We start from the raw sequence: 144,179 nt of genomic DNA, 5'->3' as shown, positions 1-144,179 counted from the left end.
CACTGGTCCAATGCCCTATCACATCGCCCTCCATGGACAGCGGCCACACTCCGAACTGGTGAACAAATGTCCGACTGGTTCCCCAGCTACACAGGGGTCCGCTAACGGTACTATTTCCAATCTGGCCTGCTTGCTGTAGTGGTTTCTGCAACGAGTTGCAACCATCTCCAGACTCTGGGATTACAAGAACATTTACATTCTACGCACTGTCGACGAGAAATGCTTCATCAACCGAGAATTAAGTTACCAGCATCAGCTGCAATATCCGATTTTACATCCCAAAATCCGACATATTTATGATACTTTTGCGCTGAAGTCATCGGGTAGCATGCGAAAATTTCTGGAATTTTATGTATTTTCACATGGTTTGCCAGAATATCATACCATTTACGCGATAGTTCTCGACATCATCCACACAGCAGTATGCTACGGAAGGCTGCCCAACAAACACTGTGTATTGGTCTGCTATTCACCCACCTAGAGGGCGACATGGTTAGGTCAGCTGCATGCTTATTCCCCGGCTCGGGCGGATCAGTGACAGCTCATTACTTAAGCCGGAAATATCAGTTCGTCTAGCCACCGGCTACTTCTACCATGCACTTACACAACAGGCAGAATCGCCTATGAAACCGACCAGATATTTATCAGTGTAATTACAATTAAATAGTCGAAACAAAGCCCCCGGAGTAGACAATATTCCATTGGAACTACTGACGGCCGTGGGAGAGCCAGTCCTGACAAAACTCTACCATCTGGTGAGGAAGATGTATGAGACAGGCGAAATACCCTCAGACTTCAAGAAGAATATAATAATTCCAATCCCAAAGAAAGCAGGTGTTGACAGATGTGAAAATTACCGAACTATCAGCTTAATAAGTCACAGCTGCAAAATACTAACACGAATTCTTTACAGACGAATGGAAAAACTAGTAGAAGCCAACCTCGGGGAAGATCAGTTTGGATTCCGTAGAAACACTGGAACACGTGAGGCAATACTGACCTTACGACTTATCTTAGAAGAAAGATTAAGGAAAGGCAAACCTATGTTTCTAGCACTTGTAGACTTAGAGAAAGCTTTTGACAATGTTGACTGGAATACTCTCTTTCAAATTCTAAAGGTGGCAGGGGTAAAATACAGGGAGCGAAAGGCTATTTACAATTTGTACAGAAACCAGATGGCAGTTATAAGAGTCGAGGGACATGAAAGGGAAGCAGTGGTTCGGAAGGGAGTAAGACAGGGTTGTAGCCTCTCCCGATGTTGTTCAATCTGTATATTGAGCAAGCAGTAAAGGAAACAAAAGAAAAATTCGGAATAGGTATTAAAATTCATGGAGAAGAAATAAAAACTTTGAGGTTCGCCGATGACATTGTAATTCTGTCAGAGACAGCAAAGGACTTGGAAGAGCAGTTGAATGGAATGGACAGTGTCTTGAAAGGAGGATATAAGATGAACATCAACAAAAGCAAAACAAGGATAATGGAATGTAGTCTAATTAAGTCGGGTGATGCTGAGGGAATTAGATTAGGAAATGAGGCACTTAAAGTAGTAAAGGAGTTTTGCTATTCGGGGAGCAAAATAACTGATGATGGTCGAAGTAGAGAGGATATAAAATGTAGGCTGGCGATGGCAAGGAAAGCGTTTCTGAAGAAGAGAAATTTGTTAACATCCAGTATTGATTTAAGTGTCAGGAATTCATTTCTGAAAGTATTCGTATGGAGTGTAGCCATGTATGGAAGTGAAACATGGACGATAAATAGTTTGGACAAGAAGAGAATAGAAGCTTTCGAAATGTGGTGCCACAGAAGAATGCTGAAGATTAGATGGGTAGATCACATAACTAATGAGGAAGTATTGAATAGGATTGGGGAGAAGAGAAGTTTGTGGCACAACTTGACCAGAAGAAGGGATCGGTTGGTAGGACATGTTCTGAGGCATCAAGGGATCACCAATTTAGTATTGGAGGGCAGCGTGGAGGGTAAAAATCGTAGAGGGAGACCAAGAGATGAATACACTAAGCAGATTCAGAAGGATGTAGGTTGCAGTAGGTACTGGGAGATGAAAAAGCTTGCACAGGATAGAGTATCACGGAGAGCTGCATCAAACCAGTCTCAGGACTGAAGACCACAACAACAACAACAACAACAACAACATACAATTAAATATTACGATCGTAGCGCCAATACAGCGACACTCAACAGTGAACGAAGTATCGGAAATACCAACTGCGAACGACTGTGCTTCTGGAAATGTCACTATCTATACCATCCTTTTGACTCAACATAATTTTCCACGTAAAATCTTTCATCCCCCTAACGGCTATCGATGCACTGAAATCGCAGTTTTCTACATCAAATCCATAGCTCTCTTACGATCGGACTAAGCAATTTTCTATGCATATGTTGGAACACAGACCACAGTAGCGTAACGCCCCAACACATACCTTATAAGCCTGCTGATTACAGCGAATCTATCACACATCCTCTACTAGGTACACTACTTCGCCAATAACTGAATGCTGGTGACACCAAAGAATACTGAGCAAAAATCCGCGATGGATGGACAATCCTCATTTGTTTTGTTTGCGATTGGTACTAGTGTGTCCGAGGCAAAGTTACGTAATTAAAAAAAAAAAAAAAAAAGTGCTTCAAATGGCTCTGAGCACTATGGGACTTATCATCTGAGGTCATCAGTCCCGTAGAACTTAGAACTACTTAAACCTAACTAACCTAAGGACATCACACACATCCATGCCCGAGGCAGGATTCGAACCTGCGACCGTAGACTGATGCGCCTAGGACCGCTCGGCCAAACCGGCCGGCGACACGTTTTGTAAGCGACCTGCTATTAAAAACACTGTCTCGATGAATATGTTTATGTCACCCTCCGTAAAAAGTGGTCTTGGTTCTACAGGCACACATAATTATCGCTAATGATATCCGCATTAAAACCCATATTAGCTCATAAATCGAGGAATGGTATTGCTTATCGATGAAGTGGTCTTACACACAAATACCGCAACATTGAATATAGATGGTGATCGCTAGCGGTGTGTATTAACAGACCGAAAGCACGGGTGCTTGTCGCTGGCGATGTAAGCTCGTAATAAAATCACCACTTACAACAAATTTAGAAAGTGATTCGGCTAAAGAACGAGGTATTAAGCCAATATTTGCAACTGTCTCATACCGCCACTAGATATTCCTCACTCTAACAAATAGTATGTGTAACGCACTCTATCTCAATGGCATGTAGGCAGTGTAGCAGAGGTTCTGTGATATATCCACTGAGCTACAGGCGAGAGAGGCTGATGGTTGATTGAGATTGATCATGTACAGTAGATGGTGTGCTTTGTGGGAAATCACTTAAAAACTGCAACACTAGACTGGAGTCATAAGAAGTGTACAAAATCTTATGACCAGTACCCTGCCTTTTCAAATCTATAGTGTTATGCTTTCTGGCAGCTATGCTGTCCATGATTTGGAATCATATCACTCACTCAACCATGTACCTGCTTTTGATCTTTTGGAAAAGTCTTTTAATGATTACAGCCACTAGTGAATTATGTTCATGGCACTCTCATATCTCGAAGCAGATTACCTTTCTCGAACCTGTCTCCTCAGAAAAAAACATCAATGTGGTTTTACAGACTCTCTGCATCTTGTAATTGTTCCTCAGTCTCTGCTCCACCCTCCCTGTAGCTTTGTGATCCTGATCATTTAAAGTATAGGCGGAAATGAGCAGAAGTTCGAGAACACTATGTCTGCTACCTTCTACATTCCGTTGAGAAACTGGGTGAGCTGAGTTAATTCGACAGGACTGAGTTTTGACCACTCGATGGAAATGGGAATATGTTGCTGTAGCTCTGCCAACTATGTACAATGTGCGAGGCCAGGGCCAAACGAAGGTTTCTCCTGTAACACGATGTGGTAGAAAAGACAGTGTGAGCAGTTACTGTGGTGTTTCTTATTGGGAAAATTGAAAGACTCCGCATCATTTAGGATTTGGAAGATGGACGAGGATTTTGCTACTGTCATGTGGTGCTTTTCCAAACTACATACAGGTACTTCAGTCCGAAGGAGATCTGCGTTTCTCAGGGTGTCGCCCAAACATTCTCTCTATCCTCGTTATTTTGCACAGTACAGCACAGAAAAACTACAAACTATAATTTCCCTGCTAACATCACCCGGTAGAGAAGTCAGTACGATATTACCACATCTTTCTCTTCCAACATATCAGGAAACAAATACCATCTGTGTGTTGACACTGAACAAAAGTAGGGTGATCCCATCAAATATATATTAGTCCACTGGACCAGGTGGCCAGTGATTGAAATCACTTACACAGACCAGTGTAAAGTATATCGCACATACAGTAGGACCATTTCGCACGGACTATTAGTTGCAAGAAAGGGTCCATGTGTAGTTGATTGATACATTGTTTTTCTGCAGTAACACATCCAAAGAGTGTATGACTACAGCTGTATACACAGCCATAAAGTTTCGTTTTTTTTTTTTTTTTTTTTTTTTTTTTTTTTTTTTTTTTTTTGTACCTTGACTGAGGTTTGTGTCACGAGCTAAACTCACATTAACACGTTCTAATCCATTAGCTCCCAAAGGAAGCTGGACATTGTACAGTGTAAATTACGCTGCTGTTGCTGCTTGCACAACACACAGGCTGGCTGAAATAAAATAGAGGCACTGGTTCTTATTCACCAAAACGTGCAGCACGTCACATCGTATGAAAACTGGAAGAGTCTGTGGAATTGTGGAGCGTTTCCAAACAGCTGTCCAAAGGTGATCACCTCTACAGTTAATCTCATCTTCCGAAGTGAATAGGTAGCAGATGCCTCGGTGTTCCATTTTGATTAATTCCTCGTACTGCAGTCATGTACGTGATCTCTGTTGTGGTATTGGCCATCCCCTGAAAGTGTTGTTCCCCTCAAGACTCTCTCCATCTCAAACAAGAGATGTCAGTCAATCATTATGTAGTAATCAACAGTGTGCCAGAGGAGAGATGGGATGGGAAAGACACTGTTGATATGTGACAATGTACTGTAATAATCACTGTAGTTGATAGTTTACCAATTTTACCAGTTTTTCAATGATTCAGTGCTGGCCAATGACATGACAGCATGCTTCTCAATTTATGTGTCATCGCTAAACCACCCCTCCACTAGTTCGTGTGTACTGCTCTACTGGCCATTAAAATAAGCTACACCAAGAAGAAATGCAGATGATAAACGGGTATTCGTTGGACAAATGTATTATACTAGAACTGACATGTGATTACATTTTCACGCAGTTTAGGTGCATAGATCCTGAGAAATCAGTACCCAGAACAACCACCTCTGGCCGCAATAACGGCCTTGATACGCCTGGGCATTGAGTCAAACAGAGCTTGGATGGTGAGAGATCTGGAGAATGCGCTGGCCAGTGCAGCAGTCGAACATTTTCTGTATACAGAAAGGCCCGTACAGGACCTGCAACATGCGGTCGTGCATTATCCTGCTGAAATGTAGGGTTTCGCAGGGATCGAATGAAGGGTAGAGTCGCGGGTCGTAACATACCTGAAATGAAACGTCCACTGTTCAAAGTGCCGTAAGTGCGAACAAGAGGTGGCCGAGACGTGTTACCAATGGCACCCCATACCATCACGCCGGGTGATACACCAGTATAGCGATGACGAATACGCGCTTCCAATGTGCGTTCACCGCGATGTGGCCCAACACGGATGCGACCATCATGATGCTGTAAAAAGAACCTGGATTCATCCGAAAAAATGACGTTTTGCCATTCGTGCACCCAGGTTCGTCGTTGAGTACACCATCGCAGGCGCTCCCGTCTGTGATACAGCGTCAAGGGTAACCGCAACCATGGTCTCCGAGCTGATAGTCCATGCTGCTGCAAACGTCGTCGAACTGTTCGTGCAGATGGTTGTTGTCTTGCAAACGTCCCCATCTGTTGACTCAGGGATCGAGACGTGGCTGCACGATCCGTTACAGCCATGCGGATAAGATGCCTGTCATCTCGACTGCTAGTGATACGAGGCCGTTGGGATCCAGCACGGCGTTCCGTATTACCCTCCTGAATCCACCGATTCCATATTCTGCTAACAGTCATTGGACCTCGAGCCACGCGAGCAGCACCGTCGCGATACGATAAAGCGCAATCGTGATAGGCTACAATCCGACCTTTATCAAAGTCGGAAACGTGATGGTACGCATTTCTCCTCCTTACACGAGGCATCACAACAACGTTTCACCAGGCAACGCCGGTCAACTGCTGTTTGTGTATGAAAAATCGGTTGTAAAGTTTCCTCATGTCAGCAAGTTGTAGGTGTCGCCACCGGCACCAACCTTGTGTGAATGCTCTGAAAAGCTGATCTTTTGCATATCACAGCATCTTCTTCCTGCTGGTTAAATTTCGCGTCTGTAGCACATCTTCGTGGTGTAGCAATTTTAATGGCCAGTAGTGTATAGCGAGAATGTAGATAGATAAACGTGTGGGACATTCATAAATTTTCACTTTTTGAACATGTACACCAAAGTATACCAGACAGCGTCCTATATCGATGTAGTTAGGTTATCTACATATTTCTAGGGCTTTGACTGTAGTGCGGAATTTACAATTACGATTGCCCATTGTTCCCTATTTGAATGGGAGTCACAGAGTATTCTCACTTCCTTAGTCGGTGACTGAAAGATCTCCCCACATTGTCTTTGAGCAAACCTACCTACAACACTGCCACTGATTTAATTTGCAACTGAGCAGAAATAGGAGTGTGCTATACCCACGACATTCCATGTATCATGAAGGGACAGAGCAAGCAGAGTCCATAACTGCTGTCCAGAGTCATGGACTGTGCGGCTGGTCATGGCAGAGGTTCGAGTCCTCCCTTGGGCATGGGTGTGTGTGTGTTTGTCCATAGGATAATTTAGGTTAAGTAATGCGTAAGCTTAGGGACTTATGACCTTAGCAGTTAAGTCCCATAAGATTTCACAGACTTTTTTTTGCTGTCCAGAGAAGACTGTTCTACACCAATCTTCCTCATGACACATTTCCAAATGCACAAGATCGCTCTACGCGTGCGAATTTCTGTAAGATTAGTACCCCTTATCGCTGTATAGTAGATATGAGAGTGTTGTGATGATATAAAAGCCAGTTAGGAGGTAACATTTGGTCATGCATGGTGGTGCTCCAGACAGATGACCGGGCGAGGTGGCGCAGAGGTACACACTGGACTCACATTCGGGAGGACAACGGTTCAAACCCGTGTCCAGCCATCCAGATTTAGGTTTTCCATAATTTCCCTAAATTGCTTCAGGTAAATACCAGGATGGTTCCTTCAAAAGGGCACAGCCGATTTCCTTCTCCCTCCTTTCCTAACCCGAGCTTGTGCTCCATCTCTAATGACCATATTGTCGATGGGACGTTAAACACTAATCCTCTCCTCCTCCAGACAGATGGCGTTTGAAGCATTTTACGTAAATCAACTGCGCTATCAATTCCAAAGTACCGTTCTCGTGTCTGGGGTCAGTCAAGATGAATGCAATACCCTTAATGCTCCAATGTAGGACATATATGTCCAACATCTAACATACATCCACCATGTAACTTTTCTATCTAAGTCACTATGGTGACATACTTTAAGAAGATAAAACTGCTTCCTTTTACAGCAAAGAAAAAACATAGAGTCTTTGTGATACATGTACAATATAGCTTTCCAGAGGCATACAGTGCTCACTGTCCACATCTGATCACACTACAGAAATTATATTATACATGCATCAGTTCTATAAAATGATCGTCAGCAATGGAGAATGCCTCTTACAAGGAAACATACAGAAGTACAGCAGCACTGTTTACATCTGAAATTAAATGTCACGCTTCTTTCACTCTGGAAACAGAATACAATCTCTCTTCCAGACACAACATGTTTCAAGCAAATGTATACACAGGGATTGCAGTACCTCACAAACACCTGCCACTAATTTAGAATCACCATAGTTATGAAACTAAAGACTCGATTTATGTCCAAGATGTTTCTGGGGAGTGGAGTATGTCGCATAAATCACAGTTCTTCTAGAGGAGGGTGTTGAATCAGGTTTTTCTTCGATGAACATAATTCATCACGCATGCACTGGAAGTCCTCTGCTGACTAGTATGCAGAGGTTTGCTGTTAACGATCGCAGATAGATAGTGCTCTAAGTCACACACAGAACACTCAATTGTATATGAATCGAACGCGAGTTATACCACACAACTGATACACCCTGAGAGTAAATGAAAAAAATAGTTAAATGCGCGGTATGTGACCTGCAGGAACATCTCCCTCTTTGTAGAATGCGTCATCAATCTACCATTAAATCATACCTCATTACAACCATATCTCAACCGATCACTCCATCCACATTTTTTCTCTTTTAACGTAGATCCAAGTCAATTTAGAGGCAGAAGGTCCTCTTTTTGCAGGAAAGCATCCAAGACAGCAGTCAAGTTTCATTTATCACTGTTACTTCGATAGACATACACTAAAATGTTAAAAAGTCATGCAGCAACTGTTCTGTAAGGTATTTTGTTAGCTAACGCAGCATGTCTTTGATTGGTGGAGAACGCAGAGAAGCACATTGTAAATACTGTTTGTTAGGGTTTAAAACACCTAGACAGCCCAGCACAAGGTCAAACACTGTAGAGTTGTACTAGGTGTTGATATCTGTACTACATTTCAAGCAATTTTAGAATACGTGGAGAGAAGTGATGTCATGATCACTTGGATAGAAGTGACATAAAAACGATAAAATTACGAAAATTGACGGAAAATACAAGGGAATGAGGGAAATTTGGGGAGCATTTATGCTCAGTCCAGGAAAATTGTTGTACAGGATGCAGCACGTAAAACCGGCCCATCATATGCAACTCGCTTCAACTAACCATTTCCTCTGATGTACCAACACTGTGCAGAACTTTGTTGTTGTGTAACCCCGCTGCAGCCGCAGCCAGTGAAACTTGTCGAAAACAGTTGAGAAAAAGTCCTCGTTGTGTGAAGCCAGGTTAGTGTGAGTGTGTGATAATGCTGTATTCGTTAACCGAGCGTGTTGCCGTTTTTGTATCGTTCATTCGCACTGGATCTTTTGTGATTGTTTCAGGAGAAATTTTCAGGAGGCCCTATGACGGCAAAAATCACCATACAGTAATTGGTTGAAAAATGGCAGCGTACAGGATCAGTTCAAAATGCTCCCAGGAGCAGACCACCACATGTCTTCACACCCGAATTAAAGAGTCAGGTGCAGGAGATAATGACAAGAAGTCCTTGTAAGTCAACCAGGAGATTGAGTCAAGAGGTTCAGGCGAGTGAGAGAAGTTGCAATCGTGTTTTAGGGAGGCTGAAATTAAAACCATACCGGATAAGTGTTGTTCAAGAACTAAAGGAGCCCAACCTGCCAAAGCGAGTGCATTTCTATTCATGGCTGCCGAGGAATGTTGCCAACTGTGTCTTTGAACGACTAAGGCTCATCATGAGTGGTGAGACATGGTCTCACCTGTCTGGGTACATACATTCCCAAACAACCAATACTGGTCGACAGAAATTCCACATGCTATCCACCATGTACCCTTGCATCACGGGAAGATTGGTGTTTGGTGTGCCATTTCCGGTACACGCGTTATGGGACCCATATTTTTGAGGGGACAGTGAAAATTGACGAGTATTTGGAAATCCTGGAGCAGTTTTATTCAAACTTGACAGAAGAGAAGCGTCAGTTATTTTAGTTCATGTGTTGACTTTATGGGCTGGTTTTAAGTGTCACACTCTTTATATGGGAACGACTAATGGCAGTAAGAAGAATACCAGAAAATTTGGACATTAAAGCACTGGGAACCAGGGAAACAGTCATTTTTCGTCGCAGCAATAAGAAGGCTTAAACAGAAAGTTTGACGTGTATGACTCCAAAGTTCACGACAAGCACCTTATAGATTTTTATGAAGTGTTCTTAGCTACAGAGCGTTGTATTACCAGAAGGGAGTACTGCAATATACAGCTACAGAATGGATCGCGTTTTTGACCCTGTGCAGGTCTGTTTAGGTGTTTTAAATCCTAACAAACAGTATTTACAATGTACTTGTCTGTACTCTCCACCAATTACAACCATGCGGTGACAGCTAACAAATACCTTACGGAACAGTTGTGGAATTGCTTTGTAACAATATTGAAAACCGCTGGGCAGAACAGGTAATAGGATTGTGAAAATGGGCCAAAGGTTGATGTCAGTTTCTGCTTCTAAATGTCATTTATTGTAATTTAGCAACTCTGTCATGGCTGAAGGCCTCCAACAAGAAATCTTAACAAGATAAAAATCCAATTGAGATAGCAATAAAATAATTAAAAAACAACATACGCAAAGTGCAATACAAATGTCTGAGGGCCACAAATAATTTCCAAAACTTTAGAATATATTACCATAGACCTTTAAAGGCGGAAAGCCAACAAGAAATCATAAAAAATCAAAAATTCAATTAAGACAGCAATATACAAGGTGCAACACAAATGGCCGAGGGCCACAATCAAACTTCAAAATTTCAAAATATATTACTATAATCTTTAAAGCAGAAGGCCACAGTGTTAAAGCTTGAAAGATAAATTTAAAAATTAATTTTGCAAAATTTTAAGAAAACAAACCAATAACCATAAGCTTAAAATTCAAAATAGCTGACAACAGATAATTAAACACCAGTGGTACTCAGAACACCTCCAGGGAGGTCGGTCTGCCCTCGTTCACTTAGGTGAGACAGGTGGTGAGCCCAACTACACTTGATCCATCGGAACCCGACCAGGGGACAGCCACTGACCGACCGACACAACGAATTGCGTCCCATCAATAAGTACGCAAGAACTCGAACAGGAAAGATTACAAACGTGATAATCCACAATGGAGTACGTATTAGCTGTCAAAACTACACACAACTTCGACGTCCTGGGTCAGTGAACCACGAAGCTCAAAGCGATCGGACAGCACCACACACGCTGCGACACTGCGCAGGGCCCGACAGCGGACCCAGGCGACTGCACTGCATGGAGATCTCCTCCCTGGTCCGCACCAACTGACCGACTGCCTGCTGGTCCGTCCGCGACTGCTGCTGCGTCGCGACTGCACTGCTGGTGTATCTCCCACTCACTTCCAGGAACACGACGGCGGAAATATTGGCTCGGACCCAACCATGCAGAGCAAGCACGCCCACTGGATAAACGGCATCCCTGCACCAGAAAAGGACCGACCCAAGTTCCACAAAATGCCAATTGAAGGGGCCCAGAAGGGCTCGGAGAACCAGTTACACGTCGCCCGAGGAGACGACCGACCTCTCAGAGGCAGTACGCCAGCAAAATTTAAGATAACTTGTCAAAAGAAATAACACCAACTACACACACAACCTGACAAACACTTGCACGGAGACTTGAACGGCACTCAGCAGTAACTATGCATGCACGAAGACAAATCGGGAGTCGATGTACACACACACACAGCCGACTCATGAACGATCGGCGAGCCCAAACGCGTCGTCCAGTAGGACGACCGACCGATGATCCACCAAGACCGTGGGCCGGCTCAAGTGGTCCGTGGCGGCAATGGTCGGGCGAGCCATGTCGACGCAGACTTCACTACTGCTCCGACACGACTGCACTAGTGCCGCATTGCAATTCCCCGACTGGCAGGTCCGGACTTGACTCCAGATGCGTTCCCACTGACTGGCAGACCCGAACTCGCAACCCGAACTGCGACCAACTCACCCACATCAAAACAAAGTGCTCTGATATGCATGCCTATTGTTGTGAGTTGGCAAGACAGCCAAGTCACTATGAGGTGAAGCCGAAAGGCACGCGTTTAAGCTCACGCAGGCTGGCGTGAGGTCTGGAACAGGTCAAAGTCTTATAGTATCAATAATAGTACGTAGCTTCTGGAATACTTAACTTTAATCCATAATTTGTGAACATCGGTCTGACGGTACATGCATCACGAGATAAATAGCAAATGATAATGGCGCCTTGCTAGGTCGTAGCAAATGACGTAGCTGAAGACTGTGCTAACTATCGTTTCGGCAAATGAGAGCGTAATTTGTCAGTGAACCATCGCTAGCAAAGTCGGCTGTACAACTGGGGCGAGTGCTAGGAAGTCTCTCTAGACCTGCCGTGTGGCGGCGCTCGGTCTGCAATCACTGATAGTGACGACACGCGGGTCCGACGTATACTACCGGATCGCGGCCGATTTAAAGGCTACCACCTAGCAAGTGTGGTGTCTGACGGTGACACCACACCTACAATACAAGAAATAAAGACTGCTACTACAGACAAAGAACAAAATTAAAAACAACAGACCATAGTCCATGCATTAGTGGTCAAATATGGTACAACAGATTACCGAGCTCTATAAGGTGCCACAAAGGGAACTTATTCAAAGTGAAAATGAAATATTTCTTGATTGACAAGTGTTATTGTATATAAACAGTTGTGTAAAACCTGAATATTTGTAATAGGTACGATGTAAGACCCAACCCAATATTGTGCCTTATTAGGTACAATGGTACATTTGTATCATGTATATGTAATCACATATCTATATATGACTGTACTAAACTTGTAAAAAAATGCTATGACGTATGCAGAAGTCACCAGTTGGTGTCTCCATGCAAAAAAAATACAATAAACAATGAACAACAACAGACAACGAGTGGGAAGTAATAGCAGTCGAGCAAAGATACAACGAGAGGGGATGTATCGATACGCGCTGCTTGCACCACTCACGATCAAGCAAAGCAGAAACTCAGTGACAGTAGTAATTTAAATTAACATAGTGAGATGGAAGTACGTTAAAAACAGGGTGTAAAATACATGATGGTGGGTACATGAGCCACGCAGGGCTCAAATATTCTGCTGTATGTCTATTGAGTTAACAGTGATACGTGAAATGTGACTGCTGCCTTTGATTGTTTCCTGGAAAAAGAGAAGACTCTGCCTCTAAATTAGCTTTGTTCCCGCGCAACGTCAAGCGCCGGTGCGATGTGTAGAACGTTAGAGTAGAGCGGGCTGCGAGACTACGTCAGCCAATAGCACGCTGGCAAACCCCTCTCTAGGACGACACCGAGACAGCAGCGACCTCTAGGTGAAGAGAGCATGAGCGCTGCTCCGACTGGTTGCAGCCCAGTTGAAGACTCGCCATTCTAAGAACCCTATAGCAGCGACTTAGGAACTGTATTATTTCACTTGTATTACGAATTGTTTATACTGAAGAGCTTGCTTATATTTGTCAGTCGCTCATTGTTTGCGACACTTCTGTATTTCACAAAATTTAAGTATTGTAACCATTCCCTTTTGTAATAAACTTTATTAATACGATTTACTTGTAGCGTTCCAAAGGATTGGAAAAGGGCACAGGTCATCCCCGTTTTCAGGAAGGGACGTCGAACAGATGTGCAGAACTATAGACCTATATCTCTAACGTCGATCAGTTGTAGAATTTTGGAACACTTATTATGTTCGAGTATAATGACTTTTCTGGAGACTAGAAATCTACTCTCTAGGAATCAGCATGGGTTTCGAAACAGACGGTCGTGTGAAACCCAGCTCGCGCTATTCGTTCACGAGACTCAGAGGGCCATAGACACGGGTTCACAGGTAGATGCCGTGTTTCTTGACTTCCGCAAGGCGTTCGATACAGTTCCCCACAGTCGTTTAATGAACAAAGTAAGAGCATATGGACTATCAGACCAAATGTGTGATTAGATTGAAGAGTTCCTAGATAACAGAACGCAGCATGTCATTCTCAATGGAGAGAAGTCTTCCGAAGTAAGAGTGATTTCAGGTGTGCCGCAGGGGAGTGTCGTAGGACCGTTGCTATTCACAATATACATTAATGACCTTGTGGATGACATCGGAAGTTCACTGAGGCTTTTTGCAGATGATGCTGTGGTGTATCGAGAGGTTGTAACAACGGAAAATTGTACTGAAATGCAGGAGGATCTGCAGCGAATTGACGCATGGTGCAGGGAATGGCAATTGAATCTCAATGTAGACAAGTGTAATGTGCGCGAATACATAGAAAGATAGTTCCGTTATCATTTAGCTACAAAATAGCAGGTCAGCAACTGGAAGCAGTTAATTCTATAAATTATCTGGGAGTACGCATTAGGAGTGATTTAAAATGGAATGATCATATAAAGTTGATCGTCGGTAAAGCAGATGCCAGACTGAGATTCATTGGGAGAATCCTAAGGAAATGCAATCCGAAAACAAAGGAAGTAGGTTACAGTACGCTTGTTCGCCCACTGCCTGAATACTGCTGAGCAGTGTGGGATCCGTACCAGATGGGGTTGATAGAAGAGATAGAGAAGATCCAACGGAGAACAGCGCGCTTCGTTACAGGATCATTTAGTAATCGCGAAAGCGTTACGGAGATGATAGATAAACTCCAGTGGAAGACTCTGCAGGAGAGACGCTCAGTAGCTTGGTACGAGCTTTTGTTGAAGTTTCGAGAACACACCTTCACCGAAGAGTCAAGCAGTATATTGCTCCCTCCTACGTATATCGCGCGAAGAGACCATGAGGATAAAATCAGAGAGATTAGAGCCCGCACAGAAGCATACCGACAATCCTTCTTTCCACGAACAATACGAGTCTGGAATAGAAGGGAGAACCGATAGAGGTACTCAGGGTACCCTCCGCCACACACCGTCACGTGGCTTGCGGAGTATGGATGTAGATGTAGATGTAGATGTAGATGTAGATGTAGAATTGTTGTCTAGCGATCCGAGAAATCAGGTTTCCTAGGCACACCATATTTGAAGAGTAGGTAGGACACAAAAGACTTGGATCTATGTTAAAAGATGACAGAAAGTGGAACGAGTGATCGGTTGAGATGTAATTGTAACGAGGAATGACTTAATGATAGACTGATGACGCAATCTAGAGAGAGGGAGATGTTGCTGCAAGTCATTTATCGAGCATTTAACCATTTTTTCTATTGCTCTCCGAAGGTACATCAGTCATGCGGCATAACCTGCGTTCGACTCGTATACAACTTCGTGTTCTGTGTGTGACTTGGAACACTATCTACCTGCGACCATTAACAGCAAACCTCTGCATACTACAGTCACCAGAAAACTTCCAACGCATGTGTGATGAAACATGTCCATCAAGGGAAAACCTGTTTCGGCACCCTCCTCTAGAAGAACTGTGATTTATGCGACATACTCCACTCCCCTGAAACATCTTGGACATAAATCGAGTCTTTAGTTTCATAACTATGGTGATTCTAAGTCAGTGGCACGTGTTTGTGAGGTACTGCAATCCCTGTGTATACAGTTGCTTGACGCGTGTTGTGTGTGGAAGAGATTGTATTCTGTTCCCAGAGTGAAAGCAGCATGGCATGTAATTTCAGATGTCAACACTGCTGCTGTACTTCTGTATGTTTCCTTGTAAGAGGCATTCTCCATAGGTGACGATCATTTTATAGAACTGATGCGTGTATAGTATAATTTCTGAACTGTGATCACATGTGAACAGTGCGCACTGTACACCTCTGGAAAGCTATACTGTGCATGTATCACAAAGAATCTATTTTTTTCTTTGGTGTAGAAGGAAGTAGCTTCATCTTCTTAAGATTTGTCACCATAGTGATTGGGATAGAAAACTTACAGAATGGTTGTATGTCAGATTATTGAGGGCGTTGCAGTCATCATGACTGACTCCAGACACTAGAACAATACTTTAGAATTGATAGCGCAGTTGATTTACGTAAAATGCTTCAAACTCCATCCACCTGGGGCTCCATCATACATAAACCACATGTTTCTTCCTAACTGGCTGTTAGATCATCACAACACACTCGTGTCTATTATACACCAATAGGGGATGCTAACCTCATCGCCATGCGCACATCTGGAGAGAACTTATTCACTTGGATGGGTGCCTTGAGTAAAACTGGTGCGGAACAGTCTTCGCTGGACAGCAGTTACGAACTCGGCTCACTGTGTCCCTACATGATACATGGAATGTCGTGGGTATAGTACCCTCTTACTTCTGGTCAGTTGCAAATTAAACCACTGACAGTATTGTAGGGAGAGCTGGTCGAAGACAATGCTAGGAGATCTTCCAACCACCAACTAAGAATGCAAGAATACTGTATGACTCCCATCCACATGGGGTAGATGGGCAATCGTAATCGTAAATTGTGCACTATAATCAAAGTCCTAGAAATATGTAGATAACCTAACTACATCAGTATAGGATGCTGTCTGGTATACTTTGGTGAATATGTTTGAGAATTAACAATGAATGGACATACTGCACAGTTATCTCTCTATATTCACAATGTAGTGTCGCAAACCTCTTAAAAAGAAGTACTTTGTTTCTATTACTGGCAGCTCATGTTTATCAGGCTAGGTAAACAGTGCAATGGACTACCTGAGACAAGTCTTTACAGATAACTTCAGTAAAATGGAAATGGCACTCACGTATCTCAAAGAAGTAACATCCATCACAAAATTCTTAAAATCCGAGTATTCTACTGGTTATGATAATGTATCAACGAAATTAATCGAAGGTGCTCAAGCGAATTGAGATCTATCTAAAGTTACTTGTCTAATCAAACTCTTATCAGCGTTACATTTCCTGAATGGTTAAAATATGCTGAAGTCAGGCTTCTTTACAAGAAGGGGGATAAAGAGATACCATCAAACTACTGACTGATTTCACGTTTTCTGGCTTATTCAAGAATATTTGAGAAGGTTGTGTTCAAGAATCTCCCAAAGCATCTGACTGCAAATAATACATTGTCCAAGCCACAGTTTGAGTTTCTTAAGGGTTCTGTGTAGAGAAAACTATTCACATGTACAGTGAGAACGTACTTAATTCACTAGATAGCAAATTAGGTGTTACTGGAATTTTCTGTGACCTGTCAAAAGAGTTTTAGTGTGTGAATCACAGCGTTCTCTTAAGTAATTTAGAATATCATGGTGTAACTGGCAGTACTGCAAAATGGTTTGAGTCTTATCTCACTAACAGGAAATAAAGGATGCCACCATGAATACCTGTACAGTAAGCAGTCAGTCTTCATCTGATTGAGAATTAATTACATGTGGTGTTCCTCAAGGTTTCATCTTGGGTCCATTACTTTTTCTTGTCCACATTAATGAATCTCATCTGTTACATAGTCAGATACTAAGTTTGTTTGGTTTGCAGCTGATGCAAACATTGCAAAAAGTAGCCAGTCAAGTACAGATTTAGAAAATGCTGCTAATTAGATTTTCACTGACATTAATAAATGGTTTAAAGTTAATTGACTATCATTGAACTTTGAAAAGACCCACTATATGCAGTCCAGAACATGTAAGATATTTCCTCCCAGCATGCATATGACATATGAAGACATGCATATCAAAGAGGTTGACAGTGTTAAATTTCTGGGATTACAACCCAATAACAAATTTAGAAATGCTGTGGCACCTAAACAAGTCTGTTTTTGCAGTAGGAGTGATGTCAGATGTAGGAGACATAAATACAAAAAAACTAGAATAATCTGCTTGCTTTCCTTCTATTGTCACACGGGATCCAATTCTGAGTAACTTGTCAAACTGAGCAAAAGGTTTTGGAATGCAAAGGCATGTAATAAGAATCATTTGTGGTTTAAATTCAAGAACATCATGTAGAAACCTGTTTGAGGAACTCTGTATTCTGATCATTGCCTCTCAGTATATTTATTCCTTAACGAAATTTGTTGCAAGTAATATATCTCTATTTCCAACCAAGAGGTCAATACATAGTATCAATGCTAGGAACAAGAACAATCTACATTAAAACCTAAAACCATTTACCTTGGCCTAAAAAGGGGGCCACTATTCAGGAACACTCATTCTCAATAAATTTCCAGCAACCATTAAAAACTTAGTTTCAGATAAAGCACAGTTTAAACAGGGTTTGAATGACTTTTTGATAAGTGACTCCTTCTACTCTATAGATGACTACCTTAACAGCACTGTTACACCAGCTAAATTAAAAATGTCTGCTAGATTTCAGTTTCGACAGCACTTAGTCACGACAATCAAGTTGAGGTGTTTTGTAAGTGATAAATTTATTAGAAGTGCATAACTGTTTCATTCTGACAGTACTAATTCTGTACATACTAGCAGTTCCTGTTTACTGTATTGTATTCACTTATTTTCACAATCTCCTGACCAATAACCAGGATACTGAGTATTATATTCAGATGTTTTATGATTTTATATTATATATTCTGACAAGTTCCACACTTACAAGAATCATCTCATATTTTGGGAGTATGGAACGTAATCTGATCTAATCTAGTATCAAGTACACACAAAGTAGTGGTGGGGGTGGTTTAGCAATGATAGACAAATTGGGAAGCTTGCTTTCATGTCACTGCCTGCCATTGAAATTACAGGAAAACTAGTAAAATTGATTGCACTATCAAATGTGGTGATTGTTACTGTACATTGTCCCATTCGACGGCGTCTTTTCCACCCCATCTGTCCACTGGTACATTGTTGATTACCACATAATGATTGACTAACACCTCTCGTTTGAGAGGGAGAGAGTCTTGGTGTGAACAACACTTTCCAGGAATGGCCAGCACCGAAATAGAGATCTGCAATATGAAGAATCAGTCAAACAGAACAACAAGACATTTGCTACCCCATCACTTTGGAAGATGAGATAAAATTTAAAGATGATCATCTTTGGACAGCTATTTGGAAACGCTGCACAGTTGCACAAATTCTTCCAGTTTCCATATTTGTGATGTCCTCCACATTTTTGTCTATAAGAAACACTGCCTCTGTCTTATTTCAGCCATACTGTGTGTTGTGTGAGCAGCAGCAGCGTAATTTACACTACGTGATGTCCAGCTTTCTGTGGGAGCTAATGGATAAGAACATGTTAAAATAAGTTTAGCACCTGACACAAACCTTGAAGTCTTCGTAGAAAAAAAAGTTATGGCTGTGTACACAGCTGTGGTCATACACTGCTTGGATGTGTTACAGCAGAAAAACAGTATATCAATCAACAACGTAGGGATATTCTCTTGCAACTCTTAGTCCATCCGAAAAGTTCCTCCTACCGTAAAGGTGATGAGGTTTACACTGGTCTGTGCAAGCGATTTCAGTCACTGACCACCTGCTGCAGTGGACTAATATATATTTAATGGAATCACCACATATGCTCAACGTCAACATGCAGACAGTATTTGTTTCCTGATATATCAGAAGAGAGAGATGCGGTAATACCTTATAGGGTTGAATGAGATTTTCACTCTGCAGCGGAGTGTGTGCTGATATGAAACTTCCTGGCAGATTAAAACTGTGTGCCGGACCGAAACTCGAACTCGGGACCTTTGCCTTTCGCGGGCAAGTGCTCTACCAACTGAGCTACGCAAGCATGACTCACGCCCCGTCTTCACAGTCGTGCTTGGGTAGCTCAGATGGTAGAGCACTTGCCCGCGAAGGCAAAGGTCCCGAGTTCGAGTCTCGGTCCGGCACACAGTTTTAATCTGCCAGGAAGTTTCGTATCAGCGCACACTCCGCTGCAGAGTGAAAATCTCATTCTGGAAACATCCCCCACGTTGTGGCTAAGCCATGTCTCCGCAGTATCCTTTCTTTCAGGAGTGCTAGTTCTGCAAGGTTCGCAGGAGAGCTTCTGTAAAGTTTGGAAGGTAGGAGACGAGGTACTGGCAGAAGTAAAGCTGTAAGGACGGGGCGTGAGTCGTGTTTGGGTAGCTCAGATGGCAGAGCACTTGCCCGTGTAAGGGAAAGGTCCCGAGTTGCAGTCTCGGTCCGGCACACAGTTTTAATCTGCCAGGAAGTTTCCTTAGCGAGTTCTCTATCACGAAATGTCAGTGGAGTTATTATTGTTCAATTTTTTTGTGGTGGATGGTACAAAAAAATAATGAGGGTAGAGAGAATGTTCGGGTGACAGACACGAATGCATCCTAAGAGATGCAGATCTCCTTGGGACTGCAATATCTGTATGCAGTTTGGAAAAGCACTGCATGGTAGTAGCAAAATCCTCAGCATTCTTCCAGTTCCCGTATGATGTGGAGTTGTCCTAATTTTCTCAATAATAAACACCATTATAAATGCTTGTACTGTCTTTTTTAATATCTCATGTTCAGGAGAAAGCTTCATTCGGCACTGACCTTACACAATGTACACAGTTTGCAGAACTATGACAACATGTTCCCATTTCCATTGAGTGGTCAAAACAAGGTTAGGTTAGGTTAGTGTTTCTTAACGTCCCGTCGACAACGAGGTCATTAGAGACGGAGAGCAAGCTCGGGTTAGGGAAGGATGGGGAAGGAAATCGGCCGTGCCCTTTTTGAAAGGAACCATCCCGGCATTTGCCTGAAACGATTTAGGGAAATCACGGAAAACCTAAATCAGGATGGCTGGAGACGGGATTGAACCGTCGTCCTCCCGAATGCGAGTCCAGTGTGCTAACCACTGCGCCACCTCGCTCGGTGTCAAAACAAGGTTCTGTCAAATTAACTCAGCTCACAAAGTTTCTCTATGGGACGCAGAAGGGGTAAATACAGCACTCTGTGACTTCTGCTCATTTCTGTCTAATTGGAATGATCACGTGGACAAAGCTGCAGGAAGGGTGCTGCAGAGACTGAGGAAAAATTACAAGATGCAGAGAGACACTCTAAAACCACATTGGAGTTTTTCTGTGTGGAGTCCTTAGCACACAGGTTCGAAAAGGTGACTCCCTTTGACATACGCGAGTGCCGTGAATATGATTCACCAGTGGCTGTAATCATTAAAAGCCATCTCCACAGGATCCAACGCTGAATGGAGACAGCATGCAGACAGCATGTCTACCAGAAAGTGTATCACTATAGATCTGAAAGAGCCAGTGTATTGGTCATAGGATTTTGTACATTTCTTATGACTTCAATCTGGCATTTATAATATTAATGGATTTCAGCTACTTCGCTTTGTGAGATATTTCTCATTAAAGAAACGGACAGCCAACGAGCTGTAGTTTGTAAAGATGCTAAGCATCACAGCGCGGGAGTAAAGAGATGAAATTTTTTTTTTATGTGCGCCTATACCTAGACGCGCGTCCAGCGTTTGAATACTCTAAGTAAACACTATGACCCGCTGGGCGCAGATATTTAAAATCATTGCCGCAGCGCTGGATAGCAAGAAGCTTTGAAACAGAAGAAAGAACAATCTATCTTTTGTTAAGAAATATTCTAGAGACTTCATTATCCCTTGTACTTTTGGTCGCTGACATGTTAAGACGTACTACATAGCATTGCTACAAGTTGTATTTTTATTTTATGTAAAAACTATGTGAAACGACGAACAAACATTTCGGTAACTCGGGTGTGGATACAATGTACTTACGCACACGCAAAGACATTTAATCTTAAGAAGGAGTGGACTGACAAAGCAGCGATTATTGGACTGCGCCATCCACAAAATAAATATCAGATGTAAGTCATGCATTTATTGTGTATTTGTCAATGTGTAGAAGTTTAATGCCAATTTGTTCAAAATATATTAATATTTTACGATGCACTAATTTTCTTCTTTTCTTTTCTTTCACTAACCAAAAATGATGGCCGGCCGAAGTGGCCGTGCGGTTAAAGGCGCTGCAGTCTGGAACCGCAAGACCGCTACGGTCGCAGGTTCGAATCCTGCCTCGGGCATGGATGTTTGTGATGTCCTTAGGTTTAACTAGTTCTAAGTTCTAGGGGACTAATGACCTCAGCAGTTGAGTCCCATAGTGCTCAGAGCCATTTGAACCATAGCCAAAAATGATGTTCAAATTGTATATGAGCTTTGTTACAGGTTCGCTCTTTATTGCAGTGTCTCGATTGTGTTTGGGAGACCACTAATGTGTTCAACTTCCGATTTGTTAATCTTTCTCTTACGAAATTCCACTAATTTGCTTTCATTTCCATTTTTATATTCAAATAGGTCCCTTAGGTATTTTCATCGAATATTCTGATTGCGTGAAGGTAATCCAGGTGAAAAGGTCAATTAAGAAAACCCCTTCGTGTAATCAATCCGTACGTCTCCTGAACACAATCAAGAACCGACGCATCGGTCATCAATTAATAATCTCTCTCTTTTAAAGTCGTACTAAAAAACGACCACACAGGATAGCCATAAGTATGCAATCTAGCGCTAGGTTGCATTTTGTCAGTAAATATTACCAACCAACAGTTACAACATCACTATTATTAATAAGCAAGTTCCTAACGCCAGACATTGCATTTTTAATGATTCTTCACATAGCACACCATCTACTGCACATGATCAATCTCAATCAACCACCATCCTCCCTCTCCAGTAACCTAGTGGATATATCACAGAACCTTTGTTACACTGCCTATATAGCATCGAGATACAGTGCATTACAAATACTGTATGTGAGAAATATCTAGTGGCAGTATGAGGCAGTTGAAAATACCACATTCATTAGCTGGACCACTCTCTAAATTCGGTGAGAAGGGTGATTTTATTACAAGCTTACACCGCCATTGACGAGCACCCACACTTTCGGTCAGTTTACACACCCCTACGATCACCACATATATTGAATGTTGCGGTATTTGTGTGTAAGACCACTTCAGTCGGAAGCAATAGCGTAACTTGATTTGTAATGCTGTAACTTGGATATCATCAGTGATACTTGCGTGTGCCTGTACAACCAAGACCTGTTTTTATGCATGGTGACATTAACATAGTCATTCCAATTGTGTTTTAATAGCAAGTCGCTTATAAAACTATTATGTCTTTCTTCGTAAGACGCAATGGTACCAATCACAAACAAAACAATGAGGCATCTCCATCCATTGCGGATTTTCGTTCTGTATCGTTTGGTGCCACCAGCATTCAGTTATTGGTGAAGTATTATACTTAGTAGAAGAAGTATGATACATTTGCTGTGATCAGGCTTATAAGGCATGTGTTGTGACCTAAAGCTACTCCGGTCAGTGTTCCGACATGTGCACAGAAAATTGCTTTGTCCAGTCATAAGGGAGCTATGAATATGATTTGAGAAATTGCTATTTCAACACCTCGTAAGGGGATGAAAGATTTCACTTGGAAAATTATGTCTAATCATAAGAACAGTATAGATATTGATATTTCCAGACACATAGTCATCAGGAGGAACTATTTCTGATACTTTGCTCATTGTTGAATGTCGCCATATTGGCGCCACGATCGTAATATTTAATTGTAATTACACTGATAAATATCTGGTCGGTTTCCTAGGCGATTCTGCCTGGTGTGCAGCTGCATGGTAGAAGCAGCCGGTGGCCAGAACGAACTGACATCTGTGGCGAAGGGTATAAGCTGTCATTGAGCCACCCAAACTGCACAGGCTGAGGTAGAAGCATGCAGCCGACTTAACTATGGCGCCCTCTAGGTGGATGAATGGCAAACTGACACAGTATACATTGGGCAGCCTTTATGATCACACATGTTGCAAGTATTCTCTATGGAAATTTGAGAAGATTCAATATGGGCGAGTGTTCGCACTGGACAATTATTCCCTCCCATGTAAATTGACTGGTTGACTGTTTGTACTGCCATTCTACAAATTTACCCTCTTTATTTTGTTGAACATCGTCTGTCATGTGTGTTGTGTGCATCTAGATGGTGAAAAATATGTGGAAGAGACATTTGCTGTTTCTCTACACATGAGGAACGCATACAGTGTGACAATTGTGGAACTGTATGAAATAATAGAGTCATAACTTCTGAACAATTTGCCTTACGATGTCCAAACTGTACGTTTGGCCAAAGGGCATGATGGGAATTAGTACGTACATGCCTGATAAAGCCCACTTTCATTTGGATGGGTTCATCAATAAGCAAAATTGGATCTTTTGGGAGACAGAGAATCTGCATTCTGTGATCGAGAATACTCTTCACCCTCAACAGGTGACTGTGTGGCGTGCAATGTCCAGTCACAGAATAATTGGTGCAATATTCCTAGATGGCACAGTGACTACTGAATGGTACGTGAAGGTTTTGGAAGATGATTTCATCCCCTTTATTCAAAGTGACCCAAATTTCGACAAGATGTGGTTCTTGCAAGACAGATCGACTGCATCAAAGCAGGAAAGTGATGTACTGGAAGAGCACTTCAGGGACTGGATTCTGGGTCTGGGGCACAGAGAGGCCATTCGCATGGGCCTCGATTGGCAGCCGTATTCTCTAGATCTGAACAAATGTGACTCCTTTTTAAGGGGATATGTTAAAGACAAGACGCACAGCAATAGCCACAAGACCATTGCTGAGCCTAAAACGGCCATTCAGCAGATCATCGACAGCATTGATGTTCTGGCACATCAGCAGTCACGCAGAATTTCAGTAATCCTCTGTGCCACATCATCGCCAATGATGGCAGGCATATCGAACATGTCGTAACTCAAATCCAAGTATCTGTAGTGACGTTTACATGTTTAATAAAATGTTTGCATGCCGTAGTTTGTTACTAATTTACGATTATTTTCATGTAATTCAGCAATTGTTACCCTGTAGAGTTACAAGTGTTAAAACCTTAGTTGACTTTGTTAATTGCAAGGATGATCTGTAATCTGTTATATCATTGACATCGATATTTGTTAAAAAATATGAATGGAACTACCAGTTTCCTCTATTTTCGAGATTTCATGTGAAGGTCTTCACAGACGAAACAAGTTTCCAGTTATTCAGTGGTTTGCAGCATGTCTCACATAACGATCTCGCTAAAGTTTCGGGTTTCTAGAAATATATTTTCCACTCTATCTTCGGAATGATACTGTGCAAGCTATTGGTAGCATACTGCTATGTGACTCATATCGAGAACTATCGCGTAAATGATATGACATTCTAGCAAACCATGAGAAAATACACGAAATTCCGTAAATTTTCGTATGCTAATCTACGATTTCAGCATAAACGTGTCACAAATATGCCATTTTAAGCCTCGTAAAAACGAATATTGCAGTTGACATCAGTTTCGATATCGGTCAATTATTTAGCGATTGATGAAGCATTTCTCGTCGACAGTGCCTACAGTAAATGTCCTTGTAATCCCCTAGTGGTGGAGATGGTCGCAACTCGTTGCAGAAACCATGGCAGTAGACAGGTCAGATTGGAAACAGTACCACTAGCGGACGCCTTTGTGCAACAATTCAGTGTGGCTGCTGTCTGCGGAGGGCGCACTGATCGCCCTTCAAGCTATCATATGGATGTCAGTTGCCTCGCGACCATTGACCATAGTGGATAACCGACCGACCTCACGGGAAATATATAGTGCTACGACTATATACGGTACATGTGCTTTTTTTGTGATCTGTCCATCTCCGCAGTATATGTACAAGTATCTGATGGTCGAGAGATATATGTAGGTTGCAGAAGTTTTGATTTTATATGGAGCAGGATACGAATTGAGTTTACTACATCGCCATAGTATGATGGTGCAATCATTTGTCGTGATATAGCGTGGTTGGAGATTGGTTTCACGTCGAAACATTGAAGCAGTGTAATCGAGGAAGTGTCTTTGGCGATATTTCCCGTATTTCATGATCTGTAGACCACTTTTGCAGGGTTTAACTGTCAGTGCAGTATGACTGCTGTATGTTTTTAGATTTGTACAAATTAGTTTGCCACTGAAATTATCGTAATTTGCCCGTCTGTGGAAAGTGGCAGACAATGATCCCACACCAAAAGTAACAATTTGCGGGCAAGTTTAGTAAGAACCAATCGGAATACTCCATTCACAGGAAGTTCCGTGACGTCATATCACAAGACATCCTTTGTGCAGGGCGTAGGAGCCTCTACGGCATGATTCGAACAAGATGGGGCAATGTGTGTACGGAAAGTTGCATGATGTCTTCTTTGTTCGAGTATTCGGAGCAAACCAGCCGCCTCTGATTCAGAGCTTCTCGAGATCAGCAGTTGTACAACATCGAAAATTCACTGAAAATTCCAGCCATTTTTCTCGTTGTTGGACAGTGCTTCAAATTCTGTTTACTTTGTTTTTTCCCTGCTATGTGTTGGGTTTCGAAATATGTCTTGAACTTCTAGATATGAAATTGTTCTGAGTGTCTTGTCTGCGCTTAGATACTAGTGTGCTTCTAAAAATGACAAAAATATAAAGCAACAGCCTTAACATCCCTGACTGCAGCAAGAAGTATAAACTGAGCCCACTAAGCCTTTCGGAAAAGTGATTAGGACCACAGCAGCTGTAGGACTCAGTTTTCTCTCTCTCTGACAGAGCCTTCAAACAAGCAGCTAAAACTCTGAATGTGGTGGGTGTCCTATTTAGAGTTAAGAGATTTTTTTCAGCTTCCAAATATCATCGTTTTGGCGCATAAGATTGGATTAGCAGCTGATATCGGTTTCGGGATCAGTAAATTAATTCGCGATTGCTGAATCATTTCTCATTGACATAACTTAGATAGTAAATATTAACACAATTCTAGATACTGGAGATGGTGTCAGCTCCATCTACAGCCCTCAGGGCTTTGTGCGCAAGGGTGTTTCGAGTTCTGCTTTTGTGATATATATGTTCAGTTTGTGAAGCCAACTGTTTAATATTTTCTGTGGCAGATCTTCTGAAGCAGCATCATTAGATTGTTTTGTGACATCTTCAAGGTACGTATGTGACATTCTGCACATTGCCAGATTTAACCATCCCTGAAGTAGTGCATGTTACATGACAAGGGGTACCCGTGTGCCACAAGGAAAGTGTGCCAGGGAGAAGGAGAAAATCTGAGGTATTTCCCCATGTAACATTAATTGCTTAGCGTGGCATTGCGGCTGCCGCATGTCAGGCCCTGGCTGGTGATGCGGGCCTGGCGCATAGCTCCTTCAAGTGGGTGCCGCTCTGGTGGACGGCAAGTTACAATCACCAGGTGTATTTAGCGCGATCTGTGACAGTGTAATCATATGGGTCTTTTCATTACCTGAATAAAAGAAAAGTACTGCAGTTGTTTAGCATCATCAAAATTGTTTAATCAATGTCAGTTTCGAGGTATACTGCGGTTTCAGAATCAAACAATATTCTTAAATTGTTTAAACAATGCTTTATGCGTGCTATATTATCCTACCATCATGAGGTCCAGCACATCTACACAAACGGAGCGAATTTCCTACCTATTTCCAGATGTGGCGGGGGAGGAGGGCCAACAGCAGCGTCTTGTGCTTGTGTTTTGAACTAGGTCAGTTTGTGTCCAGATCTCAAGGTGAGCACTTAAAATTTGCCATTCCCACCAATAAATCTGAATTTCCTACCATTTGAAGTTAGGTTCGCTGAGGCAGCGCTATTGACCTATTTACATGAAGAAATTTTGAACTTCCCCACCTTGATGTCAGTGCAACGTTGCCATGTCTTTGGCCGCCACCTTTGTTCCACTACTAATTTCTTGTGGCTTCCAGCACACAGTGGCATCTTTCATTATGAAATAGTAGACATAGCTAAGCAATGAATGTTGATGGAATCTGAAATTAGAGACTTCCTTATTAAGAAATACTGAGCTTAATTAAAAAATGTGATTCTACCAAGATATCTAAAGGCCTACAATATGGCCAGCTGCAGCCTAAAATAGACCCTCCTCAGTTTAGTGATTGGAATAATAGACGATTCATAAGAACAACTACACGCAAGCGCTTAAATCAGAAGTAGTTCTCTACCCAACTACTCCACATAGGATTGAAGGAATCTCCATTACGTGATTTATGCAATGTAGGTGGTGTGGATCACTACTGTTCTCGTGTACCAGATATAAAAAACAAGAAATATCCTTCATCAGTACATTGTTTAACGCACAGATTCCTCTTACAATGTCTGCTGCAGCGTTGTGAACCCAAAAGAATGCACTAGTTTGAAATGTGATGATAAATCACTTAAATATGTGTGACCGAACTATCTGAAAACGGTGTGAACCTGACGTGCGGATTTTTGTATGTTATGTTTTGATTTTCTTTAATAAAGGGTATACATAAAGTCCAGGAACACTTTCAATTATTTATCGCACAAGAACGAAACATTGTTCAGATATCTTACGTGTCATTTTGAAAAGAAATCCTAAAAGTTCTTTTTTCATGTACACCGCCACAACGTAGTTCGGTAATTTGCCGACAGTCAGCGCTTAGATGCAAACATAGTGCATTCAGATGCTCATCGAGCTTTCTGTGTTCTTGTTTGACAAAAACAGTTGTGCTACAGTTGTTCAAGGGATGTTTAGAACCAAGTACAGTAAGAAGCCAGCAACAAGGAGGGCCTTTTACCATTGGCAAAAAAAGATTCGTTATAAAAGGTTGCTTGTGCCCGGCAACGAGAAGCAGATGTCCCAGTATGAGCAAAGTGAATGTGGAGTGCGTACGAGAGACATTCATAAGGAGTCCAAAGAAATCTGTGCGTCGTGCATGTTGAAGGTTTGTAAAAAAAAAAATAAAAAACTTTCAGCGTTACTCTTCAAAATGCTATACACATAACATGTATACCATGTTCAGTTCTTGTGCAATGAATAATTAAAAGTGTTCCCAGACTTTCTGTGCACCCTTTATTGAGGTACAAATCACTTTATCAGTAGTTTATAGTGGTGACATGTATCAATCATTTATTCATACCCTAAATACTTTGTAAATAGCAATTTACAAAATGTATAGTAGAACAACCATTAAGAAAAATATTGCGTATGTGACATGGCTGTATGGCGCAATGGCCAAATGCCAACAATAAAAAAATAAAACATTGAAACAATACTGTTGTGCTACAAGAATGCATTTCATTTTCTGAGACATACCCAAAAGAACCTTTATTTCACTTAGCTATCCATCAATAAAACAGTATTAAAATCTGTAGTTCCTGATGCAGAGCAAGCCTTTGATTTCACCACTGTTCAGCAATTAACATGTCCATTTCTCTGCTAATAGACAAAAGAAAGCCGAATCAGTTAAAAACAACTTAAATTCAATGATAAAAGCTTGTATTATCTTCTGGAGGTGGAACTATCAATACTGCTGATTGGCACACATGGAAATACATCACAACACTTTTAGTTTGGAGTGACTGGGTTATTCTTCACAGTGGAAACAGTTGAGAGAATACTGAAGGTGAGAGGGGTCTGTCTACTCTAAAGATGGCTAATTAAGACTAACCATGTCTGAGGAAGGAGAGTACAATAGACGGAAGCCAGGATGAAGGAAACAACATCAGGGAAAATGGATCAAAGATAGTAAGTAAGAGGCACTATGCCGTCCCACATTTGGAAATGACTAAATTTGGAAGTACATCTGGATTAGAAGAAGAAAATGGCAAGTGGATTATTGCAATTTAATTAATATTAAGTAGAAATATATGAGAGGTGACAAAGAAAGAAAATATAAAGTGATAAAAATGGAAAAGAATGGTCGACACTTAGCGCGAGAACTGTAAAGAAGTATACACACAAACTTTTAGTACGCAAATATAAGAAGGATACAGCTGATAAAAAAAGGGATCCACTGCATGATAATTCTGAGATGAGGTGAGAGCATGTGATGGAGAGCAAGTTCACACTCTTGAGTTCAAGGAAATGGTTTACTTTAAATCCTCAAGAGGGCAGTTCACCTCAGTCGCTTGCTCTAGCAGAGGCAATCATCCACATGTAGAATGTCATGGCCATGAATGTATCAATGCATAAACAGTAGGAGGAATTTCACTTGCTGCAATATCTTTAATTTTTTATTTTTACAACAGTCAGGCTGGAGTAGATGAATGGTGGGTACATAAAGTGGGTTCTGCAGTATGAACAGTTGCTGGGGTAAGGGTGGTAGTCTTTAGGGTTTGACAAGGATACTGCAAAGACTAAGAGGGCAACAAGGACAGTGGATGACATGACAATGATACACCTGAGACACAGTCTCATTGTATAACCTGACAAAGTGGTAGCTGTTGTGTTCAACTTCATACACAATGGTAAGAAGAGATGGGCTACAACAGTGCAACAACAGTTGCCATTACGGACACTGGACAGGAGCAGAAATAATTAGCAAATGAGTTAACATGGTAAACAGAAGATTGACTTAACTTTTTATTTCTCCAAACAAAGACTTGTAAGAAATAACACAGCAAATAAGGATAATCAGTTTTGCCAGTATTACCTTGTCCGAATGCAAACGGGGATATTCTGCAACTGAACTAGAGACCTTGGCTACTCTCCGAGCTCTTAAGAACTTTAACTACTTTTCTGAGGGACATGTCAGGGCTTACTGTGATCACTGAGCCTTGAGTGTCTTACTATCATGTAAACTATTACATTATCATCTTGCCTGTTAGACAATGTTTCTTCAGTCATACGATTTTGAGACTGTTTACATAAAAGGAAGTGGAAGTATCATTGCTGACACCTTATCACGATTGCCTCAGTAATTACCTAACTGAGTATCTGGTAGAACAAACTCTTGGTATGTGTAAGAATAAGGAGTTACAAAATGGTTCCAATGGCTCTGAGCATTATGGGACTTAACATCTGAGGTCATCAGTCCCCTAGAAATTAAAACTACTTAAACCTAACTAACCTAAGGACATCACACACATCCATGCCCGAGGCAGGATTCGAACCCGCAACTGTAGCTGTCGCGCGGTTCCAGACTGAAGCACCTAGAACCGCTCGGCCACACTGGCCGGCGAAGGAGTTACAAAATAACGACCCCAGGTGGAGCACAGTCAAGCCCCCTCAGCGAGGGAATAATCCACAGATGCAGTAACATTATTAATTATATGAAGGAGTTTTGTTCTACAGGACACACGCGCACGCGCTTGCGTTTTAGGGCACAAAGAACAATAGAGTCATACGCACCCTTGTCAAAACTGTAAAACACGAATATAAAGAGTTAAAAACGACTACACATCAATCCCAATTGATGGAAGAGAAGACAGCTAAAACAGGGATATGGAGGAAGGTCTATAAAATATGCCATAGAGAAATGAAGGTCCAGAAGTAACAATTAAATGGCCTTCGACATATTGCTGTTAGGATAAAAAATAAGACAGTCCACAGCCCAGCTGATAACTCAAGATGGCAAACACAAACAGGAACGTATGGAGAGGAAAAAAAAGCATTCCGTCCGGAAATGGCGGACAATCAAAAGTTGGGCACAATGTGCACAAAGTGGTGGGGTAGCACCAGTTAAATGGCAAAGGCTGAAGAAACAATGCCCAGTATGCAACCTAGTTAAAATGATCTCCTCGCAGAGAGAGGGCCAAGAGGTGGTCATCCAAGCTGCTGGGAGATGCTTAGTAACCTTGAGCTTGTTATGAAGGGAGGACCAGTGGTGATGCCAATATGACATCACCTGCTGACAGATGGAAACAGAGAGATCATCGGAGGGAGTGGAAGAATTAGCAGGCCGAGGTATGAGGACTACAGCTGTGGCTGCAGCATCAGCGGCTTTGTTTCTGGTCAGACCGACATTACAGAGAATGCACAAAAATCTTAGTGGATCTATCAAGAGTGAGCAAGTGACAGCTTTCCTGGACCCACTGCACTAAGGGATGGACAATGTGCTGCACACAGATACTTTGAAGGACGCCGAGTCTGAGCAGGTTACACAATTTAAAAGCTCGTGTGGCCAGATATACTGCGTGGGCTGATTCAGATCAAAGAGCTCTGCTGTAAATACTGAGCAGTGTTCTGGAAGCCGATACTAAAAACACGGGGCCAATGACGAAGGCACATCAACACATCTGACACCACAGTCATTAGAGTGCCATCATTGTACACAAAGGTACTATCGCTAAATTCTACGTGAAGGTCGTGAAACTGAAGGCAATACAGCAAGGCTGGAGTACTGTCCTTAGGAAGTGAATAAAGGCAAAGGTGAACGTGGACCGCCGCAGGAAGCCAAGGTGGTGTAGGATTCACAGCCACCGGGAAAACTGTAGACAGCATGATGATAAGCTGCCAGAGCAAGAGCCTAAAGCCAACTCCAGGACATAACAGAAGAGGGACACGCCCCATACTAACGACCAAACGAGTTATGAAAGAAAGAGGCATAGGAAGGGTGGCCACGCACGGCAAATAGCAAGCATATCCGCCGAGGAGAAAGTCAAGGCATTAAGACAGTGGTAGTTCAGTAGCCTCTGCATATAGACTCTCAACTGGACTAATACAAAAGGCGCCAGGGGCAAAATGGATGCCACGATAGTGGATAGTATTGAGATGGCGTAAGAGGGACGGATGTGCACACACATTAATGAAACACCCACAGTCTAGTTTCAAACAGACATGGGACTGGTACAAATGGCGGAGGGTGGTTCGATCTGGTGTCCAAGAAGTACCATTGAGGACACGAAGGACATTGAGGGACCACATACAGCAGACTGTCAGATAAGACACATGGGAGGACCAAGATAGTTTCCTAAAATCACGAGTCCTAGGAATTTCATAGTTTCAATGAATGGAAGAGCAACAGGCCCAAGATGTAAAGATGGTGGAAGAAACCAATGTGCCGCCGGATATTCATACAAACGAGACATCGCTCAATGAGGCAAGCCACTGGAGAACTGCAATATATGGCAACATTGTGAACAAAAAGTGCGCCGGAGATGCCCGGCAGGAGACAGGCCACTATAGGGTTAATGACGATAGCAAGAATGATGACGCTCACGATGGAACCTTGAGGCACACCGTTTTCTTCGATAAAGGTGCCCGACAAGGCAGAGCCCACAGGAACCTTGAAAACTCTGTCTTTTAAAAATTCCTGAAGGGAACAGGGCATGCGGCCACACCAGTCCTCCAACAGGTGTCCGAGTCTTTCTCGAAGTCGAAAAACACGGCCATTCTGGGATTTCTGGAAATAACCATTCATGACATGGGTGGACAAAGTGATGAGATGGTCAACCCACAGAACGCTGCACTCTAAATCCACACTGTGCAGTGGCTGGTAAGTTGCAAGACATGAGCCAGCATACCAGCCAGGCAAGAATCATATGTTCCATTACCTTGCAAACATAGCTGGTAAGAGAAATGGGCTGATAGAAGGAAGGTGTTTGTCCTTACCGGGCTTAGTTATAGGTATGACAGTGGCTTCACACCAGTGTCTGGTAAATGGGCCCTCTGCCCAGCTGCTTATATGTATTAAGCAGAAAATGCTTGCCCGAACGAGAAAGTGCTGCAACATCTGAGTATGAACAGCGTCTGGCCCTGGGACGGAGGATCTGGATGAAATGATAGTATGATCTAGCTCCTTCATAGTAAAGGTGTCATTGTAGCACTCACGATTCGGATAAGAGAAGGGTGCTGGTCAAGCTACCTCCGCCCATTTCCGATAAAGAAAGGCAGGGTGATAGTGGAAGGAGCTCGAAATCTCCACAAAATGGCAGCCCAAGGTGTTGGAGGTAGCAATAGGGTCCATAATGACATTGTTTGCTACTGTCTGGCTGGAAATTGGGGAACGGATCTTGGTCTCCGTGAGCCGTCGGAGGTTGTATCACACAATGGAAGAGGGAGTGGAACTGTTAAAGAACTAGTGAATGAAATCTAGCTAGCTTTTTTTGCTATCCCAAAGAATGCGGCAACACTGCAGCACTCTGCACGCATCTGTTTGTAATTAATGCAGTTTGCCATCGTAGGATGACAGTTACAAATGCAGAAATCATGTCTCCGCACGTGAATTGCCCCAATTCACCAAGGGACCAGGACACAGCTTGGTGAAGAGGAAGTGTGAGGAATGGTACATCCTGTGGCGATAAGGATAAAGTTATTAAGATATTCCACCAGGTCGTCACAACTGGGGAAATGATGTTCGTCATAGGTCGCCAGGGAGGAGTAAAGCCTCCACTTGGCCTTAGTAAGCTGCCATTTGGGTGTGTACGGAGGTGGGATAGGAGTCAGCAAATGGATAGAACATACGAAATGGTCACTGGAGTACATGCCAGAGAGGACGAACCACTAGAGATGATGGGCAAGCTTGGCAGTGCAGGAGGTCCAAATGGGAATAGGTGTGTATGGAGTCTGAAAGAATACGGGTGCTCCCGTGTTAAGGCAAATGAGGTTAAGTTGAACGAGAAGGTCAGCCAAGAGAGCAACTCTTGGACAGATTCTGGGAGAACCCTAAAGGGGGTGGTGTTCATTAATGTCACTGAGCACCAGAAAGGGATGAGGGAGTTGCCCAATAAGCTGGATGAAGTCTGCTCTGGTTACACCAAATAATGGAGGGATGTAAATGTTACAAAGGAGAAAGGAAGTGAGGAAGGAAAACGCAATCTGAAACAGCTTGAAGGCAGGTAGTCAGGGAAATAGGTCGACTACGAATGTCATCCCGTCCGAGCAGCAAGATTCCTCCACAAAATGGAATGCCGAGCTCGCGTGAAGGTCAAAATGGACTGGGAAGAAACGCAAGAGCTCAAAGCTGTCAAGAGAATGCAATTTTGTTTCCTGATGGCAGAGAACAATTGGATGCTGCGATTGTAAGAGCCGCAAATCCTTTTTGTTGGACCAAAGGCCGCTAACATTTGATTGGAGGAGAGACATAACGAGGAAAAAATGAAGGGGTGTCACCTCGGCTGGCTGCCTAGTGCCAACCTTCGAAGACACGCAGCTACAGGGCACAGAGGCAGGAGAATTCTGCTCCGTGAGGTCTACAGAAGTGTCTGCATTCTTCAGCTGTCAACTAGCTGAGTCCAGGGAAGAAAAACGGTTAGTTGTATGCACCGGCAACAGGGAGGTCAGCCAGATGACGGTATCACGTGGCAACACTGTCAAGGAGGATCTTCCAGTCGGTGAAGGAGAAGACCATTTGCCTTTGTTTGACTTCTTCGAGCCTTTCAGGTTACCAGAGGAACTCAGGTGTTGGTTAGCTGGAGGGATGTAGGAAGTCTTCATGGAAGTTTTCCTGCTGTCCTTTCCGGCCTGCCAGTACTGGTGACTTCACCCCACGAGGCAACAGTTTGGTGGCGTGTTGCACAGCTGGAGGAAGAGAGAGGGACGCTACCATGACGATGGGCGATTTCACAACCGCGGTGCTGAATTTGAGGTCACACGACTGCTCGGCCATGTCCTTCGTGGAGCGAGATGTAGCAACAATAGTACTGTAGGTGCCAGAGGGAAAATGCTGTGTTTGCAACTAGCGAACAACTTGCGAGCGACCAGGTAAGGCACTTCTTCCTTCACTCGGTTCTCCTGGACAGCTCGCCCATCAAGACACACGAGACAATCATGGGAGGAGGCAGTATGGTCGCCACTGCTGTTGTTGCAGTCGGGAGGAGGCGGACAGTCACCCTCGTGAGCATCCCTACCACAGGTTGCACACTTGGTTGGGTGTAGACAGGACTCTTGAGTGTGGTTGTAACAATGCCATTGGTAGCAGCAAATCAGGTATTGGAATATATGGTCTGACTGTGGTAACTTCATAACCTGTTTTGATGGAAGAACCACTCTGTCAAAAGTGAGGAGAGTGTATGGGCACTAAAGAGGCGTCTACTTTTTTCATCATTCTATGGACAGCAATGACACCCTGATCAGAGAGATACATTTGGATTTCTGCCTTGGTCAGACTATGGAGCAGCCAAGTGAAAATAACACCATGGGGAGAATTTAGTATTCAATGCACCTCGTCATGAACAGGACAGGCATGGAGGAGCGAAGCTGCAAGCAGTTGTGCTTGAGAATCCGAAGCAGTCATAAAAGCGAAGTGCCATTTCATAGATGAGAGCACGATTTCACAGCACCAGCAATTTCATCAACACCTTTCTGAATAATAAACTGATTTACCGTAGCGAAGGACTGACGATCTACAGTACATAAAACCATAAGGAACTGTGGTGCAGCTGGGAAGGTCTTGAATTAGCCTCATTCCGTTTACATTTCATAGCCGTTGACTGAAGACTGTTGGCTCACTGTGAGAAAATCCCAATGATTGCCCGTGTCTGCTATGTCACCCACCTTAGATGACTGTTCACGTCTTCAGAACACCTGACACAGGGACCAATCGGCAATTTGGGCAGGTACCAGCTCAGCCAATCACCCCTCCCTGGGCCTGGCATGTACCAGGGGTATGTGCAAACCCTACCTGTTGACCAGGGTCTGGGAATTACACATTGCCCAGTCACCTGTTACTGGTCAGACACATGGGTCAGCCTTCAGGAGCACACAAGGAGGAGGGAGAGAAAAAAAAAAAAAAAAAAAAAAAAAAAAAAAAAAAAAAAAAAAGAGGAATCTAAAACGCCGAAGGGTGGGAAGGATAGGAGGTGAACGAAGAAAGAAATACAACAGAGGAAAGAATTCTGATATTGACTACCAAAAATCCAGAATATATTTGCAAAAACAGCCCAGACATGTTCCCCAAGGGAGGGCAAAAGGAACAGCAAGAGAATAAACATGCAGCATGGAAGGGAAATGAAGCTGCAAAGGCTGGGACTCAGTGGTAGCCAAGCATGAACTCGCCAAAGAGTGGTGAGCCCCGAGAGAGAGAGAGAGAGAGAGAGAGAGAGAGAGAGAGAGAGAGAGAGAGAGAGAGTGAGGGCGTGTGTGTGTGTGTGTGTGTGTGTGTGTGTGTGTGTGTGTGTGTTTTTTCAAAATGCTCTAATGGCATACTCATTATGGCACAGAAAAGTGCTGCATGAAATTTATCCTAAATTGCTATTTGCCACTTATGTTGCGATAAGCACAACACATTCTCAAGGCTTGTCACTCTGCCAAAGATAAAAACTTCGAACTTGGGTAGTGAGACAGAATTGCATCTGGTATTACCTACAGAAATTCTGAGCACATTTTGTATTGACCCTTCAGGACCACTATCTTCCGCCCATGTGGGCACTGAATATGCTACCGTTAAAAATTGTAAACATAAATCACCAAAACCCATGAAGTTTTAGTTGAGGAAATGTCTTGGCTGCAAGTACAGAAAGATGATGTGACTTACCAAACGAAAGCGCTGGCATGTCGATACACACACACAATCATACACACAAAATTCAAGCTTTCGCAACCAACAGTTGCTTCGTCAGGAAGGAGGGAAAGACTAAAGGATGTGGGTTTTAAGGGAGAGGGTAAGGAGTCATTCCAATCCCGGGAGCGGAAAGACTTACCTTAGGGGGAAAAAAGGATAGGTATACACACACACACACACACACACACACACACCCATCCGCACGTACACAGACAAAGCAGACAGGGAAAGGAAGACTGGTGAAGGGAAAGGAAGACTGGTGAAGGGAAAGGAGTGGACATGTCAAATTACTGGACAGGAAGTCTCCCCTGACCCGCAGTTCTGGGTGACTTTTCTGAAAGCTACACCTTTTCCTTAGACCTCTCCAGTCCTTTCCTTCAAGTCCTTCTGCCTGAAGGATGAGCCATGGGCTCTGAAAGCTTGCCTAATTATAACCTTTCAAGTGTGTTCTGCCACCGTTTGGTGAGTAGATCTTTGATCTATCCTATTACAGATCTGTCCTATTACATTATATTGTCATAAATGGATTGTTTTGTTATAATTATGTGCTATCAAACAGTAAAATTTGTTAGCCCTGTGATAGTGAGTGGGCCCACGAATAAAATTAACTGTTCTAACAGTAAGGGTAGATTGCACAGTATCACTGCAATGTTGGTATGATCATGGAGCAGTAGCAATGAAATTTATTTTCTTTATCTCTTAAAATACCCTGTCTACATATGGTTGTGGATATGCATATATAGGAGCAGTAAAGTTTTTGACACACACAGCTGAAATCAGCTACATCATAACAAAAGTAAAGGAAGTGTCAAAAATATTATAATGTAATGAAATGTTACTACATTAGATGCGTTAGCAACTATTCTGATCCCATTTCTCATGAGAGGACTAAAAACGTGTACGTAAAACAATATTCAAATACGGCAAGGCAGAGAGGAATTACGATCACTGTCATTTTCAAGCAATCAGTACTAAAATGGATGTGAAAAGGTAACAGTGTAACTGGTACAGGCAGAGACTACAGCAAATAACTAATGTACACTTATGTATCTGGAATACGCTGTGGCAATCTTTAGATTAGTTCTCGTTGTCCACTTAGAATGTTCTTCCATCCAAGAGAATTTATATCACAGTCAAAGTTCCAGCTAAAAACTGCATGAAAATTCCACGAGTTTCACACACTCCGGGTGTTACTACTGACAAGCACCAGTGGCATGAGCAACAAATCAGCCATTGAGGCAGTTTAATTGCAGGCAGCAACTTAGATATGGAGTCTGGATTCTTGAAGCTTAAATGGATGAATGAAGAAATCTTTGTAATCTACACGATGATATATAAAGCCAATGGCATCTATAACACCTGATTTGCTACTTCTACTTAGCTGCTATCAAGTGAATGAACTATTTCATCAGCTACACACAACACTTTGTGAACAATGTGGATGTAAAGTATGAGAGCACTCCAGTTACCAAATGCTAACATAGTCTCCGTTACATTAATGACGATCACGTGCAAAACAGTCCATATATCAAAAATTAAGTTTAATGCCTAATATCATTAAATATTAAACAAATTATTCACTTGGGATATGTATTTTGTTGTATGCATAATTAACTTGCATGTGCTATCACACTCATGACCGTTTCTATGACTTTTCTATGTAAACCACCAATTTTGAATGTCAATGCAACTTCCTGGACCCCTACACAAAGCAGCCTGGAAGTCTCGAACCCAACTGTCCTGAAAAACTTTCCTGAAATTCCCGGTCCGAACGATGGGTCCTTGGGTGCTCCTGATCTCACCTCTAATACAAGCATCACCACAATCCAATACGAATTAATAACATTTTACCTCAAATGACGAGACTACTTCAATTTTTTTTCCTTTCTAGAAAAATATTCAAACTTTTTTGGTAGCTTTCTATTACGTGTCACGTGAACAGGCTGTCCTACAGAGAAACTCCTAGCTATGAAAAGAACATTTAATTTCACAAAGTAATTTTATAAATAAAATTCCTCACCTCAATCAAAGGGCACAATGAAACGATACATGAAATGGCATGTAAAGCTGTATAATATTATTAGGAATCTGTAATTGAGTAACCTTTTATACGCATGGCCAGAGGCGGCAAACTTTAATATGAATATGTTCATCTCTGAAATTTTGCAAATTCATCCCCACTTATTTTTATAAATACTCTTCTTCAGCTAGCTTACTTCCTCCTGCCTTGGTCACCACTGATGTAAGCATTCTTAGTTAATAATAAGTGCATTTACTGGAAGTGGTGTACATGCATTTATTTTGAGAGTAATGATCACTTTTTTCACAGATGACAACCATAAGTTCCAATTACTTTAAGGACTTAACACTTTCAAGAATGGGGGCTTATCTAAGAACAATTAACAGTTTTCATGTTGTGTAGATCGCTATTAATGATAGCATGCTTTGTCAGAGCCTGTAGCTAGTATTTCACTACGAAGGCCGACATCAAAGTGCAAATAAAATTGGCACACCTGTAATAACATTCACGTAAACACAAATTATGAATTGTGAGCCTGTTATACTGACAGCGAAGTCCATGTCTATATACCCTCCTTCTCAAGCAATTTCCTGTAGCAACGTAACTCTACTACATCGCAGAGGAAGAGTTATACTGCAGGTAACACATGCCTTGTGTAGCTAACACTGTCCTGTTGATAAATGTCATCACAATACTGTGTCTTTGGAGGTAACACCGGAGAACCCAAGAGGCCCTAGACCTACCAATGAGCTGTCACAGTATCACAGTCACTGCCAGCAACAACTTTAAGTCACACCCGATGGATCCACACACAATGACACCAGTAGTAACACTGCTGTGCATCTTCAAAACACTGGAAGAATTGAACATTTACACAGGTCATCACCACCATACTCACTGATGATGGTAATCTGAGATAATATGGAACTGCCACTCATTGCTGAACAAATTGGCATCATTCATTAATGGCATATGCTTCCCACTCATGACACCAGTCTAAACACAGCCATCTGTTTTGTGGTGTTAATGGCAGCCTGGACATGTGACAATTTTCTTGTCCAGCCGCTGCTACTCTGACCAATGGCACAAGGTGAACAATGTTTCACCAAGACCATTATTAGCTCAATGATGGTGAGGGCAGATATGAAGGTGTTACAACTCTCGTGGTGCACAATATGGCAACCCTCCTGTGGTTGTACGTAGTCAATAGTGACCCGTCTCATTCACATGCAGTCCAACATCAGGTTACTGCCACATACAAATGCCCTGCAAATCTGTATACCGCACAATTTGACCAGCTGGCCACATGAAGACCCACAATGAAGCCCCTCCCAAACTGGTAAGACTGACAAATGAGTACACAGCACTTCAGGGTCCTTCACAGTAATCAACATCTGGCACTGTTCACACAATGTATATCCTATGAGGCCTGATAGAAAAGAAAGACTAATGCACTCTGGTGGCCACTACCTTATGCTTACCCATTTACATACCCACCAATAGTGAGTATGTGCAAGAAGTTACACTGACATTCTACCATGTCTTCTAGGTCTCATTTTTGTCAGGCAGTGGAGATTATTTGCTTTATCTGTAATTTCTGCTGAAAATGGGCATCTTGAAACTATGTCTGCACTGAATGCTCTGGTCAACCTCCTGCACACGCAAGAGCCTATATGCATTCCTAACAGGAATACAGCTAGGCTTAAACAGTCACCACTAAGAAAAAACTTTTTGTCTAACCGAAGTCCATTTGTATGATTTAATTAAAATCAGAAAACCCACAGATTTGAAGACTTCAAAATAATCAGTCACTACACATAAAACAAATGTTACATTCAACACAGTTGTTTGGAATTTTACGTGCATGTTCAGTTGATTCACATTCTGGATAGAATAGAGATTGTTACAGTTTAAAATATTTTATTTCACAGGAGTAGGTATCTATTAACATACAAAAGAACAGATAAGGGATGAAAAAACATTAACATATAAAACACACACTACATTAAAACTTCACATTCTTCTAGTAAAAAATATAAAAAAGGTGGTGACAGCAAGGGGTGTGGGGACAGAGGGGAGGTAAAGAATGTGTCAGAAAGCAAGGCAGAAAGGGAGGGGGGCAGAAGGGGGGGGGGGCAGTATCTTATACCCACATGTGAACTCAGTTACTTAAATGGGATAATTTATTATTGTAAAAACAAAATCCAACAATAGAAATTTACAAATGATATATATAATAGTGTGCAAAACAAAAATAATACTAACAATAGTCTATAAAAAATACTTTATCGACTTATTTTGGTGACTGTTCGCAATTTCTGGAGCTTCAAAAAACTGCCTGTCAATCTCAATGAAATATTCTTAAAAATATGGGCGTAGTTCCACAGTCTAAAAGATCCACTGTCACAATCTTTTTGCTCAGAATTGTCATTTCGTTTCACAATTTTTATTACAAGTATGGCTGTTAAACAGTTTCCTCCTTCCACACATTAGTTTGGATCACATGAAACGTGCACTTTTCATATACCTTAACACAAGCTCCCAACTCACATCCTGTGCTGTACCTTCATAAAAATCAGATTTCATGACACAAACTATCAAGTGCAACACACAGCAAGCCCATATCAACAGTTTGCAACCACTACTATACGCGTAGAGTAACAGGCCTTTTGAAACCTACAGAGAAACACAAAGTGTCAGTCTGGTTTCTGTAGACATTGGAAGTATCCATATACCAACACTACGCACGGTGACTTATGATGCTAGTAGTGAAGACAACTTGTCATATGCAAACTTGAGGCATTGTGCTAATGCACTGCTGCATCCATATTGTTTTATTGAAGAGAATTTGAATGTATTGAAGTTTTGACTATCATCAATAAATGTCACTGCACCCATCAATGGACAAAGAATAATTTTGTTGTGATCGATGAAATTCACCTGGAAAAATAAACATTTCAGTTTAGTACAGAAAATAAACACATCTGAGCAACAGAAGCTTTATTTACAGTCATATTTAACCCTTAACTCATGAGGTGTGGTCTCAGACCGCACGAAAGTTTTAGGATTTGTCTACGAAGGTCAGTTCTGGTGGAATACCACAATGTTCCTCTACCCTCCTTAAACCACCAATCCTGTTGTGGGTTGCATTATCGTCGTCTTGGTTTGGTGCTGAAACGCGTTATTGACACTGCATTACTTATCTTTTTTGTTTCTTTTCCCTCCTCAGTATAGTAAAATACATGTTCACAGGAACATGTCAGTTTTAACGATCCTGAGTTTGATGAAACTGTTAGTCTGTGTATGGCAGAAGATGTCATTAATAGATTGAGAAACAGGGAGAAAGACGACAATTTTACAACAGCCACTGATCACGGTTCTGCTAGTAAACCAAAGAATCATTCAGAGAAGAGCTCCAGGACAATTGTGATGGCGCCTTTCTGATTCTCAAATAAAATACTCAAAATATTAGTTAAAATCAAATGTGTTATGGGTGGTGATAATGAAAAATGTGGACAGTAGCACTGAATGTCAGTTTTGCAGACTTATTTTCATAACTATCAAGTGCAATTTTTACATGCAAGTTTAAATCAAGGAATTTAGTTTCATGAGGAAAGATACTTACTACAGATATACTAGAATTTTTCAGAATGTGAAATTCAGTGCTCTAACAGTTCATTTATGTGTACTATTCAAAAACTGCACAAAAATGTTATTCTGTTTGATATAAAGTAAAATACAGCAGGCATGCTTTAGTGCAACAAGTAGGAGTACTTACACAACATTTATTTTTACAACTATTTAAATGTTGTGCAGCTTAAATTAAGAATTTCAAACAATTTGCATCTTAAATCTGAGACTTCTTCACCTTGTAATATACATTACAGAACAGTCACCTCATAAGTAAATGATTGAAAACTGAACTGCAACCCATAAGGGTGGAAAATTACACCCATTGTGAAAGTTAATCCTAATAAATGCAATGCAATCAAATTTTTATCTTCAAGGGAAGAATTTTTCAATGTAGTTAAAAGCCCACAGAATATCTTGGCAAATTTCAGAGAAAACCTGAAAATTATTTTCAGATAAAGACCTACACATGCAAAGAAAGCTTTAATTTTCTTACATTTAATCAAAATCACAGTGATATACTAACTCTGTTCTTCTTAGACTTCAGATTTAATAATTCTAACATAGCCACACATCTAATCAAGTTATCAGAAGCTACTATTCAACACCTTACTTCAACTTGGAGTAAAAAACGAAAAACCTTTTGCGATAACACAGGATTAACTACTAAGACATGTCATTTCTTAAAACTCTAACACATACAGCTTCCCTGTTATGAAAGCGGGTTGGTGGTCAATGGACTGAAGTGTGAGATCAACTCTCAGTAGTTCATCAAGAGTTAGCAACGCCCACCAAAAATTTGATCGAGTTGTTATAGTACGTAGGAGTGGTAAAATAAAGGCACTGAAAGCAATACTGATGCCAGAGCCAAGAAATAATTTAAGAAGTAAAAGCATATGGATCAGGCCATCACATAAGCCAGAGCAGACTATGGGTCTCCCAGGGCTCACCTATGGCAACTAAACAACACTCACATCCAACTTTCTGCCACCCAAGTCAGGGCAAAGACATTTAAAGAGCAACGAACACTTTCTAGCTGGGAGATTAGCAACATTCAAGGTGAGAAAGCTAAAACAGGGGAACACCAAAGTGCTATCACTAAAATAGAAGATACAGTACAACAGAGATGAAGCTAACCATATGTAAAAGCAATTAAAACACAGGAAAAGCGGGATGACTGCAGCAAACGGGAAATAAGCCAGGGTTGGGGGACCCTTCAGACGCAGTACGAGGTAGAACATGTCGCAAAAACCCTGCTCCAGCCCTGAATGTAGTTCTGAATGTATATTGAGAATAAAAACCACTTTCATGGAGAAAACACAGAAACAATGCAACTAACCATCAGTTGTCCACCAGCATTAGAGGTGAAGAATCTCCAGAAGACCATGCTACACATGGTGAGCCAGCAGCAGGGGGCATCACATCAGGCTGTGAGCTACTGTTGTTAAGGCTCCACAATCACAAGGTGGGAGTGGATTGTTACAAAAGGTGAACTGTGGTGTAAGCTGGTAGGACCAATGCAAAGATGAGACAGGACAGTAGATTCCTCTGGGAGAAACTGACTGAAGGATGAGTGCCATGCAGTAGTTGTCTCCTTGATGGTGGTGTTTTGTCCAGGATGGAATAATGACAATATTATGAAAATGATAGCTGTTACCATATAGCGGAGATACTGAGTCACAGATAGGAACAAGAAAAAGACTGTTACACAATGCTTTCAGCCAAACAGGCCTTCATCAGAATCACACACACACACACACACACACACACACACACACACACACACACACACACACACACACACACAGACACAGACACAGACACACAGAGAGAGAGAGAGAGAGAGAGAGAGAGAGAGAGAGAGAGAGAGAGAGAGAGAAGCTACATGCACACGCACAGTCTCCTCCGGCTGCAAAGCTGCTGTGAGCAGTAGCGCATGATGGTAGAAATGAACAGGATGGTGGGGGTAAGGAGGAGGCTGAAACGCAGAGGGAGAGGGATAGAAGGGTAAGAGTGGAGGCCAGTTAAATGCTGCTTGTGGCAGCATACAGCAATGAGGCAGGAAGTGGCAGGGCAGCTAGGTGCAGTCAGGAGCTTAGACGGAAGGTACGAGGGGGGCAGAAAATGAAAAGTAAGAAGACTGTGGGTGCATTGGGGGAATAGAGGGTTGTGTGGTGCTGGAATGGGAACAGGGAAGGGTATGTGTAGAAGAACAATGACTAATATAGCCTGTCTCCCTCCCTATTTGCCCAAAATGCAGTGGTTGGTTGTAATTCTTTTTGTCTTTAACACTGACAGTGTCCCTAAACTATGAACATGCTGTTTTTAACAAGTGTTTTCGGAAATATGATGCCAGTCGGTCAGCTGTTGGTATCACATTTTCTTTGACAGAAGTGAAAAATGTTACAGTTATCATGCGAAGAAACCATGGAGTAACAGGAAGTCAATGAATTTCCTTGTCCAAATGAATGCAGCAGTGGTGGAACTATCCTCAGTACTTAACACCTGTACTGTTGGCACACATATTTAAGGTTGTGTCTCATATGAAAGATCTAAATGTGACTGATGTATTCCACATTTAATTTGAAAGTTACAATTATGTTTTGTTGAATGTCAGTGGTTAAAAATTGACAGAAAACCCATTATCTCAAATTTATCGCAAATACACACTAAAAACTGTCCACATTCACTATGTACCCTTGGCCCCATGCAGAGAGTTTACTTTTCAACTGTGTCTTTCCAATCCAATCACTACAGAACTTACATTTCCCCATCTAGTTTATTTTCAATATTGAACATAGTATTACAGTAGCAGATTTGTTATTATAGTAAAATTAGAATCTGGGACAAAGATAGATGTAGTTGTAACAGAGGAATACTGACACTAGTTAGAGTTGCGCAAAATATAAATAAACCTCAAAAATCAAAAAGGAGTCATTCATCAAGTTTCAGAAGCCCCTCGTAGTATTCCAAAAAGTTAAATGAACAAACATGAATATAGAAACTTGGAAACAAAAGTAAGTAACTAATTTTCTTCATAGAGAGCAAAAAAGGTAGCAAAAGGTGACAATGTTATAAAAGGGAGATAGGTGACATTCATCCTGGGAGAAGCTTACAGGATCACAAAAGTAGCAACAGTCAATTACCCATAGACTCCTCATGAAGTCACTACAAATTAATGGTTGAGGATGGTCTGTTTAAAAAACCATAAGACTCCACTAATGGCTATCAGCTCCATTGTAAAAACACTACACATTTCCAGCAACAAATATTGTTCTTGATTGGATGTTTTAGAGCAGTCAGTGTAAATGACACTTGCACCCTGATGCTCCTTAACAACAGAGGAAGCTATCACAGAGGGATGAACTTTAGCTCCTTTGAATACATTGGTCCTGTGATCTGGGTATTAACCAGCACAGAGGGGGGCTATGCTTGCAGAAAAACACAGGATGCAAATTATAAGATGGTGCAGCACAGGTCCTGGCAGATAGCCTTGAGGCACATTTAAACTAGTAATCCAACCCAAGGGCAAGGGTGTCTATGCCCTTTGTGGGCAAAACTAACTTAAGTTGGGCAATTTGTAGTTTGTCAGATCACGAGACTACGAATTGGTGCTGTCAGAACTGAAAACATCTTTCCTTTAGCAAACAAGATTGTCTAAGTGGCTAATCCAGATAGTGTAGGTGGCTAGTCTTACTGGGTCCAACAATTTCAAAGCTTGATGTGGCACTGAACCATAAATCTGGCACCCATGGTCCAATTGGAACGAGACGAGGGCCCCATAAATATGGAGGAAAGTAGCATTATCCACTCCTCAACAGGTGCAGGTAAGGAAGCAGGGAAAGTTAAACTTTTGCTTGGAAGTACTCTTTAGTTGACTGATACTGAACAGCCAGGTCAGGTTTACAACACAGGGGTGACCTAAAAATTGAGACTGAAATATTATCGAAGCACTGGGTACCCACGAGGCTTCTTGGTCAGGATGTACATAATACAACAAGTAACATTTGACTCATTTTTGCAAGGAAGAATTGCAAGCCACAATAACATGTCCAAGCAAATATCTTGGTGCTGGTGTTCGGTTAAGGCTACGGACTGTGAACGATACCAAATGCAAAAGCCACTTACATGCAGTGAGTGAGTGAGTGAGGTGATTGATCATCTCTACCCCCCCTAATTTCTTCTATCAAATTAAGTAGGAAGACCCAGAAGAAAACTAAAGAAAAAATTTGGAACAAAGTGGACACACCCTTGCTACCTATCTCTTCACAGCACATGAAGCTATCGCTTTAACTTGGCATTCACACCTGTGCATATGGTACACACTGTCTAAAGGTATCTGCGATTGTCCACCACTATGTAGTTTCCTGTCAGTTTATTGTAAAAAAATCACAGAAAAAGTGACAAGTTTTTAGGAGATCCTCAATTTGCTAATGCTTTCAAACAGCTTATATTCACATCATGTACTCCCAAGTTCTGCTTCTGATGTGAAAATGTCTCACCCCATTGACCATGTTCCTCTCCATAAAGCAAAAATTTGACATACCAGCCACATCATTTCATGTTCAACAATGTAAAGGAACATGGAATTCCATGCTGTGATATGACTAGCACCTCGTCCAGATGTATTTTCACGATCCATAAGAGATTGGCTTTAGACGGACATTACCTACAAGGTAACTCTAGAGAAAATTTAAGGAGGTGACAGCAACTTCCCCTCTACTACAAATAGGTGACTTACCACTGTGTGACAGTTCATACATTTTGCCCATTTTTCACTGTGTCAGGACTAATGTCATCCTCAACTTCTACATCTACATTTATACTCCGCAAGCCACCTAACGGTGTGTGGCGGAGGGCACTTTACGTGCCACTGTCATTACCTCCCTTTCCAGTTCCAGTCGCGTATGGTTCGCGGGAAGAACGACTGTCTGAAAGGCTCCGTGCGCGCTCTAATCTCTCTAATTTTACATTCGTGATCTCCTCAGGAGGTGTATGTAGGGGGAAGCAATATATTCGATACCTCATCCAGAAACGCACCCTCTCGAAACCTGGCGAGCAAGCTACACCGCGATGCAGAGTGCCTCTCTTGCAGAGTCTGCCACTCGAGTTTGTTAAAGATCACCGTAACGCTATCACGGTTACCAAATAACCCCGTGACGAAATGCGCCGCTCTTCTTTGAAACTTCTCTATCTCCTCCGTCAAACCGATCTGGTACGGATCCCACACTGATGAGCAATACTCAAGTATAGGTCGAACGAGTGTTTTGTAAGCCACCTCCTTTGTTGATGGACTACATTTTCTAAGGACTCTCCCAATGAATCTCAACCTGGTACCCGCCTTACCAACAATTAATTTTATATGATCATTCCACTTCAAATCGTTCCGCACGCATACTCCCAGATATTTTACAGTTACCAGTGTTTGTTCCGCTATCATATAATCATACAATAAAGGATCCTTTTTTCTATGTATTCGCAATACATTACAATTGTCTATGTTAAGGGTCAGTTGCCACTCCCTGCACCAAGTGCCTATCCGCTACAGATCTTCCTGCATTTCGCTGCAATTTTCTAATGCTGCAACTTCTCTGTATACTACAGCATCATCCGCGAAAAGCCGCATGGAACTTCTGACACTATCTACTAGGTCATTTATATATATTGTGAAAAGCAATGGTCCCATAACACTCCCCTGTGGCACGCCAGAAGTTACTTTAACATCTGTAGACGTCTCTCCATTGAGAACAATATGCTGTGTTCTGTTCGCTAAAAACTCTTCAATCCAGCCACACAGCTGGTCTGATATTCCGTAGGCTCTTACTTTGTTTATCAGGCGACAGTGCGGAACTGTATCGAACGCCTTCCGGAAGTCAAGAAAAATAGCATCTACCTGGGAGCCTGTATCTAATATTTTCTGGGTCTCATGAACAAATAAAGCAAGTTGGGTCTCACACGATCGCTGTTTCCGGAATCCATGTTGATTCCTACAGAGTAGATTCTGGGTTTCCAAAAACGACATGATACTCGAGCAAAAAACATGTTCTAAAATTCTACAACAGATCGACGTCAGAGATATAGGCCTATAGTTTTGCGCATCTGCTCGACGACCCTTCTTGAAGACTGGGACTACCTGTGCTCTTTTCCAATCATTTGGAACCTTCCGTTCCTCTAGAGACTTGCGGTACACGGCTGTTAGAAGGGGGCAAGTTCTTTTGCGTACTCTGTGTAGAATCCAATTGGTATCCCGTCAGGTCCAGTTGCCTTTCTATTCCTTGGACACTTATTTCGATGTCAGCCATTTTTTCGTTTGTGCGAGGATTTAGAGAAGGAACTGCAGTGCGGTCTTCCTCTGTGAAACAGCTTTGGAAAAAGGTGTTTAGTATTTCAGCTTTACACGTGTCATCCTGTTTCAATGCCATCATCATCCCGGAGTATCTGGGTATGCTGTTTCGAGCCACTTACTGATTTAACGTAAGACCAAAACTTCACAGGATTTTCTGTCAAGTCGGCACATAGAATTTTACTTTCGAATTCACAGAACGCTTCACGCATAGCCCTCCTTAAGCTAACTTTGACATTGTTTAGCTTCTGTTTGTCTGAGAGGTTTTGGCTGCATTTAAACTTGGAGTGAAGCTCTCTTTGCTTTCACAGTAGTTTCCTAACTTTGTTGTTGTACCACGGTGGGTTTTTCCCGTCCCTCACACTTTTACTCGGCACGTACCTATCTAAAACGCATTTTACGATTGCCTTGAACTTTTTCCATAAACACTCAACATTGTCAGTGTCGGAACGGAAATTTTCGTTTTGATCTGTTAGGTAGTCTGAAATCTGCCTTCTATTACTCTTGGTAAACAGATAAACCTTCCTCCTTTTTTTATATTCCTATTAACTTCCATATTCAGGGATGCTGCAACGGCCTTATGATCACCGATTCCCTACAGAGTCGAAAAGTTCGGGTCTGTTTGTTATCAGTAGGTCCAAGATGTTATCTCCAAGAGTCGGTTCTCTGTTTAATTGCTCGAGGTAATTTTTGGATAGTGCACTCAGTATAATGTCACTCGATGCTCTGTCCCTACCACCCGTAGGACATCTGAGTGTCCCAGTCTATATCTAGCAAATTGAAATCTCCACCTAAGACTGTAACATGCTGAGAAAATTTATGTGAAATGTATTCCAAATTTTCTCTCAGTTGTTCTGCCACTAATGCTGCTGAGTCGGGAGGTCGGTAAAAGGAGCCAATTATTAACCTTGCTCAGTTGTTGAGTGTAACCTCCACCCATAATAATTCACAGGAACTATCCACTTCTACTTCACTACAGGATAAACTACTACTCCACCACCGGTTGCATGCAATCTATCCTTTCTAAACACCATCTGTACGTTTGTAAAAATTTCGGCCGAATTTATCTCTGGCTTCAGCCAGCTTTCTGTACCTATAACGATTTCAGCTTCGGTGCTTTCTATCAGTGCTTGAAGTTCCGGTACTTTACCAACGCAGCTTTGACAGTTTACAATTACAATACCGATTGCTGCTTGGTCCCCGCATGTCCTGACTTTGCCCCGCACCCTTTGAGGCTGTTGCCCATTCTGTACTTGCCCAAGGCCATCTAACCTAAAAAAACCACCCAGTCCACGCCACACAACCCCTCCTACCCATGTAGCCGCTTGCTGCGTGTAGTGGACTCCAGACCTATCTAGCGGAACCCGAAACCCCACCATCCTATGGCGCAAGTCGAGGAATCTGCAGGTCACACGGTCGCAGAACCGTCTCGGCCTCTGATTCAAACCCTCCACTCGGCTCTGTACCAAAGGTCCGCAGTCAGCCCTGTCGACGAGGCTGCAGATGGTGAGCTCTGCCTTCATCCCGCTAGCGAGACTGGCAGTCTTCACCAAATCAGATAGCCGCCGAAAGCCAGAGAGGATTTCCTCCGATCCATAATGACACACATCATTGGTGCCGACATGAGCGACCACCTGCAGATGGGTGCACCCCGTACCCTTCATGGCATCCGGAAGTACCCTTTCCAAATCTGGAATGACTCCCCCCAGCATGCACACAGAGTGCACATTGGTTTTCTTCCCCTCTCTTGCTGCCATATCCCTAAGGGGCCCCATTACGCGCCTGACGTTGAAGCTCCCAACTACCAGTAAGCCCACCCTCTGCGACCGCCCGGATCTTGCAGACTGAGGGGCAACCTCTGGAACAGGACAAGCAGCCATGTCAGGCCGAAGATCATTATCAGCCTGAGACAGAGCCTGAAACCGGTTCGTCAGACAAACTGGAGAGGCCTTCCGTTCAGCCCTCTGGAATGTCTTTCGCCCCCGGCCACACCTTAAGACGACCTCCCACTCTACCACAGGTGAGGGATCAGCCTCAATGCGGGCAGTATCCCGGGCAACCACAGTCGTAATCCAATCGGGGGATGCTTGGGACAAGCTGGCCGTCCCCGACAAACCCCCATCCGGACCCCCACAGTGATGCCCATTGGCAACAGCCTCAAGCTGTGTGACCGAAGCCAACACTGCCTGAAGCTGGGAGCGAAGGGATGCCAACTAAGTCTGCATCCGAACACAGCAGTTGCAGTCCCTATCCATGCTAAAAACTGTTGTGCAAAGAACGTCTGAACTAATCTACAAAGAGCGCAAACAAATCGACACAAAATTTAAACGGTTATTAAAATACAAGATTGCCTAGTAAATGCAGTAATGCTGCTACTTGCGCACTGCTGACACACTGCTCGGCGGCGGAAGGAGACTACACGATTTTACACTATTCAGGTACTAAAACGCGATGCTGCAACTCTCAAATGCTATAATACGCCCGAAATTTATGAATTAAACAATGCAAGTACCAAAAACACGCAAAGAAATTAAGAATCAAACTATGTAACAAATGAGTGAGCTAGGAGTATACGACTTGCTGCTGCAGCTGCTTATCCAACGGCGGCAGGGAGTTTTTGAAACTTTGTATATTTGACAGATATTGTGTAATATATACCCATACAATGTCTTTAAGAATATAACCAAACATTGAATTACATGCCAAAATAGGTATTTAGTGATGTGTGGATGGCAACAATGCCTTAACCACGTTGTTTTAGAGTGCTGATATACATATTATTTAGGTTTTGTGATACTGTTATTTGAGTGCAACACATTGAAGTGTTAGTGGCAATTTGGAAGATTTCAGATTTTGAAACAAACCTAGGGAGATGGTACTTTGGGTCGTATGAAATGTTACAAATTGTTTCACAATTTAGAACTGCCTGTCAGTCAACTGAAAATGGTCCTTTGCAAGGAAGCCTTCCATTTCAGCTGATACACATTCAGAAAATCAATAATCTGGTATGTGTCAATTGCAAATTATTTTTCAACTATTAAGTGAAAAAACCTGGTAAAAGGGACAGGAGTTATGGTGAGACAATGCGTGATTCTCTTACCATGACAATACGCATGCACACTCAGTTTTATCAATTCACCAGTTTTGCGTCAAAGATCTGATGACTATCCTCCCGCAGCCACCTTACACGCCAGACTGTGCCCCTTATTTCTGAAATAACATCAATACTGAAAGAACACCTTTTTCAAACTGCTGATGACATAAAAACAAATGTGTCGCAGACCTTTAAGGCCATCTCAAATGAAGGTATCCAGGACTGCTTTGCAAAACGGGAACACCACTGGGAAAAGTGTGTGAATTGGGGAAGGGAGTACTTAAAAAGGGACAACGATGAATAATCTGTAAATAATAATGATTTCTTTACAAGTCTGTTACTTTCTGAACAGACCTCGTATACTGAATAAAATACCAGGTGATTGAAAAAGATAGAACACTAAAAGACAGGAACACGATGCTCACATAACTGCATAGAACAGAGTTCAAAGGACAGCTGCACTGTTTGTAGCCATGTGGTGACTACACCACAAGAGAAATTTTTTTTTTTTTAGAATTTGCGTAAAGCAAATTCTTCCAGTGCAACACACATTCTGCCATCGATTCAGCAATTTACGACTGGCATACAAAATTCTTTGAAGCTGCTCACTTATGCAAAGGACAGAGCACTGATCAGCTACACATATCGGATGAAAATGTCGAGCGTATCAGATGATGATGATGATGATGATGATGATGATGATGATCATCTGGGTTGAGGGAGCGCTCGACATCATGGTCACCAGCACCCTGACAAAAAATCAACATGCAAATCTCATGGGTGGGGACAAAGGCTGTCCCCCACATGAGCGTATCAGAGATGCATTCGCACAGAGCCCTCTGACGTGCAGGCCAGGAACTTCAACTTACTCAAACAATGGTGTGGCGTGTTCCAGAGCAATGCTTGCATATGAAGCCTCACAAGTTGCCATTACCATAGCAATTGCATTCCAGCGGCCACAACAAAAGGTATGAATTTTGCATTTCAATTCTTCAGAATATGGCAGAGGATATTTTTTACCGAATGACTTACCTTTCCAAATGAATTTACATTTCATATACTGGGTAAAAACTGCCAATGTAAAAATTTGGGGTCACAAAATCCTGACATTGTTGTTGGACATTAAAGAGACTCTGGAAACTGACAAGAATGTCATACACGGACATGCTGCAAAATCGGTTGGTTCCTCAACTTCACGAATATTTCAATGATTTCACAACTAAGCACGACAGCACCCCAACTCACTTTCACCTTGATGTGTAACATTATCTCAACACCACCAACCACAACACTTAATTGGAAGAGATGGACAACAAAATCTTCTTCCTTGCTTCTGGCCTGCCAGGTCATCAGACTACACCTTGTGATTTTTTTTGTATGGGAGAGGGTGGGGTGCTACTTAAAAGACAGGGTCTTTATCCCATCTATGGCAGCAACTCTTCAAGAGCTGAGACATCTAATTGTTAAAGCTATCAATTAGATAGAGATTTGTTGATTCTTGTGTCAAATGAAATGGACTACCGTTTCGATATTTCTCGAGCAATGCCTGGTGCTCATGTATAGTGTATGGTGTAGTGTGTGGGGGAGCAAAATACTTTGAACCTTCCTCTAGCCACTAACATGTACAATATGTTGTGATCTTTCACAGTTTGTCTGTAATAAGGAACTGAAATCTGATTTGTCATCCTTTATAATGTTTTAAGTGCCATTTCAATTACATGACTGACAGGCAGCTACCTCTAAATCAATGTATGCTGCACAACGCAATTCATGAAGTCATAATAAAATTGTACGAAATCGAATCACTTCCCGAAACATTTTTTCATAATCTGTACGAGTTTATTATTTAACTGCGCATGGCTGAATACTTGTCCTGTTATTTTAAGGGGGTTGTCGATTTTCAGTTTATTTTTTAATTATTAGCAGAGTTACAATGATGAAATCGTTTCTGAAGTACCCGAAAAATAATTGAATATTTGACGTCACCTTCCTACAACATCCACTTTTTGAAGGGACATTTCATCACATACAGGTTCACAGAGGTAACAACCCACACATTCACAAGGAGAGGCTTCCAAATCTTATCCTGTATGTTGTCCAGGCCACGTACAGGTCAATCTTGAACTTCTAAAAAAGTATTTGCATGGGAAAACCCAGAATCCAAATAGTCTAAATTCACTCATATGGAAACGATGCCCTAACACCACATTTTAATCTGCAGTTTTATCTAATGATGGGAACATAGGGAGGATGAAGGTACTAGAGAGAATGGGCTTTAAGATAATAGGAAATTTGACTCTCGACATCTTGAGGAAAAAAGATTTACAGTGTTTCTCTGCAGCTGGAAAATCAGTTGAAGACCTGGTAAAGGGAAGAAGGTAGGAGAAACAAAACCAGAAAAGAAGCCTTGAATGGGAAAGGATCCCAAGTACAAACCTGAGACCTTCTGAAGAGGTGACTTAAGGTGAAACATTAGGTTGAACTTTAAACTTCATTTCCTGAAAATTATGTTTTTGCACAGAATACGAAGCAAGCTGCAAAGGGCACCTCATGGTGAAGTTTGCTGCATGAACAGCAAAAATGTAGTAAGCAATAAACTTTTACCCTTCACTACTTTGTGCAGGAGGGCAAGAGAAATTTGTGAAAACATATGAAATTGTGTAAAGTTCGTTGAAAGTTGGTAAGTGCCCTCATTCTCAAATACTGGATGAATATGGTCTGGATAACCTGTATGCTGTTAGTTTCACTGCATCAAGACATATGTTTTCCAACAGTAGTGCTTGTCTTACCATGTTAGAACTGTAATACAAGTGATTGTAACAGTACTATAATTTTTTTACATTCCGTCAATTTTAAGCGGGCAGTCAAGCGACAACCGAACCCCACTGCAACAGGACCATGGAATGGTTCCATTCAAAAGTAATAACCACACATGTTGAAACATTTATACCACTGGGAGATGAGAATCAATTCCTGTCAGCTGCTGACAGACTTGCAACCACATCCACTCTTGCTGTCCCTCATCTAATAGAAACTAACAGCCACATGCATCGATCTTCAGGTCACCAAAAATGTGAAAATCATACAGTGAAGGATCCAGGTTATACAGACGATGTTTTAGTGTTTCCCAATCAAATTGCGTAAGTGTAGCCTTTATCCAATTGGAAGCAAGGATGCGTGCATTACCGTGCAACAGAATGATTTCGTCCAGCAGCATTCCTGGGCATTTTCACTTTTTGGCACAACGCAGTTTCCACAAAGTGTCTTCATAGCACTGTGCATTGACTGCGGTTCCACACTGTAAGAACTCAACAAGCTTCTGATTTCTTTGGCAGGAGAGGTGTGGGATGTTTACACTGCTGGTTTTGTCATTTGCCATCAAGCTGTTGCACAATAATGCCCACCTCCATACTGCCTATCAGCTGGAGGCTATGCTTCAGCAATTTGATTGGGAAATTGCTAAAGATCCTCCATGCAGCCCGGGTCTGCCTGCACGTCTGTCCGAGTTGGACATTAAGTGCAACAGTGGAGGAGGTTGTAGATCTGTCTGCAGCAGACCCCATTCAACAAAACAGGAACTAATCATAGTGTCACCCAGTGGGATAAAAGTCTTAATGTGTGTGGTGATTACTTTTGAATGTAACCAATTCCACAGTCCCATTGTGGCAGGCGTTCAGTTTATATTTGACTGCCCCTCATATATGAAGTAGTAACAATTATTTTTGTTGTCCCTCAAAGCTGCGAGATTGGCAGCCTGCAACAGGGACCAGGTGATCGCAGCCATATAGAGATCCAGATCACTAACAGAAACAACAATTATTTGCTAGGTTATATGTATGATGAACATCCAGCAGCTGTTTATTCTAATATGCTGTCAAATTTTATTGTCAATAAAGCAGGTAGTAGGAAGCTCCTGCCTATGTCATTGTTCAAAGGAAAATGATACCAAAAGGGAAACTGCCTATATGATTTAGCTTTTAGGTGACAAGAGAATGGGCAGATGACATATGACCTATGACCTGAGGCTAGATTTGACTGAAAGTTGTTTGAAAAAGAATACTAGACCCTCTGCACACCAGAAGAGATGTTGATGCTGGATTCTTTTAGTGAACACCTAACCCAGCAAGTTAAGGGTCTGATAGCAAAGAACAATGCAGATCTCTTAGTAACTCCTGGCAATTTAGCCTCACAATTCAATGTTATGCATAGACCTTTTAAGGCTCACTTGCAACAGCTTTACAGTGACTAGCTTCTTGAAGGACATCACGCCCTCACTCCAGAGGGAGACTTAAGAAATCAATATCCATGCTGGGCTAGAGGAGCCTCACTCAAAGAGAGCAGAAAGTCAAGTTAAATGATTATGTAAAGAGTCAGAAAGCACTGTTAGCCAATGCTACGGATGACTCCACATGATGCATTATGGGAAAGACTGTCATAAAGGAAGAAATGTCAAGAGGCTTATGAATTAGGATTGTAGTACCAATGACAAAGTAGTAACAGCAATGGCTGGCTTAGTAAGCAGAAAAGCTGTCAAGACAAAAATTAATGTAAACCATTTCTTTTGTTTCTTTTACTTCTCCATTTGTCAAAGTGTACGCAATAAATGAGTAAGTTTAAAATAAATCAAATTTTAACATTTCTGATAGATATTTTGCATCATTAAAACAGTTTGTAAATTTAATTAGTCAGAAAAATTCTGAAGGAGCCTCTTAAAAATGAGACATCTTATAGTCAGGCAAATATGTTATACGTTTTGATTTTGTTTGCGATATGTACAAAACTGTCACACCGATTAGCATGTTGAAAGTCAAATGGCAATGCAACCTCCCATCACTGCCAAAGTCAAGCAAAGTGTTGTTATGTTTAATAAAACGGGGTGCTTCAAAACTGTCAGCAGCAGTACAACTAATTCGAGGCAGATATGTTATTCATGGAAGTGTAGAGATGGTAGGTTTGGGAACTCTTACAGCAGCATTTTCACACTGGCAACTATGTACATTATTCCCTTCATATCTCTTTCACATTAAACAGCAGAACTAACTGATATGCAGTTTATGTAACTTCTCACCAAACAGTAGATGGCACACACCAAACTAATATGTTCTCATACTCATGTATTTCTTATTTCTGAACAAGATATTAAAACCTGTTTGCAAGCCATTTAGAGGAAATGTTCCTAGCCACACACAAGTCCAAACCATGTGTGTGGCTCACGTTGATTGATCTCTTCATGATTTGGACTCGTGGCCAGGAACCCTATCCTAATTCCTCCACAGCCTGAACACCCACTCTCCCACTTGCTTCCCCCCTGGGCATCCTCAGCCCAACTTGCCACCTTCCTGGACACTGACCACCTCTCATTGTTCCATCAATACAAAGCCCATGAACCATCAAGAACTGCATTTCAGTAGCAGTCATTCCTTCCACACAAAAAAACCACACACTCCCATGAACTAAAACCACACACTCCCATGAACTTCAGCTACCTATGGACAGCTTGTCTGCAGCGACAAGACTTCTTTTGTGCAGTACGCTGAAGGTCTCAATCAGGCCTTCAGTCAGACACTATCCCCAAACCTAGGCCACTGACAATTCTCACAACACTTCCTCATCCACCACCCCACCCACTCCTCCTCCCATTACTCCGAACAACTTGCTGTGAAGGAGCATCCCCCTGCCACCTTCCCCTCCCTCCCCTATTTCATAAAAAAATTTAATATACTGGACTGACAACTGAACAATGTCTTTTGCCAGAACTACTATAATTATCACTCTGGCCAGAAATGATCATCCAGCTCACCCCACCTAGAGTGGTATTCCGCCACCCACAGAATCTTCACTATATCTTGGTCCATCGTAAGGCACATTCACCCATACCACACAAGTCATATACCTGTGGAAGACATGGGTGCAAGCCTGTCAGTACACTCATGCAGCACGTCCTTCTACAGTCCCATCATACGCTTATCCCATCTCATTAAAAGCAGGGCCATTTGTGAGAACATTCATGTCATACCATCTAATGACATTTCTGTAAAGTTTATGTGGGCATGACAACCAATTAACTGTCCAATGAAACGAATGCTTACAACTAAACTGATCACCCATGGGCAGAATGCACGGGTGTGCAGATCAACAATTTCAACAGTTGTTTCGTGAATTGGGCGATCTGGAAAACACCCCCCCCCCCCCCCTCTCTCTCTCTCTCTCTCTCTCTCTCTCTCTCAACATCAGCTTCTCTTAACTGCCTAAACAATATTTGTCTTTTCAACACACCCTTCACCCTTCATTCCCATTATCCTCCTCATATCTATCTCCATTAGCTCCCTACTACAACACCCTAAATTCACTCACCCTATACCCAATCCTTCTCCCGCCATCATCTCCTGTTCCTCTATTCTGTCATTCCCTCCCAATAAACTCTTCCGTATCACTGTTGTCATGATCTGTATCAACCCACCATTGCTGGAGGCACATCGATTCTCAGCCCATGAGCCTGCTGCCTCTCCCTCCTGTACTTCTCTTCTGTCCAACTGCTGTCTCCCTCTTATTTGTCAGCTACCCTTCCCTTCCCTCTGTACCTCAAGCCACCTCTCCCCCACTCCATCCAACAATCCCTCACACCCATCAAGCAGCAGAACTGCAGTCACAGCCTAATGTACCCAGCCAGCACATGCTAGCTCAAGAAAGCATCTGTCCGAAGATAGCCAAGTTTCCGGTCTTGTTCGATGAGGTATCACTTTTACTCCAGTTCTTTCCAAAACTTGCTTACGTCTAATTCTGGTTGTTAAGCAAGTGGTGACTGGGTGGTTGTCCTCCAACACAGTAGAGAAAGTTACCAATATATATATGAAAAGCCATCTTCAACTTGGCTTACAACAATCCTTCAGTAAACATAATGATAACTGATAGTTACTACAACAGAAACAGTGTGACCCTTAACTGTAATGCAAACATGAGGAAAAACATCTCTTCTTGGCAACTACCACTTGTATATAACTTCTTTAAGTCATACCTGAACTGTTCCATTTGACAACACCATGACAACACCATTGGACGTCCGAAACCACTGATACATGTATGGAAGTCTGCTAATGGAATCACACTCTCTTACAGGAACTGCAGCTCCCGCTTTTATCAGATTATCCTGCATGTACCGTTCAAAGTACTTCAACAACTTCATCTTCTTTGCCAATGTATCAGGGTAACTATCAACAGTGTAGAACTTTTCTTCTCCATTTTCCAGTATGTAATAGAGATTCCTGGAAAAAAACCAACATTATTATTCATTACTTTTACTCCTATTACTAGCAAACTGAACAACATGGAAACACAATAAAAGCAAAGTATGATGAAATTGAAGACAATTTGTGCAGTGGCAGCAGAAATCAGCAACTTTACTTTTTCTCTCACGATTATATATATAGAGGGAAATATGTCTGCTTGTGTCTGTATATGTGTGGATGGATATGTGTGCGCGCGTGCGCGCGCAAAAGTGTACACCCGTCCTTTTTTCCCCCTAGGGTAAGTCTTTCTGCTCCCGGGATTGGAATGACTCCTTACCCTCTCCCTTAAAACCCATTTCCTTTCGTCTTTCCCTCTCCTTCCCTCTTTCCTGATGAGGCAACAGTTTGTTGCGAAAGCTTGAATTTTGTGTGTATGTCGACCTGCCAGCACTTTCATTTGTTAAGTCACATCATCTTTGTTTTTATATATATATAATGTATGTGTGTGTGTGTGTGTGTGTGTGTGTATGGTTATAATAGAGGGAAACATTCCACGTAGGAAAAATATATCTAAAAACATATATATATGCCGCCCAACAGCAACCAGCCGTAAGGAAGGTGGCAATTACGTCAGTTGTGATCAGCTTGAAGATACTTTAATACATCTTTCCACAGTAGCGTATTTTGGGCAAGATTTTTCATAGATGCCTAACTATTGCACCCCTCATCAATTACAACCTTCAAGGGGTCACGCCTACATATATAGTCTGTCAACCAAAAATATTGTCTTGTACCATTCCACTGTTTTATAATTGTGAGCCTGTAACTATTCTTTGATTATTGCTTCAGCTAACACTGTGACAAGTTGTGCTGCCATACATGCACATGAACAGCAGCAACATAAAATAAACAGCGAGCAAGGAAATGCCTCAGATTCTGAGCCAGCAGCACAACCCCACAATGAGGCTGTTGTCTACAAGACAATTAGTAATCGAATAGGTGTCTGGCTGGGATCTTATGCAACTCCACTGCTTAATGCTCTGAACAGATCATTACTGTGAGTTAACAATTGTACGCGGCAACCGGATACAATTAAAGTTTATTTTCTTGTTTAATTAAACAATGATTTAACTCATAAGTTTACTTTGTTGTTGTTTAACTAAACCAAGATGAAACTGTGATGTTACTCAAGAATGTCTGCCTTGGTAACATGAAGACAGCTATTCTTTACACTTTTACGAAGTACACCGCACACCCACTTGTGTGTTAATAAACATTTTGTATTCAATCCTTTTTTCTCCATTACCAAAATAACTCTACCTGGGCACCTCGGGAGATGCCTTATGCCTTTACTACTCTAGCTATCCACCAAATCTTCGGATTCTTCTGCCGCCCAATTTTGGAAAGCTTTAAGACCCTTCTTGTATGCACTGTTAATCTTCTGATTTTTACTTTCAGACAGGGCCGCACTCCCGAAAAATGTACTGAAGAGATACTCTCACACAAAATTCTTTTATACGTGTTTTATTTTATTTTTCTGTGGTTCTGTACTTACTATTATCAATCTACATATTATATGCTCTTTAGTTCTACCATCATTTTATTGCACTAATAGGAAATCTTTTCTACAACACTGTTATTTCCTAACTGAATTCCCTGATCATCGTCTGACTCAAATTTTTTGATGTGGTATTTTAATTCATAAGTGAACATACTTTTTTGGACATATTTAAAATGCTCCTGTGATGTTAAGTACTTTGTAAATAACCAATGTCACTAAATGTACAAAAACTGTCCGAACAGGCCATGAAGGCGAAACATTACTGACCGGCCACCGTGTCATTCTCAGTCCGCAGGCTTCACTTGATGCGGATATGGAGGGGTACGTAGTCAGTACACTGTTCTCCAAGTCGTATGTAAGTTTACCAGACTGTAGCCATTACTTCTCAATGGAGTAGCTCATCAGTTAACCACACAAGGGTTGAGTTCACTCAGCTTACCAACAGTGCTCGGCAGACTACATGGTCATCCATCCCAGTTGGAGCCCAGCCCAACAGCGCGTAACTTCAGCGATCTGACAGGAACTGGTGTTACCACTGCAGCAAGGCTGTCGGCTACTAAATGTGTAAATCAGAAAAAATAAAATAAGTACTAAAGTACTTGAGAGCATGTGTTAATGAAAGTCCTGTCTTCAATCCCTGGCCCATTCCAGGGGTTTTACCAGTCATTTACTAATTTTTCACCTCTGGGTCTGCGAGAAATACAGAAGGCATATAGTAATTGAGATTTAGAATTATACTGCTGGCACCCTAGGAACAACTGGTGAAATCAGCTCACAGGTCAGAAGAATGCAAGAGCATACTATATTCAGTAAGAACATGTTTACTGAAGTGTTCAAACTGAACTTGGGATTGAAGATACTTCAACAGTTATGTGGGCCTGAAGTATTTCTGTGGAGAATAGAGGTTTGGCAAGAGAAATGTCTTCGTATTGGGATTAGAAATCTGTCAGTTATCTACAAGAACTTTCTGCCTACCCTCACTACCAAAAATCTGAAGTCATCTACACTTTACTAATGAAGCTATCATTTTAAGTTGCAATAACAGAACTGTGACTGCATGGTTCGTAATTAAGAGTGTTGGCCTATCAGCTGTGAACCAAAACCACAACCCCTCTATATCAGCTCAAACAATACAGCTTTATAGTTAAACACTGTGATCAAAGACAAATTGTTACTGTATGCAGTGGAAAAGGAAAGCTATCAAACCCCGAGAACACACTTTACACACATTTCTTGTTGTATGAGTGCTTAAAGCAACCTTTTGGTACCAACTTCTCACATAAGCTGCAACCATCATCATATTTTAATTTATATAGCAATACAAAGCTAGAAAATTAAACACAAAGTTTTGAGTTGCAGCAGAAGCCCGATTTAAAGCAGCTGTTGGGGAACACTTCCATGTTACAGTGCAAATACTTGTATCGAGACAGCTGTGGGATGAGAATACTACACCTGGAAAGTTTTGGAAAGTAGATAATGCAATCTTACACTACACTGTACTGTGCTGTATATTGTACAGAATTTAAATACCATTAGAAGCAAAACATGTAAAAAACTTAACTGCAGTGATTAGGAAAATTTCACCAAAATGGCAACCAAAACAATAACACTACAGTACTTACAAATGAAATGCTGTACTGCACTACAGTATATGAAACACTATAAAATACACAACTATTTATAACACCATCTGCAAGCTACTGTAGCTTCATTTTTCTTCCATTTTAAGTATGTCATCTTGCTGACAGGTCATTTCACAAATTTTCTTTTTAAGCACAGTGTTCCACATTAATTTTGTGTAACAACTGAACATGGTTTCATTCACTTCCTTCTCCACTTGCATAACTGTTTGAATTACCCAGCGCACCACATCTAATGGGAACATTGTTGTCTACACTTTCTTCCTCCTCTTCAATTGCATTACCAAAGATTTGGTTCAATCTTAGCCAACATGGCTATAACTACATTAATACACTTTTTGTCATCAATTATCTCTTAAATTAGTTCCTCAATTCATCACTACCCAGCAGTTCAAGGCTATAAGACTAATACTGCACAGCAGAACATCATGATACTGGATGTTAACTGCTGTTGAAAGCGGTTACTACATTCTTCATTTCTTGCATTTTTTCAACAACACAGTGGTTTACTCTGGCTTACGTGTTTTGGCCTTACACCATTCTCAAAGGCTCAAAATGTCTCTCACACCCTCAGTTGAAATGAAAATTGGTCAAACATGGCTATACAGTACCTGGTCTACATTGTTTGCAGACATCTTAGTGCAATCCATGTTTCTATGCCCAACAATTTCAGTATAAAATTAATTAATATCATGATCAAGACTAACATCAGTTTTTGAGAACATTAAAAACAGCCACAACATCCCACAAAGAATTTATGCATTTCGCTGCTGATATTGGTCATGCTTTATCACAGCACCTTCAAATTTACCATTTACCAAGGAACTTCCCATTTGCTCGTCTGAATTCATTATTGAAGTGTGCAGTTTATAGCTGTAGTGAGCCTTAAATGCTTCTATGGCATTCTGATCCAGCAGCTGAATAGATGCTATTTGATTTTGGCTAAATACACAACTGTTTACCATCTTGCGATTTCAACACAAGGAAATGTGGGCGAACTGGGAAGTGGTCATAAAAGTAAACTTCAATCGCACATTTTAAATATCTTTATATCTGTACAACAGTCTTCCAGCTTATGGCTAGCCAATGTATTTGTAGCAATGAGGGCAATTCTGTCTTTATTCATAATGAGTCCCACCTTATTTCCCCCCATCCCCTATTCTTAAAAAAGAAAAGACAGTTCTGATCAGAAGCTGACTATAATAAACCACTTTTTCCATGACAGTTTTACACCTCATTATGCAAAACTTTATCTCCTTTACTTCAGGTAGATTTCTGTGAAATTGTGTAGCAGATTCAGTAACTTAAGAACTTGCTTCTGCTCCAATGCTCATTTGGCTAATTCCATGGTGACATTTCTATATTGAAAACCATCAGTCAGAAGCACTGAAGTCTTTGTTGCCATGTGAACAAAAGTGAAGTTCTCCAATTGGGCTTCAGGAATTTGCCTGGAAGTGGCACATCTTCACTTTACTTCATCAAAAATCACCCACATTGACATTCAATATGGTTACTGTCTATTTCTCATTTATCCGTTTTCATTCATAAATTATCCCTGGTGAAATAGTGCATATGGATGCAATTAGCTACACAATAGCTGCATTTTTTCCTTCGTTTTCCTAGCCTTATGCCTAATCTTCACAGTGTTGGCATGTTAATCTGGAATTGGCAATGTTAATGGTAGCAAACTATGTACAGATGTCCTCCCTGTTGTCACCCCTCGCTTCCAGGGCGAAAATTGTGTACCCCACCCATTTGTGTCTAATGTTATCCATCTGAAAAAGAATGACTTTCAAAAAGTTTATGAATCATGTAACTGATGTGGGATGTACGTATGAGCCCAGTATTCGCCTAATTTGATGTGAGGAACTGCCTAAAACCCACATTCAGGCTGGCTGGTACACTAGCCAGGCAGATTCTAGCCACAGTGGCAACCATCCCCAAATTCCAGAACAGGTATGATAATGCATGCAGCTTTTCATGCATATATTCCTATAAGGAAGTATTAATTAGGTAAATCAGTCGATGAGGATTTTTCACGTCCCTATTGAGTCACAATCTATTCTGACTGCCAATAGGTATGTCATTCTGTTCAGATGGTAATTTCTAACTAGTGTCAACTTCTGCAAGTAGCGCATATGATCTGAGGTCGCAGAAAACATTCCATTAGGTTCAAGTGGAAAGTGATCATACATGGTTTATCGAAGCGTCGAATTTTGCCCTCTGGAAACTGCAGTAAGGACCAGCAAATCAAGAAAGACTAAGATTTAGGAAAAGCTGACAATTATTCGTGATGTCTAAAGTAACCTAAAGATTGATCTCTTACATAGTAATTAAACACAATTTGGCACACTCCTTTACGTGGTATATTCTCAAAAATAATCCCTTCATGAATGCTGAAACTTATGCTCTCTCTGCATTAATATGGGAAAACAGTCACGCTTAATCATCCAAAGAGGCCTACACACCTTCATTTAACTGTGCAGGTATCTATTAGAGAGTAAATCTGTACATTTGTCTAAACTACATGCAGGCTACACACAGTTTTCCTCTCAGCTCTCTCCGTTGTGCCACTCTGTGCATGTTCATGGCGACAAAGTGAACATGATGGAGAGAAAAACTAACTGCAGCCTGTCACTTCGTTGGAGCTGTGTTGCTTTTTTCAGAAAAGCTAACCATTACTTCATTCCAAGTTTCATCAGGTCCCAGAAGCTTCAGGTTTTATATTGAGTGATCATATACATACATTTTTTTTTGCACACACAAAACTTGAATATGAAGCACCATATATCACAAAGCCTTCACAAGCTTCCAGAGAAGATCCGAGCTGTAGTTCAGATGCTCAGAACTGACGTTTTTCAGCACACTGAAAGCCTGGCTCAATTGCTCCTTTTGGGGGTGGGGTGGGATGGTAGAGTGCAAATTTGTCTTCATCAAATCTCAGTGGAGAAAAGGAGGCAGTAGATATGGGTAGTATTAACACTTTCACTGCAGTGTTGGGAAAGCAGGTGCCAAATCTGTGTGTGGTGCAGGAAACGGACTTTCTCGCAATGGATTTGTTTATTTTTAGTCAGATATAAAAGATAAACTCATTGGCATCTAAATGTAACTCATTTAGTTTTACAGTTTTGCAAAAGTAATTATACTCCCAATTCTTCACGGTAATGTGAGGGAGAAGATGCACAAATAATCAAAAACCACAAATAATCGAGGTATTTCCAACCTGTTTTTGTTCAAAAGTTCATCCAAGTTCTGTGCAAAGGTACTGTAGGCCTGTTTAACAGTGTGGCATCGTTTGCTTCTGAGAGAAACTGACGTCTTTCCACAGGGCGTTTCGAATTTTCTTGAGAAACTTATTTATGTTATTGCACTGAAATCACCTCGGGCCCTTATAATCTAGAAGATTATCAGTACATTGCAATGTGGTTCAATAACTAACTAGGTCACTTTCTTCATCCCAGCCTTCACATTCACAGTCTTCTTTGTTTTGCTGTGGAGTATCCATCACATTTTGGCATCGATTATGTATTGAAAGCCACGTTCACGCTTACTGATCTTCAGCCATTCATTCAAGTATACTTCATCAAAATCTTCAAATCATTTAAATCAATTGCCAGATTTATCATTTGTGCAGTTATTTCATCATTACTGAAACCTCGAAAATCACTTCCTGCTATACGTGGAAGAATTTTTCTCCATTACTGAAATAGTGTGTGCGGCTTTACTTTCTGCCAGGCATCAGAAATCCCAAGTACAACATTTAGAGTTGTCAACTACTTCTAGAAAGTTACCAAATCATCCTTATCAAGTAGCATTTTCATTCTCATTTGTCAAAACTGGTAGCACTGTTTTACCAATGCAATTGCGCCTTGGACAATTTGCCTTACAATGGCTGTCACATTGGGCGGTAAAAACTTTTCTACTACGAGTCAATTATCAGATACAGAAGTCCTCTCCCAGATCTGAAGGGTTGTTATCAAGCAATATAACATCCTTCTACAATATAACATCTTCCAGAATTCACTGAACTTTGTGTACAAATTGCGTGTGGAATTAGTTCTTGAAAATTTCACAATCCATCTATGCAGCATTTTGGTTGCAACAATGCAAAGAGAGATCCCTAACTATAATATCCTTGAATGTTCAGGGCTTTCTTGATTTTCAAATCACTAGTAGTTCCACTTTGTGGTTCCCAGAAGCATTAGCCGTGCACAAAGTTTTAATGTGTTCTTTAGACGCCATGTCCAGGAGCACGAACTTCACTCTTAAAAGCAATGACTGGTTGGTAGGCACTTCCAATACATACCACTTTTGTCCGCATTATGAATTTGGTCTGGTGTGAAATTCTCACCTTCCACAAACTTCTGGAACTCTATGAGGAAGTAATCAGCTGTCACAACATTTGAACTAACAAGGGGAGACCACATCATTGGGATAACTTCGCACACCTTTAGTAGGACACTACACCAATGACGTCCAAGTAGAAGGTGCATTACTCCAGCAATTCTCAGAAAACCACAAGGAATGTTTTAGTTTCTTACTTATGTATCTGTGCGTAGGTGCTATGGTCAAGTGGTTAGCATTCGAACTACGTAATGCAAACTTGTACGAAGCGGCTGTTTGACTCCTGCTCTAATAGTTTTTAATCGAAATTTTTATTGTCAGTCATATTATTTAATTTATATGACACTCAACAGGTAATTAACTAAAAACTACAAGCATTCCCATGAAATTAATACAGTAGAACAAAAGCAAACTGGTGCTTTTCATTTATTATAATGTTCTACCAAGAACCGATGGAAGATTCTGTTAGCAAGTATTAGGTAATTTCTTGTTATTTGGCTACTTACTATTTTTAATTAAATTTAATTATTAGGAAATATTTGTAACTATCGACTAGTAAATGAAGAAAAAGTTTTCCATGGGGGTATGCCTGTCGTGATTGATTTGTGAAATCCCTTACACATCCTAACTAGTAATGCATCTGGAACTACTTTGCACCTCAATGCTTCAAAGCTGCAGACAGGCAGCACACCACATTTGGCAGTTAACCTGCATAGCACTGGGACATTGCTAACATAGCAAAAACAAACAGTGTAGATGGAAATTTTTTGAATGTCACTGAATTTACTCTTGTACTACACAAATTGAGGTTTGAGCATGGCTTGAACAGTCACCTCATACACATTCATCTTACAAAGCTCGAACGCTAACCACTTAACCACCAATAACTAATATACAGTGCCTAGGCACAGATACATCAGTTACATAACTGATGTATAATACTTCTCTTGCGATTTTCTTGGAATTGCCAGAGTAGTGCACCTTACTGCTTTCACATTATGTTTTAATGATCTACCAAAGGTGTACAAAGTTTGGAGTAAATCCTTGATCCCAATGTCATACCCTCCCCTTTAAGCTGCTCTCCTTGCACAGTAAGTTTGCAAATCCTGTGATGTGCAAATCCTGTTAGTCACCCAGTGATGCGTTACATTCTACTTCTAATCCTAAGGCTTCATGAAAAAAAAATTAGCTTTTTTGGCACACGTCATGCCTCAAACAATGACACCTTCTGCTTGTTTCTGTGTAAACTACTGCAAAAGAGCAGCAACTAATTCAATGAATTCAGGTCTCTTTGTGCTTTTTCATGTAGATGGCCCAGAACTAGAATATGCATTTCCTGACAAAATCCTGTATTTTCTGCTTGTTCTCATTAACATACTAAACAGCCTGCAATAAAATATCAGCCCTTAGTTTTGAAGCAGTTTCTCCTTCTCAAATATTTCAATTACTTCTAATTTTTGTTTTAATGTCAGCATGTTTGTTTTGTAATTATCTGTTTTACAAATCTCGCGACTTGTTTTGTTGACACTTACACACCACTTAACATCAGGAAACTTATCAATTTATACACAACAGGATGGCCGATAATAATGGAAACGGTACTCTGTTGTCACGTGGCAGTTGTTTGAACAATGGAAATGGCAATTCTTGTCACACACCTGGGAGATTACTGTAATTAGAGTTTCCACAGGATGTAAAGACTGCACTGCATAAACAGGCAAGAAGGAAGCCCTGACCAATGGAAATATAATTACAATCCGGCACACTATGGACATGCAGTAGTGAAATGGCTGCAGGTTGGACATGCCTTGTGAGAAAGTGCTCTGTCCGGAAGGAAACAATGAATGGCACAGACAGCAATGTAATTTTTAAGCTTAGAATGACGTAAACAGACCTAACATAACAGTACTTGTCTCGACAAAGCAATATATGAAACGAATTTAAAAGAGCGTAGCATATGAAACCAGAAAGTGAACGCGTATATATACACAGATGTAGCACCTGATGAGTAGCATCTACCACCCATTTAAAAACATTTACGCCCACAACACAACTGTGGTGTCGCCAGACCAGATAGTGTTAACAACGGAAAAACTTTAAGCTACAAAACATATGGACACTACTACGTTATTATGATTTTATTAGCAATGCCTGGATGGCTGCTGAAGCTTCTATGAAGTTTAGATGCCAGGATGGTGCATATTCATATTGACACTAGCCTTACAATACAAAGCTAGCTACATTCCCCAGAAGAACTTTTGTGTTTCTTCCTGCGAACTGTGTAAGTCACCTGCAGTACCTAAGGCTGTGCATAATTCATCCCACAAAAGCCAAATACAAGATGCGTGTTGTTCAGAAATAATTTTTATTTCTCGAAGAATGCTAGCAATGAGAATATTTTACAGTGAATGCAAATGTCCCCAGCTGCCTGGAATGATGTAACCCAAAAGAATGTGTTTACAAAATTTCCTAACACTGGCTGTAGGTCAATATCAGAAGCTGCAGAACACAATTTCCCTGAATGCCATTACAATAAGTGAAATTTTCTGAAATGTATGAAGACATCCTAAATTCTGATCATCAGCTACCTGTGACTGTGTAATGCGTTTGTAAAGAACCAAGCACAGCTTGATGGAGGCAACTTGGGGTTATTATGAGATGGAGGAAGAGGTGAAAGATTCAGCTGTACTAAGTTTTTCTGCAGCTGTTAAACTATTAATCTTGATTTAGTGTGGACTAACCCCCTCCCCATTCTTTAAGGAATGTAACTCCATGTATAAAACATCTCAGTTTGAAGAAAGCTAGTTTTCCTAATATGCCTGTTCATTAAATGAAAAATTAATTAATTTTTTTGTCTTAAAAAACCTAAAACTGTGCTCTGAAATAGTGTTTTGTTTCCCCACTAGACAGTGCCACAAGTTACGCCAAAAAATCGTAACACAACCCACATCCAAATGTCATACTAACGAATTTAAATCCACCTGATGGAGGTTTAAACCTTTGAAACATATCGTTGAGATAAATAAACAGTGAGTAGTAACAGTAAACTTGTTGTTTCATTTATGTCAATAACAATCATGGTAAAGCCTAAACTAAAATGTTCGCATTTAAACCTATATCTGTTTATGGCTCCATGCTTCCTGAGTTACGCTTCATACTGCAACATAATTTGGCAAGTACAATCAATGATTATGTTGGTACTGTCTGCAAAATGTGTTATGAAGGTAATACTAAGGAAGTAATCAATAATAAAAATTACTGCATAAATGCTGAAAATTTACTAAGCAAAAATCTTTTTTCCCTTACGTTCTGTGGGTGGCATGAGCAAGAAAATATCACAGAAAGGTTTGACATGACATGCAATTTCTTAGTGCCATACTTCTCATTAGCAGATTGGTACTGTCTGGATAATTTTCACACTGTGTTATGATGCCTCGGGGATATATTCCCAATTCCAAACTTTGGTACGTGTGTGTTAAACCTGTAATACGGAATTATTCCCCTTAATGAGTACATGACAACTCTTTAAATACAGTCAATAATTTAACATTTTTATTGCCATTTGAAGTCTTCAGAGTGTCAACCTGTGATTGGAACTACGTGGCTGTTTTGGCCATTTAGTTATACAGACGAGCTGGTTCTAACCAACATCAAGCAGCTAGAACGGCTGCTACTATTCTTGCAGTATTCCGACAGGAAAGAGCTAACTGCCTCTCAATTACCCCCCCCCCCCAAAAAAAAAAAAAAAAAAAAAAAAAAAAAAAAAAAAAAAAAAAAAAAAAAAAAACCAAACTCAATAAATAAATGACTTATATTTAACTTTTCCTTTTTCTGCAACGTTACTTATCTATATGACAAGACTAATGAAAAAGTTCCTTCTTCATTCTAGATAATGCCTTTACATCTAGACACCATTTAGTGATTTTACAACTATCTGTCTAGTTAATGAGAAATGTGGTATAATATACATTTAAAGGTTGCTATGACCAAGACATGAAGTTTCGATTATATGGGCTGGAAAACCTGTTTTCTGACTATGAGACACTTCATTAGAATACTTTTAGCTAAAACACCTAATTAAAGAAAAAATATCTGAGCACCCAGAAATTTGTTAATAGGGAGTTTTATGATGAAAATACAAGCTCAATGAGGAGTTTAGTGGCCTCTGTACCATCTGATTCCTGTTTTAAAGGCTTGAAGGTTGTATGGGTAAATCATATAGAAATCTTATGTGCAGACTGTAATACAATGAACTGCATTACATACAAATCCACTATGTGTCAGTTTTTTACTTTATGGCATTCTTTCATTCCAGAACAGTATATTCATGGGGAAATTTTTAGTTCTGCACTGAAATGCTTACAGCATCTTTTAACTCCATTGTCTTTATGAATTATCTATATATAAATCAGGCTTCTAACAATGAGCAATTCAATTGCTCTTTGTATGACCATTTACACAAACTTAGCAATACCAAACTGAATTACTTTCATCAAAAAATATGATGTACACACTTTTCAAAAGTGCTGCACGTCTCAATAGATTAACAACAATTGCATTAGTATTTTGTACAGATATCAGAATTTTAGATACCCTTGTAGCTTTTTGAGGATACATACACAGTAAGTAGAACTTCTCATAAAATGCTGTTTGTTGTAGAAATCTTACTTAAAAATAATCACTCAAGAAAAATATACTTCTGCCCAAAAATTTCACAGAAGTCAGTAAATCAATTAAGTCAGACATGAATATTCTGTACATCAAGGAAGACATAGATGGGAGAGTAAACCGAGTCATAAACCTCGAGCGGGTGCACCTGTGTATTAAGTGCGCCAACCACAAATAACATTGTCTTGCACAGTTCCACTGACGTTTTACAATCGTGAGCCTGTATCTATTCCTTCATTATTGCTTCAGCTATCATAGTGACAAGTTGTCTTGTCAAACATCTAGGTTAACAGCAGCAATATAAAATTCGCAGTGAAACAGGTGAGAAAAAGAAATATATGAAATGTGCAATAAAATGGCCTAGATTATGAGCTAGCAGCACAACCCCACAATGAGGCAGTACAAGATAATTAGTAGTTAAATACGCATTACACTGCAGTCCAATTCAAGTGCACTGTTTAATGCTCGAGGTGGGACATTACTGTGTGGTAACATCTTTATGCAGCAACAGTGTGATTCATTGAAAGTTATTTTATTATTGTTTAATTAAACAGTGATTTAGCACATAAGTTTATTTAATCATCATTAATTAAACTAAGATTACAATGTGATCTTGCTTATACACATTAACCTTGTGGTCACAAAGACAGTAATTCTTTACATGTGTGAAGTATTCCACATGCCCCCTCATGTTGCGAAAATCAGCACACGTGCTTGAAGGTTAAAATTGAATGTAAAATCATGTAACTTGCCAAAATCCACAGAAGGCTTATTATCAGGATTTGAAGCATTACCTCATGAGCTTGAGGTACACATCTGTACTAGCAATTGCTAGTCTTCTGGTACATCAGCCAGGAACAAAAGGCAAATTAACACAGGCAATGGTTAGTAAAAGACTCAACTAGGCTAATAACATTAAGCATCAGTTTGGGAATGATGGGGGAAAGGTAAATAAACCTATTTTACAGATTCCTAATGTCAACTGGTACCAGTTGAGGATGATACGGCAGTCAATACCATTGGGCCTTCTGAGACCTGTTCAGATCAGGCAACTGAGCTGAAAATAAAAATGTATAAAACAGTGGTGCGTCCTGTTACAACATATGAAGGAAAAACAGAAATTATGGAACTGAAGTTGACAGCAATGGAAAAGAATGTATGAAGATAGATCCATGGGATAGCACATGGAACAAAAGAAGAAATGTATCGGTAAGAGGTAGTGTGGAATACCAGACATAAATAAATGGATGAAGACAAGAAACTGCAAGGATCATGTTGAAAGAGTTGACCTAACAAGACTAGCCAAAATTTCTGAACAGAAGACTACAGACAAGGGAACAAACAACTGGATGACCACCTAAAGGATGGGACAGTAGATGGTCCAGTAAATTCACAGACTGAGGCAGAAAAACAAGGCGACTCTTGTAGGAAGTAAGTGGTTTTGATTTACTTAAGCATGTTTCAGTACCTTCTGCTCAACATTCAATGGATTTTGTTTATTTTTTTGATTACAAATGACCCTCTTTTATTGATATTATTATTGTTACAGTTTTTGATATTTTAGTCTGATTCCTGTTATAGATATATTAAAACACCTCTTACCATCACTACTGCTGTTGCTGTTTGAACAATAGTTTTGCACATATTTATCTTATCGCAAAAAACACGGAGTTTCTACCACCAGCCCACACATTACTGTCAATAACAACAACAGTTATAAATGAAGAACAGCTCGGGAAATTATTTAACATATCTGAAATATCAGACTGTAGTATCAGAAACAATAATCTGTAGAATATATGGTAGATACAAAACTACCAATACAACAGAACATTGTGCGATGTGTGATGAAGTAATAAACAAAACTCACTGACGAAACAACAGAAAATGCTAAATCATGTTCCTTCAGTGACTTCTTGCATTCATCTAAACAGCAATCTAATCTAAAACCTGGAATCTTTGTGCTCTTTTCAGCAAACAAATTTTTATTACTACAAGCTGAAAGTTGAATGACGCAGCAGCAATACAGGAAGTCCTAGGAAAATATTCTGCCTCAGCTGAATTAAAGGTTCTCTGACTTGTCACTTTCCAACATGAAAAAGTAAGTGATCAAGGCTATGTCTGTTGCACACACTTGGCTGAAAATGGCGAAAAACTTCGTCCTGGCTTGGGAACAGCCCAGAAATCAGCCCTATTACAAACTAGTGGAGCAAATATTGAAGAAAGAAAGACAAAACTTGTCAAGAAACGCATAGAAATATAGCACTGATGAAGAAACAAAATATTTGGCCCCTTCTAATAGAAAGTATGCCAAGCAGAACTGATTCACTTCTAAGGATGAAACACACACACAAAATAATGATGCAACATTTAACATGAACTTGCATTTTTTCTGCAAAAATTCTAGTAGATTCTAATAATTTTCACACTTCTGCTTGCTGTGGTCTCACAGTAGAAACCTTATGACGACAGTTATTCACCCACATGTTTCACCATATACTTTAACAAGGAATCTATATTGGTAAAACACTATCCTATAACCAGCACCAAAGCCCTGTATCAATTGCAGCATAAGAACTGCATAAACTATTTTCAGTATTTTGTATAATTACTGACTGAATGCTGTCTTATCTATTCATTAAGTGGTATTACCTTACGGGTAAAAGTTGAACACAATAACATAAGTACCGTACTTACACAAATCTAATGTACCCTTTTTACTACATGCAGTATTCAAAACTGAGGTGCACATACGATTCAGTGGCTCATTACATGAATCTGTTGTTCACCTGCAACGTCGTTTAAATTTAGGCAAGCAGAAAGAACATTGTGTGAAATTACTTTCAAACATAAAGTCACTTTTGGGCTAAAAAATATGGTAACAGGTGGGTGGGACAAGAGTTCAATGTAGCTGAGAGTAACATTTGGTTATGGAAGGAACAAATTGGCATTATTTGCAACCATCGCTTCTTGAAAGAGATTCAGTGGCCCTCGCAAAAGGAAGTCTTCTTGGTGTTGAGGTAGGAGTTCTGGAATTCATCTGTGAAAGACGGAAGAATGGGGAACCTGTGACAACTGACACCATAAGAAACAAAGCAAAAGAGATGGCTGCAGTTCTTCATATACTGAGGCAACAGTTAAAGGCTAGTGATCAATGGGTTGATTGCTTTATGAAACAGGTAGGCTTATCTCTAAGACACTGTACAACAACATGTCAAATCCCCCACAGGATTTTGAGAAGAAACTTTAGGAGTTTCATGGATATACCATCACACTTCAAAAAGACATGAATTTTGGGTCAAATAGGCAACACTGAGGGGACACCAATTTGGTTTGATATGACATGATTACACAACTGATGAGAAGGGGACAAAAGTGGTTACCATCAAAACATCGTGGTGTTAAAGTGTGTTACTGTAATGCTGTCAAACACATTGGATGGGCCCGAACTTCTGCCGTTCTTTATCTTCAAGTGGAAAACAACCCCCCAAGACCCCTACAAATGCAAAGTTGTTTCCTGATGTTTGAAATCTAGAGAAGGGATGCATGACAGACTATAATACTTGACTGGCTCAAAGTATGGGAACTGTCACCAATACTTTGTCTTACTCCATTTCACAGTCATCTCACTTATGATGCAATAGCCAGTAACAATGGAATGACTTTTGTGTTACAAACCTTCAATAATGTTAGTATAAATAAGCCTTTCAAAGGTTATGCTCAGGAGAAGGAAAAATGGTTTTGTGAAGCAAACTGTGAACCGACTCAGACAGGAAAAATTACATGTTCTGCTCTCCATTCACAGTTTCACCTGCCTGGAAAAGCATCCAGGCACCCAAGATCGTAAAATCATCCAAAAAATGCTATATTTTAAATACTCTGGAGGCAGTGAAGTTATGTGCTCTGGAATGCCTCCGGGGTTCGGGAAAGATCAAATGTATCTGATGCAGACTCCAAGGATACCCAGTAATGATGACATTATTGAATAACGCTTAGGAATGCATGTAATTTATGGTGTGCGCATAAGATATAAGCAGTGAGGTTAGGAGTTGTTTTTTAATAATAACTGTCAGTTGACAATGGGTCATAATTATTATTCTGAGTGTTCACATACTCAAGCACTGTGTAAACTAAATTTAGCCAGCCAGTGATGTATCAACAAACTCTCTTTGACAATTTTTAAAATCTGGGTGCATTAGATTCACATAAATACAGTATTACCATTAGAAAATATGTTGAGGCAGAGTAAAAGACAGTGCAAAAACACCCGAATTTCAATACCATAGTACAGCAGAAACCCACTAATCCAGTACCTCTGGGACCTTGATGGTGTGATACTACCAAAACTTCTGGATTACTGAGCATAATCTAAAAATAGTAGTGGACAGAGTGAGAGAGACAAGGTAAACAATGGGCGAATAGCCTGATTCTTTGTCGTGTGTTCTCTGGTGCCTTCAAAGTTATAAAAAATCTCTAACAACAGCATTTTGTAGAACAAATGAAGAAACTTTATAGCATACATCCTGTTGCTGCTGTTATCTTAAGTCCCGCGACTTGCTTGATTCATTTCTCCATGCTACTCTATCCTGTGCAAGCTTTTTCATCTCCCAGTACCTACTGCAACCTACATCCTTCTGAATCTGCTTCGTGTATTCATCTCTTGGTCTCCCTCTACGATTTTTACCCTCCACGCTGCCCTCCAATACTAAATTGGTGATCCCTTGATGCCTCAGAACATGTCCTATCAACCGGTCCCTTCTTCTAGTAAAGTTGAGCCACAAACTCCTCTTTTCCCTAATTCTATTCAGTACCTCCTCAGTTATGTGATCTACCCATCTAATCTTCAGCATTCCTCTGTAGCACCACTTTCGAAAGCTTCTATTCTCTTCTTGCCTGAACTATTTATCAATCATGTTTCTCTTCCATACAAGACTACACTCCATACAAATACTTTCAGAAAAGACTTCCTGACACTTGAGTCTATACTCGATGTTAACAAATTTCTCCTCTTTAGAAACGCTTTCTGCCAATAACAACATCACTGTTCAGTAGCGCGAACACACGAACAGGAAAAGTTTATGGTTTAAATTAATATATATAATGTTGCTACAAGAAAAACAACACTTTCACATCTAATATTGGTCTCTAAGGCCCATACGCTGCAAGACAAGCTAAGCTTTCACATATAATGTTGGTCTTTTATCCACGTATTACATTTTAAGAGATATCACACAAAAATGCCAGTAAACTTTTTAATAACGACATAAAAGTGTGATGATCTGGGCCATAAATTCTTCTACATGGCTCGTCATCAAAGAGCTGATTTTTAAATGAGTCCCAGATTCCCAGTGAAGTAGGCATCGACCTGATATTAAACTTTTCAATGTGGTTTCGGGATGTAAATTTCCTTGGGTACCAGTACTTTGTTATCTCATGTCCGGTTCTTTGTTATGGCATAATGCCATACGTGCTAGAAGATGAAAACGTACACTTGAAATGTAGTGAACAGTTGAAACTAGCCAATAGTTTGAAATTAAACCCTTTGTTTCAAATATATTGACTGCCTCAGCGGAAAAGATTAATAAAAGAAAATTTCTTCAGCAAACCGATAAAAATAACTTCATTGTTTTGCATGGCAATTAATGCTTGACTGTCAGAAAGGTGGAAATAAAATAAAATCTGAAACTAATCATGTATTTTAGCCTTCTGTAACTATGTGAATGTATTTTAATTCACATGATAGCTCCGGGTCAAAGAAATCAATTTTGTTTTTATTTGATGTGAGTCCAGTAGACAAAGAGGAAACAGCAAAGTCACTAACTGTAAACAAGGGTCCCGTGAAGACTACCCGCTTCCCTATTATAACTCAGACTGCTCAGCACATCAGACCCGTATCTACGATGTTTCCGAACCGGGGCAATAGTAGATAGTGGCGTCCATCGACCGTTTGAGATAGGACGTCAAAAAATTTAAAAAAATCGAATTTTCAAAAAAACGTTGATTTTGTAGCACACATCTTTCTGAAGGCTCTGATACATAAAACATACGTGTCCGAGGAATTGTAAGACATGTTATTCGATCTTAAGTGTGCCAAAGTGCAACGCCACACCTCTTCACACAGCATTCTTCTATCGCACGTCACTGTATTTCGGTCTGTGGAATTGAAACGTGTATATTTTGTACTGGAAGCCATCAAACTATATTCAGGACAGTGGAAAGTAAAATGTCCTATGGTGCCTCTCCTGCTTCCAGTCGGTGGGTTTGACATCCTGCACTCTTTTTTCTTTAAAAAAAAACTCTTCAGAAAATCTGAACTTTTTATCCCCTCTTAGCTAACAACTTGCTACCTTGTGTGACATAAAATTAGGTATAGGATACACAAAACCAGTAAAGAGAAGAGACAAGCAAGACAGTACACATTTCTTCAATCCCTAGGTCCTAGAATTTTTTTCTCTCTAATCTTGCTATCGCTACAGCTTTACGTTACAAAATAGTTTTACACTTCATTCATACGCTCCAGTTTCTCAAGCACGAGATCGAAAAGTAGCAGTGCGAAATTTTTATATGAATTTAGAAACGTCATATTCTTACATAATTTAAGTGATTTCACCATTTCTTCTCCTTCCTCGTTCAAACAAACAATGTTGTAATCACTAATTCTGTATCTATTCCTGCCAGTGTCAAAGCTTATTCGCCGGTTAACTTGACTAACTCTACCAGAATCACCAGTTTAGTTATCCTGAGATTATTCTCGGGTTAGGCGTTTTTACGTGTTCATACAACGCGTTTTCCGCGCTACTTCCAGAATAGACCTTAAAGCGGCTGCTAGCCAGAGACTGTACAACTGGCTCTTGCTAGTTTATCGATCCGGCCACAAATTTTCTGTCAAAATTTCATTTTCTTGGACACACTGAGAAGATAATACATAATTTCTCGTACCTGTTATTCCTATTAGTCGTTTATTCGCATCCTGGTAGTCTGAATCAATGGATTTTGGTGGTAATCATAAAAACGCTCATCATTCGCAAACCCAATCAACCACATAATCGGACAGTGGTTGGCTTTCTTTCTTTCGGCTCTACTCTACTCAGCTCGTATAGCCCCTTTTGTCTGCAGGAAAGTTTATTTCTAGATGTGGCAAAGATTCCACTGACAGACACATCACGTACACTATGCACGCATTCACGAATCAACTTATGATTCATTCGGAAATCAACTTAGAATGTGTTCAACAATGTTCAAAAAACCGACAGGGACACGTTTCAAAGTCATACGAATGATCGATAGACCAACGTGTGCTGGATGCTACGCGCTTTGTGAAACAAGGTTTTTTTCCTCAAGAATATGAATTTAAAGAATTATTATACAAAGGGAAGTGAATGTAGATGAATATGAGGCGGGGGAGATGATACTGCAAGGAGAATTTGACAGAGCTCTGAAAGATCTGAGTCAAAACAAGGCCCCAGGGTAGACTAGATTCCATCAGAACTAATAATAGCCTTGGGAGAGAGAGTCATGAAAAACTCTTCCACCTGGTGTGCAAGATGTAAGAGACGGGCGAAATACCCCCATACTTCAAGAAGAATGTAGTAATTCAATTTCTACAGAAAGCAGTAGCTGGCATGTGTGAAAATTAACAAACCATCAGTTTGTTAAGTCATGGTTGTTAAATACTAACACAATTTGTTTACATACAAATGGAAAAATTGGTAGGAGCCAACCTCGGGGAAGATCAGTTTGGATTCTGGAGAAATGTAGGAACAAGCAAGACAATACTGAATCTATGACTTATCTTAGAAGATAGGTTAAGGAAAGGTAGACCAATGTTTGGTACAGATAAAGCATTTGATAATGTTGACTGGAATTTTCTCTTTGAAATTCTGAAGGTCGCAGGGGTAAAATGCACAAAGCAAAAGGCTATTTACAACTTCTACAGAAACCAGATGGCAGTTGTGAGAGTAAAGGGGCATGAAAGGGAGGTAGTGATTGAAAAGGGAGTGAGACAGGGTTGTAGCCTATCCCCAATGTTTTCAACATGTACCCTGAACAAGCATTAAAGGATACAAAAGAAAAATTTGTAATAGGAGAGTAGGAAATAAAGTTCAGGGAAAAGAAATAAGAACTGTTTGCCAATGACATTTTAATTTCATCAGAGACAGCAAAGGATTCGGAAAATCAGATGAATGGAATGGACAGTGTCTTGAAAGAAGGATGTAAGATTAACATACGCAAAAGAAGGATAATGGAAATTAGTCAAATCAGGTTATGCAATGGGAATCAGGTTAGGAAATTAGATGAAGTAGTAGACGAGTTTTGCAGCAACATAACTGATCAAAGCCAAAGTAGAGGGGATATTAAATGTAGGTAGCATTTCTGAAGAAGAGAAATTTGTTAACACTGACTGAAGATTTAAGAATCAAGAAGTCTTTGACAGTATTTGTCCGTACCATAGCCATGTATGGAAGTGAAACATGGACGATAAACAGTTTAGATCAAAAAAAGTTTTCGACATGTGGTGCTACAGAATAATGCTGAAGATTGGATGGGTAGATCAATAATGAATGAGGCAGTACTGAATATAATTGGGGAAACAAGAAATATGTGACAACTTTACCTGATTAAGGGATTAGTTGAGAGGAGATATTAAGAGATCACCAGTTTAGTACTGGAGGTAAGTGCGAGGGGTAAAAATCTTACGGTGAGACCAAGTGATGAACACAGTAAGGAGATACAGAAAGAGGTAAGTTGCAGTAGTTATTTGGAGAGAAAGAGGCTTGCACATTATAGAGTAACATGGAGAGCTGAATCAAACAGTATGGACTGAAGACAAAACAGCAGCAGGAGGTTGTGACTGTCAAAGTCTATCCAGTCCAAAATTTCATCTTGTGACAAATTTCTCATTTCATTTTGATGAACATTTAACCATATAACAGCATTACCTTCATTTGGAATAGTGAAGTCTGTTTCTTCATAGGCTTTTGGTCAGAGTTTTCACCAGGATTTCCTACGAGTAAAAGACTTACTTCATTCCACACCAAAGATGTTCCAGAAATAGGACCTTTGATACTCAAGTTAAAGGAAGACCACTGAACAGTCTGAATTGATAAGCTCCTGGAAAGAAGCTCTGTAAAGAAACTTTAAATTCTGAATTACTCCCCAATCCATTGGTTGAATCAGGGAAGTAGCATTTGCTGAAGGCGAGTGGCAAATATGTTCCCCGAGATCAATTTGGACAATGGAGAGTAGGCTAAAAACCAGCCCCTGCACAATTCCAATGTCATCCATGCATTGGAATAAGCTCCACAAATTCCAATAAATTTTTTAACTCTATTAAAAGCTCTTTGCCTTTTGCACTTGCTAACAATGAAGTAGTCTTTCAGATCTATTGGAATAGAAACACTTGCACAAAATTTTATGCAGCTGATCTATTTTGGCCTTTTTCAAAGCTTTTTGTGATCCAATGTCTTTTACTGCACCTGTCTATGAGGCGAACCTTCGAAGTTAACCTTTTTTCAAAAAATCTCTTATTGTTCAAGAATCAACATTATATTCTTCCATAACCTTATTTCTACATAACTACTCTACTTGCGACAGCAGCATTAATCATAATTACACTTTGAAACATCACTTTTTAATCGCTGTACACAATTGGTGCACAACAGAAATTGTTCGAGATGTGACTAGAATGACTATTCGTACTACATGACTTAATTGTTGACCACTGCCGAGCGTGTCTGAACTGTTGAGTACGTACAGAGCGATGCCAAACTACTGAACATGCTAGACTGCCAGATTACTGTGGTTTTACTTTATTTGAGAATGAGACCACATAATTTCCAACAAACTTTTGTGAGGTGCCAAACAAAGGCTGATACCTTGCAACACAACCACACATAGCCACAGCCTTGCAAGTGTTGCTACACCGCCCTCTAATTACAGCCTAGCGCAGTACTACTCTGCCCCGTCAATGTTTATTGAGAAAGGGAACAGCATAGCCTAGTACACTAGCTGTGTAATTACTGTCTTGTACAGAACTAGAAGTGAAAGCAGTTGTTAAATATACTCTGAATGACAGATTTGTAATTTGTCTGTACCAAGTGATAAGTCAATGTTCAGAAAAACTTTTCAACACTATTGGATTCCTGTGGAAACGGAGTGCAAAGTTCAGTAATTTCTATCTATATTGTAATAAAGTGAGCTAATATTGTGTGTGTTAGAGTAGCCACTCAAGATACCCCCTGGAGCAAACCAATGGACTCACCATTGCTCTGGTGAGTATACTCCAACCTTTAGAAAACTTTTTCTTGCTGACACCATCCACAAAATGATGAAAGGAAAAAGTTCATCACTTACATTTTCTCTGTTCGTGCAGTGTAACTTCATCACTAGGCCTGACATTTTAAGTTATTACTTCTTTACAACTAACTGTACTTGCAACATTTTCTGCCGACAGTTCCCATATATACCAAGAAATGTACCTGCAAAACTTTATCACTGTACGGCAGGCAGGAAGTGAAACACTGAGATGTGAAAAAGAACTAGCTTTCCTTAAAATGGAGTGCAAATTCCCTGCCTAAACTCATCCAGTGTTTCACGATGAAAGTACTTTGTGACTTCCAATGAACTTCAAAATGTATTTCTAAACCTTTTCCTCACTTACATCCTTATTGGCAAGTATTTAACCCATTTATTCATTTGTAAAGCAATCAGAAGTTTGGAACTGTTTTGTACATGGAGGTTCAATTCTTTTAAGAATTTGGGGTTTACTAGTGCATCCCAAATCAGAAGAGGGATTTCAGAAATTTATTAGTGTTCGGAGAATGAGCAGCACCTCTACTTGCAATACACTGCAGTGTGTCAGCGAAATGCCTAGCTAAGATTACACCACTAAATACACTACTACAACAACTTCACATTTTTATCCTTATGTATGAAGCTTCCACAAAATTTTTTTGTTAGTGAATCAAGTATATTCTTTTTCTCATGGAACTTTATTATCTGCTTCCAAGCTCAATACTGTGTACTTTCTATACACCGTAAAATTTAACTATCAGTACTCAATGCCTGAAGAAACAAATACTTGTTACCTGCAAGGAAACTAACAGAACAACATGACATCAAAACTGAACATGCATCTCTGTAAAAGTCTGAAGACACTGACTGCATTTGTTTGTTAAATCTTTATGCAGCCTTTGCACAGAAAGGAATGAAACTGATCTAGTTCCCTATCTGGGCCAAACTTCATTTCAGCAAAATTGAAATAGCTAAACTGTATGTAATGCATTTGTAGGCTTTTCAGCCCAAAATTAGAAAATAAAAAAAATGAAATTAAAGAGTTGAGTGAGCAGAAATGGTATGGTTACAAAACAGACAGACACGTCTACAAATTTGTGTGAATGCCAAGAACATGCTGTAATGAAGATTGCCCTATAATCAAGGATCAACGAATGGAAAAAAGTTAAAGTGAGAGCCTATCTTATTTAACAAACTGGTTTACATGCAAATATCTTTGTACTATACTTACTTTCGGTTGGGATGCAAGCTCAACTTCGTGTAATCGTTGAACATAACACAGACACTATCATCAGACAGCTGATAGCCAAAACCATATTTATCTGAATAATCAACCCATTTACTAATCCACACAAATGGGTGAGATGCAGGATCTGTTGTCTCATCTGTTAACCAAGCAACACATATTATTAAGGTTCAGAATGTTACTTTATATAATATTAATAATAATAATAATAATAATAAATAATAATAATAGTAATAATAATAATAAATAAAGGTAGCTGCAGCCATGTTCATAAAGGGGTAACAAGGACAAAGGAGATGGCATGCCCTAGCACATGTTGGCAAGTGATAGTTAACTAAGTCAATGGTGTAGAGATGAACGGAGAAACAATATGTCAAATGTAATGGGATTCACCTGTCTGCACTAAAACAGATGAAGCAAAATGTGCACGATGAAATTTCACTGATATTAATAGATTAGCTAACAAGTCTTGTGAACAAGAGGACACACTTGCAGAAATGGCATACTACATCAGATTTCTTTAAAAAAATTTACCATAGGAAGCAACCAGTGATTCATTTAGACGAAACATGTATTCATACATATTACACTGTGAATGGAAGCTTCACGAGTATTATTGTGTACGTGCACTACTGTGCAACTATTACTGTGAGACTTTGTGCAATTGCATAAGGAACAAACGTTTTGGCACTGAGAAGCACAAATTTTCTCATGTTTATTTCATTACCAAATTTTTATAGGAAAACTGTTCCCCTCTTACTGCCACCATACCATACAGATCACTGGTGTGGAATCTTGGGAAGAAGAAGAAGAAAATCCCCTCTCCACAGTGAAGAAAGTGCTGATGCTTTTGATGCTAATGAACATTGTCAATCACTCAACTTGGTGCAACCCTTTCAATGTTGGGCAACTTTAGCATCCATTTAGTGAGTCAGTACATGCACAGTAAGTCTGCATCAAGAACACACACTTGGGAAAGAGACATTTAAATGAAACCATGTACCTGTACAGCGTGAAGCCCTCACTGCATGCAGTCTGAACCCCCAAATGGTAAGACATGCAATTATTTAGATTCTAGGTATGTTTTGGGCAACCTCCCTCTACACCGTTTTTAAGCAAATGCACAGAGCATCAATCCTTGTGGTTGCTGGAAAATCAAGAGAAGCAACGTACTCAGAAAAACTCAGACATGGTCAGTGAGGTACGATCAGTTGTAGATGCAAAACCATTGTGTGTGTCATTCTTCAAGGAACATTTACAAATACCCCATCACACATGGCTCAGCAATGTCTTAAGGTATGGCCAAAAGATGGCAACTCCTCAATGTAGTTATTACATCAATTTGAAGGATTCTCCATTTTCTCTCACATCATAAAATTTGGTTTTGCACTCTGCATATCACTGAACAATGCAAACCCCCAACTGTAATCACTAATTTAATATGTAACAAGAGTAGTAAAGGTAACAGTGAAGCCCACAGCCTTGGCATTCAATCGATAGGCACAAACCATACTAAAAACTAAGCTTTAAGACAACTCATTTCCTCAGACCCAACTCCATTATTTGGAGTCCACCCACATTTATAGTATCAGATAAAAGTTATTATGTACAATGATACCTGCTTTCACTGTACAATAGGATCAAGTTAAACATGTTTGACAAAATTTGAGGCCCTCCACGTGCCAGGAATGGGAACCAGCAACCATTGTAACAGGAAGCCTCTATTGTCTCTTAAGGCTGCACACAGAGATGCAGGCACTTCTTGCTATGTTCACATTTAATACCCTAGTAGCCATTTACCCCTTTGTAAGATACCTCTTACCTGGATTCATCACTTTTCTTTAGCAAACCCTGAATGAACCAAAATCTTTAAGAAAGGTTTTTGTTTCAATAGTTCAAACTCACATGCTACACTGCTTCCTTTAACAATGGCACTATTTTAGACCTCTTCTCTCGTGGCTTTCAGTGACTGACATTCTATCACAACATTCCATCGCACAAGACTGTAATGCTGGACGTACCCACATGAGGGTGACTGTTACCTACATGCCAAAAGTAAAATTTTCTTTCCCATACACACTATCTTGTTCCATTTCACAAAAAAGATTTTGTGCAAAATTCTGCTCCATCTTGCAGCTAGGCAACCTGAAACAATTTGTAGTTGGGAAAGAATGTAACCGTCAACTTGTACCATTCAAAAGTGGTACGAAATGTTTCGTATCTTCACTACTGCCTCTTTTACCCTAAGAAAAATTTGCAGGGGTACGGGTTTGCATAAGAAACAACTTGATAGCAATTGGCTATTTTTATATTCTCTGGTAATAATCTGTAAAACTAATTGTTTTTAAAGCTTCATCTTTTGTGGAAATGTTATTGTAATTTTGAATAATTTTACACACTTATTCCTGCATGCAACTGTCTTCTGATTTTTCTTGTTACTCAAGTTCCAATTTTGCAACCATGATCATAACATCTTTAAAGGCCTTTGTGGTAGAAAATCTCATGAATAAAATTCTTGTACTTAGAATGACAAAAGACAAGAACTCTATAGACACAGAGGAATAATAAACACACATTGTATCCCATTGGTTGAATTTTCCTCTTCATTCTTACCTCCTGCTTTCAGCTCTTGTGGCACATTTTCTTACCCAATGTTGTCGCAGCAAGTAAGTATTCTGATCATCAGTCAACCCATGAAAAGGAAATATTAAGGTGCTTTAACTACTTCTGATGCCATGAACTAGGCTTCTACAAACATTCAAGCAAAGAAAATATACAGGCTGATTCTAGAGGAATGTCACAATTTGTGAGGTGATTCTACGTGTGAAAATAAACAAAGTCCTATGAACGTGTGCCCGAATTCCAATCGTTATGGAACTGGAGCGGGTTGAAGACTATACACATCCATGAATGATTATGAAGACAAGTGTGAATATTACTTACCAAATGCTGTGGTGGACAGAATAATGGGACAAATGACTGATCCATCCTCCAAGAAGAGTTCAAAAAGCCCCACCTCCCTCTCAGTGCACTCAAGAAAGCATTGGAGCGTGTGCTGTGTTGCACATCTAAAATTGTCTCTGTGAGCTTTAATGTGGGCAACTGTGTTTTGCTTTGCTTTAGGGCACAAAAAACTACTGGGGTCACACGCACCCATGTCAAAACAAAGAACACGAAGAAGAGAGGAGTTAAGGAACAACTATACGTCAGTCCCAATTGACATAATAAGATACACCTAAAAACAGGTACATGGAAAAAGGGCTAAAAAGGCACCATACAGAAAGTGAACTCCAAACCTAAAAATTAAATGGCCTTCGCCATATTGCTTTGGCAGATAAAAAGTAAAATGTGGTAGACAGCCCGCACGTCATTTGCCGATAACTCAGATGGAAAACCCAAGCGGGAACGTAAACGGTTAAAAAATAGGCATTCCGTCAGGAAGTGGCGGACAGTTAAAACTTGGGTGCAACTTGTACAAAATGGTGGGGTAGCACCACTTAGCAAACGATGGCTGAAAAGGCAGTGCCCAATACGCAGCCTAGTTAAAGTGACCTCCTACCAGCAGGAGTGCCAAGAGGAGGTCGTCCAAGCCACTGGGGGAGGCTTAATAAGGCTGAGCTTATTCCCATGAAGGGAGGACCATTGGCGCCTGACAGGCGGCAACACACAGATCATCGGAGGGGAAAATAGGTACTCGCGGGCTGATGTACAAGGACTGCAGCCTTGGCAGCAGCATAGCAGCCTCGTTTCCTAGCAGAACGACGTGACCAGGAACCCACAGAAACATCACAGGAGTGAGCAAATGACAGTTTTCCCGCACCCCCTGCACTAAGGGATAGGCGGTGTACAGTGCACATAGACTTTGAAGGGCGCTGAGTGAGTCTGAGCAGAGGACACAATTGAAAAGGCTGTGTCACCGAATGTACTCCATGGCATGATACAAGCCGAACAGCTCTGCTGCAAATACCAAGCAGTGTGCCGAAGCCGATATTGAACGACACTGGTGCCAATAACGAAAGCACACCCAACACCATAGGCAGTCCGAGAACCATCAGTGTATACAGAGGTACTATCGCGAAGTTCCATGCAAAGGTCGTGAAACTGAAGATGATAGACCGAGACTGGAGTAGTGTCCTTAGGAAGAGAATGAAGGCCAAGGTTAACAATGGTGGAAGGCTTGCCCAAAATGAGATCTGGGTTGTCTTTATCAAAACAGCATACTCTGCCCAGTCATGGGCGTTACTCACTTGTGACAAGCTGGGGGTGTTTCTGTAACCATCATGCCCCATAAGAGCTTAAATATGGTCCAGGGTATCATATTTCACTGGGGCCTTCTTTTGCAGTCTGACGATTAGCTGCGCGCCAATTTAGAGCGGTGAGGTGTAAATTCCATTTGGCGTGTCCACCGGGGTCCGAGGGATAATAAGGTTGCCATCGGTGCCTTCATCTTGGCCTTTGAGGGTGATACATTACCTGAGAAGGACAAGGTGATAGTCTACCACTGTGATGTAAAGCCCTATATCCTTCCCCCAATGCGGTGCTTTAAATGCTGGAAGTTCGGCCATATGTCTTCCCGCTGTACTTCCAGTGTCACCTGTTGGGATTGTGGATGCCCGTCATATCCCATTACTCTCTGTGCTCCGCCTCCCACCTGTGTCAGCTGCAGAGAGCACCATTCACCGTGCTCGCCAGGCTGCAGGATTCTCCAAAAAGAAAGGAAAATTATGGAGTAAAAGACCCTGGACCGACTGACCTACACTAAGGCTAAGAGGAAATTTGAATGTCTAAATCCTGTACATATGACATCGTCTTAAGCTGCCATTACAACAGTTCTAGTGCCATCAGCTCCGCCAACCCCAGTCACCTCTCAGAGCTGCAAGACTGCATGTGCCCCCTGGATGGGGGGGGGGGGGGTCGTGGCGGGCAGTCAGCACTTCCCTCCCTATTGCTCCTGCACCACCTACTGCAGGAGCAACACCTCCCAACCATCGGGGATATCAGTCCCCACTTCTGTGGCGGAGAAGCATAAGTCTTCTTCGGCTCCTCTCGCTAGGAAGGGGTCCCTTGGGTCGCTCCCTTGCCAGGTTTCTGCTTGTGGAAAATATGACACCTGCCAGTGGCTGAAGAGCCCAAAAGCAGCTGGTCGTAGGGCTTCACGCTCATCCTCAGTCTTGGAGACTGAATCAGTGAAGTCCTCCTAGACAGGGAAACCCATGGAGCAGTGAGAGAAATCCAAAAAGAAGATCCTCAAGACTAAGGGAATTGCAGTGGCACCCACATCACAGCTACCCAAAAGCTGCAATCTGCTGAGGACCTAGATCTCGCTGGACCCACAGATACAATGGATATAGGCTGCTCAGGCACTAAGTCGGTGGCAGCAGGTGACCCTGAGGCAGTTGACGCCTCATTGAATGTTCCATGCCTTCCAGTGTAATGACAAAGTCGTCCTCCAGTGGAATTCTGGCGGTTTTTTCCACCACCTGGCTGAGCTACGGCAACTGTTAAGCTTTGCACCTGCTGTCTCCATTGCCCTCCAGGAAACCTAGTTCCTGGCAATTGGGACCCCTGCCCTCCACAGCTAGAAGGGATATTACAGAAACTGTAGCGACTATAACAGTGTCAGGTGGAGTTTGCGTTTATGTCCTAAACGTAGTCTGTAGTGAAACTGTGCCCCTTCAAACCCCTCTTGAAGCTGTGGCTGTCAGAATAAGGACGACACAACAAATAACTGTCTGCAATGTATATCTTCCTCCAGATGGTGCAGTACCCCTGAATGTATTAGCTGCACTGATTGATCAAGTACCTAGACCTTTCCTACTTTTGGGAGATTTTAATGCCCATAACCCCTTCTGTGGTTGCACTGTGCTTACTGGCTGAGGCAGAGATGTTGAAAATTTACTGTCCCAACTCTACCTCTGCCTCAGGGCTGCCACACATTTCAGTGGGGCTCATGGTAGTTACTCGGCCATTGATTTATCAATTTGCAGCCCAGGACTTCTCCCATCTATCCACTGCAGAGCACATAATGACCTGTGTGGCAGTGATGACTTCCCCATCTTCCTGTCACTGCCCCAGCGTCAGGCCCACGGACGCCTGCCAAGGTGGGCTTTAAACGAGGCTACAACCAACAGGGTACATGGCGGCCCTACCACAACGGACTGACTACCGTGCTTGATATCAGGTCCACAACCAAGCAATCAATCAAGTCCATTATCACCGTCAGCGTAGGAAACGATACTGCACAGTTGACGGAAAGATACACACTCAGGAGGGTGACCTTGTCCAACAGTTGGAGAATGAGCAAGAGTGCAATCCAAGTCAATGAAGGATGCAATAGGTCTCAGCGCATGATGGACGCGATGCACCACGTAAAGTGCCCTTCCCCAATTGGCTCGCTCTTTGGGAAAATTTTGAAAAATGGAGGTCAAACCCTAAAGGGGACCATCACATAAAGGTCAAAAAGGTGAGAGACCCCTTCTAGTTTCCTCTTACGACAGGCAGGAATACCTCGGCCCTATCCTAACCGCCAGACTCGCAGGGGGGTGAAGATGCTGTATTCAGTTTGCTAGAAGCTCTTCTATTCTGCCATACAGCTGGACTGCTGTTCTCTACATAATTACTTTTAACTGGCAGTGGTACCGAACTATCGATTGCCTTCCAGAACTCAAGGAACACAGCATCAACTTTATTCCTACAGGTCATTTTTTATCTCCACAGATGCCCTAACACGTGACCATCACACATGTTCCGCAGCAGGTAGACATTAGATATATAGGCCTATACTTCTGTTCATCTTTTCTACAACCCTTCCTGAAACCTGGAATAATGTGCACTTTTTCCAATCATTGGTAACACTTCACTCCACCAGTGATCTACAGTACACTGCTGCTAGAAGACAAGCAAGTACTTCTTCACAGTCTAAGCAGAATCATATTGGTATCCCATTATGTCCAGTGGCTTTTCCTCTTTTGAGCATTTAAGCTGTTTTTCTATTCCACGATTATTTCGAGATCGGTTAGCATTGTGTTTCTGTGAAGATTTAAAGGACGAACTAAAGAGTAATCTTCCTCAGTAAAACAGTTTATAAAAAGGCTTTAGTATGTCCATCCTCTGCATCCTCCATTTTGATGCCGTAAACAGTCACTGTGCTGACAGATAGCTTTTATCTCTTTACTGATTTAAGCAGAGAGCACCCCGCTTACATTGTTCTGTAAAGTCAGTGGATAGAAATTTACTTCCAGATACACTGAACCCTACACGCATTGCTCTCCTTATGTTAATTTTGGCTTCAGTCAGTTCGTCTGTCTGTAAGGCTTTGGTTACAATTGAATTCGCTATGAATCTCTATTTTTTGTACAGCTTTCAGACACAGCCGACTAACCACAGTGGGTCTTTCACACCCCTCAAAGCTCTGCTCTGCTCGGCATACACCTGTCTAAATAGTATTTATGATTCTTTCAAACTCTGTCCATTGATCAACATTGTCAATGCTGGGGATTAAATTTTCATGCTGGCTATTTAGATAATCTCTTTGCTCAGCAAAATCTTTTTTCCATATTCCTATCAGCAGTCATTCTGAGATGCTGTGAAGGCCTTATGATCACAGATTCCCCGTTCTACATAAACAGTCAAAGTTGGGGTCTGTTGATGACCAGGAGATGTAATACGCACTTCTCACGATTTGGTTCTCCGATTAATTGCTCCAGTTATTTTCAGATGAGGCATTTACAGCACTTCCACTCTATTCCCTGGCCTTGCGACCTGCTGTAAGCACTTGCTTCTCCCATACTATACCCAATAAGCTGAAATATTTAATATTATAATGTGACCAGTACTATACCTAGTATTATCTGGGTACTGTTAACATTCATAAGCGATAATAGTTCTGGGACTTTTCCCTGGACACTCCTGCAGTTACATGTAATTATATTACGATTTTCTTTCTTCAGTGTGCCGCAAGAAGTGCTATTCTAATTAATTAGTGGGGATGGTATTCTTCGTGCCTGAAATCAGAGTATACTGTTAGCCCTGTAGACAGATTTCCCTAACCTTAAAAATAACCACCTAGGCATGCCACATTTACTCTGCTGACCTAGTGCCCACTTCCTGTGTGTATTTAACCCCTACTCTATCAACGGGTCCCACAATTCTCCACTCGACAGTGTACGTTGAGAAATCCTTAGCCAATATCAACCCAGACTCTTGAGCCCCTTGTTCAAAACTTGGCTCCAAACTAGAGGACTGATTGGTTCTGGGAAAGATGCTGCAAAATTCTACAACTTCCACCCTGTTCAGTGAAGTTAGCTGTCTTCACTAATGCAGCCATCTGCAGGAACAGATGTTATTGGTCTTTAATTGCACCTTTCACTCTTTATCACTTCTAGAGTAACTTGCCTTTACGTTTATAAAACGTCACCTCCATCCCTCTACCCCTCCACCTCGTAACAAATCTGACACATTTAGTTGGATCTTTTTGACCAATCTTTCCACTTCCTAAAACTAATTAGTTTCCCTCAGCAAGTATATAGAATTTAGCCTCCTGAAATCAAGTCCACATTGTCAATTTGTTACTTTCACAGATTATGAGCACCCACGTCTATACACTTCAAGAGCGTGGGTTGAAGCTTTTATTCCATGTTCCTCTTCCACTCGTAACTATAATGTTACTGTTTCTGGAGGCTCAACATCTGAAGGAAATCTACACGCTGAATATTTCATAAGATTTGGTACTTAGGACATCCCAAACTGAGAGTTACGATAATTTAGAGAGACACCCACTTCTAATACTCATTCGAACCAAGACCAGTTGAAAGATTTTAAAATCCCATCTCCAGGTGTTTAAAATTAACACACATGCAGTCAGGCCAGTCAATGCAAGAGCCCCAACCACCACACGTCGGCAGAAACTGTCCACTGCTGGGCAGCTGCCTTCCTGGCTTTCCTACCAAGGGGCTGCCCAGCGGTGGACAGTTTCTACAGACATGCTGTGGTTGGGGCTCTTGCACTGAATGGCCTGACCACATGTGTGTTAATTTTAAACACCTGGAGATGGGATTTTAAAATCTCAAAACAGATCAGGGTTTGAATAAATATTAGTACAACGGAAATGGATCTTTCTAAATTAACTAATATTTGTCCACGATGATAACAACTGGAAGTTACTCCTGCAATACTTTTAATGGGCCAGATGCATTTGTAGGTCTTAACTAAACAACAGTGAGTAGCTCCAGAGTGGAATGCCCACTGCACTATGGAATTCCTCACTGTTTTGAGTAGCATACTACCTTTCTTGTACCACATTAGATAGCACTGATCGGATGTTGCTCAAATAAACCCAGATAAGGCATTTTTTTATACCCTGAAAGAGATGGTCATTTGCTTTGGTCTTATTGCACCATATACTGAAGTTAAGTTACTGTTGCACAAAACTGCATAATAAGGGTAGTAAGTGTTGTCCTCTCAACATCTTTTGAACCTCTCTGAACTGCTGGGCAGCCTGTCAGCCTCTCAGCACATTTCCTCCCTAATGAAGTTTGGTTTAACAGTTTGTAGAAATAGTCTTGCATTACTGAACAAATCTTAACAGAGGTGGGGAATTACTTTAGAATACACCTCTCCCAACCCGACACAGACACACTATATGTGTTAATGAACTGGTTTTTGAAAGTATACATTTCTTGTGCTGCTTGAACAATGTTTTCAAGTCCACAGAAGTGAATAAAATTTGTACATTATCAGATCAAGATGCAAACAGTTCTGGCACTATTTACATTCAGAAGCTACTTAATGAAGTTTACAAAACCTAATAAATTGAAGAGCTACAGAGTACCACACATAAGACACACTTACCCAAGGGTACAGTACTGGGTTTAGCCCCAGGATTTGTCTTTAAAACTCCAACCAACTGTTCAATTAATGATCTCATGTTTCTTCGATATTCTAAGGCCACAGGATTCTCTCCAGAACAGCACTTGTGGCCTGAGTTTGGTTTGGTGGCAGCAGAAATTGTAGCAGCTTCACCTGCATAAAAACTTTATTTGTGAAATTGTTTTGCTGAATAACGTCAACAGTAGCAAAAAACACTATCAGGAAAGTTAAGGCAGCAAGTGTCAACTTATTCACATTACTTATGTGCTGACATAATAAATAATTGTCTAATAATTAAAATCACTTTTCAAATGTGATTACACTGTTACTTTAGTTTCAAAAGCAGTACTTGGTGGTTGATAGCTGAAAGTTTAATACCTGTTAACAATATCTGTGACTAACAGAAAGTAAGGTTTCTTTTAAAGCTCTATGGTTTTTAGCAGAATGATCAAAATTGAATAGCAAAACTGTATTTGCTTTCGGGCTTCAGATTCTGTAACTAAACAATTTTGCATATCAATAGCCTTAATAGTATTACGTAATTTTCCTATATTTAAGATGATATTTTGTGTAAACTAAATGACAATGCAGCCAAGTGTGCCAACATTGCAGAACTGTTTACTTTAAAAATCTTCAATTTCATTATGTGAACCCATAAAGTATATATTATAGTCTGCTTCTCTAACCTTGGAATGAGAGATATTCTTCAGTGTGCTGCTGGAACCTGTTGGAATAATCCCCCCTCCCACTGTTCAAATTTACCACCTATTAGAACCAGACAAAGGAAAAAATTCAAGAACAGAATTAACCTTAGAATCCAATTAGATACAACCTTTTAAAAGATATTGCTGTGTTATTTTTACACACATCCACGTAAAGTTTTAGAATACGACAGTAATAAACATCTATGTTACACAAATTTACTACTATACAGTGTTCCTAATCATTTGGCCACAAGTAGGTGCCAACCTCTATGAACAGTGTGCCAGTTCTCTCTCAAGCTTGTTTTATTGCTCTTGTTTGAAGAACAAAAATTTTCAAGATGAACATTTGACAGTTTTCCCTTTTTGTACATTTTGACAAACAGGATTTTCAGATTATTTGATAGTCTTAAAAATCTACAATGATTTGTCCGAGTTTGGAATTTGTGTTCCTGATGCAGTACACCTCAAGCTATTCTAGGAACACGTGCCGACTATTTATAAATTCAGAATATTACATAAATATATAGAGCCATTACTGGTTTTATTACACTACTGGTGATATATGACTGGAAACAATAACCTTAAAATATTAAGGAGCAATCATTCTGTACACATGAAGTTGCAACAGGAAAACAAGTGGGAGGCTGAGATTCACAGAACAAATGTTGCAGAATTTCAATTTACCCTTACAAAAAAACAAAAAAAAAAAAAAAAAAAAAAAAAACAAAAAAAAAATTGTTCAAGCAAATCCTCAATATCACTTGTCAGTCTGGCATTCTTAGCAGGTAGGTTTTATAAAAGACCACAGTGCTCCCATTGGTTCATTAGATAAGACTGACAGCATTACAATAACAACACAAACTGCTAGATGCTACGAGAGAAGTGCCTCACATTACAGAGAGACTTACAATGGGAATTCTGAAATGGTACTGTGTCATATGCCTCACACTCCAGCCTTTGCCTAACCTCATAACTGCAGCAGAGATTGCTTCACTGGTCCAATGATTCTGCTCCTGACCCTCCCTAGTAAAATTTATATGCTCTGGAAACTATCACTGGCACTTCTTAACACAACATTTTTAGTATCTGCTTTGTGCCACCTATAATCAACACTACAGTATCCAAGCACACTCAACTACTTCAACTGATGAGGAAATACATACTACATTTTCTACACATACCACAAAGTGCATTCACTGCAACAGTTTTCCTCCTCCACAGAGGATTTGCTAAAGGAACAGAAAAGAGGAAAACACAGTGGTACAAACAATACAATCCACCACACACTATGAAGACATGCAGCGTATACATGAAGTTGTCCCCAACAGGTAAGTACTGAGGAAAAAGTAATTGTGTGTGCCAGAAACAAGTGAATGTTGATTGCGGCCCCTCCAGTTTAGTTGTGACCTGAGATTATTTCCAGTTTTTTATCTTTAGTTCTCAATTGGTCATCGTAGTGTATTACACGACATACTCTTTTTTCTTTGAAAGGAACTGCATGAAGAAATTTAACTATGAATTTACACATTGGTAACTCATTCTGCAGACTGTGACAGTTTCCCCCATATAGTTGACATCTTTTTCAGCAACAAATCTAAAGAAGTGTTTCACAGTTCCCTGGTGACTTAACAGGGTTCCACACGTTAACCCAAGTGAAATTCAATGACATTTCCCTGATTACCAGCTAAGTTTTAGCATTTTTCCCTGACAAATTTTGAGATCTCAAGGGGAAGTAAAGACATAAACTGACACAAATGCAAAGAGTTTTGTATTTCTAAAAGGTTGAGTAGAAATCCTGGGACTAACATCAAGATCTCTTGAAATGATACCTTCACTGATTTCAGAAATAACCTCAGAAAGAAGTACACCTCTTGAAAGTAGTGTGTAAGGTGGGGAATAGTTGCGTAAACCAACACAGTAGGTGACTCAATAAAAGGTTGGTTTTTACTACGCTCATTATTGTTTGTTATTACCCATTGTGTTATGTCTATTTTACAGGTATTATGTGACTTTTCTTTCATGAAATAAAGGAGCATATAGCTTACAAACTGGCAGAATTTTCTTCTTCTTATCGTCCATACTTTCTAATTTATGAACTACTTTCGAAGTGTCAAAAATGTACTAGAATAAATAGTCTATAAAATGCTGCACTGTAGAATGCACTTGCAGTGAGACTGTCACTATTCCTGAAATCCAATGCCCTTGGCCTATGGCCTAGCGAGGAGCACTGCAGTCCTGGGTCCACAGATAAACCACCAAAATCCGCTGCATTATGCAACACAAACAGACCCAGCCTGCAGGCAGATCTGTGAGACTAGATCTAATGGGCAGGGCCTGCACACTTGTGAGAAACAATGGGCTTCAGATCAGCAGGCCCAATCTGTTAAGAGATATCTAAAGAAATGGCCTGCAGTTTTGACTCGTCATTGAAGTCCACCTGCGTGGCCAGGTATTCACTTGTCACAGACACCCTGTCGATGGAATGTGATTGTGATGATCAATCCATGTAACAGATAGCTTGCACGAATACTCTGAGAATCACTACCAGTAAGAATATGTAGCAACTCACCATAAAGATGATCACTGAGCTGCTGACAGGCACATAGAAAAGACAACCACACTCTCACAACAACATTTTTGGCCATAGCCTTTGTCAGAAAACGAGAGTACACACATTCACACACGATCGCCATCTCCAGCCGCTTCATCACCAGCCTCTCAGAATCAGATCCAAACAAACCACTCCTCATGCCCCTTTCTCTCCTCGATAGCTGCTAAGCCAGTGGCAAGAATTTTGGTGTCATCACTGACTGCAAGCTGAGGGAAGTAGTAGAAGGGGGAGAAGCAGTGAAATCGAGGGATTAGGGAAGCGGCACACATTCTCAGCTGCACCCAGCCATCTCAGGAAACAAACAGTTTCATCTACTGAGGGGAAAAAATTTCCCTGTCATGTTTGAAATTCCCTGCTTTCCAGAACTAGTGGCAACCCTGCTTAAGTACCACACTTATACCTACACACATCCACATTAGAACATATCCATGCGAACTAACTAATCAATGCTTCATTTACACTAATTTTTTTAACTTTTTTCCCCCCTCCCTGTCAGTTTGCTTTTCTTTTATTAGTCTCCATACTATGGATATTTCACTGCTTAACAACAGCAAGTTGACACCATTATCAACACTGGAAGAACTGAGTTCAGTAAATCTACAGCAGCCACGAGACTGCTGTCACATGGGTGTGTGTGTGCGCTGTCTATTTTCGACAGAGGACTCGTTGGCCGAAAGCTCACTTTCTGACAGTCTTTTGTTGTGCCTATCTGTGACTCAACAACTCTGCTATATGGTGAGTAGCAATTACCTTTGCATAATATTGTTACATTCCATCCTAGATTTTCCATTGTTTAAAATTCTGAAATTGCGGATACACAATTTGTAAAACCAGGACTTTCTCAACTACAAACACTAGCACGTTTCAGGATAAGGCATAAAAGAAAATAATAGAAAGAGGGAGAGGAGAGAGACATCGCATACCTTAGAGTTCCCGAACCCTAGAGTTCTTTAACCCCAGACCAAGATGAATCTACCAGATACAGACAGAATGAAGAATATAAAGAGAACCACAATAAAAGGAATGTTGAACTGCAAGAATGAAGGGCAAGTGGTCTCAAAATTGTCAATCTAAAAATTATTATCTCTAACAAATATTGTTTGAATTGTCAATTTACATTTTCTTTTCAGTTCTAAAATACTATGGCATGAAGTAGACTTACCCATTATCATGCCCTTTTCCGAACATTATATAGATAAAGGTGACTACACAGCTAAATCTATGCTTGTGCAAACATGCATAAAATCCTTGTGGCCCACATGGCTGAAGCACAGTTGTACAAGTGTCAGTTTACCTGAAAATGTTGAGCACCGAAGACGGTGTATTGGCTTTGGCTGCCTTTGTGCTTGTGTTATGGAAAGATACAGAAGAGGGAATGTGATATGTTGAGTGGAATGAGGTTTAAGAAAAGAAAATACTATTCTCATCTTAATTATTCACAGCAGACACATTACAGAAACCATCTGAAGGTATTCTTGATTTTCTCCACTTAATATGATATTCATTGACCTGTCCTACATTAAGTACAACCTTTGTAAGGATTTAACTTAACAGGACCAAATAAATATTAAATCCTCTCAAATCACTGACAAATGCTTGCAAAAGCCGCCCTATTTTTGGTGCACAGGCTGAATCGTGCACACACTAACATTTTCACAAACATTCCTTATACACACGAATTTATTATATTTTTGTACACCAGACATGAATTATTTAAGGGAAACCATTTTGTCCATTCACATGATACCAGAAACAAAGAAAATTTTATGCTCCCCACCCACCGCCTCTGACTGTATGCCCAGGGAATGGGAATGAAAATTTGTAATAAATTAAAAGAGAACAAGTTGATGCAGATGAATTTAGGTTCACTCAAAAGAAAGTTATATGAGGTACTGACACTGAAGTGTTATTACTTAGTGGATGAATTAATGCAGGACAAACTGGAAATTTGAGCTGGGTACAATATGTTATCCTTGTAATGTTGTTATACATTATAGTGCTATTACTTATTAATGTAAAAATCATTGTAATTGTTTAGTAAATTTTTGACACGTCTCCTGCATGCAAGCCAAATGGATTGCAAATGTACTTCATGAGATGATTAAAACATAATTATAAAAAGAACATGCATAATCAAACTAAGTATCAAGCAGCTTGTACAGTCCTGATGCCTCCAGAAACACTCTAGCATGCTTGTGCCACCCTGTTTATCCATTTGCACTTGTGAAGCAAGCAGTTCAATGGGTCGCCACATTGAAGGACGGCCTACCACAAAATGTGGAATATGTCGCAAATAAGAGATATGCGAGATAGAAACTAATCTTGATAGGACATAACTACACACTAAATACATAGTGAACACTCACCAGCTGAATTCACTTCAAGCAGAGGTCGTCTTCCTTGCACCGCTTTTACAGTATCGAACCTTGGAGCTGTTGTCAGACAAGTTGTTGGCAACTGCTTTGGTAACAAGCCTGAAAAATCAATGTTTCATTATCAATATTAGTGACTACAAAACATTACTAGAGATTAAAATTCAAATAATGGGGAAGTGCCTCAAAACTTAGCATGCTTTACGTAAGATTATGCAGACTGAAGTTGCTGAGTGTGGACTACCCAATGTCAAGCCCTGTAAAAATGTTTACAGATGGGTTTGACTGGTCTGCATTGCACCCAAAAAGCCATCTTCCATCCATCATACTAGAAAAGGGATGGGCAAAAGATTCAGATCACTCACACAAATAAGGTAGTTAAGGTGTATAGAGGACAGATAACGGTACACGATCCACACAAGCCCCGAAACCAATATTTGGTTAAGCTTAAGCAGTTACTTAACTGCAAGGAGAATGATCATTATTACACTGTCCCAGAGATAGGGAACATAGAATGGATTTATTTAGGGTAACTAGTTTGTTTTCTGTGCCTGATTTTAATGGGAGAAATTTCTAATTTATGAGTGGCATGAAGTAGACTTATCCATTATCTGACAAAAACTTAAAGAAAATGAATAAGCATCTGAAGAAACGTAAGCGGGCACACCTTCATTGAAGTGTTTGAATAAATGTCATGGAGAATGAGTCAGTAACTGATTATTTTTTACTATTTCTTACAAACCATTACTACTGTCTTTATCGATTGCTGTCCCCTCATCACTGAACATAATAGATTACATACAAGGAAGAAACTTAAGAGAAATGCAACTGACTGGCCTGTGTCTTGATTAAGGATTTAAAACAATCATCATCATAGCAAACATTGCAGTAACAACTCGTTGACATTTACACATCAAATTGAAAGAATATTTAGGGAAAAATCTTTCCCGCGAAGACAAAGCCAACCTGTAACATATGTCAAGATATTTGGTAATTAGTTAACAGCAGAAAGAAGACAGGTAACAGCTATCCCCTGCAAAAAATTTACCTGTAACCAAATGCAGATGAGCTAAGTAATAGTTTTATAAATTTTATGAAATTAGCCATGTCAGATGAAAATAATTGAGATCACAATGTGGATAAACTTCCTAATTTATAAGCAGCGGAACTGAATGATGACTTGCAAAAAATTTGGGTGGTGAGCTATATCCTATGAATATACTGGACGTATTTGGATTTCTGAGGAACTCTGGAACTGAAGACCTGCAGAGTAGATACTACTTGCATTCCGTTGTTTCACTGTATCAGAGTGCCTCAACCTGACTACTGTCTCGCTCATATACAACAAAAAGAGAGAAATTCACCTTAAAATTACAGATCTGCAACAATAGTACCCATACTATTTAAACTCTAGCTGAAGGCCAATTAAATGACTTTGGTGAGTTTAACAACTATTCAAGGCCCAATCTATGCCATTCTAATACATCTAACCGAGGCATTTGACACCATCTTTCATAGCATATTAAGGAACTTTAAGATACAAAATAACTAAAAACCAGTACTTTTGAAATCAAATTTGATAAACCAAATAACGGTTAATGAAAATAAAATACCACCTGAGTGGAAAATATGGAGCCCCTTGAATGAGCTTCACTGGAACCATATGTTCTATGTGAATGACCTACTCATATTATTGCACATAAATAAATCCATGATGTATGACAATGATAACTAGTAACTTCACAGTAATGTGAACACTGTCAAAGCTGTGTGTGTGTGTGTGTGTGTGTGTGTGTGTGTGTGTGTGTGTGTGTGTGTGGGCAGGGGGGGTTAATAAGGTTGTGGCAGGGAGGGATATCAGGTTATGAGTGGGGAACAGCCAAGTGCTGCTTTGGGGGCATGCAGGGACAGGGTAGGAAAGCTAGGTGCAGTCAGGAGGCTAGACAAGGGGGTGGAGGAGGAGCAGGGAAGAGGAAAAGTAGAGGAGTTGTAGAGTGGAAAAATAACTAGTGGTTGCATAAGTCTTTCCCCATTCTCTACATCTCCTCCCCCCCTCTCTCTCTCTCTCTCTCTCTCTCTCTCTCTCTCTCTCTCTCTCCTCTCTCTTCTTAATACCTCGACTGCACCTAGCTGCCCTACCCTGTCCCAACCAGTTCCCTGGATGCTCCTACAAGCAGCACTTCACAGTTCCCCACTCTTCCCCTGCTATCCCTACCCTTCCCCAACCCACCCCTTACCCTCACTGTCCTGATTTACTCCTTACCCTTACCCTTACCCTTACCTTCTCCCATAATGTGCATTTACTTGCAGTCCAGTCTGTGACTAGAGACAATCATCATGTGCATGCAAATTGTGCTTACAACACACACACACACACACACACACACACACACACACACAGACAGACAGACAGACAGAGAGAGAGAGAGAGAGAGAGAGAATACTTGTGTGCTTTAGAAGAATGCCTTTCGGTCGGAAGCTCACATGTTTAGCTGCTTTTTCTTGTGCTTGCCTGCAACTCAACATCTCCTCTATATGGTAAGTAGTGATCTACCCTTTTCATAATTTAGAACAAACCAAATTTTAACTTGAGGCGTACAAACTAATTTGCCCTCTGTGTAATCAGTGTAGTATAATTATCTACATCATAACCATAAAGTAAGCAGTAGCAATGTAATAACACATATTTCTTAACCATTTGTATCTTGATATACGTATAGACTATTATTATTATCTTCTTTCACTTTCTCAGACGTTAAGTCCGGTTAAAAAAGGAGTGACACGGACCTTGATCAAGCGTCACTTCCTTTTAACTGTACGGTATGTGTTATATTGCATTTAGGAACTTTCGGGTAATTGAACATGTATCAATAATTACGGATTTCTGTAGTTGTATATATATGTTTGGATGTAACTGTATTGCATTGATGTACTGGTGGATATTGTGTGGTATGACTCCTGTAGTTGATAGTATAATTGGTATGATGTCAACTTTATCCTGATGCCACATGTCTGACTTCCTCAGCCAGTTGGATGTATTTTTCAATTTTTTCTCCTGTTTCCTTTTGTATATTTGTTGTATTGGGTATGGATATTTCGATTAGTTGTGTTAATTTCTTCTTTTTATTGGTGAATATGATGTCAGGTTTGTTATGTGGCGTTGTTTTATCTGTTATAATGGTTCTGTTCCAGTATAATTTGTATTCATCATTCTCCAGTACATTTTGTGGTGTATACTTGTATGTAGGAACGTGTTGTTTTAAAAGTTTATGTTGTAAGGCAAGCTGTTGATGTATTATTTTTGCGACATTGTCATGTCTTCTGGGGTATTCTGTATTTGCTAGTATTGTACATCCGCTTGTGATGTGATCTACTGTTTCTACACTCCTGGAAATTGAAATAAGAACACCGTGAATTCATTGTCCCAGGAAGGGGAAACTTTATTGACACATTCCTGGGGTCAGATACATCACATGATCACACTGACAGAACCACAGGCACATGGACACAGGGAACAGAGCATGCACAATGTCGGCGCTAGTACAGTGTATATCCACCTTTCGCAGCAATGCAGGCTGCTATTCTCCCATGGAGACGATCGTAGAGATGCTGGATGTAGTCCTGTGGAACGGCTTGCCATGCCATTTCCACCTGGCGCCTCAGTTGGACCAGCGTTCGTGCTGGACGTGCAGACCGAGTGAGACGACGCTTCATCCAGTCCCAAACATGCTCAATGGGGGACAGATCCGGAGATCTTGCTGGCCAGGGTAGTTGACTTACACCTTCTAGAGCACGTTGGGTGGCACGGGATACATGCAGACGTGCATTGTCCTGTTGGAACAGCAAGTTCCCTTGCCGGTCTAGGAATGGTAGAACGATGGGTTCGATGACGGTTTGGATGTACCGTGCACTATTCAGTGTCCCCTTGACGATCACCAGTGGTGTACGGCCAGTGTAGGAGATCGCTCCCCACAACATGATGCCGGGTGTTGGCCCTGTGTGCCTCGGTGTTATGCAGTCCTGATTGTGGCGCTCACCTGCACGGCGCCAAACACGCATACGACCATCATTGGCACCAAGGCAGAAGCGACTCATCGCTGAAGACGACACGTCTCCATTCGTCCCTCCATTCATGCCTGTCGCGACACCACTGGAGGCGGGCTGCACGATGTTGGGGCGTGAGCGGAAGACGGCCTAACGGTGTGCGGGACCGTAGCCCAGCTTCATGGAGACGGTTGCGAATGGTCCTCGCCGATACCCCAGGAGCAACAGTGTCCCTAATTTGCTGGGAAGTGGCGGTGCGGTCCCCTACGGTACTGCGTAGGATCCTACGGTCTTGGCGTGCATCCGTGCGTCGCTGCGGTCCGGTCCCAGGTCGACGGGCACGTGCACCTTCCGCCGACCACTGGCGACAACATCGATGTACTGTGGAGACCTCACGCCCCACGTGTTGAGCAATTCAGCGGTACGTCCACCCGGCCTCCCGCATGCCCACTATACGCCCTCGCTCAAAGTCCTTCAACTGCACATACGGTTCACGTCCACACTGTCGCGGCATGCTCCCAGTGTTAAAGACTGCGATGGAGCTCCGTTGCCACGGCAAACTGGCTGACACTGACGGTGGCGGTGCACAAATGCTGCGCAGCTAGCGCCATTTGACGGCCAACACCGCGGTTCCTGGTGTGTCCGCTGTGCCGTGCGTGTGATCATTGCTTGTACAGCCCTCTCGCAGTGTCCGGAGCAAGTATGGTGGGTCTGACACACCGGTGTCAATGTGTTCTTTTTTCCATTTCCAGGAGTGTATTTGTTGTTTACAAAGTCTGCACTTATCCGTTGTGGTATTGGGATCTTTAATAATATGCTTGCTGTAATACCTGGTGTGTATTGTTTGATCCTGTATTGCAATCATGAATCCTTCTGTCTCACTGTATATATTGCCTTTTCTTAGCCATGTGTTGGATGCGTCTTGATCGATGTGTGGCTGTGTTAGATGATACGGGTGCTTGCCATGTAGTGTTTTCTTTTTCCAATTTACTTTCTTCATGTCTGTTGATGTTATGTGATCTAAAGGGTTGTAGAAGTGGTTATGAAATTGCAGTGGTGTAGCCGATGTATTTATATGAGTGATTGCCTTGTGTATTTTGCTTGTTTCTGCTCGTTCTAGAAAGAATTTTCTTAAATTGTCTACCTGTCCATAATGTAGGTTTTTTATGTCGATAGATCCCCTTCCTTTCTGCTTAATGTGAATCTTTCTGTTGCTGAATGTATGTGATGTATTCTATATTTGTGGCATTGTGATCGTGTAAGTGTATTGAGTGCTTCTAGGTCTGTGTCACTCCATTTCACTACTCCAAATGAGTAGGTAAATATTGGTATGGCATAAGTATTTATAGCTTCTGTCTTGTTTCTTGCTGTCAATTCTGTTTTCAGTATTTTTGTTAGTCTTTGTCTATATTTTTCTTTTAGTTCTTCTTTAATATTTGTATTATCTATTCCTATTTTTTGTCTGTATCCTAGATATTTATAGGCATCCGTTTTTTCCATCGCTTCTATGCAGTCGCTGTGGTTATCCAATATGTAATCATCTTGTTTAGTGTGTTTTCCCTTGACTATGCCATTTTTCTTACATTTGTCTGTTCCAAAAGCCATACTTATATCATTGCTGAATCCTTCTGTTATCTTTAGTAATTGGTCGAGTTGTTGATTTGTTGCTGCCAGTAGTTTTAGATCATCCATGTATAGCAAATGTGTGATTTTGTGTGGGTATGTTCCAGTAATATTGTATCCATAATTTGTATTATTTAGCATGTTGGATAGTGGGTTCAGAGCAAGGCAGAACCAGAAAGGACTTAATGAGTCTCCTTGGTATATTCCACGCTTAATCTGTATTGGCTGTGATGTGATATTATTTGAATTTGTTTGGATTTTAAGTGTGGTTTTCCAATTTTTCATTACTATGTTTAGGAACTGTATCAATTTAGGATCTACTTTGTATATTTCCAATATTTGTAGTAACCATGAGTGGGGTACACTATCAAAAGCTTTTTGGTAATCAATGTATGTGTAGTGTAGCGACCTTTGTTTAGTTTTAGCTTGATACGTCACCTCTGCATCTATTATCAGTTGCTCTTTACATCCTCATGCTCCTTTGCAACAGCCTTTTTGTTCTTCATTTATAATTTTGTTCTGTGTTGTATGTGTCATTAATTTCTGTTTAATGACTGAAGTTCATATTTTGTATATTGTTGGTAGGCATGTTATGGGGCGATATTTAGCTGGGTTCGCTGTGTCTGCTTGATCTTTAGGCTTCAGATATGTTATTCCGTGTGTACGTGTATCAGGGAATGTGTATGGGTCTGCAATGTAACTGTTAAATAATTTAGTTAGATGTGAATGTGTTGAGGTGAACTTCTTTAACCAGAAATTTGCTATTTTATCATTTCCAGGGGCTTTCCAATTGTGAGTAGAATTAATTGCTTGGGTGACTTCATGTTGCAAAATTATCACTTCAGGCATTTGTGGTATCATCTTGTATGTGTCTGTTTCTGCTTGTATCCACCGTGCATGCCTGTTATGTTGTACCGGGTTTGACCATATGTTGCTCCAGAAGTGTTCCATGTCTGTTAAGTTTGGTGGATTGTTGATTTTAATGTGTGTGTTATCTATTGTCTGGTAAAATTTCTTTTGGTTTGTGTTGAATGTTTGGTTTTGTTTCCTTCTATTTTCACTTTTTTTGTATCTTCTGAGTCGTTTGGCTAATGCTTGTAATTTCTGCTTCTTCTCGTCTAATTGCTCTGTCGCTTCTTGTTGTGAGATTTTACCTAACCTTTTTCGTTTTTTTTCCGAGATTTCATTTCTTATAAATTGTGTTAGCTGTCCGATGTCTTTTCTCAGTTTTTCTATTTTGATCTGTAGCCTGTGTTGCCATGCTGGTTTTGTGGGTTTCTTCTGTGTGTTGATTGGTTCTGATCTCTGCCTAGTGTGTATATTTAGTGTAGTGAGTGCTCCTATATAAACCAGTAGTTGTAACTCTTCCATAGTTGTGTTTTCATTTATTTTGTTGTGTATGATTGTGTTGATAGTTTTTATTGTTGTTTCGACTTGTGGGTTATTTGGTGGTCTATGCAAGAATGGTCTAATGTCTGTATTTGTGTCTTTGTATTCTATATATCTTAGCTGAAATTTTTCTTCTGTATCTAACATGTGTGTCACTTCGTGTTCTATTTGTGCTTGTTCTGGTGGCTGTCTTAAGATTTCGTTTTCCTCTGATTGTTTAATTGGTGTATGTTGTTCTTTGTTTGTTTGCTCTGGGATGTTTGAGTCCATTACTGTATTTTCTTCTTCTTCTGATTGCACATTATTTTGTTCCAGTATTTGTTGTACTTGTTGTTTGATGTTTTCTAATTCTGACTGGGGTATCCTGTTATTTTTTATTATTACACGGATCTGATCAGCTAGTCGTTGTTCTGTTAAAAATTTTAATTCTGGGTATCTGGTAATAAATGTTGTGTATACTTGTGATCTGTATCCAGTTGTGTTGGTTCCTAGGTTTGTTGCTTGGTAATAACAGAACATGAGGTGTCGATTAACTTCATCTGACCATCTCATCCTCTGTCTTTGTTTTCCTTCTAGGGTGGCTGCAGGAAGCATATCCTGCAAAACACCTCTATTTGGATTTAAATCATTTTCCAGTTGGCTAGCAGTGTCGTTACCATTGTGGGCGGGCATAGGGTTCAAGCGTCGTCCCCGACCATGACGGCGCTTGTCCGAGGCTTCTTTAGTTCTGTCCTGAACCAACTAATCACACTAAAAGGGGGGTTAGCCCTATTAGTGGTTTGTTCTTTTCGTCGCCTTTTACGACTGGCAGAACATACCGGAGGCCGATTCTTTTCCCGGGCCTCCACGGGGTTTATTATTATTATTATTATTATTATTATTATTATTATTATTGACTTTTTTTTCTCAGACTTAAGTCTGGTTAAAAATGGAACGTGACGCGGACCTAGGTCAAGCGTGACTTCCTTGTACCTGTATGGTATATGTTATATTGCATTTAGGAACTTTCGGGTAACTGAACATGTATCAATAATTACAGATTTTTGTAGTTGTATATATATGTTTGGATGTAGCTGTATTGCATTGATGTACTGGTGGATATTGTGAGGTATGACTCCTGTAGTTGATAGTATAATTGGGATAATGTCGACTTTATCCTGATGCCACATGTCCTTGACTTCCTCAGCCAGTTGGATGTATTTTTCAATTTTTTCTCCTGTTTTCTTCTGTATATTTGTTGTGTTGGGTATGGATATTTCAATTAGTTGTGTTAATTTCTTCTTTTTATTGGTGAGTATGATGTCAGGCTTGTTATGTGGTGGTGTTTTATCTGTTATAATCGTTCTGTTCCAGTATTATTATTATTATTATTATTATTATTATTATTATTATTTCCCGAGCAAGTAAATCAATTCCAGTGTTTTTGTAGTTCTAAATGAAACTATTAAACATTCTATCTACTAGATATTAGGAATCTTCAGCTCATTCAGTATCTAACTTCACATTTATTTATGCAAAACAGTTATGACGTGTGTAACTGTTCTCAATACAAAATACACAACTGCTCAAACAAAATGTTAATGAGCACTAAATGCTTGACTAAACTCCATGTGTGTACTGAAGGTCAGGCATGCCTACATGGAACCAAATTGTAAATTTCCTGGCAGTAAGAACACTGGCATGTAACAGTGTCAACAATGACAATCCTGTTTCTCTAGCTGAAAATCAGTCTAACAAATTTCCCAATAAATTCTAACATGAAAATTAGGGGAAGCAATATGATAAAGGTGAAAGCGAAACTTACATAACCCAACTCGAATAAGAAGGAATGAGGAGCTACTTACCGTCAGTGAAAAACTCTGCTAGAGGAATCTCCGAAATTTTTGGTCTAGATTTTGGATCTGGTTGAAGCATCTGTCTAATAAGTTTTGCGGCTGATTTTGAAATCTTTGCTTGTGACGGTAAGTAATATTCACATCGTTTTATTCTTGAATAGGTTTCCTTTAAACTACTTGTTTCAAATGGTGGCTTCCCAATCAACAATGTGTACCTGGAAGACATACATTAACTTAACCAACTACATATGACCATAAATAAGGCAACTCTCAAACACTCAACCAAGAACAGTAAAATACAACAGCCACAACATGACTTTTTTTATTACTCCACAAGTAACTAACCAGGCATAACACCCAATACAGGTTCGTGACAATTACATGTTTGACAATCAGCTGCTTTTATTTTAAACCCAAATATTGACCAGTTTCAGTCACAGATCATCTTCACAGATCAGGGATAAAATAGTTGAAGCTGCAACAACACATAGCTGTCATTACTTAAATAATTGGCCATAACTCATGGGCAAAGCCAGAGCTCTGTTTACACTTATTAGTATGTTTGCTTCTGGAAAGTCCTGTGTTGTGCACTGGAATTTATGACATCCTCTGCACATGAGACATGTTCATTATTGAATTAACAACAGGTGCGATGTGGCTTAAACTGTTTTAACCCTAATCCATGAAGATGGACTATGACAAACCACTCGATGTTTGAGTTCATATAAAAGCAGGTGATTGTCAAGAAGCATTTTATACATTACTTGACGACTGTTTAAATATTCAATACAGTTTCATATAGTAATAAGAATTAGGTTTTCAGGCAGAAGTCTCCGCTGGGAAGTACCACCACTTACATTACAATAACTAAGGCCAAGAGAAATAGTCTAGTTTTCAGAATGCACTTAGCTAAAATAGTTTTGTCAGAGAGATCAGTGAATAAATTTAATTACATCGCTCATTATTTACACTACATATAAATATTTCATATTACCAGCTACAGTTAAAAACTGAATTCAATTATTGCCCAGCAGTGTAAGTGTTGCCTTTGATTAATAGTTGTTCCACAGGTCACGAACACAACACCTTGTAACAATGTTTAATATGTCAGTTTAACAGAAGGTATCTTTACACACTATTTTATCTTTTAAGTAATTGTAAAATTAACAATTTATATCCAAAAATTCTTCTAGGCATACTGCATAAGAGTAGTAGTCATTTGGAAATTCTTTTAATTCAATTTTAAATGCTGGTTCGTGTGTTTCTTGTTCTCCGAAGTCCACCCCCAACCAGTTTACTGAAGTTTATCGTAAAAGAAATGAAAGATAAGAGGGATGATCAGATAGTGCCGCACAATAATTTTACTGCCAGAAAGTTCAATAAGTAACAAAACGAAAAAACACCACAAATCAACTAGCATCTTCACCTACTTTTCTAAATAGTCAGCTTATGTTCAACACATTTCTCTCATCATGCTTCAAGTTTCAATATTCGCTGTTCGTAGAAGTCCGTTTGGTTGCAGTATAGCCATCTGTGGACTGCTGATTTCACTTTTGCATCTGTTGCGAAGGCGTTTGTTGGTCTGGAATTTCTTCATGGGACCAAACAGGTGAAAGTCCGACAGTGCAAGGTCTGAAATGCACGGTGGATGCTGGAACACCTTCAACCCAAACCCGGCGATTTTCTCACAAACAGGAACAGCAACAAAGGGGCAAGCATTGTCATGAAGTTTGACACCGCCAGCATTAATGCTGTGGCTTTTCTGATGAAGGACACAATGATGCAACTTAACCATAGTTTTTATGTAGACTGCATCACTGACTGTGGTCCTGTGTTCAGCGGAGTCCACCAATAGCACATCATGCCTATTCCAAAACAGTGTCACAAGCACATTGAAACACTTTTTTTTTGTTTTTTTTTTTTTTTAGTGGGGAACCAGTGGCATGTTTCCACTCCAGAGAGGCATGTACGGTTAAGCCCGTCCACGACATCACCAGCGATGACTCCTTTCAGAAAGCTGTGCCATTTTTTGCAGCGTAATGTGTTCAGTGATCCAAGCTTGTCATTATTCAGTGGCCCTTGTGTTTGTCAGGTTCTTAGACACCTACCGTATTTACTCGAATCTAAGCCGCACCTGAAATTTGAGACTCGAAATTCAAGGGGAGATAAAAGTTTTAGGCCGCACCCGCAAATCGAAACAAAGTTGGTCCATTGTAATACGAGACACAATTTAGGTCGAATGAATGACGATACAACTACAGTAGTTTGGTTTGAGTCTTAAGCTTAGCAGTTAAGCTTGACCAGTTAGCCATTGCTGTGCGTCAGGTGCTCCGTCCGTATTTATACGGGTACTCTTCCTTTTTCACGTGCTTCGTCTGGTTTGAATCGATTGCTTATTTTTCTTTGATGTGATAAGTGCCGTACTCTTTGTTACAGGTGTTTACGTCACTCTAAGCTGAAAATGTATTCCTGTACTGTGGCACTGTGTCATGCATTGCTTGTCGCATTCTGATAATGAGTGTTTACGGCCTGTTGCCGCGAGGAAACGTCTCATTGGCAAAACAATGGCACGAGACTTATTTGTTGTTACTTACACTGCTCCTTTCTTTGATGACGATCAATAAGAACCAAATAATAGACTGCGTATGATAGATGATGATCTGAATGAGAGTTGACCAAAAATTTTTCTGCGTTTTAAAATCTTTGCAGACGCCTCTTTAGTAAATTACATTCTGCACAGAAATTAGAGTCATCTTAGATTCAAACATCTAGTCAATTGCCGTGCTTCATTTCTGACTATCACTATTAGGTATAAGAATAATACGATTATAAACATGACATGATATGTATATTCTTCCTCGTTTGCTGTTGTCTCATTAGTTTCGTAGTTTATTAGGCAGACAGGATTTAAATGAGATAGCAGCAAACATGAAAGAATACATGCCAAAATGTTTATATTCATATTATTCTTATGGTGAAGAGAATACTGAATGTAATTCACAATTCATAAAATTTCCTACTAGCAACCATCTCTTCTGACAGCTAGGAAAAAATTCAGAACGTACAGTTGGCCATATTGACAAACATCCCGAACAGTCTTGCCAGTCGGATTTTCGCAGTACATTGAAATGCTGCTACATTCGAAGATGAACAATACAGAATTTGTATTTACTTCATTGGGTAATGTATGAAAATGCATTGGTCAAAACTGAGGGGGGGAGAAAAAACTCACCTTCCACTTTTTTTTTTAATTCATTTACTAACGGAGAGGTTTTGGTGCCAGTATTTACCTTTGTGCCTGAAAGCATGCCTGTGTAGCGCTACATATATTCGACGGCAGAAGTTACTTGTGGCGGCACCTACCAACATTTTTCAGAACTTCTGCTTGCTTTGCACTCGATTCTAAGCCACAGGCGGTTTTTTGGATTACAAAAACCAGAAAAAAGTGTGTCTTAGAATCGAGTAAATACAGTAGTGAGAACTAACTGTATGAAATTTCTGTATGTAATGAACAATATCACACACACCACAGGAGATGCTCAACTGTTGCCCTAATGTTCACAGTAGCACACACCCCAGTCATTCGAAATTGCTGCCTCAATGGCTCCGACATTCTGCACGGTTGCAGCTGTTACCAGCCAAGCAGAGTGTTATGAATCACTAAGGTTCACTCTGCTGTCCTTGAAAAATGCTCACTATGTGGAGACATTGCTATGGCCCATACAATTGTCCCCATACTCGCCACACATGTTCCTGGGAATTTCACTCTGTTTATGCTCTTTGACCCATAAATATTTAACTATACTTCACTGCTCTTCGTAAGTTAACAACAGTAACCTGCACGCTATGTTTGTTTCTTAGTTCAGGATTTTCTCATTACAGCTGCATATGAAAAAATACACTGTGTAGTACAAACTTTAAATTACATTGCAGTGGAATTTCAACATGCCAGCTGCAATATCAGGGGGGGGGGGGGGGGGGGGGGGAATAAAAAAATAAATAAAATAAAAAAAGAAATTGCGTTTTACTTTACGAGCCTCCCTCTTATTGCCCAGGGCGCTTTTCCTCAAGACAAACAGTACAACAATCTAAAGCACTAAATCAGAAACACACAAATATCATCATTGCAGTCATAAGTTCACATATTTTAGTTACCAACTTGTGAACACGATCTTGACAACATTATGCCAATTGTGCAGCTATTATAATTCCCTATACTGTACGTTATTTGGTAATGATCACATCAGAAAGCTTATTAAAACTGATCTGGTGTTAACAGAAGTGGGATAGGCACAAATACATGGAAAGATACACAAGGATGAGGCAACATATTTAATATGTAAATAGATAAAGATAAGGAAGATTAAACTTTAATGACCCACCAACAACAATGTCATCGAGATGGAGAACAATCTTGCATCAGGAAGGAGATCAGTTGTGCCCTTTTGAAGGAACTGTCCCAGAATCTGCGTTACATGACTTAAGGGAATCACAGGGATGCTACATCTGGATATCAAGTTGGGGATTTGAACAGCTGTCCTCCTGTATGAAAGTGCAGTGTGCAAACCATTTCTTCACATAGCTTGGGTATAGAAAGAAATAAGAATGGATGTAGGCAGAATGGACTGCAAGCACAACAGTCACATGATAACATGCAATTTGTAATTGATGGGAAATAAGTAAACAACAGCAAAATGATAAATGACATGGCAGTAGGGCACAGGCTGTCAATATAGAGAAAGTGAGGGTCTCCAGGTTCAGAAGTAGAAATTACTTAACAATGAAGACAAGAAACACTAGTTTATAAGTTGTGAAAGGATTTTAAGATGCAAATTATGGTAAGAACAGAAGGGCAAAAAGGTTCTGGAAATACATACAAAAAAGGATCTAATGAAATAATGTTATTTGGGTTTAAATCAGCTACATTAAGTTTATTCCATTTACAGGGTTCTGCCATACTGGATTACACACATAATCTCAATGTTTTTGGCACCAAGTTACTGGAGCTTTGAGCTCAATAACTCCCTATATTGTCAAAGATCTGTTTGACACCTACTGAAAATAAGGGACCCTATCTTATCAGCACTCAAAGAGGTTTACACATCTGGAATGTTCTTCAAATTTAATTCGAATCTGACTTTAGTAAATCCACCAAGGCTGTCCCTAACACTCCTTCCACTGTTACTCCTAATCTATCCACACCATCATCTTCCAAATCTTTAATCACATCAAGCAAATATTTGTAGCCATAAACCACAAAAAGTTGCAACTCTAGGTCTTTGAACTGCTCGGCCTGCTTGATGGCTAATGGATCCATCGAGGCTAGGGCACATTTGAAATGTTTGATTTTATCAATGTATTTGCACAAGAAAACTGTGCATCTTATACCAGTATCCCACCTTGCGATGGCAGGAAACTGTGGAAAACGGAGCCCTGCTATTTCTTGACAGTAAACTTAATAGCTGGCAGCCTTTACCGGAATCTTCTTCAGAGCAACGATAAAGTCATTTACCCAGCAGTAATTCAGCCTGTTACTTTCACAAATACAATTTGGACATCTCACATTGTTGAGGTTGGGTTATGTCCTACTTAACTGTTGAAAAGCTGAAAATATGCAGCATGATATGTCATTCATAAGCCGGAATTTCATACTGTAAGCCCCTAGCTATAGGTTCATACTTTGTTCACTGAATAACTGCATTATCATGCAGGCATTTATCTTCAAGTTCATACATTTTGAAAAGGATAGGTTTTACCAATTCACAGCACGATGGACAAAAATGAACACATTCAGAATATACCTTTGCGTATCAGTAGATTCATCAAAAAACAAATCCCACTTCAAAAATTTACCGACTGCCTCATTTTCTTTAAAACATTCTCATAAATTGGTTGTATGTTACTTTTTCTCAGAGTGGTCTCATCCAGTATTGATCTTTGAAATGAAAATCTGATTGCATTGACATCCAGGAGTCCCCACCTGGGGGAAGTTTGGTCGCCGAATTGCAAGTCTTCAGATGTCACATTGGGCAACTTGCATATCAATGAGGATGAAATAATGACGACATGAACACCCAGTTGCCAAGCGGAGAAAATCTCCAACTGCCACAAATCAAACCCAAGCTCGCTGTATGGCAGACGCACTAACCACTCAGCTAAGGAGGCAGACATTAACCTTTGAGTATGCCTCTCGAAAATGATTAGATGCAGTATTGTTAACCTTGTGGGCTGGAATCCTGACTGGATTAATGCCAAGGTAACATCTGCACTTATCATTCAGATACTACTGCTTTTCAGAATTTGAAGCAAAGGCGTGCATTAGAGTAGTTTGCTTAGGTTTAAACTAGCAAAGTTCAACATTCTTACAATGTCTGTCATTCTGAATGCACTCAGTTTTTCTGTTTCTTTGATACTCATCATCCGCGGATAAATTTACTTCACGACTGCACACAGCTGAATGATGCTATCAATTTCGAAAAACTGAGTCTTAAATTCTTCTGGAATGGAACACAACTTCTTAACATTTGGCATGATTTTATTGTGAAAAATCAGTTCTGGTGAAACACTAATGCTGTGAACAAGACAGTACACAGTCAATAGTTGGGAACTGTTAAATTCATGCCAGCACTAAATTAAGTGTCAACAGCTACAGCATCCTTGTTTAAATTTCATTAGACTTCACAGATACAAGTTGACCACTGTTACTGAGGTTGACTGTTGTTAGTAAGGTTAACCACTGTTCCTGGTGGCAGGAATAATTACTGGTGCTTTACATAAATTACCTTTTAATATGTATTGATCATTGTGTAATTCTGCTTGAACCAAATATTAAAATCCTGTTGGAGAACAGAGCAGGAAAAGAATGTCTAATCTATTAAAAGGCAGGTAAAAATGGGGGCAGGGGAGGGGGGAGGGAGAGAGATGTTTACACATGGAATAGAAGGGGACAGGTACAAAGTGTAATAATCTCACAAAAAGGTGTAACAAATAGCTTATTGTGCTTCATTTAATGTCCCCAAATGCATATACTACCTGTCTGTGTGAAAACAGTCAAAATTTTGGAGACATGTTGCATCTTAAATTTCTTTATTTACATATAATTACAGGTATTACATTCAACACTCGACTTCATGATGTTCTCACAACACTCCTCACTGAACTTCCCCAGAATTTTCTATATGTTTGGTGGAGTGGGCAGACAGAATAAAAAAAAACTTCCATCATAAAAATTGAACATCTTGTTTGTTACATAAATGGTCAGCACATAGCCACCACTGACAGATGGTGACAGTGAGTGAATGTCAAATGACTGTCACTAAGAGTGGCCATACAAATGATACATGGTGCATGAAACCAATTATAATTCTTGTTTACGTACTTTTGAATCCTTCACAAAGCTGAGTGAAGACAAAATACTAACAAGTTTCTATAATTTGCAACTATTTTGAGAAGTAAGTAACTTAATACCCAAAAGTCAGTGGAATAACCCAAAAAGCAGGTATGAGGCTGCAAAAGCTATAGTACCCTTTTTTCAGTTAGTAAACTTTTCACATGGAGGTTTAAAAGAAGATGATGTTTGGTTTGTGGAGCACTCAACTGCGCGGTTATCAGCACCTGTACAATCTCCTAATCTTTGCTCAGTCCAACCTCGCCACTTTCAGGAATGATGATGAAATGATGAGGACAACACAAACACCCAATCATCTCGAGGCAGGTGAAAATCCCTTACCCAACCGGGAATCAAACCTGGGACCCCATGCTTGGAAAGCGTGAACGCGACCGCAAGACCACAAGCTGCGGACACATGGAGGGTGAAGTCTTCTGACTCGTAAAATCCATATATGCACAGATAAGGTGTACATTTCTACCCACCCATCACTAATGATGGGTGTTGCCTGCCTAAGGCAGCCAGTTCAAATCCTGATGATGGGACAGAAGATTAATGTTTGACTGCTAAAGTAAGGAAATGAGAGTGTAAAACACCAAGTCTAAATACATTCATGCTTTGTGTGTATTTCCAAACTTACTCTCAGTGTAATATGAATGGAGGAGATTCGACACTACAGCTTCTAGCTCGCCAAATGAGAGTTTCAAACTCAGTGGCCCACTGTGCATTTCAGAAGTAAAAGAAAGTACTGGTATTAGTTTTCAGTTTCCCAGTTAAGATAACACAAACTGGACAAATGTCGATTAGAAGGCCTAGTACAGTTTAAGTGAAGGAGTGGCTGGCAATAACTTCACACGCTAGCCACACAGAATTCGTGGGTGTTATAGATTGAGATAAATATGGGGGGGGGGGGGGGAGGAAGAAATCACCACCATGCATAAGCGACTGTTGCAATTCCTTCCTCAGGCGCATACAGCACTCGTCACATTTATCATCCATTACAGAAAATAACATGTTTATAGTTTTTTGTTATCGGTTGTTCTACTATTTTCTCAACAGATATGGTTTTGTGCTGAACATGTATCAGAAGTGAAGAAGGAAACAAATGTTTTAGATGCATTAAAAAGGTGTACTTGCAATTAGTAACTTCTGAAATTATGACATTTTATATGGGGCATCTGTTTCCTGAGTATAATAGACTTCTAGCCTTCTATTAAGCCTATCAAGAAATTTTTCCTTGAGCAAATGTTATCATGGGCCAAAATCAATCATACTTAATAAACAGACCAGTAGAACAAAGCTGTTGCTAGCAAGTGTGGAAAGTAATGCACTCTGAAGTTATTCTTTCACACATGAAAACACGCAAGCATCCAATAGATTAGGATACGTCGTTGTTGTACCTTTAATAACCTCCACTTTCAGTCATCAATTCCATTATCACGTACATTGAATACAGCACTTTATACATCTCCTATGATATGTTGTTACATTCACTACCACTGAACATGACAGGCTGTAGCATGTCTTCCACCATTGTGAACAGAAATTTTATTCTACAGAATCTGAAACCATGGCTCAGGGAAACAAAACTGACCATCTAATCCCAAGAATGAAAAAAAAAAAAAAATTCTAAAGGGGCCCACAGTGTTCATTTTCAAACTAGAATTCCAGGTTACAGGACTATATGCTGCCTTCTGCATCATATAATTTCAATTAACTATACACACAATATCACCCCCAACCCCCTTTGGCAGTGGATGTTGCGGGCATAAGCACACTAATGCTGGCTAGGTTACAAGCAGCTGTGGACAGGGGGAGAAGGGGTTAAGTGTGGAGGAAATAAGCACCACCCCATCCCCACAGCACAGGTAGTGTATACTACAATGCTGTGGTATGTAGCTACACGTTAACTTTGCTTTGGGCAGAAACAATCCATGGTGACAGGAAGTCATCACACTCCATGAGACTGCAGCTGTTGTAGGAAATTGCTAATCAAAAAAATGTAAAGTCCAGGATGGAATAAAGGTTTTATGAAAATTGTGGCTCATTAAACACCATATAAACGAGAAAGCTGCAGACAGGCATAAATGAAAAACTGTTATACATTTTAGGTCTTTGTCACAAGACCTTCTTCCAAAGCAAAACACATTCACACAGCACAGCAACTCGCTTTAACGTTCATAAATCTCATTTTGCTGCTTATTTGCCTCTTCTGTGCACTGCTTTCCTTCTTGTTACCACCCTGAATTCCTAAGCTGTGAATTTTTATATGTTAAATCGAGCACCATAATGGTACCAAAATTATTCACATAGGGAGTAAACACTGTATGTTGCACATGAAGAATTAGATAGCCTAATAGCATATCATATGCCTAACAAAGCATTCGAGAATACCTGCTACAACCTCGAAACTAACAGGCTAGAGAATGGTTCCTATTGGTAATTTTGAAGTAGCTGGACAATATCTTTGAAGCGAAGCAAAAATAATTTACTACAAGGCACTGGAATAAACACTCAATTTAAGTTCAAGATACACCTTGTTTTACTACTTGCACATGAGACAAGTTAAATCTTTATCACACACAGGGCCTACCTCATACCAGGGCATACACATTCTGACCACAGAAATTTAGAATCCAAAGAAACACTAAATCGAAAAAACAATAGTTTATTATTTAGAAATAGATGGTATCGCTATATTTTATAACAACCTGATTATAAAATTAGACTTACATGATGCAGCCAATTGACCATATATCCACTTCATAACTATGTCCTTTCTTGTTGATAATCTCGGGAGCTATGTAGTTCGGTGTCCCACAAACAGTCCTGTAACGAAATCAAGTCTTTATTAAATTGATCTTTCAACACCAATTTCAACACTTTAGCTACTAGATGACCTGAGCCGTTAATACAGAATAAATACTTACTTTTTTCGTTCGCCATCAAATTCCAGTCTCGCTGCCAAACCAAAATCACCTATCTTGACTTCTAAATTCTCATTTAAAAACAGATTGCCCAATTTTAAATCTCTGTGAATCACTTTACGTTGGTGTAAATACATCACTCCGAGAGTCAAGTGGTGCAAAAAATACCGAACTTCTGGTTCTGTCAATGCTTTCCTCCGCTTATGAAGTTCCATGAGCGACTAAAAAAGAAATTCACAATGTACTGCAACTGGTTAACGCCGACGTAAACTACGGCAAAAACAATCGTACTCACCCTACTGCGGCATAACTCCAAGACGATGTAAATATTGTAATTGTCTTCAAAATATCCGTAAAAACCAACAACATTATTGTGGCTTAAACTGCTATGAATCTGTATTTCTTGAGTAATCTTGTCTCGCTGATTACTTGATTTCATTAAGCGTTTAGGGATGATCTTCCCGGCATAAATATTCCCCGTTTTTGTGTCTGTAATTTCATAGCACCTTGCAAATCCACCCTGCAAATCATGATGAATAATGTAGCACAAACAGTTACTCCGTATCTAAATAAAATCACATCCAATCCAACACCTTTTTCGCAACCCACCTTTCCGAAAAACCGCCCTTTCTTGTATGTCACCCCAGAAGTAGAATCAACAATGATATCAGGGATGTATGTTTCTTCTTTCGCTGTTGTCATTTTGTATAAAAGAACACAAAGTACTATATAAACATATAAAACTTATTTTCTAAAAAAACACAGTGCTTCCAAAACCACGATCAATGTGTTATGTTGACCGTTTCGCATACTACTAGACAGCAGCAGTTTGAATGTGTTTAAGACACATGAGAGCCAATACAGTGGAAGATCTCTCGTCTACCCCGCAGCTATTGGTCAGTTACAACCAGAGTTTCTACGATGGATCGCAGCGAAGCAGAGATCTCATTTTTACATGTGTGGGCTTCCACGTGAAACTCAAATGACGCCACTCAGAATGCGTCACCTAATTTGCGTGCGGAACACCTTTTCCATGCCACGAAAAGTTAAAAGTCGTGATAAGTGACACCACTAGCTGTTTCGCAAGATACATTACAGAGCCGATTGTACAAACTCAGGATAACAGCCGGACAACTATTCTCGGAGCATTCATCGCGTTTGCTGTTAGAGGTAGGTTTTTGTAAACCATACAGAGAGTATTTTTACTACTATTCTCAAGAATGTGGCTTCCAATTTTAGCCATAATCAATGTGTCGCGTGAATATAACGGAGAATGTACTTTATACTCGGAATTTCGGAAAACATTATCAGGTTCGCGCAAATAAAGCAATTCGGAGTATATATTTCACCCGGAAATGTTCTCAGCGTGAGTAAAAGGGTGGGGGAAGTTGCTCAAAACAAAGAACATTCCTCTGATTTCGCATGGGTAAAAGTAGGGGAGCTTCTCACAAGCGGAGAACATTCTCCGCTTTTTGACGTAAGCTCTATAGCTTATTTCAAGTTGAATAAGTTCTGTTGACGTTCAGTTTTACCGAGTTTTTTTCTTATTTAGTAAAAATGGCAGGTTAACATTACAACAAAATGCATTCTCGTGATCTGTCCATAATCGTCTTGCTATATTTGTATTGTTGCTGCACAGAAAAGTAAAATTGAAATGCACTGTTACTCTTCCAGAACACACTGACGCCAGGTCCATGTACTGAACAATTTGCCTGTTTGAGAGAGCCGAATTTAATGTAACATTATGCGTGTGATCTGTGCCAGACATGGCAGGCGACACACACCAAGAAGTTTCTCAAGAAGGAGGGAAGACTAGAGAAGGAACTGCCTCGTCAGAGAATGCCCTTCGAATTTTTTATTCATATGAAACTGAGAAATTTCTTGGAGAGTGTTCTTTTACTCCAAAACTCTTATCTGGAGAAAGTTCTCTTTTTTTACAACCTAATGTGGTGGTGGGGTTGGTTGTAATATCTATGACATATTAACTAACGTTCCAAAGCTGGGTTCACACACACAACTAAAATGCCACCACAGCTAATGGCATAGAGCAGTGGCACTGCAGTAGCAAGTGTGAACACCATAGTTCAACATAAGAGCCGCGACACTCCGTCTCGTTTCCGTTATCCACAGGGACAGCAATGCCCCAAGCGGCTAGCAAGCCACACTTCTGAATACGACATCGGATGAGTATGAATACTAACGTTTATATTGATTTATAATAGAGTTTTCACAATAGAGAGTATATGTAAAGACATAAAACTCAGCAATAACTAAAAAAATGGCTGCACATTTGTCATTCTTTACTTTCCAAAGGATCCTGAGAGATGCAAAACAGTACATTCTAGAGTAGTTTATTTACTTTTCTCTTGTAATGTACAGATATTTGCTGAATCTTCGTGTTCATTTAACAACAAAAAATTGCTAGTAAACACTAGAAGACTTAACCTTTTGCAGAAACACACTGTATATATATCCAACAAAGCAGAGATTTGTTCAAAACACTTTCAGCCAAACCAGTGAATGTGGAATGTAGGAAATCTGTATGGAATGTAACACCTACATTATTGAAGGTACGAAATAAGCCGACACACCTGTAGCTTAAGGGAAAACCACACAGCGTTAGTAAATCGTCAAAAACAATAAAACTGTTTCCCAACACACAAGAAACCAACTGGATAGTTGTTGCTAAATCTGCATCGCAAGAATTTTCAATACATTCGCTTTTGAAAAAAAGTAATTATATTTACAAAATATCCACTTATTACTAAGTCCAATGAAGTGCAAGTATGGGCAAACAGAAGTGCATGCTTCTCATGCATGAAATATGTGTTTATATCCTCTTGTTTTCAGCGGAGTAAGCTGCAAATGTACACATATTCGAAAGTATGTCTTCATGAATAAGGCATAGCTTCTGTCATTGAATCAATGCGATTCGGCTGTTTTTACATGCATTTCATGAAATTCATGTCTCTTCATAAGTTACTAACTCAGGGAACGAAAAAAAAATAACAACTGTCTTGTTAATTAAGCAGACTATAATTAAAAACACACCAAGTGAGGTGGCATAGTGGTTAGCATACTGGACTCGCATTTTGGAGGATGATGGTTCAAACCACATCCATCTCATCCTGGTCGAGGTTTTCTGTAATTTTCCTAAATCGCTTCAGGCAAAATGGTTCCTTTCAAAGGGCATGGTCCACTTCCTTCCTTACTCCATTTGGTCTCCTCCCCCAAATCAACTAACCAACCAATTAAAAACAAACACTATCCGTACAACACATGTGACTGTCTGCTTCCTCACCACTTAGTGTCGCTCCAGCTGTCAAACGGTAACACCAAGGAGTGTCGTGATTATACAGGGTGGTCCATTGATCGTGGCCGGGCCAAATATCTCATGAAATAAGCGTCAAACGAAAAAACTAAAAAGAACGAAACTTGTCTAGCTTGAAGGGGGAAACCAGATGGCGCTATGGTTGGCCCGCTAGATGGCGCTGCCATAGGTCAAACGGATATCAGCTGCGTTTTTTAAATAGGAACCCCCATTATTTATTACATATTCGTATAGTACATAACGAAATATGAATGTTTTAGTTGGACCACTTATTTCGCTTTGTGATAGATGGTGCTGTAATAGTCACAAACGTATAAGTACGTGGTGTCACGTAACATTCCGCCAGTGCGGACGATATTTGCTTCGTGAAACATTGCCTGTGTTGAAATGGACCGTTTACCAATTGCGGAAAAGGTCGATATAATGTTGATGTATCGCTATTGTAATCAAAGTGCCCAACGGGCGAGTGCTATGTATGCTGCTCGGTATCCTGGACGACATCATCCAAGTGTCTGGACCGTTCGCCAGATAGCTACGTTGTTTAAGGAAAGAGGAAGTGTTCAGCCACATGTGAAACGTCAGCCACGACCTGCAAAAAAAGATGATGCCCAAGTAGGTGTTTTAGGTGCTGTCGCAGCTAATCCGCACATGAGTAGCAGACAAATTGCACGAGAATCGGGAATCTCAAAAACATCGGTGTTGAGAATGCTACATCAACATCGATTGCACCCGTACCATATTTCTATGCACCAGGAATTGCATGGCGACGACTTTGATCGTCGTGTACAGTTATGCCACTGGGCACAAGAGAAATTATGGGACGCTGACAGTTTTTTTGCACGCGTTCTATTTAGCGACGAAGCGTCATTCACCAACAGCGTTAACGTAAACTGGCATAATATGCACTATTGGGCAACGGAAAATCCACGATGGCTGCGACAAGTGGAACATCAGCGACCTTGGAGGGTAATGCATGGTGAGGCATTATGGGAGGAAGGATAATTGGCCCCATTTTATCGACGGCAATCTAAATGGTGCAATGTATGCTGACTTCCTATGTAATGTTCTACCGATGTTACTACAAGATGTTTCACTGCATGACAGAATGGCGATGTACTTCCAGCATGATGAATGTCCGGCACATAGCTCGTGTGCGGTTGAAGCGGTATTGAATAGCATATTTCATGACAGGTGGATTGGTCGTCGAAGCACCATACCATGGCCCGCACGTTCACTGGATCTGACGTCCCCGTATTTCTTTCTGTGGGGAACGTTGAAGGATATTTGCTATCGTGATCCATTGACAACGCTTGACAACATACGTCAGCACATTGTCAATGCATGTGCGAACATTACGGAAGGCGAACTACTCGCTGTTGAGAGGAATGTCGTTACAATTATTGCCAAATGCATTTAGGTTGATGGACATCATTTTGAGCATTTACTACATTAATGTGGTATTTACAGGTAATCACGCTGTAACAGCATGCATTCTCAGAAATGATAAGTTCACAAAGGTACATGTATCACATTGGAACAACCGAAATAAAATGTTCAAACCTACCTCCGATCCATATTTTAATTTAAAAAACCTAACTGTTACCAACTGTTAGTCTAAAATTGTGAGCCATATGTTTGTGACTATCACAGCACCATCTGTCACAAAGCGAAAAAATTGGTCCAACTAAAACATTCATATTTCTTTACATACTACACGAATATGTAATAAAAAATTGGGGTTCCTATTTAAAAAAACGCAGTTGATATCCATTTGGTCTATGGCAGCGCCATCTAGTGGGCCAAACATAGTACCGTCTGGTTTCCCCCTTCAAGCTAGACATGTTTCGTTCTTTGTAGTTTTTTCGTTTGACACTTATTTCGTGAGATATTTGGCTCGGTCACGATCAATTTACCACCCTGCATACTAGACTGCAGTGAACACCTGGTATTCAGTAGCGTCACTCAAATAAAGTCCTGCAAGTTTTGTATTTCCATAAAAAGTTCAACTCAATTGTACAAGGGGTGTCTGTAAAATAAGGTTCCCAATTTTTTTTTTCACAGTATAAAACTCGTTTATTTCATGAATGCATACATTTTTGGAAAGTTCAGACTTAACCTATTTTTCTGCATAGTCGCCACTGAGGTCAATACATTTTTGCATGCAGTGTACGAGCTTTTGAAGCCCGAGTCAAAAAAATCTGCCGCCAAGCCGCCAGATCCCTGAGAACCGCTTTTTCCAGCTCTGCTCTGTCGCCGAAATGCGTTCCACCCAGGTGTTTCCTCATGTCAGAGAAGAGATGGTAGTCACTTGGGGCTAAGTTCGGGCTGTAGGGTGGGTGTTTGACAATACCCCATCCAAATTTTGCGATGAGCTAGTTGGTGGCTTTAGCAGTGTGCGTCGAGCGATATCTTGATGCAAACGCACCCCCTTGGACAGCATACCCCTCCTCCTGTTTTGAACTGCACCACGAAATTTTTGCTGTGTCTCTCAGTACGAGGTAACGTTGATTGTTGTACTGGTGGGCAAGAACTCGCACAACAATACCCACTTCCTGTCCCAAACAGTGTTGCCATCGCTTTGAGTTTGTCTGAATTTTCGCGATCTCCACGACTCTGGGTGCTTCCACTGTTTGGACTGTTCTTAGGTTTCGTGCGTGCGGTAGTGCACCCAAGTCTCGTCTCCAGTGACGATGGAGTCGAGGTATTCCTCGCCATGAGTTCCGTGATATTGAAGAAGTTCTTGGGCCGCTTCAACGCGTTGACGTTTGTGGTCTTCGGTCAACATTCTTGGAACCCACCTTGCGCAAACCTTAGCATACCCTAGATTCTCCGTCAAAATGTTGTCAATAGAGGTTTTACTGACATCAGGGATCATTTCGGAGAGCTCACAAACCGTCACTCTTCGATCTGAGAGCATCGCTGCCTCCACTTTTGCGATTGTTTCGTCCGAAACCGATGGCCGTCCGGAACGCTCCTCATCATGGCCGTCAGTATGCCCATTCTTGAACTTTCTGCACCACTTGCGCACGTGTTGTACGCTCATACACTTGTCTCCACAGATTTCCCATAGCTGGGAATGGATTTCTGCCAGCGCAATGTTTTTTGGAGACAGGAAACGGATCACTGAGGGCAACTCACACCTGGCGGGTGAAGCGAGGGGGAGATCCATCACCTACGGCTGCCAAGCCAAGACTGAGCTCCGCAGACAGCTCGCTAGGGAGGGGATCTGGAGTGGGGGAATCAAGGTACACTACAGAATCGCGGGATCCACCGTAACAGCGCTTTTCGGGACTGTAGCGCCGTGGGAACCTTATTTTACAGACAACCCTCGTACTCCATGGTGCCACTTGCCTTCCACCACTGTTCCTTGGCGGCTGTTTTTTGACTCACAGGGATCAATCAGGGACCACAAACACATTTTGAGAAGAGTAACACTCTAAAACGAAAATGCTGTCTGCTATGGTTAACCATCCAACAGCTGGCATGTAACTGTCATCTGTAGACGTGCCACTCTTCCAAGACTGTAGAATCTTGTTGTCTATGTTGATGTAGGCGTTTCCAACAACTAATTTTTTTTAGTTTAAGAGGTGCCACAACCTACCCATAGGCCATTTCTAGCATATAATGTACAATATTTATACTGTGCTTTGTCTCAAAACTATAAGGTTTATACAACTCAATTTTTTGGTTATTCAGGGTGAATCACCTAAAACTTGCACCGCAAATATTGTGGAAACGGAAAGTGCTATTGATGTGCAGTTCTCATAGAATGGGCTGGTAGTCAGACACTTGTGATGTCAGGCAATAAAAAGATTGTAATGATACCTAGAATTTTTTTCTGTAAATATATAATTTTTACATGGACTAATGCCTAATGACATTAACAAACTAAAATTATGATAAATTAGAGTGTCAGTGGTGTTTGCTGTAGCATTCTACTCGATCGTTTACAACGTATCGTATTTTGAAGTCTTCTCACACCAGTCGCATTGTGCTCAAAATGACCACCAGCAGCACCAACACACGCGTCTAGTATGGTATGGAACGAGTGCTGCACAAGTGCTGGCATTTCAGCTGAGATGTCTGAGCAGGCTGCAGTAATATGTCGTTGCATGTCATCGGGTGTCATTGGTATGTCCTTGCAGACAGTGTCTTTCACTTCTCCCTTCAGAAAACAGTCTATAGGTGTCAAATATGGGGAATGGCCCAGCTAAGGTACAGGTCCTCTGCATCAAATCCAGTCCTGGACAGACATCACGTTGGTACCATTGGTTCCTCCTAGTCTACAGAGGACATTCTAGTACACATGGAAAATGGTTTTTCAGGAGGATGCAAAACTTTGGTGTGTTCAGTGTTCCATCTAAGAAACATGGCCCTATTAGCAGATGCTTCACTATTCCACACCACATGTTTACACTCCTTGGACGCTGACATTCCAGCTGATAAAGCAAATGGGGATTGTCAAGGCATCAGTAGTGCATGTTTTGGCGGTTTACCTGACCACGATTGGTAAATGTGGCTTCATCACTAAACAAGATATGTGATACTTCTGGAGTATCCTGTCTTAATGCCCAGGTACAAAAGTTAAAATAATTATCATAATCACTTCTATGCAGCTCTTGATGGCGAGAGATGTGATAGGGATGGAACCTATGTCGATGGAGAATCTGTAGGACACTTGACTGACTCATGCTCCTTCTTTGTGTGACTGGGTGGGACCTAACGTGCAGAACAACTGCAACAGCAGCAAGAACGTTAATTTCTCACTCTTTTGTCTTCACTTGTATCCTTCAGCTACGTTGTTTAGGTGTTACACTAGCCCTTTCGCTTAACTGGTTGAAGATGGTGATAAATAATTGCCGAGATGGTTAATGTATACTGGAATATCTTGCCACATCCACCATACAAGAATGAACTGCGTTTTTCCTACACTCTCCATACACAATGAGCATGCCAGCTTTTCCTGTATTTGTAAATTCCGTTGTCCACTCACGGCCTACTTCATGGACTGTCACACACTAACTGACCAGCAAGTCGCAAGCACACAAGGAACACATAAGCACACTATAAGCAAACATAACAGCATCATACCTAGCAACTAACACAGGCTGAACAGCACAAACTAGCGTCAGTGTGGAAACGTTCCACAATATGATATCTCGTAAACGACTCGCTCTGGACTCCTTCATCACACGCCACTGACATTCTAATTTACACTACTTTTAGTTTGTTAATATCAATAGAAATTGTTCCATATAAAGAGTATATTTGCACAAAAACACACTGTCTCTGTATTATTACAATTTGTATATTGGCTAACAGTATGAGCTCCTGACTACCAATCCATTCTGTGAAAACTTCACATCAATAGCACTTTCCATTTCCTCAATATATGCGGTGCAAGTATTAGGTGAATCATTCTGTATATTAAGTTTATCCTGTCGCAGTCAAAGTAGAGCAGCGTGTGTTATGTGTGTGTGTGTGTGTGTGTGTGTGTGTGTGTGTGTGTGCACATATGCATGCACAATATTTGCAAACAAATGATGTAACCCACAGTCATGAAAGATTTTTGGATTAATAAATAAACTTAACCTATAGCCAAGAAAGCGAGTTTATATAAGACTTGCAGCTTGTGAGACAAAGTATTGTGTAAATATTGTGATTTATATACAAGAAATAGCCTCGGAGTGAGATGTGGCAGCTGTTAAAGTAAAAAATTATTTGTTGGAAATGCCTACATCAACGAATACAATAAGATTTAAAATCATGGAAGAGAGGCATGTCTGAAAATACATCAACAAATACAATAAGATTTAAAATCATGGAAGAGATGTATGTCTGAAAATGATGTTTACATGCCAGCTGGTGGTTAATTTGACATGGTAGACAGCATTTTTCGTTTTCCAGTATTACTGAATTTCTTTTATAAACATGTTTATGGGTCCTGATTTATTACTGCTCGAAATCTGTTTTCGGATCCAACATTCGATTTCAGTTTCTGTCATCAATTGAGTTTCTTTAGGCAGGCATGAAAAAAATAAATTCATTTTCGCTTTCAGATATCTGTCCTCTTTTTAGGATGAACACTCATGAAAGAAATGTCCAGGCCATCATAGTACTTTTGTAAAATGCCACGAAAAAAAAGAACTAAACTAAGAAAACGTCAAAGCTTAACATCCACTACTACAAAAAGTGTGGGCATTGGGAAACTAGGTTAACTTGTAATATCAATATTCCTGAGAAATATTGACCTTGATTTTCTGATCTGTTCCATCACATTCTGTCACACCATGTACGTATCAATCTAAAATCAACATTACTACAGCAAATGCACGAAAGAATTATTTATTGAGAAGAGTATGAGGCTGAAGGATTTCATATTATTATTTCGTTTTTGTTCTAACTTTTACTCTTCTTCAGTATCTTCTCTTCAGTACAACTCTGTGTACACTTAGTATCATTATGTTTGCTTCTGAAAATCCTGTATTATATATTGATGCTCATGACATGCTCTATACATTATTTAAGTACTAACAAATGTAATGTGGTGGCTTAAATGATTTTAACCCTTATCCATAAAGATGGCCCATGGCTGAAACTGGGTGACATTTGGGTTTAAAATAAAAGCAGCTAAAGGTCAAACATTCATTTTATACATTACTTGACGGCTGTTGATAGTCATCTTCCAAAAAGTCAGGTATGTTCCCCTGAAAAGAAATCCCCTCACTCCATTGCCTTCACAAAGGTCTATAAAAGTGTCCTGTCTAGATCTTGGAATGAAAGGCAGAAAATTCAGTTTGTTACAGCATATATTAAGAGTGAAGTGGCTCTGTGAGCAACTAATGCTGTCAACAAATGTGCTATAGGTGACAAGTGTACACAGTATGCTCATGACATGATCTACACATTATTTAAGTATTGACAAATGTAATGTGGTGGCTTAAACCATTTAACCCTTACCTGGTTGTTCTCAGCTCCAGTTAGTACTATTTTAAGGAGAACTACCATAAAGATCCCACATGTTTTAACAATGTACATGGTCCCATCAATGCCTACTAATGTTGATAAGTTCTTGTCATCTCACAAAACATGATGTGTGGAATAACAATATTAAAGACTAGCCTTGAATATGAAAATAGGGGAGAGATTGACTTGTCTTCTCTCAAATATAAATAAGCTATTTGAATCAGATGATTTTTACTATAATACACAAATTTCTATTTTATATTATGTGTATGCATATCACAGGTTATACTTAAATCCATGTAACATTGTCGAAATTACCATTCAAGTTAGTTAAATCTATCCCAATCATCAGGGAAATATTATTTTATGTCAACAAGGAGACATCAATCCCAATGAAAATTGAGAGAGGAATTTCATAAGGACCGATAGTTGGAACACTCTTTTTATTGTGTATGTTAATGATTTCTCAACTACATGGCCTGTAGAAATGACCTGTATGCTGATGATATGACTGATTTCATCCATTTTGAATATACAGTTAATGACAGACAAAATAAGAAAGTATTCGACAAAAGTTGCCAATGATGTAAAGCTAACCAGCTATGTGTAAGTAAAACAAAAAAAGAGCAAATAGATTATAATCTAAATCCACAAGAAGGAAAGAAACAGAATGTTAAACTGTTGTGCATCACAACATATCAAAGACACTCATGAGATAATATATAAAATATTTGACAGGTAAACATGCACATTTGATTTTTCTACCACATAAAATAAGACATTCTATCAATAAAAAATTATTGGTTACCTTTTAATATGCATTCCTTCAGTCCCAGCTACAAACAGGGTCGGTTAAGTCAGGGTAATTCTGTATAAAAGCACAGTACAGAAACAACTGCATGCTGGACAGGCCATATTTAAGGCTGTCATTGATACATAGTACCCCTAAACACCTATGTCTCCAGACAGTTAATGAACTTTTGCAGACAGTACAAATCCTATATATAAGGTGGTATTAGAGATATTGTTTAAAAAATATGGCCTGTTATTCAGTGGAAGAACATGTTCAAATAAATTTGAAGAATGTGTATAATGAGGAAAAATATCCTAATTACTAGTAAGTAAGAGTATCGTATCTAAGTAATTTTTCAAATCACATAAGTAATCATAATATACTTCCTCATTCATGTAAAATGTAGATATACCCTATATAATATGAAATGTGTACTTCTGTAGTTAATAAAATGGTGTATTTACACATGTAGAATTGTTTAGATGTGTAATGAGATGTACTAGAATGTAGATTATACAAAAAGAATCATTAGTTTGTAAACGACTTAAAAACTTTTTTGTATTTAAATGAAAAGCCAAAGCCAATTTCATGGTAAAGCAGATGAATAAATATCTAAACATTTATCTTTTGGGCATATTGTCTTTTCATTTGGGAGGCCCCAAGTGAGATGAACAGTTGGTCTAGAGTATGCAAAGTTTTCCAAGAGGATCTAACTTAAGAAAACGATAACTATCACAGTTTGTCATTTGGTAGGACGTTAAATAAATAGAAACAAAAGTGTTCAACAATAGAAAGGCAAGAATTAGCAGTTTTGTTTTAGCTATCTGTTAACAGATAATAAACCCATAGTCTATGCAGATCACCAAGTGTCACATCTCTTAGGAACACTAAACTCCTGCATCATAAGAATGCATTATTTTTACAGGAATTTCATTTTGAAATAAGACACATAGAAGGAGTGGAAAATGTGGTAACTGATGCATTAATCAGAGTGCCACTAGGCTATGACATTGATTATGCTTCCCTAGGAACTGCAACTACTCGTATATTTATAATACACTTTTTGAAGGTTGTTGCACACAACACAAGTGTTAGAAAATTAGCTCACATGATTATTAAACAAAAATGTTGGATCTGGTTTTAGATCTTATATTATTAAATGCTACAAAAGATGAGAAAGGAAATTAATTGGTTGTTGCACGACAACATTTTATATTGGCGATATAATGAAAATAGCACATATTGCTGTAGTTAAGTCAATGCAATGTATCTACCAAGATTATGGCAAGTACAGTATTTGGAAATGTCTCCAACATAAGGTCAGACATTATTATTTCAAGAGTATCAGTAAGTTAGTATGGACAATTCTTAGGTCATGTCCAGTGTGCCAGTTAGTGAAGGAAACTATTCAACCAGTAATATATAAAATGTATGCTAACATACCAACAGTGAGGTGACATAAGTAATAGGAGACCTCCAAATATCATGTCAAACGTCACGTTGTCCAGCATTCTGCCGCAAATGGACGTAGCATGAACTCAACAACTCGCTGGAAGGCCACTGTAGAAGTATTCAGTCATACTGCCCCTGTAGCCATCCATTATTGCGAAAATGTTGCCAGTGCAGGATTTTGTGCACGAGTTAATCTCTCCATTATATCTTACAAATACTTGATCAGATTCATGTTTGGCAATCTGGATGGACAAATCATTCACTTGAACTGTCCAGATTGTTCTTCAAACCAATCATGAACAGTTGTAGCCTGCTGACATGACGTTTTGTCATCTATTAATATTCCATCGTTATTTGGGAACATGAAGTCTGTCAGTGGCTGCAAATGGTCAATGATCGGATCAGTTGGAACAGAGGAACCAATCCATTCTATGTAAACAGAGCCCACATCATAATGGAGACATTACCAGCTTGCATAGTGCCTTGTTGACAACTTGGGTCCATGCCTTAGTGGGATCTGCGCCACGCTTGAACCCTGCCATCAGCTCTTACCAACTGAAATCGGGGTCTCAACTGTGTGGTCTCGGTTTCCCATTAGTCCAGGATCCAACCGATATTATCATGAGCAAACGAGAGGCGCTGCAGGCGATCTCGTGCTGATAGAAAAGGCACTCACGACGGTCGTCTGCTGCCATAGTCGATTAACGCCAAATTTAGCCGCATTTTCCTAATAGATACATTTATCTTACATCCCACAATTATTTCTGTGTTTATTTCATGCAGTGTTGCTTGTCTGTTAGCTCGGTTATTAAGTCTAGGCCGTTGACCAGTTTGTTGTTTGTGGTGAGAGATAAAGCCTGAAATTTGATATTCTTGGCACAGTCTTGACACTGTGAATCACGGAATATTGAATTCCCTAACGATTTCCGAAATAAAATGCCCCTGCATCTAGCTCCAAATGCCATTCCACATCCAAAGTCTTTAAATTCCCGGCGTACTGCCATAATCACATTGGACACCTTTCCTCATGAGTAGCTGAGTACAAATGACAGCTCTGCCAATGCACTGCATTTTTATATCTTGTGTACACGAAACTACTGCCATCTGTATATGGGCATATCACTAGCCCATGACTTTCGTCCCCTCAGTCCAAAGGTCTATGGACCTCGTGTCTGTGGATTTTTTTAGACAGAGGCCATAGAGAAAAAGAGGGCTACAATATATATATATATATATATATATATATAATGAGTGAATGTTGTTTTAAACATGTGTGGTTATATCTGTTAAAAGTAGGCATCACCAAAGAGTGGAGAAGGATTACTTAATAAATGTAGGTGTTCCCAAACGGATTTTGTCTCATAATAATATAAGATTTGCTAGTGAGGACTTTAAGGAGTTGTTGGGAAAGATTTGACATCTAACATGTTACGATTTTGACATATGTAAAGTAATCTTACAGTATATAGTGTGCGAGAGGTGGGACTGCTTTGTAGGACTTATTGCTCTGAACGACATACTGAACAGACAGATCTTGTCCCTGAATTTGAAGTTATATTGACTGAAATATCTCATATCAAGGTAAAGTTAGTGCGTATGGACATTGTAGGAAAGGAACTGGTAGGAGAGCCATTGTTGGCCTTGTTGGGCTAGCCTGTGGGACAAAAAGCCCAAGTGAATGTGACTTAAGCGATTATAGAGAATAAGTGCTAATTGGCGTTTAAGGAAGCATAATGAAGTAGCACTAGCATCTAGTTTTAAGGTAGGAGATAAAGTAATGGCTCAGACCTATGGATGAAATTCCAAATTATGTAAAGGACTTGGGAAATTCTTTCAGCTTTTCGAAGGCCAATGGGAGGTGTTAGAAGTACCCTATCCCAAAGCAGTAGTGCTATGGGATCCAAACATTGGAATAATAAAAGGCTTATGTCATATATCACAGATACTTACGTATCATGAGCAACTGTAAGTAATGTTGTCCTTGTTGGCTAGCCTGCAGGACAAAAAGCCCAAGTGAATGTGACTTAAACGATTGTAGAGAATAAGTGCTAATTGGCGATTAAGGAAACTTAATGAAGTAGCACTAGCATCTAGTTTTAAGGTAGGAGATAAAGTAGTGGCTCAGACCTATGGATGAAATTCCAAATTATGTGAAGGACTTGGGAAATTCTTTCAGCTTTTCCAAGGTCCATGGGAGGTGTTAGAAGTACCCCATCCCAAAGCAGTAGTGCTATGGGATCCAAACATTGGAATAATAAAAGGCTTATGTCACATATCACAGATACTTATATATCATGAGGAACTGTAAGTAATGTTGAGCATACAGAAGCACCTAAGTTAAGTTAACTGGCTGGAAATATTACAGTAGCAGAGATATGGAGAACACTGCAACTGAAACACAATTAATATTAATGATAACAAATGAGGGAAAAAGAATTCAAAGTGTTGTAATAGATTACCTTGGATGCAACAAAGTAAACTAAGTACTGCATAGTAGTTTAATAATTAAGTAGAAATCTAAAGAGAAACAGTAAGCCATAAGTAAGGTTGGAACTACAAGTATAGATACAGCAATAATTGCTAGCCCTCATTTAAAAAAAGAACTGTGATGTTGTAAGCATCTGTGAAAACAGGGAGGAAAGAATATAAATCAGTTAATCTTAGATTAGTAGCATGTCTAAATGGGGTAATACATAAATAAATATGTATCAAATTAAGTGGTGGAAGGAAACTATTTTAAAATAGCCTATTAGCCCATGAGCAGCATAGTATTACTGATCTACCCGAGCTGTAGTTTCTAAGATTTGGTACTTAGTACCCAGAGCTCCATGGTAGTCAGAACATGATTGACAAGTGCACATATGTAGTGTTGGCAGAGACCCTTGTGTTCACTTAAAGGAGTTGGTAACACGATAAAAAAGGCCCACAGTATCCCATACGATGTATGATTACTCTCTCAGCACCAAGCCCACAGGTTCTATGGACAGTGCACCCTTCCAAAAGTGCCAAGCCTATAGGTTCTATGGGGCAGCGCATTTTGTTGATTAAAAAGCGCTACGCGTTGCTTTCGCACCTCTGGGTATCGATATACGATATTTATACTGTTATTTACTAGTTGCAATGATAGATGGGGTGAATGCACGTCTTGTTTTTGCTGTACTTCTTTCGTTACAAGTCACTGTTTTCACCTGCAGACAGTGAACATTATTAGCATTCTGTGTAAGAGAAATGGCGCATCATGGTTTATCTGATAAAGAAATTGCGATCTGCTGAATTTTGAAGACATTTTCGATGCTCTAGATAGTGAAGATTGTTTGGATGACGTAGATCTCATTGAAGGCGACTGCAGTGTTCTGCACAGAACTGTAAAATGGTGGCAGAAAGCATTTTTTTCATTTGCTCGTACTGGGAGTATCAAATGCATTTGGGTTACACAGTTCATTTCAGACCAAGAAAACGCTAGTAACTGATTTCATTACCAATCTTGCTAACAGTTCCAAATAATCAATACAGACCTGTAGACTGACTGACACAGAGGCTTTTCCTGCAACATTTACCACCCACCAGCAAAAAATAAGCCTCCCATGTATTTTATGTTGGTTCTTCATAAGCAGAGAAAGAAAGTGGGAAAGAATCTTGCTACAAGATACGTTATTAGTGCAAATGCAGTATAAATCCATGTAGAAAGTGCTATTGAAGTTAAATACAATATTCAGCACTGATCATTATGTATTTATGAAAACATTACTGTATGCATATGTATGTATGTATGACTTTTTTAATTTTACAAAACAAAGTCGTGTATAATAATATAATTTGCCTGTGTTATATCAGAAACGATTTTGTTCATAGTTGCATATTAAAGAAGGCAAAACGGCTTAAATAGTGTTATTTTTATATTTATATGTTTGATATTTTCCAAGATATAAATTTTTGAACACAGCTAAAATTCCCTGGATTTTGACAAGGACAAGAATTGGACCTAGTATTGAACATGCTTAAAGTACAACCAAAAATGGAGCACTAATAATATCATGAAGAGAAAATAGAGAAGCAGTAATTTCAGGCAGAGTATATGAGGGAAGGGTAATGTCATCTATGTTTTTTCAGGAAAAGAAAGATGAGTTAAATGGACTGTTATCCAGTGGGAAACTAACAGTACTGCTTGAGAGACATTCTACTGGTAAAGTGGTAGGTGGTGGTGGTGGTGGTTAGTGTTTAACGTCCCGTCGACAACGAGGTCATTAGAGACGGAGCGCAATCTCGGGTTAGGGAAGGATTGGGAAGGAAATCGGCCATGCCCTTTCAAAGGAACCATCCCGACATTTGCCTGAAACGATTTAGGGAAATCACGGAAAACCTAAATCAGGATGGCCGGAGACGAGATTGAACCATAGTCCTCCCGAATGCGACTCCAGTGTGCCAACCACTGCGCCACCTCGCTCGGTGGTAAAGTGGTAGCATACGGTAGTCGCTGAAAGTAAAACACAGATAAGTGTTTCTTTATCAGACAGATTCCCATTAAGTTTTATCCTGTACAATAAAAAAAGATTTAACTACACTTTATAGAACTTTGTAAGTAAAGCTATGGAACTGTGTGTGCTAAAACAGCATGGAAGATGGATAATATGATGAATAATATGACACATATGCTATTTCACCAAACAGTACTAGAAGAATAAGACGATCCTTGGCTAAAAAGAAATGCGAAAGTGCTACAACTATGTAATGTATAATCAATAAAACGGCAAATACTTTAAGGAAATGTCAGTTGGCAGGAAGACCACTAAGACTTAAAATAAAATCTGTGTCATTACAAACAATATTGAGATGCTATTATTTAATCATTAATGTAAAGATAATTATGAATATATATTTAGTATCGATTGTGAATAATGTAGTGTGTAATCATTTATTGTACTGTGGCAAAAGTAATACAGAAAGAAATGCTAATGTACTGTATCTTCATGTTAATGAAGTGGTAAAAGATTAATACATCTGAGTCAAATAAAGGAACTGTAAGTCACTATAGTGATGAAATGATAGCCATATGGAGATAAATGGCATAAGCTCAAATCGTGTAATGTATGTATAATATACGAGTAAAAGAACTACTATCAAAGCAAAAGAGCTAAAGTATAGTTACGCAAATGAGCTTAATTCATAAGATGACATAACCTGTGTAACCAAATAAAGCCATAAAACAAGGCTAGAGCATCCAGCATAACTATTACCTGGTATTTAATTTAAAACTGGAGTCGCTCAGCTAGTGGGGGGAGTATATAGTGTTGACGCACTTGTGCAGAAAGGTGTGCAGTGTACTGCTGCATCCATCTTCAATAAGCTACCACTAGAATTCAAAAAGCTGAGCCGTAATCCACACGCTTTCAAACTGAAACTGATGAGTTTCGTCATGGGTCACTCCTTCTATTCTGTCGAGGAGTTCCTTGAAAAATTGAGCTGATTATTGTTGATTGTGTTTACTTAATCTTATGGCTTGACTTTTTTTGCGTTCATAAACATTTTATTTTATCTGTTATTACTTTTATGTTGTAATTTCATGTATTGACACGTTCCATGACCTTGAAGATTTGCTTCTCAAATTGGTCCTATGGAACTTGACGTGTAAATAAATAAATAAATACAATATGCCATGACAAACACTTACAGGTTCTGCTGAGTGATGCCAGGCAAGTACGATTGTGTGTTATAATTTTATATTATAGATTTCATATCAGTTAGTGTACTGAAAATGTTTATTTGGTGTTTGTTTCATGACCAATAATCGAGTTCAGCAAGGTGTTCCAGCACTGTTCTGACGATGTGACACGGGGTGTACTAGTCACTACTGGGGTCCAACTGATGGCGAGTGAATGACAAATTACCTGGAAGACATTATTAATTATTAATAACAATTGTTGTTGTTGTTGTTGTTGTTGTTGTTGTTGTTGTGGTCTTCAGTAATGAGACTGGTTTGATGCAGCTCTCCATGCTACCCTATCCTGTGCAAGTTTCTTCATCTCCCAGTACCTACTGCAACCTACATCCTTCTGAATCTCCTTAGTGTAATCATCTCTTGGTCTCCCTCTACGATTTTTACCCTCCACGCTGCCCTCCAATGCTAAATTTGTGATCCCTTGATGCCTCAGAACATGTCCTACCAACCGGTCCCTTCTTCTCGTCAAGTTGTGCCACAAACTCCTCTTCTCCCCAATTCTATTCAATACCTCCTCATTAGTTATGTGATCTACCCATCTAATCTTCAGCATACTTCTGTAGCACCACATTTCTAAAGCTTCTGTTCTCTTCTTGTCTAGACCATTGATCGTCCATGTTTCACTTCCATACATAGCTTCACTCCATACAAATACTTTCAGAAACGACTTCCTGACACTTAAATCTATACTTGATGTTAACAAATCCCTCTTCTTCAGAAACGCTTTCCTTGCCATTGCCAGCCTACATTTTATATCCTCTCTATTTCGACCATCATCAGTTATTTTGCTCCCCAAATAGCAAAACTCCTTTACTACTTTAAGTGCCTCATTTCCTAATCTAATTACCTCAGCATCACCAGACTTAATTCGACTACATTCCATTATCCTCGTTTTGCTTTTGTTGATGTTCATCTTATATCCTCCTTTCAAGACATTATCCATTCCGTTCCACTGTTCTTCCAAGTCCTTTGCTGTCTCTGACAGAATTACAATGTCATCGGCGAACCTCAAAGTTTTTATTTCTTTTCCATGGACTTTAATACCTACTCCGAATTTTTCTTTTGCTTTCTTTACTGCTTGCTCAATATACTGATTGAATAACATCGGGGATAAGCTACAACCCTGTCTCACTCCCTTCCCAACCACTGCTTCCCTTTCATATCCCTCAACTCTTATAACTGCCATCTGGTTTCTGTACAAATTGTAAATAGCCTTTCGCTCCCTGTATTTTACCCCTGCCACCTTTAGAATTTGGAAGAGAGTATTCCAGTCAACATTGTCAAAAGCTTTCTCTAAGTCTACAAATGCTAGAAACGTAGGTTTGCCTTTCCTTAATCTATCTTCTAAGCTAAGTCGTGAAGGTCAGTATTGCCTCAAGTGTTCCAATATTTCTACAGAATCCGAACTGATCTTCCCCGATGTCGGCTTGTACCAGTTTTTCCATTCGTCTGTAAAGAATTCGTGTTAGTATTTTGCAGCTGTGACTTATTAAACTGATAGTTCGGTAATTTTCACATCTGTCAACACTTGCTTTCTTTCGGATTGGAATTATTATATTCTTCTTGAAGTCTGAGGGTACTTCACCTGTCTCATACATCTTCCTCACCAGATGATAGAGTTTTGTCAGGACTGGCTCTCCCAAGGCTATCAGTAGTTCTAATGGAATTTTGTTTATGCCCGGGACCTTGTTTCGACTCAGGTCTTTCAGTGCTCTGTCAAACTCTTCACGCATTATCGTATCTCCCAGTTCATCTTCATCTACATTCTATTCCTTTTCTATAATATTGTCCTCAAGTACAGCACCCTTGTATAGACCCTCTATATACTCCTTCCATCTTTCTGTTTTCCCTTCTTTGCTTAGAACTGGGTTTCCATCTGAGCTCTTGATATTCATACAAGTGGTTCTCTTTTCTCCAAAGGTCTCTTTAACTTTCCTGTAGGCAGTATCTATCTTACCCCTAGTGAGATAAACCTCTACATCCTTACATTTTCTTCTAGCCATTTCTGCTTAGCCATTTTGCACTTCCTGTCGATCTCATCTTTGAGACGTTTGTATTCCTTTTTCGTGCTTCATTTAGTGCATTTTTATATTTTCTCCTTTCATCAATTAAATTAAATATTTCTTCTGTTATCCTTTACCTACTTGATCCTCTGCTGCCTTCACTATTTCATTCCTCAAAGCTACCAATTCTTCTTCTGCTGTATGTCTTTCCCCCATTCCTGACAATTGTTCCCTTATGCTTTCCCTGAAACTCTGTACAACCTCTGGTTCTTTCAGTTTTTCCAGGTCCCATCTCCTTAAATTCCCACCTTTTTGCAGTTTCTTCAATTTTAATCTGCAGTTCATAACCAATAGATTGTGGTCAGAGTCAACATCTGCCCCTGGAAATGTCTTACAATTTAAAACCTGGTTCCTAAATCTCTGTCTTATCATTATATAATCTATCTGATACCTTTTAGTATCTCCGGGATTCTTGCATGTATACAACCTTCTTTTATGATTCTTGAACCAAGTGTTAGCTACGTTTAAGTTATGCTCTGTGCAAAAGTCTACCAGACGGCTTCCTCTTTCATTTCTTAGCCCCAATCCATATTCACCTACTACGTTTCCTTCTCTCCCTTTTCCTACACTCGAATTCCAGTCACCCATGACTACTAAATTTTCGTCTCCCATCACCATCTGAATAATTTCTTTTATCTCGTCGAGCATTTCATCAATATCTTCATCATCTGCAGAACTAGTTAGCATATAAACTTGTACTACTGTAGTAGGCGTGGGCTTCGTGTCTATCTTGGCCACAATAATGCGTTCACTCTGCTGTTTGTAGTAGCTTACCCGCACGCCTATTTTTTTATTCATTATTAAACCTACTCCTGCATTACCTCTATTTGATTTTGTATTTATAACCCTGTATACACCTGACCAAAAGTCTTGTTCCTCCTGCCACCGAACTTCACTAATTCCCACTATATCTGACTTTAACCTATCCATTTCCATTTTTAAATTTTCTAACCTACCTGCTCGATTAAGGGATCTGACATTCCACGCTCCGATCCGTAGAGCGCCAGTTTTCTTTCTACTGATAGCTACGTCCTCTTGAGTAGTCCCCGCCCCGAGATCCGAATGGGGGACTATAATTATTAATTAATTATTAATAAACAAACATACGATTGTATTCACTGTTAACATTAAAAGATTGTGATGTATCAGATTAGTACATGTTGGTGAATGATCTGTATATAATAATTTCTTAGAAGATATATTAAGATATCAGAGCTGTGAGGAATGGTAGATATGCCACTCTTTAAGTTTTAGACTTTCTTGTTGCATGAAGATTAGCGAGACAACTACAAATGATTATTCTTATAACTCAGTGGAAGTTATTAGAGGCTGAAATTGGCAGTTAAATGACAAGAAGTGTTCTTATGCACAGAATAGGATTGGAAGTGTAGCAGTATCCCTGATAGTTAATATTACGAATATTTATACTGATTATTTTGTACTTCATTATTCAATATGTACGAACTCTAATCAAATTTTACGAACTATCAGTGCTTTTTTAACCAGCTGAATAATGATTTAATGGTAAGAGGGAAATCAATGAACGATATTACTACGAATTCAATGCATGTGAGTTACGCTGAGTGACCAAAAAGATTATTAATGGCACTTAGGTGTTGTTAAAGAACTTACAAGATCTAAGTGTGACTTTTAGTAGATTATTGGTGCCTTGCAAAGCACTTATAATTAATATCAGAGTGATATTTGAACGTACATTACTACAGTTATCACCAAGTGTGTTATCTTTCACTGCGACTCACAAATGGTATGAACACTGATATTTAAAGACCAATCATGAGGTGCAGTTAATTGTATCATTTGAAGTGAGTTACTTAAATGCTTACATACTCAAGAAAAGGTATACTGTTAAATACATTCATTACAAAAGTGCATGAAAGAGAACACTGACACCAGAGATTATTGTGTTTCTGAAACACTGATTATGGACTCTTCATTTGTTCCACAATATCACAACCGTCTCCCATGAACATAATTCAACACTATAAACCCAAATTGTCCATGAGACTACTCCTTGTTAGCGAAATGAATCTGTTAATTTAAATAGAAGAAGATTTGAATTTTATGAAACTATTCATCTGAGTCCCGGTTATACTGTGATTTGCACCTGTGGTGTGGTGACATATGGTCACATCAGCAACTAGATGAGAAATAAAAGTCTGTAGCTATTAATTAATTCTACACAGACAACCTGTAGATTATGTCAGGAAAGGAGAGACAACAAAGGTTACAGAATGTGGATCCCATAAAAATACTGTGTGACGAAATCACGCAATGTTGATTTTCCACCAGAGAAGTTATGTGCAACTAAATTATTAAATGCCTTCTATGAAGAGCGCTTTGAACAGACAGTTCAGAGCCCCATTCATGATGGAAATATATTAGATCTAATGACAACAAATGGACATGACCTCTCTGAGAGTGTCCACATCGAAACTGCTATCAATGAATATCTACACGTTGGGAAGATCTACATGTTTAGTGAATTAGATAAAGAAGTAGTAGTGTCAAAATCTCAGTGAAGAACTTGAAACTTTAGGTGGAGGGCAGGAGCATGTAGAGGAACTATGGCTTAAGTGTAAAAGAATAGTTGACCATGCACTGTACAGATATGTACTGAGTAAAACAGTTCTTGATGTGAGAGACCTTTCATGGTATGCAGTTACTGTAAAGAAACTGCTAAGGAAACAATAGCTACTGTGTAATAGGTATAAAACAAAGCATAGGACTACAGATAGTCAGATGTTGAATGAAACACATTTGGCTGTCAAGGGAGCATGAAAACGCCAGTGACTACCGTAGCAAAATACTGCAGAATGGTCTTTCACAAAACCCAATGAAATTCTGGTCGTATTTAAAGGCTGTCAGTGGCACTAAACTTATGTCAGACACTCACAGATGAGCTAGGAACTTAAACTATGCAGAGCAAAACAAAGTTAGAAGTGCTTAACTCCATTTTCAAATGTTATTTTACAAACTAAAACCCAGGTGCATTTCCCACAATTTAATTCTCATATCGCTGGAAAATTTAGTGAAATAGATATTAGTGCCTGTGACATTGAGAAACAGTTGTAATCGTTAAAATTTAACAAAGCCCCATGGCTTGACAGAATCTCTGTTAGATTATATATCCAATTTACAGCTGAGCTAGCCACTCTGTTAACTATAACTTGTCGTAGATCCCTCAAACAAAAGTCATTCCCAATAACTGGAAGACGGCAGAGGCCACATATGTACACAAGAAGAGTAGTAGAAGCGATCCACTGAACTACTGTTCAATATCCTTGATATCTATTTGATGTAGAACCTTAGAATATATTCTGAGCTCAAATATAATTCGGTATTTTGAACAGAACGACCTCCTCCATGTCAGACAGCATGAATTTCGAAAATATCAATCATGTGAAACCCAACTCACACTTTTCTCACGTGATATACTGAGAGCTGTAGATCTAGACTGTCAGGGAGATGCAGTATTTCCCAGTTTCCGAAAATCATTTCACTCGGTACCCCTTCTACACTTCTTATCAAAAGTACAATCGAATCAGGCATCAATTGAAATTTGTACGTGTACTGAAGATTTCATAACAAGTTCTCTTGAATGGAGAATAATGGATAGATGTAGAGGCAACTTTGGGTGTACCTCAGCGGAGTTTGTAGAGTCCCTTGCCATTCATGTTGTATATTAATGACCTAGTAGACGATTTTAGTAGTAACATTAGACTTTTCACAGATGATGAAGCTATTTGCAACAAAGCCCAGCCTGAAAGAAACTGCACAAACATTCAGTCAGATTTCGATAAGGGCGTTCAAAGATTGGCATGTCGCTGTAAATGTTCATAAATATAAAACTGTACGCTTCACAAACAGAACAAAATCTAGCATTCTATGACTGTAATATTAGTGAATCCAAACAAGAAACGAAAAACTCATACCAATGCTGGGTGTAAAACTTGTAGGGAATTTGCAACAATTCTCTTTTTCTTTGATCTCAGGTGCACATCTTTAATGGGACTGAGGCTGAAGAATAAACGAGAATTGTTTTAAATGTCAGTTCAGTTGCTGATTCTCTTGGGATGAATATCTCTGCTGTAGTGATTTTGTAGCATCATTAAATGAGTCAATACCACAGGCGAAGTCGTGGGTAAAGCAGCTAGCACACTTGAGTTTATTAGTGGGGAAATACATTCAGTCTACAAATGAGATTGCTTACAAATAACTCATGCGACGTGTCCTACACTAATGTTTATGTGCATCGGACCCATACCAGCTAGGATTGAAAGGGAATATTGAATGTATACAGAGAAGAGCAGAACCAAAGAACACAGATTTGTTTAACCTGTGGAAGAGTGTTACAGAGATGCTAAAAGAACAGAAATGGCAGATTCTTGAAGATAGGTGGAAATTGTCCTGAGAAAGCTTATTTAGAAAGTTTCAGAAATCATCCTTGTTATTACTCTAGGAATATACTACAACCCCATACATGTCACTCCCATAGGGACTGAGAGGATAAGATTAGGCTAATTGCAGTAAGTGGTCTCTAAGACCATGACGCTCTATTTACCTCTGATATTGCCTACAGTGATTATGTCGCAATCCTTACTCTGAGCTATGTGTCACATGAACCTTTGTCTTTGATGTGAAAACGAAAAATTGTAATTGTTACCATCCATTGTCACAAATTTATTAGAAATTTACTATTAATGTAAGTATATTTAGCATACCTCTGATATCTTATTTTACGAAAGATCGTTGTTTTGTTTCTAGCATATTACAAGTAGATAGCTCACTCTCTTTGTAAACAATCACTGTTCAGTAGAATATTAATGTTTTTATTTCAGTTTGAATGAAAGTGTCGAAAGAGACCCTGATTGTAAATGTGTCACCCCAAATGTCAGCTGATGGTCCAGTTAGCGTAACAACAAGCAGCTCTGGTGATGATGACTATGGGGTTCATATGACCCCTTTGTTCGTGAGAGTGATGATCTGTCATCTTATAATCATAATGATGAAAATGAAAGTGAAAATGGTGAATACCATGGCAGTGGGAGTCCAGCTTCTGGTGCAACAGAAGACCAAAACAGTCAATTTTTCTGTGGGAAAAATAAGTGTTTCACATGGAACTCACAGGAACCATACAATCATGGTAAAGTGAGGGAAAGTAATGTTATAAAATTATAACTGACATCACTAAAAGGCAGCCCCTGAGTCTGAATAAGAATTCTCTGCCCCGTGAAGTGTGGCAATTATTAGTCAATGATGAGATGATTATCGATATTGTTCAGGACACAAATATAGAGCTAGAAGTATTCAGAAGGAAACTGAAAATTGTTGAGGACCATCGTACAAAGGCACTGATTTTAATGAAATAGAATCTGTAATAGAGTTGATGAGACTATGGGCCATTTTTAAATCTGGATAAGAGAATCTCCAGTCACCAATCTCTATGGACACCACTGGCTGCCCAGTTCTACATGGGGTTATGTCCTTGGAAAGATGTCAAGTCCTCGTATTGCCTTTGCGATTTGATAACTCATCTACTCGAAAAGAAAGAGAAAAAGACGATCCGGCTGCAGCAGTCTCTGTTGTTTTCAACAAATTGATATGAAATTGCCAGAAAGTATACAATATATTGGAGCACATGCTTGTGTAAGCGAAGTACTAATTCCTTTCAGAGGCAGGTGTCAGTTCCGAATGCTCATGCCAAATTAAGCAGCCAATTATGGAATAAGACTCATGTGTCTCACTGATGTTCATAATACATATATTCTAAATTCATACATATACTTGGGGAAGGACAGTAATGGAAAGACATTGTCAATTCAAGAGAAAATGTTGAGCAAGCCAACACAATCTGTAGTGTGTGTTGCTGCACCAATAACGGGAACTAATCGCATCATGATGGCAGACAACTGGTTCTCATCTCTTTATATGGCGTCTGAATTGGCAAGCAGGAAACTCACCTACACTGGAACTCTAAAGAACAGTACAAAACAGGTCTACAAAGAGTTTCTTCCTAAGAAAATTAGAGAAGTTGTCTCTTCAATGCCTGGCTTTGCCAGTAATGTAAC

General features: G+C 40.1%; 1 protein-coding gene across 1 annotated transcript; it reads right to left on the bottom strand.

Moving 5' to 3' along the window:
• Positions 1–41,134: 41,134 nt before the first annotated feature.
• LOC126458562 (serine/threonine-protein kinase polo-like) lies at positions 41,135–118,616 on the bottom strand. The gene is made up of 10 exons (XM_050095681.1): positions 118,379–118,616; positions 118,065–118,289; positions 117,773–117,990; positions 117,576–117,671; positions 107,465–107,670; positions 98,559–98,666; positions 92,860–93,030; positions 82,996–83,149; positions 59,048–59,294; positions 41,135–41,905 (listed from the first exon to the last, which is right to left on the bottom strand). The coding sequence occupies exons 1-10, from the start codon at positions 118,469–118,471 to the stop codon at positions 41,720–41,722; spliced, it is 1,704 nt and encodes a 567-aa protein (XP_049951638.1). The 5' UTR covers positions 118,472–118,616; the 3' UTR covers positions 41,135–41,719.
• Positions 118,617–144,179: the final 25,563 nt, after the last annotated feature.

The sequence above is a fragment of the Schistocerca serialis genome, chromosome 2 (assembly GCF_023864345.2).
Source record: "Schistocerca serialis cubense isolate TAMUIC-IGC-003099 chromosome 2, iqSchSeri2.2, whole genome shotgun sequence".
Lineage (NCBI taxonomy): Eukaryota > Metazoa > Arthropoda > Insecta > Orthoptera > Acrididae > Schistocerca > Schistocerca serialis.
This window is presented reverse-complemented; position numbering and strand designations above follow the sequence as displayed.

Coding starts and splice junctions, on each gene's coding strand:
- LOC126458562 (XM_050095681.1), bottom strand. CDS start 118,471: ATGACAACAGCGAAAGAAGAAACATACATCCCTGATATCATTGTTGAT. Junction 117,991..118,064: donor TGGAGTTATGCCGCAGTAGG/GTGAGTACGATT, acceptor TTTCTTTTTTAG/TCGCTCATGGAACTTCATAA. Junction 98,667..107,464: donor AGCAGAGTTTTTCACTGACG/GTAAGTAGCTCC, acceptor TTGATTTTTCAG/GCTTGTTACCAAAGCAGTTG.